Below are 144,179 nucleotides of genomic sequence, written 5' to 3' on the forward strand. Positions count from 1 at the left end.
TATACCAGACCACCTGGGAATCATTCTTTTGAAGAAGATATGACAGGGGTTTCTTAACCAACTAATATTATTTGGTTGGTCCAGTACTTTTCTAAAACCAGTTTTATCACAAAATAACCAGCAGGAGATTGTACCCGAGGGTTATAATGTTCTCTAGTATACCACAAAGGAAAAAGGGTATATGGAAATGAAAAGTAAATAAGCTATATGTACAGTTACTCCAAAAGTCACGAATGAAACTGGAGAGTGGTGATAGTAGGATGATAATTTGACACTAAGTCTGACGAATGACTCTGATAGATACCACTTCTCATAAGATGGCTTTACCATTAAGTTTCTGCCGCCACTAGTTCCACCTACCCAAGGTTTCAACAGGAATGCGACAACTTCTTCTGTCGCAGCTGCTTCCAAGAAAAGAAGTACCAGAAGTGTGAGTCGAGGTGTCAGTGTAAGAAATTATTATATCTTTCCTAAACTCACATTGACTTGGTTGAGCAAACAGTGTAAATTTACCTAAGTCTGACGAATGAGTGTCAAATTATCATCCTACTATCACCACTCTCCAGTTTCAATCGTGACTTTTGGACTAACTGTACATATAGCTTATTTACTTTTCATTTCCATATACCCTTTTTCCTTTGTGGTATACTAGAGAACATTATAACCCTCGGGTACAATCTCCTGCTGGTTATTTTGTAATAACCGACTGAGAAATGTGTTGAAAAATACTCTCAGGTGAAAAGGGTATGAAAAGTAATAAGAAATTTCAGATTCGTGTTTAAACGGAATGAATTTTGAAACTACAGTTACACTGTGCTTAATAATTGTAGAAAATAAAAAGTAATAAACAGCATGAAAAACGTTAAAGTAAAAGCAGAAAGGGAAAATTTTAACACATCATAAAACTATTGTGTCAAATGTAGAGATGAAGATTGGAACCCCCATTTTATTATCTCCAACTGGTTAGTTCAGAAGACATCTGGTTTTGAAAAAAGTTAGCATTTTCTTACATGAAAATGTGTTTCCATTAAATACTTACCATTTCACACAGAGATTAGATCGTCTCTGATCATCTGCCTTGAGTATCTGCATGACACTAGTTTTTAGGCAACTTCAACCTAAACTCAAGTGATTTTTATTAATGGATAATGATGTTATTGTTTACTAGCTCCCCTTTTTCTGCTCCACTCATGAAATTTCATTATTGAAGAGGAAATAAGTCGTAATTACCCAAATGAACATATACGCATCAGAAAACTTGTGAGTGAAGCAGCTATTTGATAGGCAGATCATGATACAAATGATCTGTTTTCAAGTTCATCACTTCAAATACATGAGAATCTATACAGCAAATACATTGGATAGCTGCCGAATCATGAAAGTTGAGTGTTTTAAAACAGAATCAAAGATCCGATATCTGCTCTATGATTGATGTAAAATATCACCATGAAATTATCAGAATGAATCATAATCAAACAGTTCATTAGCAGTGGTAAGGAATACAAACATGTCCAATGAACAGAACAGAGGTCGGGCACACTGATGTGGAGGGATTACTTATGCTGGTACATATGTTTAAGATGAGGTTATTGTTCAATTATGTATCCGAACATTTCTGAAGAGGTGTGGGTTTGGTACGATTCAAAGTGAGGGAACCAAAACAGTGGTAATGGATTATCTAGCCACAACATGAATTTCTCGAGTACAGTAGGAAACAGGGAAAATGGTTTGGTGAAGAGGATAAAGTACTGGATAGGAGTGAGTCAGGATTTGAACATTTTGTCAATTCATCCAAAATGGGTTTCCACCATCAAAAGAATGAAGATATGACTGGAGGACTCTTTCCATGAGCATGAAAATAGGAGGCCATCTTGCATGTAATAACAAAACCATAAATGAAGTCAACGGAGATGTGAAGCAAACGCTTTGACCACGTGACTGAAATTATACGAGACAATGTAGTGTTCGAAACAATAAAATATAGCACCAATGGATGAAGAAAAGGAAGCATCTAGAGAACTCTGCGAAGGGAATAGGAAAAAATACATTTGAAATATAGACCTCAATATGGAGTAATGGTCCAATGAAGTGAAGAGAACGTTTCCAAATGAAAACGTTGGACAGTTTAATAGCTAAATCCCCTCCATGTATTTTTAGGGACATCAAGTAAAACCTTGAAAGAGGATTGGTAAATTTCTTCACACCTAAAGAGAACAGAACAGATTCTGAAACTGAACAGGTTGAGAACTGATAGTAAGGGAGAAATGAACTGGAGTGAAAGCCTATGTGTAAGAATGGTTGTAATCCATCCGTTATTTGACATGTGGGACAAGAGGAGGAAAAATTGTAAAGAACAAGCCACAGCAGAAAATAGGATGGAACAAGAATCATTCCAAAGAAAACAGCATCTCTATAAAGTACTTCTGACATGAAATGAAGACGTAAAGTGCAAGAAGGCAAACAAAGAAGGTTCAGGAAAAGACAGGGTAATTGTGTACTGGATAGTTGAACTGAACTAAATGGGTCAGCTTTCCAAAAATTCAAAATTTATACCAAAGTTTGTGAATCTAGATAATGCAAGGAATTAGTAAGACTACAAGGACCAGATATTTGGTCCTGGAAATGTAGTTGATCTAAAAAAGAAATCAGTATGTATGCAAATGTAAGTAAATAAAGAAAAACAAGTAATGCATCATGATTAGATTTATACAAACGGGACTGGAAAGAGGGAAAAATACCTGGAATGGAATATACATGAGAAATTAAGCCCATATAATGAGAGAATGGTCAAATACTGCCCTCAATGGGAAGTTCACAAAGCCTTAGAAGTAGATTAACTTAAACAAGTTGACCTCCTGCTAAATTTCCTATTGAAATCGAGGAGATGAAAGAGAGTCAAATAGATGGGAATGAAGTTGCAGGCTACATAATGGTGTTCACTAATATATGAAAAGTGGCTGTCACGTCATCAACACGTAACTTTCCTTTCCTCGCCAGTACTGAAATTTCACTTATGTGAAGAAATTTTTCTCTCACAAAGGACAGAGAAATAGTAATATGGACTTCTAAGTTACTAAATGAAAAAAATGTAATTCGAAAAACAAAGCAAATCTCTGTTATTAAAAACTAGTAAATATACAAAACATTTTTTTTAAGTTTCACGAGCGCAAAACTATAGAGAGAACTAGACAATAGGAAGTTGGTGTTTCTAAGGTTGTTAGAAGACATATGTTGAATTATGAGAAATCTCATGAGTTAAGATGGCAGTTGCCTAAAGAGCAAATCTCTGAGGCAAACGAACAGAGAAGATATCTTAACTGTGTTAAAAGGCTTATCTTGTTTCAGAAGAAGCTGTAACAGGCAAAGATCATACCAGTCGACTGAGAAACTCCTTTCATACCATCTCCTGCAGGCTGGTTCTTTGGAGATCTGGTATGGAAAGGAGGTGGACCAGTTTAGATGTATTATGTTGGCTAGGATGCCCCCCACCCAATCATGGGAAAGAGGGTGAACTACTTTAGATGTAATGTTTTAGCTAGGATGTTTCCCACCCTACCATGTGAAAAAGGTGGACCTATTAGCTGTATTGTGTTCGCTGGAATGCTCACCACCCTATCATAGGAAAGAAGGTGGACCCGTTTAGATGTATTGTGTTGTGAAGGATACTCCCCACCCTATCCTGGGAAAGAAGGTTGACCCATTTAGAGGTATTGTATTGGCAAGAATGCTCCCCACCCTATCCTGGGAAAGAAGGTGGACTATTTATGTTCATTGTGTTTGATAAGATGCTCTCCACCCTACCATGGGTAAGAAGGTAGACCCGTTTATATATATTGTGTTGACAAGGGTGTTTCCACCCTATCCTGGGAAGGAAGGTAGAATAATGTACTGTGTTTGCTAACATGCTCCCCACTCTACCATGGGAAAAAAGGTGGACTAATTTATATGTATTGTGTTTACTAAGATGCTCCCCATCCTATCATGGGAAAGAAAGTGGACTACTTTATATGTACTGTATTTGCTAAGATGTCCCTCCCCCCAACATGGGAAAGAAGGTAGACCAGCCAGGATATCTACAATTAAAAATGTCATTTTACACCCAACGTAGTGACTCGTACTTTCAAGATGGGAAAAGAGTACACCTAGTTTCTGCGTTATCTCACTAGCGTGTTCCTCCAAGAAGAGAAGTCACACTCCAATGACATCCTATGGACACCTTCCGAGGACTGATCGTTTAGGTTCCTCCACCAAGTCAATGCAAGATTCTCAATGAGATTCCTGTTATTATGTGTTTTAGGTAAGATATCGTATCAAAGTTGATGTTTTCTTACACTGAAAATATATTTCCAATAGATACTTTACTCTCCTCACACTTCCCATTTCTGGTGCTTCTTTTCTGTCAACTTTGAAAATTGTGTTCTACAGTAAATAGGAAGCCAGGTGCCAGCTTTGACAGTAGAGTATGTTTCAGTGAAGCGTTGTGCTTGCTTATTTACATGCTACAACGCAGATGAACAAAGTTGAAACGTGCGGTAGATGAGAGTTTCAAGGCTAGTGGAACCAAAAATATTGTCGCATATTGAAGACTGTACTGAACAATAATAGCTGTTATGTGGGAACAAAAAGATATTCTATCGAAAATAGTATGAAACTAGATATTTTAGACTGTGTACAATAATCTGGTATAATTTTATAAGTGTGTATAATTTTAAATATTTTTCAAAACGATGCCTAACAAGACATTTTGCGAATCTTATTACATTGTCCTACCAAAATAAAGTTTGTGTCTGTCAATCAAACATTTCTAATACTCTGAATTCATCCAATTAACGTGGCAGACAAACAGAAATCTCTTTTCTCCTTCATCTCTTCTTATAGTTTCCATTAACATTTGAGCCAGTAATTTCAAGTTATCTCAGATAATTATGTTGCAGTATATTTGGTAAAATTCTGTAAATTAAAACAAACCATTAACCATGAATATAACTGTAAACAAAACTCAACATTTAACATAGCAAGTGATAATATAATAATATCTAAAATCAATATTTAAATAAAATCAGGACTAGTAACTTTATATCAAGTACAAAATATCTGAATAAAAATATTAATAAATAATTTGTTGAAAAATATATTGTGATATAAACATTTTTTTCAAGTATAACATCAAATAAAATTAAATGATATTATGTGTGTGTTATTTCTGTAGTAAAGCCATATCTGGCTATTTGTTGTGTTAACTGAGAATAATTTATACCCTGATTTTAACGTTGTAACTCTGTACAATAAGTGCTGTACCATATGGGGACTAAATTATATTAAAATATATAAAACATGGTACTTATTATATGATGGTTTGTTTTGGAATTTCGCACAAAGCTACTCGAGGGCTATCTGTGCTAGCCGTCCCTAATTTAGCAGTGTAAGACTAGAGGGAAGGCAGCTAGTCATCATCACCCACCGCTAACTCTTGGGCTACTCTTTTACCAACGAATAGTGGGATTGACCGTACATTATAACGCCCCCACGGTCGCATGTTTGGCGCGACCGGGATGCGAACCCGCGACCCTCAGATTACGAGTCGCACGCCTTAACACGCTTGGCCATGCCGGGCCGTTATATAATGGTAACCAAATGCTAGGGTAAAATGTGTTCAAATTATCTGTATGTAACTGAAATCTAAAGTTTGTATACATCTCAGATAGAATACCAAACAGAATTTTTCAAACAATCTGCTTTAAAGTTCTCTTTATATCTTTTTGTGTAGTGTTCTAAGCAAATGACTTTAATATCCTTAAACACAAAATTAATTGTTCATTAGACAAAATTCTATATGAATTTGAACGACTGATATATTTTGCTTTATTAATCAAACTTTCTGAACTTATATTCCTTATACCTCTTTATACCAACAACTACAAGAACTAATGATTGAGTATTTCAGTCATGTTAAGAACCATTTAACAATAACATACCGTTACGTCACATGTTGATATGTGAATCACAATGTTATTAATTCATAACTAGTGTAGAATATCCTGTTTGTTGGCAACATTATTCATGCCTGTTCTACTGTTATTTAAATAGTTAATATTGAACTTTGCCTTCTTCCGTAGCTTTTCACACTCAATACGAGAAGTGGCCGTCATAAACAGAAGAGAGATGAACGGATGGACAGACACCACGGTTGACAGTATGTACAAAACAAGTAGTAGATAATGTTCTCTGTCCAATCTGAATTGGATTTTCTTTTTTCTTTGTGACTTAACACTAAATGGATGCCACAAAATTATAGATTACAAAGTATTTCTGAATAAAACTGTTCGTACAGACTTAGAATTATTTCTTGCTTAAAGTTTAGTATTTAATATAAAGGGGTGCACTCTAAATCTGAAAGTTACTCAGAAGTCGTCGTCGTTGTTCAGATTAAATTCTGTAATATCATAAAAACGTAAGATAAAAAGATTGCAGTAAGTAAACCACTAAGAAAATTGTACAAAAAACGACACGAGTAATTAGTATATGTAGAAATGATAATTAGTTAATAAATACAATCATAGGATTTGGTATCAGGAGTCAAAAATCAATAGGTAGGTTGTCTACTGGAGAAACTCGTCAGAGTTCACATATAAACAAATATGAAAGTCTGGACTGGTTTTAATTCTTGACATACACTGAATGAATGTTTCAAAATTATAAAGTCTAAAGTATTTTTGAATAAAATGGTTAGTATACATTTAGAATTATGTTTTACTTAAAGTTTAAAATATGATATGTGGGTGTGCACTCAACATATGAAAGGTGCTCACAAGTTGGTGCAGGATAAAAAAAACAGGTAAGTTAAAAAGATAGGATAAAAATAATACAGAGTAATATGGTGATAGGTAATTACTTTTTATAACTCACAAATTATGTTTTAGTTCCAGATTAGTTTTAACCCCATATCATACACATGGGATTTCTTTTGACTAAAGACATCCGAATTTATCTTTGTTCATGACTTGTCCATATTTTCACCCAACAAAATTGCATGGCCTCATGTACTGATAAAGCCGAACGCCACCTAATATTAAGAGCAAATGAAATATGAGATTGCTCATGAAAACACACAGAAATGTTCAGTGACTCATGGTTTTCATTTATACGCCAACATAGTGAAGAAACAGGACACGAACTATAAAATATCAATATTCTTTGTAGGGATGACACTGATCCGGAATTAGTACTTAAAAAAACCATCCACATGAAACTTTACCCAACACCGAATATCATGTAACCTTCATTAAAATTGTACCATTTAAAATATGTACAACATGTTTTTATTACCAGTAATTTACTTTTTATGTATTTTAGCTTTCATTAAATGATTGTTATTTCAGAAATATATTTTAGTTATTTAGTTAGAAATAATGTATTATTTTTGTTTTGCTTTAAATAGTGAATGTGGAATATGTAAGATATTTTACACTACATATTAACAATTGCAGCATTATATAATATTCAGGATATATATTTTAGGTAAATCCAATATAAACAATTAATTAAGTTATATTTTTAATCTCACTATTACATAAACGACATGGCGTGCATATCTGTGTCTATTTGACCGAAATAATAAATACAGTGCGTCACTATTTATCAAATGTCACTATAAAATATCCATAAAAAATTCCCACTTCGGCATTCTAAATTTGGATAATTTTAAAAGTAACTGCGACACGAACAACAAGCGTTTGTTTTCCATAGAAATGAATATTAAGTGCTCTTCGTATAACAATAGCCCGACTTTCACTAGGACTAAACCTGAAGATTTGATCATACCTTTTTTATTGATATAATTTATAAATACAGTTTTAAGAAATGGAGTTTAAAAAATTCAATAAAAGGTACCACATTTAATAGATAAAAAAATACAGTGTATATTAGAACAATCTCTTTTTTCTTTTATAGAAAATGTTCAGTTTTTCTAAATTTTTCAATACGACGTCATCGAAAACGGACTAGTATTTGCTAACATTAATTTCTAGGCTTCTCACTGGTTGTGGAGTGAAGTGAATGTTACTTACTAATTGTCTAACTTGTATAAAATTGTATAAAATGTTTCTATGGGAATATACAATTAAAATATTTATAGGAAACTTTATACCTACAAATTGTGCTGACGAAGTACCCATGAAATGCAGTATGAAAAACTTTATTCCATAATTTTTTTTTTCTTCGCACAGTTCGGTTTTCATTTTAATATCTAGTCCCCTTAGTTACTATACGCAAATATTTAATAATATTGTGGTTCCATTTTATTCTTTTTTACAGTTTTAACTAGTTGTAAGCATAACAATACTGGTGAATCAATTGTTGTAATGAAATGACGTAAGCAAAATAGATTTGTTTGTTTGTTTAGGAATTTCGCACAAAGCTATTCGAGGGCTATCTGTGCTAGCCGTCCCTAATTTTGCAGTGTAAGACTAGAGGGCAGCTAGTCATCACCACCCACCGCCAACTCTTGGGCTACTCTTTTACCAACGAATAGTGGGATTGTCCGTCACATTATACGCCCCCACGGCTGAAAGGGTGAGCATGTTTGGCGCGATGGAGATGCGAACCCGCGAAACCTCGGATTACGAGTCGCACGTCTTACGCGCTTGGCCATGCCAGGCCAAGCAAAATAGAAGGAGAATGAGAAATATAAAACTGATAAGTATTTGTTTGTTTGTTTTAGAATTTCGCGCAAAGCTACTCGAGGGCTATCTGCACCAGCCGTCCCTAATTTAGCAGTGTAAGACTAGAGGGAAGGCAGCTAGTCATCACCGCCAACTCTTGGGCTACTCTTTTACCAACGAATAGTGGGATTGACCGTCACATTATACGCCCCCACGGCTGGGAGGACGAGCATGTTTAGCGCGACGCGGGCGCGAACCCGCGACCCTCGGATTACGAGTCGCACGCCTTACGTATTAGAATAAGAAAAACAGACATTCAAAATATATATACAAAATCTTAATCAAATTTATTTGAAGAAAATGTCCAATTTCAACAGTTTAGTTTTCTAATGGACTTTCTCATGCGGTTAAAAGAGAACGCCAATTCCACGGACTTTTCATGAAGTTCATTTTCCACTACATTTTGCTTACAATTTGATAGAACTAATATAACTTAATACTGGCGATGAAGTCGGAATCTCTATTTCATCAATATCTTTTCCATTTTGTTCATCTTCTGAATCTCTCACACTGTTACCATCTTGAGATTCTATTACAGATTTTAAATCAGTTTCTGCTAAAACATTTCTTTCAACGTTCACAAAACTTTCCGCATTCACAGAATCATCTGCATCAATCAGAGTTTGCATTTCACTAGAATTGTCATAACAAACAACTTTGTTTTTAAAATTTAGGGAAGATAAGAATTTACTTTTTCGTGAGAATTATGTAAAGAGTAGAATTTTCCCCTTAAAAGATAAATATATTTCTACAAATCATGAATCTAATTTAACTGCAAAATTAATGATTTTCATATTTACCTATTACTCATGGTTTCTATAGATTTCCATCAGCAAATGGCCCGGCATGGTCAGGTGGTTAAGGCACTAGACTCGTAATCCGAGGGTCGAGGATTCGAATGCCTGTCACATCAAACATGCTCGCCCTTTCACCCGTGGGGGTGTTATAATATGACGGTCAATCCCACTATCCGTTGATAAAAGAGTAGCTCATGAGTTGGCGGTGGGTGGTGATGACTAGTTGCCTTCCCTCTAGTCTTACACTGCTAAATTAGGGACGGCTAGCGCAGATATCTCTTATGAAATTCAAAAACAAATTATCGCAAATGGTGGAAGAGGTCAAAGAGCAACTGACCCTCCAGGGTACATATGATTACCCAAATCCCGAGAGAGAGAGCAATTAAAAGTAGAGTCAATCGTTCTTTCGAATAGCGACCTCCGGAATAATGACGGCACAAAAAATTACAATATATTTAACCAGTACTTACTGTAACAAAGTGTCCGAGAATTATTAATTAAATCAGAAATTAGTTTTTAGTCAAAAACATTTTTTCTGCCTTACTCAGGTTCTAATTTTACTCTTGAAGTAGGCGGAATATAGTTTTCCGTCCTCGTTACTTAGGTTCCACCATATAGAGGGCCTTTTATAAGAGAAATCTTAAAATAATGTAGTAAAATTTTGACATTTCCGGCTTGTACAGGCTTCCGCTGTACGCAGTTTCCGGCTTAGACAAGTTTCACTGTATTATGTATTTGTATTATATGAAATATAAAAATAGAGAGAACCACAAAATGTTTTATGATTAGATTAAAGTACACAAATAGACGCTACAAAGAAACAAACATTTAAAGTTGAAAGGGTACATAATTTACTGGCAGTGATAAAACAAATTTCAAGATTGTGTGATACTCTAAAGTAAGTGTGTTAAAGTAATAATTTAAAGTGTTTTGTTATTTTGTGTTGTTTTTAAATGTAGGTTTAGTTACATGTACCATCTATAGTATGTGTTAATTTGTTTGTATTTATTTAGTTAATGAGTATAACTTTCATATATTTATCTCTTTACGATATTTAAGAAACTTTAAATGGGTTTTGTTTTTTCTATTTTTGATGTTCCATTTTTGTATAGGAAGTATTCTGCTGGGGTGATTTAGTGTTAGCCATACGTATATAATGAACTAACATGTTTTGAGAGGTGAGTGTGAAAAGGTCTTCCGGTTTCTCCTATAAGTTTCTATGTAAGATCTATTGTCAAAAGTTAAAGTAAACTCTTTTATTTTCAGTCACTTCACACTGACAAAGGATTGGAGTTTTTTTTCTATATAGTCGAGTGGAAATTTAATTTTTCAAACATTTCGACTATTTTACATTCTTTCTAAGGTTTTTTCCCTCATCTCTCCATACAATTTCTACTTTTTCCCATATATCCTTATTTGTGAAAGATGTAGACCTATGTGTATGAGAGGTAAGCCTTGAGTAGCAGTTTATTTGTTTGTTGCATAAAGCTATACATAATCTGTGTTCTTCCTACCACATGTATCGAAACTAGGTTTCTACGAACTTACAGTGTTGTGTCACATTTTCTGTTATTGTTTATTAATATTTTTTCAGTATAACTTAGATTACTTCAAGAATAAAATTGTAAAGTTAAAAGCTGTGCCACCACTAATTTGTTATTACAGCTCAGAAGGTAACGATTACACGAGCACATGCCCACTATAAATAAAAATTTACATCTGTCTTGTAAACTTATAGATAACAAAACACTGGGAAATATAATCATTAGAAGCCTCGAAACCTGTAGGTGATAAAGAATTATAATTATTTTATAGGTTTTTAGTACATACACATAAAGCAATTTATTCAAACGTTTCAATTCTGTAAGTCTTGGGCCCAGCCTGGCCAGGTGGTTAAGGTATTCAACTCACAGTCTGAGAGTCGTGGGTTCGAATTCCCGGCAAACCAAACGTGGCCGCTCTTTCAGCCGCTGAGGTGTCATTCTGTGACACTTAATAATGAAATTATGTCATTATTAGGAATCAAATTCTAACCATTGCAGTCCATCTGAGTTTTTCATCTGTGTGTTGAGGAACAGTACTGTGTTATACCTTAAACAATTTTTCTTAAACTTGTTGTTATTTGTTGTTAAGCGCAAAGCTACACAAGGGGCTATTGTGCTATGCCCAACACGAATATCGAAACCCGGATGTTAACAATATAAGCCTGCAGACATACTGCTCTGCCACTGAGAACTTCTCTTACATTATTTCAAAACGAAGAGTAATAATTTACTGTAAAATTTATTATCTTACAAGACTGAAAGAGCAAGACTCAGTAAACGTGTCATCGACTTGGATGTGAACTTGTCAAAAATAGGAAAAAGAGTTGGAACGTTCCTCTACAGATTTACAACGTTAAAATCAGAGGTTCGATTCCCCTCGGTGGGTATAGTAAATAGCTATATGTGGCTTTGCTCTAAGAAAACACACACACACAAGCAGAGCCGGAAAGTTTTTTTCGCAAGTGTCACCCCAATGTCTAGGATTTACAATGCTAAAATCAGGGATTCGATTCCCCTCAGCGGGCTCAGCAGATAGCTAGATGTGGCTTTGCTATAAGAAAACACACATACAAACATACGAACTGTGTAAGACACAGAAATAATGGTAACTGGACCGTAAGGTTTAATATCTAGCACTGTCAAGGACTTGGAAGCGATGTGAAAATATAAGATTTATGGCTAGTATACCATACCCACATTTTTTGCTTTCCCCGTTCATATAAAATTAGACTTGAAAGACTGCAACAAGGCGTTAGTGATCATGTACTCCCTCTCTAGGTGAGTATCGTCACGAGGACTGATGCAGAAGAGAAGATAAGTGATTCCTAGCAAACGGAAAAGAAGCGCAGTACCTTTGATGACTTTCCTATAAAACAGTTATTTATTCTATTATGACATTTATTTTCCTTTGGAAAGCTGTTTACATTTCTTTCCAATAAAATCCCTAATACGTTTCGTGGATTTTTGTTTCTAGTGATTCTGAGACTACGACTGATTTTTATTTTATAGATTTTGAAAACTCCGGTAAATTATTTAAGCTGTATCGATTTATTTTAATATTTAATCTTATATAATAGTCACAGCCTAACATAAATTTTATTGTAATGAGTTAATGTGTGTTTTTTTTTAAGAATACACAGTTTTATAAATTTCTCAACATTTGGAGTTTCTGATGTATAGGAGTACATTAAAAGGTTAAGCTATTGGTTAAAAGAAAACAAAACAAACCTGAAACTGTTTACAGTTTTATCATCAATGTTCAGGTGTGAAATATGTTGAAGAGTGGTCATTGAAGTAATCAATAAAAATCTAAATAATTCCAAACAGGACAAACACCAGAACATTTTTAAATGTCTATGTTACTACTCTTAAAAAGATAGAATTGCTTATAAAGTAAAAAATACAACAAACACTTCACTAAATATGCTGATATTTTCCCATAGTTTTCTAGATACTCGTATGCTTATTTTTTTTCAACTTTCATAATAGTTTTTACCATCGCTGAGCTTGTTATAAAATCAGTCAACATTATACGAATATTGATGACAAAGCTACGTATGGACAATTCCATAGAAACCGCGCATGTCAGGTAGATATTAGTGGTTGTCTGATTTTATAACAAGCTCAGCGATGGTAAAAACAGTGTTTACCTAAAAAAACAATACCAACAACATCTCTATTTAAATTCCCGTCCGTCTACATCTATGTACATACCTATATATGTGTATATATAAATACAGTTATCGTAGTAAATGGAGCGAGAAAATGTATGAGAACCTACGTAAATTATTTATATATACACCAGCTTGTAGTCATTTGAGTCGAGGAACCTAATGGGGATCCATGTTTGTATATGATGAGTTATACACTAGCAAATGGTACAAAAGTCCGGTGTATTTCTTCACGCCAAAACAAACATGATCGACCTTTTATTCATGTGGGCATTATAACGTTACAGTCAATCCCACTATTCGTTGATAAAATAGTAGAACAAGATTTGACGGTGGGTAGCGATGACTAGTTACCTTCCATTTGGTTTTTCTGCTACATTAGGCCGACTAGCGCAAATAGCCCTCGTGTGGCAGTAATTGAAGACAAACTGTAAGATTGTGTGATACTCTAGAGTAAGTTTGTTAAATGAATTTTGGTTTTCTATGTTTGATGTTCCATGTTTGTATAGTAAGTGTTCTGCTAAGAACCATTTAACAATAACAAACCGTTATATTACATTTTAAATTTGAAAAATAGTGCTATTAATTCATAACAAGTTAGTGTACAATGTCCTGTTTGTTATCAACATTATTCATACCTGTTATACTGTTATTTGAAAAGTTAATGTTAAACTTTGACTTCATCCGTAGCTTTTCACACTCAACATGAGAAGTGAATTCGTCATAAACAGGTGACAGATGAATTGATGGACAGACACCACGGTTCACAGTGTGTATAAAACAAGTAGTAAATAATGTTCTCTGTTCAATCACATTCAAATATTGTGTACATCTACTTTCAAAGTCGGTCTTCATTGACTGTGGTTGGGATCGAATTCTGTAATATCATAAAAGGGTAAGATAAAAGTCTGTAAAAAGTAAACCACTGAGAAAACTGTACGAAAAAACGAGGCTTGAGTATTTAGTATGTCAAGAAATGAGAATTACTTAACAAATACAATAATAGAATTTGGGATTAGAAGTTCAAAAATAATAGGTAAATTTTGTATAGTTAAACGTTCATAGGCTATGGGATTAAGGGTAAAAAACAACAGGTAAATTGCATATTGCATATCTCGTCAGATTTCAAATATCAACAAACATGAAAGTCTCGATTGGTTTCTCACATCTCTGTGACTTGCACTGAATAAATCTTAGAAAATCATAAAATCTAAAGTATATCTGAGTAAAACTGTTCGTACATATTTATAATTATTATTTTCATTTAAAGTTGTATGCTGTTCAGATGTATCAGTAAAGTAGTCAACCAGGAATGTACGTTGTTCAGATGTATAGGTAAATTAGTGAACCAGACATTATGTTGTTCAAAAGTATCAGTAGTCAACCAGGCAAGTATCTTGTTCAGAGGTATCTGTGAAGTAGCCATCAAGACACGTATGGTCTTCAGAGGTATCAATAAAGTAGTGAACCAGGCATGTATGTTGTTCAGAGGTATCAGTCGAGTACACAACCAGGCATCCACCTTATACAGATGTAACAGGAAAGTAGTCAACCAGGTATGTATGTTGCTCAGATGCTTGAGTGAAGTAGTTAATCAGGCATGTATGTTGAAGAGAATTACCAGTAAAGTAGCCAACCAAGTAAGTATATTGTACAGACGTATCAGTAAAGCAGTCAACCAGACATGTACGTTGTTCAGATGTATGAGAAAAGTACTCAAACATGTATATGTGTTGTACAAATATACCAGTAAATTAGTCAACCAGCTATGTCCGTCGTACAGATGTACCAATAAAGTAGTAAAACAGGCATATATGATGTTCAGACATATCAGTGAAGTAGTGAGCCAGGCATTTGTGTTGTTCAGATGTAGAGGTAAATTAGTGAATAAGTCATGTATGTTGTTCAAATGTACCAGTAAATTAGTCAACCAGGTATGTCTGTTGTACAGATGTACAAGAAAAGTAGTCAACCAGGCATGTATGTTGTCCAGAGGTATCAGTAAAGTAAAAAACTAGCCAAGTATGTTGTTCAGAGGTATCTGTGAAGTAGCATCAAGGCACGTATGGTCTTCAGAGGTATCAGTAAAGTAGTGAACCAGGCATGTATGTTGTACAGATGAACAACTAAAGCAGTCAACCAGGAACGTACGTTGTTCAGAGGTATAGGTAAAGAAGTCAACGATGTATGTATGTCGTACTGATGTACTAGTAAAGTAGTAAAACAAGCATGTACGTTGTACAGATGTACCAGTAATGCCTAGTCGCACGGTTGAGTGCTCCAAGTGAAAATACGGTTTGCCTGCCAGAGTGTAAATTTGGCCTTCTTCTTAGCTATAGGTTAGCCAAAATTGATGGGAAGACCTTCTCGTGGTTTATGACGCTTCCATATACGGCATTGCAGATAGCAGTTTGCCCTTGTTTTGACGGTAAAATAACCATGTTTCATTTCATCAGTGGTTGAATAACTTTCCGTATCTGTTTCTCACGTATCCGTTTGTATCCTCGTCCCTAAGACATGTGTCCGGCAACGGCCACTTACAAACTCTCTTAATCTGAAGATGACCTAGGAAGGTCGAAACGTTTTTCTCTCCTTCTCAATAAACGTGTTAGTACCCATACCAGCCATTCTGATATACATTTTTATCTGAAGTGGGTTTCTCGTCATCAATAATTTTTTTTTGCTTTAAATACTGAAGATGAAATCTGTAAAATATTGAAAACTTTATCTCTGTTCCCTTCTGTTGTATGAATCTATTTCATCATCTTCAATATAGTTATATTATGAATCATCAAACATCGTTTTCCTTCGAGTACACCGATTGCTAATGTTTTGATATGACCGTATGTAAATGAACTGTTGTCTGTATGCTGTATCTCTGAAAAATGGAACTTTAAAGTTAAAAGCGTCAACCCTGAAATTTGCTTTCTTTCAGAATGCATTCTTCGAAACGTGATTCCATAGTTTTTCCACTTTAAAGAACCAAATCGAAATGTTCAAAAATCGTTAGATTATCAGATCTGTCTCAAAAGACTATTGGTTTGTTTTAAACTTGGCTTAAAGCTACACGGGGGCTATCAGTGCTAGTCGTCCGTAATTTAGCAGTGAAAGAATAGAGGCACCTAGTCATCACCATCCACTAACCACTCTTTCACAAACGAATAGTGAGACTGATCCTAACAATATTCTCCCTCCCCACATACGTCATAAAGGGTGAGCATGTTTGGTGGAGTAAAAGTTGGATTAAGAATTTTTAACAAAACATCAACAGAACATAAAATTTACTGAAAAAGTTCAAAGTGTACTGTACTAATCTTAGAATCATTGATACCAGTGTTGATTACATCAATATGCTAAACAAGTGGAACCAATGGAACGAAGACAAATTTGAGGCTGAATTGACTGAATAACAGCATTCATTCCTAGTTTCATCCTGACAACCAGATTGTTAACCTATGCAATTATAGCATAAATAATCAATGTAAATCAGTGCTAACTAACGTTCTTCAGTTCTCTCTTCCACCACGTAAACTCTATTACCTAACTTAGTTTACACTTTCAAATCACAATACAGATACCTAAAGAACCTTCTTGTGAAAGACAAAGTAACTCTTTATTGACTCAGTGATTTTTCATAACAAAAATAAAGAAATCTGCCTTTTCTACTTTTTATGAATTTATGTTTAATATTCGTCCTTACCATTTAAGCCCTGAAGAAATCTTTTAAAAGAACTATCATTAAATAAAAATATTTATGTTACATCGTCCAACAATAACATTGTTATTCTTAACTGAGATAATTACTTGATTAAAATGGTGGTTATTCTTGACAACTCTATCACATTTAAATTCCTTATCAATGCCTATTCATTATCATCCAACGTGAGGAAACATTACAAAGATACCTGAGGGAACTTAGAAAGAAAAATGTCACAGACATTTGACTGATGATGAGACGACACCGAGTAAACCATCACAGTATATTAATTTGGCCCCCCACTAGTCCAGCGGTATGTCTCCGAATTTACACCGCTAAAATCAGGCGTTCGATTCCCCTCGGTGGGCAGAGAAAAGGTCCTCCTATTTGGGAGTTGTGCAGTAGATTAACAACCTACTCACTTAAAAACCAGTCTGTTACCGAAACTGCAAGTGTTTGCGGCCCTATGTTCCTTAAGGAATTTAGTGGCACTTTATTATTATTATATTAATTTGCTATTATAGGTTATATAAATATAATTATCCCAAATTTACTAAAACACAGTTAATAAATAATACAACATAGTATAGGCCATCTATTAACAACTGCAGCATTATATTATGTTGAAAATACATATTTCAGTAAATCCAATACAAAGAATTACGTTATATTTTCTAATCTTACTATTGTCCAAAAGATATGGCGTGCATATTTGGATGTATGTGACCGAAATAATAAATACATTGTGTCACTATCTATTAAATAGCACCACAAAAAATCTATAAAAAATTCCCACTTTGTATCCTAAATTCAGACAATTATAAAAATAACTACGACACGTACGACAAGCCTTTGTTTATCAATGAACAAAATTTTAAACTATTGTCCTTGTAACAAGAACCCGACTTTCACTAGGACTAAGTCTGAAGGTTTGATTATATCTCTATTGATGTAATTTATAAATATAGTTTTAAGGAAAGGAGTTAAAAACTGTTAATTTTTAAATAAACGGTACCACACTTAATAGATAAAAAATAATGTTTGCTTAGCACAATCAAAACAGTTTTCCACTACATTAATTACTGTGAAAAATAATATTTTTTGTCTTAGAAAATGGTTCCTTTTTCTTAATTTTTCTGTACGACGCTATCTAAAACAGCCCAGTATTTGCTAACCCTAATTGCTAAGTAAAGTGAATTACTAGTTGTCTGACTTTTGTTTCTTATTTCAAGAATTTAATTCAGATTTATAGAATGATCTTATGTGAATATACAATTAAAATATTTATACAAAACTTTATACCAACAAATTGTACTGGTCGAAATACCCGTGGAATGTAAGGTGGGTAATTTTTTGCTATATATTTTTTTTCTTTCTTCTCAAAGTTCGGCTTTTATTTTAATGTCTGGTCTCCATAGTTACTATATACAACTTTCAGTAATATTGTGGTTTAACTTTATTGTTGTCTTTCTTCACAGTTTGTATTGGTTTCAAGTGTAACGATACTCTTGAATCAATTATTGTAATGTAATGACATAAAAAAGAGAAGGAAAATGGCATAAAAATAAAACTGATAAGTGAGGGGGTAGCAACGGGAAAACTCAGAAGATATTCAAAGTTGAGTGATGAAAACGAAAATTTATCCTTTAAATCTAGCAAACAAATTGTACCTAGATTATAAATAAAGGGTTGTTTCTCACGATCACGTGTATGACGATTTGTTAGTGTGGGTCTCAGAGCAATAAGTTTTAGATGTGACAAGTTTTATTTGTCATCTGTCGATTTATTCTGTACATGCGACTTTAACCTTTTATATATATTTATATATACTATATGTATGTATTATTGAAATATAAAAATAGAGAGAACCACAAATGTTTTATGATCTGATTAAAGTACACAAATAGATGCTACTGAGAAGCAAACATTTAAATTTCAAAGGTATACACATTTACTAACAGCGAAAAAAACAAACTGTAAGATTGTGTAATACTCGTGGTTTTTCAAAATATGCTTCATGGAACCCTTGAAATCAATGTATTTCTCAATTAATTTCTATTTTTTAAGAAATATAACTAAAATGTAAACATTAATGAATAAATAGTAATATGCATGTGTATGTTATACGGTAACGTACGGTAGCCGAAGTAGTATACTTTTGTAGGCCAGTAAGTAGTTAGGCCTACTGCATTTGTGTTATTGTCTAAACTCAGGTAAATTTAACACCGTATTATATCACATTCAACACTTGACAAATTGAAAACAAGAGAGTAGTACATTTTATGAGTATGTGCCCAAATAACACCTTCATACATATAGGCGGCGAAATTCCACAGACGTCAAATAGATGAGCAGTAGCTTTAAAACACCTGCGATTGTACCTAGATTATAAATAAAGGGTTGTTCCTCGCGATCACTTGTATAACGATTTGTCAGTGTAGATATCAGAGCAACAAGTTTTAGATATGAGAAGTTGTATTTGTCGTCTTTAACCTTTTATATACATATATATATATGTTTGTAATATATGAAATAAAAATATAGAGAGAACCAGAAAATGTTTTATGACTAGGTTAAAGTATACAAACAGATGCTACTAAGAAACTCATTCAAAGTTGAAAGGATACACAATTTATTAGCAGTGATAAAAATAAATTGTAAGATTGTGTGTGATACTCTAGAGCAGGGGCGGCCAAACTTGCTTAATGAAAGAGCCACATACGATAAATTTCAGATGTTTGAGAACATAAACAAACATTACACACACGTTTTTATTGTTACATACACATTATGTTACATAAATTATATAAAAATATTAATAAATATATTATGTAATGATATTTATTCATGTACGTAGTTTTTAAACTGTTAATTTTTATCAGTTTCAATAACCACAAAGTACACATATGTATACCAAATGTTTTAAAATCCTGGCTGATTGTAACTTCAACTATATTGAGCGTATTTAATACAGTAATTAATTACGGAAGCATATAAGAAAAATATGCAAATTAACATTAAATGAGACAGCCAAAAATAAAAATAAAAGAGGTAAAAACAGATATTTTTAATGATATTTGTCTTAGTAAACATTTGGTCAAAACATAAAGGAAAGTATGTAAAACAATAATATTAGAATTATTTTAATCAGATACCACCTTACAAAATTTTAGTCTTGTCATAATATTTTTCACTCCAAAATATGACACTAGGGCTTATTTTCGGGGGATGTCTTATTTTGATATATTAAAAAAATGAAGTTATAAAGTAAAACTATTAAACTAACCATTTAAAATAAACTATTATTAAACTAACTGATTAATACTTAAACAAACTAATTAACTAACTATTAAACTAATTAATAAATTAATTTACGGACACTAACGCAACCAAACTCTAGAACGCCCAGTTTCACACTAACACTCCACTAAATTCACTGCCCACAACACAGCCACACACGTCATAATCACGCGATCGCAAGCCACGACCACTAAAACTAACATTTTCAGCACTGACTTGTACGACCACTGATTCTCCAGCACAATTCCTCTGTAACCCTTGCTGATCCGAAATTTCTTTAATCCCTGACTCAAATCTAGCATTAAAATTAGAATGTATTGTTACAATACGTCATCAACATCAATAAATTTCCTCCACAAATTGAAGAAAACGTTATTCGCACAAACAGCAAAATCAACTAAAAAAATATATCCCACTAATTAAAAAAATCACGAAACCATATACTGCTGCATACCATATATTCCCGATATCAGTAGAAAATAACCAACATTTGGCAAAAACTAGTAACAAAATCTGACATTTATATGTGCTAAAACGGCTCGTTTGGGTTGAGAAAATATTTTTTTTTTTTTTTTACACAGAAGAGCGAACAACGTTTCGACCTTCTTCGGTCATCGTCAGGTTCACAAAGAAAGAGGTAACTGACCGGAAGCTGACCACATGTTTGAAAGGGGTTGTGTAACTGAGTGTCAGAATGTAGAGGGCAGTGTTAGATGTTTGAATATATAATTTTATTATATTAATATAGGTATAAAGGTGTTCCTTTATATTGGTTTATTTTGGGTTTAAGTTGTTGTATAAGTAAGTCTTCTTTAATTTTGCGTTTGTTTATGTTTGTTTCTTTATTTAGTATTTGAGTGTTTTCTATGGTTATGTAGTGTTTATTTGACTTGCAGTGTTCGAAAACGTGTGAAGGTGACTTTTTATGTTCTTTGAATCTGATTTCCATTTTTCTACTTGTTTCTCCAATATAGAAGTCGTGGCAGTTATTACATTGTATTTTATAAATAATGTTGGTGTGTGTGTTTGTCAGTGTAGTTTTACATAGTATAGACCTCAGTTTTGTGCCTAGTTTTGAATAAATTTGGTATTAACTGGAATGTCATATTTTGTTGTGGCGGCATGGCCAAGCGTGTTAAGGCGTGCGACTCGTAATCTGAGGGTCGCGGGTTCGCATCCCGGTCGCGCCAAACATGCTTGCCCTTTCAGCCGTGGGGGCGTTATAATGTTACGGTCATTCCCACTATTCGTTGGTAAAAGAGTAGCCCAAGAGTTGGCGGTGGGTGGCGATGACTAGCTGCCTTCCCTCTAGCCTTACACTGCTAAATTAGGGACGGCTAGCAGAGATAGCCCTCGAGTATCTTTGTGCGAAATTCAAAAACAAACAAACAAACATATTTTGTTACTAGTTTTTGCCAAATGTTGGTTATTTGCCTGCTGATGTCAGGAATATATGGTATACAGCAGTATATGGTTTCGTGCTTTTTGATTCGTGAGATATATTTACTTTTGTTGGTTGATTTTGCTTTCTGTCTAGGTGTGTGCGTATAATGTTTTCTACGGTTTGTGGAGGAAACTTATTGATGTTGATGAAGTATTGTTTTATTTTGTCTAATTCATTGTTAATTTTATCTGGTGAGCATAGTTTTATGGCTGTGTTTATTTGGTTTCTTAGTATGTTGAGTTTTTGTTTTGTTTCATGTGTTGAGTCCCAAGGAATGTTTAGTCCAGTATGGGTGATTTTTCGGTGGATTTCTGTTTTGAATTGTGTGTCGGTTCTTGTAATTTTGAGGTTAAGAAATGATATTTGATTTCTTGATATCAGATCAAAACACAAAAAACAGAAATTCAAAAAAAACCTCCTCATGCAGACACAGTGAATCATAAGGAAGACAGAAGTGTAGTGAACTGTGGGAAGTTGATGCATGTTTGGCATTGTGCCAAGGATATTCAAAACTGTAGACAAACAGTTGTCGATAGCACAAAAGAAAATAAATTGGGCTGCTTTTGTGTAGCACACTAGCAATCCCACAGATAATACTACATAATGTTTATAAATAACAAGCGTTTTTAGTATTGGTTTATAATATTGTTGTATTGAATATTTATTTGATATATGTTCGGTTTAATTTCATATTGGTTTAGAAGGCTTATTAGTTTATTTTCATGTGAAAAGTTAGTTTTAAATTACTGTTAAATGTTTCATTAAGTTCCTGGGCTGGACAATTCTAACAGAAACTTTTGTTGGTCAACACATTTCAATTAATAATATAAGATATTCATATGAGCTAGTTAGCTTACACTTCATGTCAGATAATTAGTAAAGAAAACCTAGACATAATATTACTCAAAAGGTATAGAACCAAACTTGTTTCACTCACCAACTTTTAAATTTCTCAATTCCTTCATTATGCTTATTCCATAGAGTGCAGCTGTACAACACATTTTATTAATGAAGAAAGAGTTGGATTGACAGGTAACAATTTAAAGAAGCTGATGCTACTGAAATTAAACAAAAAATTACAATAATTATATGGGTCAATAATAACACATTTTTATAATAAAGCCTAAACTAATTCTTATATGATCTTGTTACACTAATAATTTCACTGATACATTACTCAAAAAAGTTTAAACACATTCAGCCACAATGTAATTTTTTAGCTTGAGGTGTACACGTGGGTATCAATAAAGGGGAGTGTCCCCTAGGAAAATAAGAGACAATTACTTCTTTATTCATTCAGCATATGTATATGACTTTTCATACAATTCACAATTTCACACTACTCTCCCCACCCCAGAAAATTTCTGTAGACACCCATTAATGTGCATTTTCAGTGACTACATACAACAATTAAGGATCAATCTTATTGTTATAAGTTGTTTCCTTCAAGTTCATTGTGATTATTTAGTCTTGTTCTGTTTCCAGGAAATCTAGTCACTCACTAGAACATGGTATACAGTGACTTTTATACTAATCTGAATTTTTTATTCTGTAAATACTCTATAACAAGCTTAATGTATCACTTTTTGAACCAAATATTGAAAGGACACCAAAATAGCATGTCAGCAATACTTCTGCTTTACTGAAGCTATGAAGATTACCCAAGATTCCTTTTAACATCTCAGGCTTTCAGAAATTCAATGGAAAAAAATTAAAAGTGTTAGACTAAGCATTCAAGGTTTGTTACAGGTCAAAGTAAATTTTCTAAAATGTTTACCAGGGAACTACAATAATGTAGACATCTACAAATCCATCAAAGCAAAAACTTTACGCACTTTTACATACTTTGTGTTAAATATTTAATTTACCTTTCAGTATATTGACAATCATTACTTAAGTATGCCACAGCTATAAACTTTATCATAAATTCTGTTACACATCTTGAACTTGAAAGCTTTTGTGACCTATTTCCACAGCCACACTTATTGTTTCACGACAGTTTTTAAAATCTGTAGAAAAACAACTGTTTCTATGAATATGACTTGTGTATTTGAAACTGGATCAGTCTGTACAATTACAGCCTTCAAAATATGTGTACTTTGCTACAAGTAATTATGAAAGGGAAAAGTACTTAACATATTCTAGAAACAAAACTATATTTAATACAGTTACTTATAACTGTAAGCAACAATTTTAATTGAACTTTACATTTGATACATGCTATCAAAGGTATTTGTATGAAATATGTTTGAAAATCTTGTTGTATTTGATTTTTTAAAATAAGTTTTCAAAACTGCAGTAAACATGCCTCAGGCTGATATTGCCAAAAACTTTATACTCATTAGATATTCAAGTTGACTTCAGGTTATATGTGTTGTTTACCTTAGGTGTTAATTTCTGCATCTGGTGTAATGACATTTATAATCTTTAAAAGGTACACTGATATTTACATCTAAACAATGTGGGTATTTAATTATTAGCCAGGATTATCTATGGTTTTGATAGAAGAATACACTTTGGGAGGGGTGGTGGTGGGTTTGAGATGGGCTAAAAATTCCATTCATAAATGATTTATAGCAGCTTTAAGGAATTCAGAAAACCTGTCTTGATTGAAACATCAAATTTTGGAGAAAAATAAATCAGATTTGATAGCACAATATTTGTCATATCCACTGTCGACGAAGTGTTCAGGCTATAAAACTGTTGTTGTAAAAGTAGCTTATATAAATACTTCACCGATCATCAGTGTGTCTTGTAGTTGTAGAACAAACTTTCAACTTTCTAATTCTTGAAAATTCTAAGGGACTTCATAAAAAATGCAGCATTATAACTAATATCAGAAGTGAGATTATTTTGATTAAGATAAATATACCTTTGACTAATTTCAAGATGACAACCACATCGCGAAGCAACATCCAACCTTTACTAGAAATGATTAAACAATGAAAAGAAAGCCAAGAAGAACGAGACAGAAAATTAAAAGAAGACTGAAAAGAAACATGTTGGAAATTGAAAGAAAAAAAGTTAAAGAACGGAATTTAAGAGTCTAAAATGAGACATAATATTTAAAATAATAATAAAAATAAAACTCACTGAATACAAGTTCGATAAATTAATTGATGATCTATGGAGGATTTAAAAAATAAGATTGAAAAAGTATAGAAAGACATCAAATTATGACAAAGCTGTAATGACAAAATCAAACATGTGGAAGAAACATCAAGTTCAGAGTAAGTGACTTGAAATATGAATAAGTATTGACAAAGACCAAATCAGCCACACCTCTTTCTATATCTAACCAATAATTCCTATCTGTAATTGTCATTTACTATAAAATAAGGAACCAGAGAAATTATTTGGTCCAAATTTCTTACCACTACTAATTTACTATTTGTGACTGCAGGTATTCGTGGACTACTTCAGCTATGTCACCACCAAATCCAGTTACAAAATTTAGCTGACCAATTCAAAACATTGCTCATTTGAAAACCAACAGAGTATGATGGAAAGGTACAATGGGACACACATAATCAATAATTTGAAATAATTTCATGGCTTAACAGGCAGAATAGTAAACAACAAGATATTCCTTATGTTGCTTATCTCGTCCAGTTTGAAAAATTTCAGAATGCTCAGAGCATTGCCAATACTTTTGGTGAATGTTTCTCTCATGTATTTAGTTCTTCAAACTCATCCCCTTCCTTCTTAGTTATTAAAACACAAGTTGAACATCTGCCTCTTGCCTATCCGACTGATCATCCCTGTGACTACAATTGCCCTCTTACACTTGTGGAACTCAAACTTGCACTTCATCGGTCTGGCAATACATCAGTTGGACTTCATGATATACATTATGAGATGCTACGCCACCTTTCTCCTGCCTCTCTTACTATTCTCCTGGCTGTCTTTAACCAGAACAGGAGAATGTCTTTCCTGATGCTTGGCACCAAGCTATTGTACTCCCTATTCTTAAACCTGGGAAGGATCAAAAGATTCCTTAGAATTACCGTCCAATTGCTTTGACGAGTTGTCTCAGTAAGATCTTAGAGAGGATGATTGAGGCTCGTCTTGTTTGGTTCCTTGAATCAAACAACCTTCTCTTACCCACTCAGTATGGGTTCCGAAGACAACGCTCCACGATAGACTACTTAATTCGCCTTGAAACATCAGTCAGAGAAACCTTTTTGAAGCTACAACATTTTGTTTCTATTTCTTTTGTTTAGAGAAAGTTTATGATATAACATTGAAATATGGCATTTTGCGAGACCTTCACTCACACGGATTGCGTGACAATTTGCCACTTTTTATTAGGCATTTTTTAATGAACCGCCCATTCCAGGACCGTGTGGGCTCAACACCTTCCCGTTTTTCCCAAAATAACTTGGAGTCTCTTATGGCTGTGTTCTGAGTGTCACACTTTTATTATAAAGATTAATGCCATCAGTGAACAGCTACCCCTACAGTTGCAAATGGTCATTGTTTTGATGACTTTCCCATCTCATGTCAGTCATCAAACATGAGGTTTATTGAGCGGCAGCTACAACCTGCAATATATTATCTACTTAAGTGAACCACAGCAAGTGGATTTCAACTATCACTCCCTAAAACTGTTTGTGTACATTTCTGCCACCAACTTGGTATTCATCCAGATACAGAACTTCCTATTGATGATGTTGTACTTCCTGTCGTCCCTGAGGCAAAGTTCTTAGGTCCTATATTTGACTATAAATTAAACTTTATTTCCCATATGAAGCAACTTCGTGTCAAATGTGTACGAGCACTGAACATCCTCCATATCCTCTCTTTCACCTCTTGGGAATGAGCTAGCTTACAGAGCGGCAAAGTCCATCTGCTCTGGCTCTATCACCACTGTACCTGTTCCATACATGGACTGTGGTCCAGTTATCAAAACCCGACTGTACACCAGTTGGCAGTTGACCTGGAGTGAATAACGAAATAATAAGCTTTTTCAAAGCAAGCCTTTTTTGGCTCCTTGGCCATCTTATTTCTGTAAAGATCAAAGGGAGGAAGTTGTTTTGGCTTGGCTACGTATTGGTCACAGTTTTTTAACTCAACACTTTCTTTTATCTGTTACTGATGCACCAATGTGTGGTCTGTGTGGCGCTCAGATCACAGTTATACATATTTTATTATCATGTCGTCGTTACAACTAAGAACGACGACGCCATTTTAAACATTTTTAAGGTGGGTTTGCCCTTGACATTAGACTATGTCATAGGTGATACTAAAATCAAAAAGTGGACTTATTAAAAAAAATAAGTACAAACTTGTTTGACAAACTTTAGACATACAGTTAGTACCACTTCTAAACAACAATTACTGTTGAACAAAAATGACACATATTAAACTGCTGTTGGCAAGCCTAATGAGTAGGCTAATTGGAATAAAAAGATCTAAGAAACTACAGCAGGTGCTAGAAAAGGAACTTAAATGTGAAAATACGGATATTTTCAGGTTATTTAAGATTAAATTAGGTAAAATAAATAGTAATAATAATATAATAAAAATGTTTTACAAGGTAAGAATGCGAATACTTTGTAGTAGCTCAATAGCGTAATGTAAGCTACATGTGCACTGAGTGATACAACTTATAATAGCACAAATGGAAGTTAGATACAGGTCCTAGAGTCATTGAAAGGGCAGAAGTTTAAAATTTAATTGTAAGTAAATGTATACTATAATGAGCTTAAAGCTACCTATGATATACAAGTTTAATTTCATGTTACGATTTGAAATAATTATAGAAAGAAAAAAGTAATTTAGATTTATTTTTAATTTTTGGTATTTATAAGATTGGTGAAATTGACCATTTTGAAGTAGGGTATAAAAGTAATAGATCAAATGTAAAGTTTACTCAAAAGATGGTTGAAATGTATTTAGGAAGTTTTAAGGATTACATAAAGGAAATTTGGGATTAATGAGGTAAGGAAATTATTTTTAATCTTAAGATGAAAATGCCCCCCGCTAGTACAGCGGTATGTCTCCGGATTTACAACGCTACAATCACGAGTTCTATTCCCTTCGGAGGGCTGAGCAGATAGCCCGATGTGGCTTTACTATGAGAAAAACACACACACATAACATGACAATTACTTTACACACAGACTATTTAAAACAAATATTCAATATATTCAAAGACAGATCTTTATTTTAGTTTATTAAAAATACTTCACAAAAACACAACTTTTTGAATGTGAAAGATTTATGTTTTCTAAAAGTCTACCATGCTCTTTTGCATGTCTTTTTCACTCATTGTGTATTTGGACTCATCATTACATGACCAGCTGGCTGATGCTCACCTCTTTCTGTGCCAAGTCAGTTTCTCACTTTCACTTACTTCTTAAATAAACTGCTTGAGTGGGTTTTGTTCATACACTTAGACAAGTTCTTTCCTACTCCTATGCAGTGTGTTTTTCACCTGGGGATTCTATTTAATTCCCATCTCGGTTAGGTCCAGTCTTTTCCACTTGGGCTCCATGATATGAAGTGGGGAGTCAATAAAGCTCTACATTCTTCTGTCTCTGCATGAGAGGTTCTATCTCTTTTGGGAACCCTTAGGTCATGTGCACATGCATTACCTTTATTGAATGCTTCTTGACCAATGGCACGTCTCCTTCAATCTCTTGGATCATGTCATCATCCTGGAATCAGGGCCAACCTTGCATGGTGGCTCAATAGGATTTTACAGTTGTAATCTGCTGGGTTAGGTATTGTTCTTTTTCTCAGGAGATCTGTGGTAAGTTCTTCAGTATATCCATTACTCTCAGTTGGTATATCCACATAGAGTTTAGGTTGCTTGTGTGGATTTAGGTGATTTCTGCATAATTTAGGTATTTTGTGTCTTCCCTGCTAAGTATTTGGTGAGTTAGATTTTTGTAATTTTTTACCATCTAGGTTATTTCTATGTTTGTATTTAGAGTTTGATTATCCCTTTGTTTTTGTTGATGTTTTGTATACGTACTGATTTTGCACGATTGTTACTATATATGCCAGTGATGGCAAACCTATGGCACGCATATCCAAGGTGATACATGAAAAAGTTTGCTGGCACATGGCATGTGGTACCTTGCCTTTTGATTCTTTAAATCATAATGCTAATCCATAATAAATAAATATATAACAATTATCATTATTGCCAAATGTAGCGCAGATGATTTTTTTCCAATCTAGGAGCAGTGAGAAATGTTCACAAGATACATCTTGCACCCTCATGATGCCAGCTTTGTAGTTTCAGGAACATGTGATACTAGATGACATGTTTTGAATTCCTTGCAGACCCAGTGTACACATCAATATTGGAGTAAAGAATAGAAGTAAACTGATGGTATTGGCTTTGCTCTGCTTATATTTTTCTTCTGTTGTTTGTGAGTGGATATTTAGTGATAATAACAGTAAATGTGCATTTATTTTTTTGCAGTAAATATATGAATTATATTTTTTAAAATTATGTTATTTGGCATGGCATGCATATATTTTAGTTAACTGTAGATTTATTTTTATATTAATGACATAAATTTTCACCTACTGTTATGTTACAGTAAGTTAAATTATTGTATTTAACTCAATTGGTGAGATATTTTTAATTTTTATTTATACTTTTCATCTTGTCAGAATCTCAATTAAACCAGCAAAGAAACTAAAACATTCAAATGGAAGGAGCAGCAGTACAGATTTTCAAGAATCCTGGACTGAAAGCTTTGGCATGATCAAAAACGATGATAAAGTATTATGCATTTTATCTTCTGTTACAGTGGTATGCAGGACTTCTGTAAAGTGAACTTTATGAAACTGTTCATAAATGGCTTTGTGATAAGAGTGAGCAAGAACAAAAGAACACCTTTCTAGATAAGTCAGCAACAATAACATGTAGTCAAATGTTTTGATGAAGTTTCTTGCAAGTGGTTCTGACCTAGTTGCTGCTAGTTTTGAGATTTCAAAAAATATTGCTCAGCATAGAAGTTAACTTAGTGATGGAGAGTATATTAAATAATCATGGCTAAAATGTGCTCCTTTCCTTTTTGATGGTTTTTTAGAAAAAAAAAATATATTCAGCGCATTAAGGAATTGCAAATGAGTAGAAACACAATAAAAGATAGAATATTAAAGATGGAAACAAGCATAGCAGAAGAGCTAACAAAAGATATTGGTTCATGTAGATTCCATTTGTCTTGGTGAGAGTACTGATGTTACATCATCACCTAGGCAAGTCATTATTGCTCAGATTTGTAGAGGTGATGAAATCTGCAAAAAACTTGTTAACTTGGTAGCATTACCTAAACATACCACAGGGGCTGAAATATGTAGGGAAGTAGTAAAGTAGTTTTCATCACAACTGATGGTGTACCTAGCATGATTGGTAAATAAGCAAGTTTTGTAAAATCTATATGCAAAATATGTTGGACATCCACTAGTAGGCTTTCATTGTATTATACATGAGTAGACTTTAGCTGGCCTTAAGGAGCTTGAAAAAGTGATGGAAATTGTAACCAATGAAGTTAATTTTATTTCTGCACATGCTTTGAAAAAAAGACAATTTCAGAATTTCCTTAGAGAGGTAAATTCGGTGTACACAGAACTACTTATGTACAACAATGTTTGTTGACTAAGCAGAGGTTCTGTCCTTAAAAGATTTATTGAGTATTTGGATGAAATTCTTCTGTTTTTGACAAATGAAAAATTTTCCTGTATAGAATTTTCTGATGTTGTGTGGATTTGTAGATTGATGTTTTTTACAGGTTTCTTCTTACATGACTTCAACACCAAATTGCAGGGATCTGGCAAAACATTTGATGTTTAATAACATAAAAGCTTTTGAAATGAAACTAAAAAAAATTAAATGTGATGTGTACAATAGCACTTTTAAATACTTTCCAAATTTAAAAAACGCATGACAGATCTTGAAATTCATGAGAAAATACACATTTGGAGCTTGCAAATGCAGTTTTCAAGCATCATTAGTTCAACTTTTGTACAATTTTCTTTAACAGTTAATAAGTTCAGGTTATTTGACGAAACTGTAAAATTTATAAAGTATGCAGAAAGTGTAACGTTAAAAAACTGAAATTGGAAATGCTGCAGTGGACTGACTTGGATAATCTTGAGATGCAACTGACTGATTTACGAAGCAGCTCAATTTTGAAGCAAAAATTTGTCAACTAAAGAGCTGAACTAGAAAATATTGAAAGAAATTAGTTAGTGACTGGAATAATGCATAAAACTGCATAAAATGATGTTCTGAAACTCTGAAGTTTTTTTTAGAAGATTGTCCCCAATTTGGGCACACACTCTTAAAAAGTTTCATCATTCCTGATGTAGGTAATTGTACCTTTGGCTAATTTTGTGGGTGTGTTGATTCATTATTTTTGTGTTTTTTTCTCATTCTAAGTCTTATATGTTCACAGGTGCTTCCATGGTAGATTGAGAGGCTTTTTTCAATCTCCAAGAAATTTTGGAGTTATTGGTCAGTAAGGAGGCTACTTTTCATATCAACATCCTGGATTCTTAGGCTGTTCATCAGGCTCTGTATCATTTCCTTGCTCCTCACACTTTGGAGTTGAATGCCTTCAGCTGAGATTGGAGGGGTCTTTACTTATATGCTTACTCTCCAATCAGACTCTCCTACAGAGTCATTAACTTTATTCACATAAATTATTTTCATGATCTGCTGGTTGCTCCATATTGGATGGCTCAGATATGATTCCCTTTGCTTTGGCCCTTATTGGAACAACAACCCCTGCTATTCCCTTTTCCTGATTGTCCCTCCAACAACCTTGATAGAATGTATTTCATCCAGTCCCTTATCTAAGCTTAGGGACCCATCTCTCAAGTAGCATCTTTTGTTGTCTATACCACTTTTCCTCCCTTTTGTCTAAGTACCAGAAACATTGGTTTTAGTTCAGACTTTGGTCTATTCACTATGGTTTTTTTACCATCCCATTCTAGTTTTATAACTGATTTGATCAGGTTTTGTCTATTTCAAATGTTGCTCATTATAGGGCTGCCCTGTTGAAAACCTTCCACTTTTCCATTTTCAGAAAGCCTTCTCTTTCCCATATTTCCCACCTTTTACATTCCTTTTATGTGGTCCATCCACCATGTCCTTTTGGTCTGTTGGATTGGAATCTCAATGTTGTTTTTTATGCTGTACCCACTTCTTCTGTTGAACCCATTCCAGTGTGTTCCTTGTGCTGTCTTTACCTTAAGATCTATATCTTCCCCCTTCTAGCATGTGGTCATTGTCATTCCAGTACTAGTATCATTAATGTTTCCCACATCTTGTACCATTTGTCATATGTTATCCTATATCTAGATCAAGTCTTCTTTTGTTGGACATAGGCCAACTCCCATACAGGTCTGTTTAAAAAACCTTTGTTTGATTTGTTTCCTTGTATGTTGTATGACTCGTACTGCCTCTTTTCATTGTTATCATTCCTGTTTATTCCATGAAATTTCTCTGATTCACATAATCTTTCACCTATTACACTAACTGGTTGAGCTTGTAAACTCATACAATTGGCATAATGTTGTGTGAGCATGGACAGTGTCTCTCTACGTAAGGTTTCTTTGTATCACCTTTGTCATCTTATTATATCTTTAGCTGGTCAAAGCTGCTGTCATTTGGAAGAGATCAATTGGGCTGGTTTGTGGACAAATTCCAATAAATTTGTCACACGTTATCTGCACAACCTAGCTGTGTTTTTCTTGGGTGGTCATCGTCTTCCTGCTGTGATGTTTCAACACACACCTGTTCACTATTATGCTTTTCAAAATAGAGAATTGCAGACACCCATAACACTGTTTCCAATATTTCATTTGACCAGGCTGCCTAGTGTATCCCTCTTTTCTTCTCATGGGAGATGGTAATCTTTGCCACTCTTAGTTTGCCATTATTTGGATTTAAGAGAAACAGTAAATATGTAAAAAACTGCAAAAGGATATGACCAATAGTAGGCAATATTCAATAACGCTGTAAGTTGGGAAATAACATTTTAAACAAATACTTTAGTAAGGAAACATATATGTTAATATAACAACTAGTTGGCAAACTGTTATTTTAAACAGATGTTATAGAAGTGAGAAATTTTGTTTTGAAGTGTGTGAATATTGGAAGTGCATATTTTATACTCTGGAAAAATGCTATCTACAGATTTGTGAGTACATCATAGACATTATTTTTTTACTTTATCAATGAAACTAGTAATAAACTGTCAGTGGAATATACAAGTTTTTATTTTTCTTATACAAACTGACAAGAAATTATTTAGTGGTACAAGTGAGACAGTGGAAAATTTGCTCAGTAAGATGCAATCAATTGGCAAGGCATTTTTGTTTTTGTCCTTGGAAAGTTTAATGACTTGCAGAATTAAAACAATGAAGTATCATACTACTTGGAAGCTCATGTTTGGAGCTAAATATTAGTTCTTTTTGGGCTTTCTAAGCTGAAAGTAGAAGTTGTCTTAATGTTTGAAGTTCTATCAACAGAATTTTCTCCAAGTTAAAGATGCTGAAGTTATCTGATATAAGTTAAATTGCTATATCTATCAATCAACTAATGTAGTTAAGGAATTAAAGTATGTTGCATAAAAGAAACTATTAACTGTAATATGTCTGAATATTATTTACATAGTATGTCATATGGCCTGAAATGTCGTATTTATCATTTCAGATGACATAATTGTACGTGGTAAAACAATTGATTGTTTACAAAGGGTTATGGAAATTTCTGGTTGAATTGAGAAAAGAGAACTTTAAACTTTATGCATGATTAATCAATCACTTTTTTTCCATTGGTAAAAAATGAATTTTTATTGATGGCTACATCATACAAAACTATATTTGCAGAAAAATATTTAAATGTCTAAATTTAAGGAACTTATTAAAATATTTAAAATACTCGAAAAATAAATGTGTTTTTTTTTGTAATTAAACACTAAGTTACACATTGGGTTATTTGTGCTCTGTTTATCATAGGTATTGAAACCTAGTTTACAGTGTTATAAGTCTACGGACAATCTACTGTGCCAATGGGGGGCTGGTAAATGTTATTTAATAGACAGTTAAAATCATCATTAGAAACTATTTTATAATGTGCAACCATATAAATATAAAAAGTCAGTGGTCATGTAACTATTTAGTTTCCATAATAAAAAAAGACAATGTCATGTATATACCATATTATTTTCCAACTCTTCCTCTTTACTTAAGATATAAATATTTTAACGTGTTTCATATTGAGCGAAGAATGGAAATAGGGCTAAATGACTGGAAAATAATGCACTTGATGACAAGGGTGGACTTGGATTTAGGTTAAGTAACCACTTCCAAGCACTTGGCAGTGATTAGGGGGAAGCACAAAGAATGATAGTGTAAAAAATGGAGAAGTTATATATGTAAGTGACTGTAGTTAGGCATGCAGACACAGTGGTATATGGAGAAATAGGAATAAAATAATAGGTGAGTTGAGGTATAGGATGAAACTGGTATAACCAGAGAGATAGTTTAAGATACTAGTATCAATGCACATTTTGTGGTACATGTCGAGGCTAATTGTGTAGGTAAAGATGGATATGAAGAGCTTACTGATAAGTATAAAATATTAACAAAGACACATATTAAGGAACGTAGCCATAGCTTGATTTTGTCAGGGATACTGCCAAGAATACATTGTGGGGTAGAGATACCAAGTTGGTCACTAGGATTGAATGCCAATTTTAAATCAGTATCTAGGGACGAGCAAATAGGTTGGTTGAATTTGTAGGATAATTTTAATGGGAAGGTTATACATTTTGGAGTGGATGTCTTGTAGTTAATGCAGGGCTAGCATGTTAAGCAATGACAGTTAATTCAATAATATTCACGGATTTAAACTAGGACTAAACAGAGGTGAGGGCTATGAAGTTAGTAAAATTGGAAATTGATAGGAAAACATGTACAACAGGCATAAAATATGAATTTGTTTTGAAATATTTGACTGATTGTTACTGTCATTATGCTAGAAATATTAGAAGTAAAACTGATGAGTTCAGAGAAGTTCTGGAAACTGTGGATTTTGATATTGGGCATCACTGAGACTTGGTTGGATATTAACAGTTGTGGTGAGAAGATTCTTTTTGATTTACCAAGCTACAGATTACTTACTACAGGTAGAGTACTGAAATCAAAATGGGAAGGAGTAGCATTGTATGTGTCAGCCCTTTTATTGATAACGAGAGAACATCGTTTCGACCTTAATAGGTCATCTTCATGTTAAGAAAGAGAGTGTTTGAAAGTGACCGTTGTTGCACACGTCTTTGGGACGAGAGTATAAACGAAAATATATATGTAAAACGGCTCGTTTGAGTTGAGAAATTTTTTTTACGCAGTGGAGCGAACAACGTTTCGACCTTCTTCGGTCATCGTCAGGTTCACAAAGAAAGAGGTAACTGACCGGAAGCTGACCATATGTTTGAAAGGGGTTGTGTACAAACGACTATAGGATCGTAGGTGGCTTTGCAGGTGGATGTTAGGTTATTAATTGGTATAGGTATAAATTTATTTAATTATGGTTTTAGTTGCTGTATAAGTAAACGTCTTTGATTTTGCGATTTCTATATTTGTTTCCCTACTTAATATCTGGGTGTTTTTTTTTTTGTTATGTTGTGTTTATTTGATTTGGAGTGTTCAAAAACGTGTGAAGGTGTTTTTTCTTTGTGTTCTAAAGAGTTGACGATGGGCGCTAATGACTAGCTGGCTTACCTCTACTCTGCTGAATCAGGGATCGCTCGCGCAGATAGCCCTCGTGTAGCTTTGCGAGAAATTTAAACACAAAGAAGAGAAAGAGTATTTTTCAGTATTTTACAATCAGTTAATCATATCTAAAATCTCTATCTTATATAGGGGTGTAGAGAAGATAGTCACTTGTTTTAAGCTTCGTATTTATCCTTGCTTACTTGATTCAGAATATGTTGGTAGATGCGCACCCAGGTACTCATTTTGTTATACGCGTTGGCAGGTGCATAATTTTGCACATGCGCGCGCGTGTGGATAAATTGTTAGATGCACGCGAAGATGCTTATTTTAGTACATGTATGCGCAATTGCTCATTTTGTTACATGCGCGAGCAGGTGTTATTTTCGTACATGTGCGCGCAGGTAATATTTTGGTTGATACGCTCGCAGGTGTTGAATTTCTTAGATGCGTGTACAAGTGCGCAAGTTCCAAAGACATAGTGCTGTACTAGCGGGGGATATTATTATTAATATTATTAACAATAACACTGATAATACATATGACTATAATACTCTATTGCTCACAAAAAAAAATCACACTAACTGAACTCAAACAAGCAATCAAGAATTCCAAAAACAAATCACCAGGAAATGATAGCATACAAACAACTGTCCTCAAAAAAGGCACTCCAAAATTATTTGAACATCTATTAGTTATCTTTAATTTATCTTTCTTCCCTGGATACGTCCCAGTTTCTTGGAAGCAAGCTAATATACTAATGTTCAACAAAGAAAGAAAACCAGCTTATAAGCCAAACAGTTATCGACTAATCAATCAGCCAGACCAGCTGTGTAGGCACAATTCTTGAACGAATAATAAGTAATAGACTCTCCACATTTTTGGAGATTACTTCAAAATTACCTGAGGAACAAAACAGATTTAGAAAATTTAGACGAACGACAGTTCATTTAATTAGGTTAACTGAAACGATAATAAATAGCTTCAATAAAAAGAATGCGCTGTCGCTTGCTTCCTTGATATCGAGAAAGCAATCGACGCTGTATGGCACAATGGTCTTCGGTCCCGTATGAATGAAATGGGACTACCGCGTGGAATTATTCACTGGTTATCTAACTTTTTGGAAAACAGAAAATGCAGAGTAAGCGTAGAGGGAACTTTCTCGGAGTTCTTCACTCCAGAAGCTGGCGTCCCTCAAGGAGGGGTGGTTAGTCCTATTCTTTTCATTATGTATGTGAATAATATTCCACTTAAAGACCCAAATCATGGATACTCGTCACAGTTAGCTGATGATGTAGCAATATGGAAAAGTGCCCCTACACCAGAAATTGCAGCCACTAACATACATCCACAACTAAACAGAATAAGTGAATACTGCCAAAAATATAGAATCAAAATAAACACAGCAAAGACACAATTAGTGATATTTTCAAAATCAACGAAACATCAAAAAGTACAACCACAGATTTACATGAACGGAAAGCTTCTCCAGACTGCTACATCTGCAAAATTTTTAGGACTAACATATTATTCTAAACTTACCTGGACAAAACATGTAAATAACATGAAAACTAAAATTCGGCAAAGAATAAACTATGCTAGAAGTCTAACTGGTAAAAATTATGGAACAACACCTGAAAACATCCTTAAAATATACGAAACTTATATAAGACCGGTAGTACAATATGCAGCTCCTGCGTGGATTAACGTAAGTAAAAAACAACTGCAAACCAAACTACATTAATTACAACAGCATATAGAGTACCCATAACCACTTCCTCAAAGGTCATGCACAAATACCGTAATACAAACAATACCAGATAGACTTCTACATAGTACAATAAGATATTTCGATAAAAATTGGAAAAAAAAATGAACTGTTATGTGAACTAGACAGGTACTGCATTTCTGATGAAGAGAGTCCTAAACACCTCTCCCCGATAAATTTATACATTAGATCATTAAGCTAAAATTAAATAGTAAATAAAAAACAATAGAAAAACAATAAAAATAATAAATAATATTAAGAAAGCAATAAAATAGATAAAAAGAAATAAATATATATATACTACTGCTAAAATAAAACAGGGCACCTATGTTATCATCATCATCTGCCACTCAATTCCTTAAGGAACACAGGGCCGCAATCACTGCGGTTTCAGTAACAGGTTTCTTAAGTGAGTAGGTTGGTAGCCCGCTGCACCTAGCCGTCTCTAATTTAGTAGTGTAAGACTAGAGGGAAGGCAGCTAGTCATCACCACCCGCCGCCAACTCTTGGGCTACTATTTTATCAACGAATAGTGGGATTGACCGTCACATCATAACGCCCCCACGGCTGGGAGGGCGAGCATGTTTGGCGCGACGCGGATGCGAACCCGCGACCCTCAGATTACGAGTCGCATGTCTTAACGAGCTCGGCCATGCCGGGCCCCACCTACGTTATAGACTTAGAAAATCTGAAAGTACAATATACATGGACTTTGCCCTGAAAAGGGCCTGAGTTATGTTCATCACCCTGACCTTCATGTATTTACTTTAAATATACTAAAAAAGTCCACTCTAACAATGAAAAGGAAGGAAGAAAAGGTTTAGTGTACCTGACCCTCCCGGGTGTACGAATTTATGTACCCAAACACCTACAGAGAGAGAGTGCGTAACTTCATACAATGGTGTTTACTTACTTCAGCAAATAACATGTATTCATAGTTTTAGCTTTCATCAAAATTACTATAAACTTATAATTATTTCTTCATAAGTACTGGCTAGCGAATATCTTAATCCAACAACAGATTTCGTCATCTTTTTTCCCAAATAACAACCATGTTATGCGCAGAATCCAAAAGGATTGAGATCACAGAAATTGGTGGCTAAGGAGATGTCAAAAGTTTCTTCAAATCTTGGTCCAGCCAAGCGTGTTAAGGCGTGCGACTCGTAATCTGAGGGTCGCGGTTCACATCCCCGTCGCGCCAAACATGCTCGCCTATTCAGCCGTGGGGACGTTATAATGTGATGGTCAATCACACTATTCGTTGGTAAAAGAGTAGCCAAAGAGTTGGCGGTGATGACTAGCTGCCTTCCCTCTAGTCTTACACTGCTAAATTAGGGACGGCTAGCACAGATAGCCCTCGAGTAGCTTTGTGCAAAATTCCAAAAACAAACAAACAATCTTCAAATCTCAGGCATGACGTATGGAAGTATTGTCTTGGAAGTAGCTGTCCTCATCCCTAGTTAGAGTTAATCACAAATCATGTTGAGATATTCATTCTGAAGGGACAAAATGTCCAGCATATATCAGGAAAAGATGTCTCAAATCGTGAATGTACATAGACTTGAATACTTAGGACAACATAAGAGGGACGAGATATTCCCGTGGATCTTTCCTAATCTGTCTTCTTCTACTCGTGTTATACGAGTAAGGTCAAATTTCATTCTTTAGTCAAACAATAGTAAACCATAATTGGCAGTGGATGCTGTTGATTCACTGCTGTCATTTTAGTTTATCTGTTTACAGTTAAGGAATTCATAGAGCAAATAGCTCTTGAATCGTTTTGTGGGACTATTCATAAAAAAGGAAATCAACAATAAATCAAATTACGTCAACATGTTTCCTTGGGTATTTGGATGGCTTACTTTTGACTTGATCTCATGAAAACATTACAAAGATATTAAATGAAGTATTAAGAACTTGGTTCAGCTGTCCGAATGTTTTTTAGAACAATACTATTGTAGCCTTATTCCTGACAAGAGTTATATTTCGTGTAATTTCCTGAGAATTTGTATGCCAGAAGATTCGTATACACATGCACTATGAAAGAATATTATTTGTAGTTTGTTTATAGTTAGAAAACAACAAACCAAATTATGGTATCAGAGGACGGGCAATATTATAATGATGTTGAAATAGGTGATGAAAAATCATGCTTTTACATTACAGCAACAAGATAATTTTATTATATCAATCACATTCTAAATACTATTATTTCGAAAATTTTGTCTATAAAGTAAGATGATATTAACCCAAGTTACAACATAACTCACGTGTTCCTTTTTTTTTCATATTGTATCAGAACCCTTATATAAAACAATACATCGGAAACAGAAATAATCCGACGCTCTAGAGAATTACATACCACACCAACAAAAGCGGATTGAAAAATAAAGTTCATATTAACCTGTTACTTTGTTATATAAAAAGTGAACAGAATCATATGTATAAAACTATTTCACATTGTTTGTTGATATACTGGAAACAATACATCATTATTTGTTTTCTTAAAATCGGATACACACTGATGTATGCTGCGTAGCAGGAGAAAAACTCCATGTACAAACAAACAAAGAGTCAAAATATCTTGTTGCAAAATCAGCAGTTACTAAAACACACGTCAAATTAATCCTGGTATATCTATATGTGTTGACTGAAAGAAGAAATAACTGTCCGTACTCCAACCATCGATTGGTTAGTTGGTTGATTTAGTTTTTTTATGGCGAAAAGTTAAAATTAAAGTAAATTTAGTAAAATTCTTAAAAGAAAAAAGTAAAACAAAACAAAGTTTAAAAAACACATAAATAGCATAAAACCAATGTTCACATCTAGTCTATAACGTTAAGAGAAAACTACAGTAATTCAAGTTGTAAAGGTCTTTCTGTAGCATATCTGTAATTATCATAACTCACTAGGAAGACTAATAAGTAAGTTCAAAAACCACCGTCAGTCACCTGAAGTTGGCCTTTCCAGTCTTGGTTTCGAGTTATTTTATGTTATGGCCAGTTTCTAATTTCAAATCGAACTAGATGGACTGTGATTCTTAAAAGGGAACCACATTAAAAAAGGTTTAATATATAAATTATAAAACTTATACAGCATTAAAAAGATGAATGGTCTTTAAAAAACTAAAAACATTATTAAGGTGGACAGTGTCACCACAACCAATAACACTGTCTGACGTTATGGACAAACCTTGGGACAGAACATGTTTAAAATGGTGCCGTCGTTGTGAATCGTAACGATGACAAAAAAGTAAAATGCTGCTTATTGTGATCTGAATGTCACACAAACTACACACTGGTGCATCAGTTCCAGATGAAAGAAAACGATGAGTTAAAAACTGTGACCAATGTGTAGTCTAGTTAGAACAACTTCTTCTTTCTGATCCTTACGGATGCAAGACGACCAAAATCCAGTATAGGGTTTTATTTGGAAAAGCTTGATTTCTTGTTGCTCACTCCATGCCGAGCCCTTGGAAAGTGTTTTCATTGTTAAACGGTTCAGCGTGGCCAGGTGGTTAAGGCACTCGACTCGTAATTTGAGGGATGCGGGTTCGAGTTCCTATAGCACCAAACATGCTCACCCTTTCAGCCGTGGGGGCGTTATAATTTTTCAGTCAATCCTGCTATTCTTTGGTAAAAGAGTAGCCTAAGAATTGGTGGTAGGTGGTCATGACTAACTGCCTTCCCTCTGGTCTTACACTGCTAAATTAGGGATGGCTAGCGCATACAGCCCTCGTGTAGCTTTGCGCAAAATTTAAAATAAATCAATCATTGTTAAGGAATTAATCAGAGTGCCTTATTGTGGAAACTGTAGTGTATCCTTTAAGATAAGAAACCAGTATTTATGACTTATGTATGTGTGTTGTTATGTAATATTTAACTGGGATAAATCGATTTACAACATATAAAAAATACATTTTTCATGTATATACACACACAGTTTCAAATAGCTCTTCACTATTTTTTTCTATTCGTTCGAGGTATCTGATAATTTTTTTGGAAAACATATTAGCAAAGCAATCACAGAAAGCTTATAAACACTATAACGGACTTATACATAAAACTAAATGTTTAAGAGCTTGTGTTGATTCTGTTTATTCAGAGCTAAACTTTGAAATGTATTTCACTTGCGATTTACTGTTTTTATGAGAGAAAGAAACCCAACAAAAGGGCGAACATATATATAGACATTGAATATAAAGGTCCCCAATGTTTATAGATATATTACCGAAACTGGTCATGAAGTATACAGCAACTGTTTAATGGTATGAATATTACTAAGGTAGAGTAGTGTCTAATAATTTTTTGACAATGAGAATTTATCGAGTTTTTAGTATAAATGCAAATAGTTTCAGTCAGCAAGAAACAAGATCAAGTCAAAGATTTCTGAAAATATCTGCAGAAAGACAAGGATATTCTTTTATTTTATATAATATTAATGATTAAAGTTGTTGTTGTTTTGGAATTTCGCACAAAGCTACTCGAGGGCTATCTGTGCTAGCCATCCCTAATTTTGCAGTGTAAGACTAGAGAAAAGGCAGCTAGTCATCACCACCCACCGCCAACTCTTGGGCTACTCTTTTACCAACGAATAGTGGGATTGACTGTCATATTATACACCCCCACGGATGGGAGGGCGAGCATGTTTAGCGCGACGCGGGCGCGAACCCGCGAATTACGAGTCGCACGCCTTACGCGCTTGGCCATGCCAGGCCCTAATGATTAAACATAACTATTTCTTTAGACAGTTTCTTTAAACTTTAGTGTAACAAATCAACTTATAAAGCTAAACATAAGATTTAAAAATCGTTATCGATTAATATATTATTTGTTTTTGATATGGTCTTAAACTTTTGACCAGCTAGTATTTAGGTATTTAGGCTAATTTCATAGTGTCACATTTTCCCTGTTAAAGGCTAAAAACGTTTTTAATTTTATTTTCCCTTTTCTTATGTTCATCTTTCGAACCTCCACTCAAATAACTGGTTGAGTCTAGCAACGTAAAATGCATATTTTTTTCTTTATGTTCATTGGCCTTAAGATTTTGGCCAGCAGTGTGTACATATATATATATATATCTTATTATGGTTAATGCATCATACTATGCTTATCATGAGGTAGTTAATAGTTTTTTCTATCCACTATTAGTTCTATCATGTATTTCTTTCAAACTATAATAATTATTAATGCACGTTCTTTTTGGTTGTCGTCGTTCTTTCATGATATTTATTATTTATACATTCTTTTGCTATATATTGCAAATTATATATTGATTATGCTTTTGTGTAGTCTGGTTTGCAGCTTTAGTAAAACAGAAGTTATTTGAAAATATTCATATATAACTGATGGCCTTTCTGTGTTCTATTGCTTACTGATTCCGAGTATTTGCACTATGTTTCCAATCATCTTTTTAAAAAATAAATTTTAATTTTACTTTGTGTATATTCTAATGGAGGTTCGTGATCGAAGACACACCAGATAGGTAGATAATCACTGTCTAAACCGAAGCCTGCATTGAAATGTAAGCGTTTAGTACTAATTTCAGATTAACATATACATAAATGTGTTATATCACCAGCACTGTGCTGAGAACATATTTGTGTCAATTTTAAATCATTTAACACCACACAGTTACTATGTTCTACAAATTCGTATGATTTTCTTATCTTAGTCGTTGTGCTATTATATCCAAATTTCTTAATTTTAGTATTTATATCTCCTATTATAATCAGTCTTTGGTCATGTTATTTTAATTTATTTAATAGGTTTACATCTCTAGTCTTAGAGGACGAGCAGTGAATTCTTGCTTCTGTGATACATTCATTATTTGTTGGGTTTATATCTATTGCAGTACATTCACGTGTTGTTTCAGTCACTATTTGTGACCGTAAGTATTGATTTATATGATAATACTATTCTTATGTTGAGGTCTTTTCCGTTTAATCGGTCTTTTATGATCGATATTAATGTATTGAGCTGTGTGTTTTAAGTTATGAATTATTGGATGGAACGATTGATGCAAAACGTTTACTTGTTATTGTAACGAATAATGTGATACAATTTTGCTAGTTGTATGGGTTTAAATTTTTTGAACACCCCCAAAAAGTTTTATTTTTACTGGTTCAATTACTTAGCTATTTTCAGTGCTAATATTAATATTGTTTGATGTTTTCGATATCTCAGGTTGCGGTATATTTTGTGGTTGTTTATGTGCTTGTTCTGTGTTTTTATTTGGTTTTGTTTCTATGTTTGTCTTTACTAGAGGTTAACATTGGTTGTTATATAACATTGTTTGTTACCTGCTGTGGACACCAGTGGTGTTTTAATTGATTTTTGTCTTTTGTTTCTGTCTCTAATTTCTGCTGTCGTTTGTGTAATGTTGTAATTTACTGTATACTTTGTAGTTTACCATATGTATTTACTTAAAATTACAACAGTACAGATCTTCATATTCCCTTGGATATTATGTATTATGATGGTTTTTACCACAACCTACACAGCGTGGGAGAGATTTACAGGTTGCGGTGATTTGTCCGTAGTGCTGTCAATTAAGTTACAATCTGGAAGTGTCAGGTACAATTTAGACCTTTTCCTCTTTCCTGTACTGTATTTTAAACTGAAAAACGCTAGAGAAAAATAGTGTTACCTGGCTTGAAGACATCACAGCCTTTAGCAAGACGTTTGATTCCCGCAATTTTTCACTTGATTTACGTCTACGGATTTCTGTTGCTAATTGCGATTCTCCGTATATTCCTGTTATACCTTCAATAATGTTTGTGTGCTTTGATGGTTGTGTTTGTATTGTTTTACTTTGTAATGTTGTATTTCTATTTTATTTCTCTGTGTTCTGTGACGATAACAGTCATTACTGTAAAGCCATCTATTGTTGTAGGTGTTTCCTATGTTTTGAATGTGTGTTCTAGTATCTATACTTTTCCGATGTATTTGTATGTTTTTAGTGGATGTTTTTCCACAATTTCAATTTCTTTCTCAGTATTCATATTGAACTAGTAACTTCTTCACATTTTTCTTGTAAGGGGAATTTTATTTTTATCTATTTATTTTTAGTTTCCAAAAACGTGTATAACCTTTGTTGGTAAGTAAAACTAAAGAGTTTTGTTGTGGACATATCCTTAGCCAATCTTTGAATTCAGCAATACTATACTTACCTGGGTGTTTTAAGGAAGCGATCTTGGGTGTATGCTTAAAGCTCTTCTGCATGTCGGCCCGGCATGGCCAGATGGTTAGGACGCTCGTCTCATAATTATAATCTGAGGGTCGAGTCACACTAAACATGCAGATTGCAAGTCGAGCGCTCTAAACACCAAAAATGTCTTTCAAAATTGTTACAAGTACTTTCACTATTAAATTCTATATAACGATGATTATTAGTAAATGTAAATAAATCGATATGACTAAAATGAGTATACAACATGCTATCCTTTCATATAATACTCACAACTTATAGGCAGGATTATATTTGAAACCTGAAGAATAACATCTAGAGACTGATTTTGATTAAACCTATTTGCCGTAATTCTATTTCCATCATTCCTTATTATATCATAATGATATATTAATTGTTTATTAATTGCAAATTGATTGTGTTTTTATAACTATATGCATTAGAATGAAAATTATTCAAACAAATGATATAATAAAACAAAGGTGCGCTGACGTTCACTAAACTATATCATAAAATTTATTGTATATGAAAATATATGCCATAACGAAAGATGTAATTCACAATAAATATTTCACATAGCAAACTTTACTAACTTTACTAAGTGTTACCATTGATTCTAATTCTTTTTGTAAATGTATTCACAATTGCTTTGAGCATGTTTAATCAAGAACAGAACGTATCTCACGTATTTAATTTTGTATTTTATTTCTTAGTGTATTTATTTGTGTTTTGATTTGTAAATCTGTCATTCATGTACATTCTTCTCGGTTGTCGTCGTTCTTTTATAATATTTATTATTTCAACATTATTTTGCCATCTATTAGGTATTATATATTTATTGTGTTTTGGTGTAGAAGCATCGAAAATATAGAATTAAAACTTCATTTACTTCTCTTCGCCAAAACAACCACAGAAATGTTTCCTAAGCAATTTTTATTCAAAAATGGAAAAAAGAAATTTGTAAACAAAACATTTCATATCAATACACTACTTTTAACACAGAAACTTCCACTTTTTAAAACTTAATGTCGTGCTCGAAAACCTAATATATACTGAGAATATTCATCTCATAAAAACGACCAATCACTTAAATGACAAAGGTCAAGGCCAGCCAAATATACGGTTGGCAAATAAAAGTAACCAAATATGGTTGATGTTTATCATTATCACGGTTTAGAGAAACATTGTTTTGTTGATGATCTCTATAGTTTCTAAACAATATTTTTTTTCTTTTATTTTAGCTTCCGAGTTATGTAGGAAAAAAGTTTTGTTACAAATTGATGACATGTTAAAAAGTATATCTGTAAATCATCTCTACTCATATCACCTTTATATTCTTTTCATGTTTTATTTAGAGGGAACTTAATATTTGTTCAATATATTTCTTAATATATTTGCATGGTATAATATATATATATATATAAGTGTGTGTGTGTGTGTCTGCTAGTGTATTAGTGTGTTGTTTTATTCCTTTAGTGGGTGTTATTTAGGTAATAATCTTATTGTTTTCTCAGAAACATACATTTCTCACTACACTTATCTATGTAATCATATTTCACAGTGTAGAGTTTAGACGAAGGATTAGCACTAAAACTTTCGCTATAAGTGACTTTGTGAAGAACGTTGTGTGCCTTTTGTATATATTTCTCTCATACAAGTGGAAGTCACACTGACTCTTTAGCTGTATTTTTCCTGGTGAAATGACAATAATTTGCTTGTGGCCAAGTTAGTACTGAAAAGGGTTCTTAATATAATAATCATTATCTGATCCACAAAATGGTCCAGGTATTGTTTTCGGTCACTAGTTTTTTTTTTTGTCTTTGGAATTTAGCGCAAAGCTACACAAGGGCTATCTGCGCTAGCCGTCCCTAATTTAGCAGTGTACGACTAGAGGGAAGGCAGCTAGTCATCACCAACAAATAGTGGGATTGATAGTCACATTATAACGCCCCCACGGGTGAAAGGGCGATCATGTTTGGTGTGACGAGGATTCGAACCCGCGACCCTCAGATTACGAGTCGCACGCCTTAACAAGCTTGGCCATGCCGTACCATATTTCTTTAATAATTAACTGGTTTTGAAATCAAAGATAGGTTAAATGTTTTGCATCGTAACTGAAACAATTTTATCTTAACGTTTTAAATTTCACTTTATTAGTTTTACACTTTGGGCTAAAAATGGTTTGAAAAATAAAGTTTGTATAATAGTTAGGCTGGGCATAGTGCAGATAGACCTTTGTTAAAATTAAACACGCACAAACACAGAATTACACCGAATTGTCGTGAGATTGATTAATTTATGTTTTAGCATATTCTTCACTCAAAGCCACATATGGAATATCTGCGTACAGCGGTTTGAGATTTTCAACTGTTAAACTAGAAGAAAATCAGTTACTGAATAAAACCCACCACCAACTCTTGGAACGTTATTTTCTGACCAAATAAGTAGGATTTGGCTGTCACTATTAAAGGTAACCACAGCCTTAAGTACTGGGACATGCATGACCTTATTTATGGCAGAGGGATGTGTACTAACACACACGCGGGCCCACTGTAGTTTTCAGCTAACTCCAGAGACAAACTCTGCCCACTTAACAGTTTCAACAGGGAAAAATATAGGATTATTCGATATAACCTAGTGAGTTGTCCCCCTCTCCAGTAGCTAACAGTCAAAAAGCAAGTCTATAATTTGAGGGATATGTCAGGAAATAAAGATATGAATTGAACATAGTCAATAATGACTCATTTGCTCCAGGGCGCGTTCTATTACCAACAGTTATATAACAGAGCCTAAAAAAACAAAAAACAAAACGTAATCACGCATGCATAGTTGTAAGTCACTGTTCCGTGTGTCTTTCATTGATTTCTTGTTACTTTAAAGACTGTTTATGTTGTGTTTGTTTGTTTGTTTTTTTGAATTTCGCACAAAGCTACTCGAGGGCTATCTATGCTAGCCGTCCCTAATTTAGCAGTGTAAGACTAGAGGGAAGGCAGCTAGTCATCACCACCCACCGCCAACTCTTGGGCTACTCTTTTACCGGCGAATAGTGGGATTGATTGTCACATTATAACGCCCCCACGGCTAGGAGGGCGAGCATGTTTGGCGCGACGGGGATGCGAACCCGCGACCCTCAGATTACGAGTCGCATGCCTTAACGCATTAATCCATTATCGTTAGGTAGACTGAACTTCGTATATTTTTACCAAGTGATCAAAAACAGTAAGCGACATACCACGTCACAAAATATTTTTATTTAGTTAAAAGTACACTAAAACAAAGTATTATGCAATAAATAAAAAAACTTTGAAGAAGCAAGTATTTTTATTTTTAGTAGTTGTGAGAATAACACACGTTCCTTATGTTTTTAAGATTATAATTAATTTAATAAATTATTCTTTCTCTGCACAAATTATTTAAAAAGCTAAGCTTCACTGAGCATACACTAACTATGTAGTACACCCGTAAAGAGTGCATGTAAGTACATATTTTGGTTCAACATATGTTATACATATTTAAATGCTAGTTGTAAGTCGCAATTTGAGATACATATCTGATTTCTTTACACTTTTAATGGGCCCGGCATGGCCAGGTGGTTAAGACCCTCGACTCGTAATCTGAGAGATGGGGTTAGAACCCCGTCCCACCAAACATGTTCGCCTTTTCAGCCGTGAGAGCGTTGTAAGGTGACGGTCAATCCAACTATTCGTTGGTAAAAGAGTAACCCAAATGTTGACGGTTGGTGATGATGACTAGGTGCCTTACCTCTAGTCTTACACTGCTAAATTAGCAATGGCTAGCGTAGCCAGCCTTTAAGTAGCTTTGATCGAAATTCAAAAGCAACTAAACTATTTTTAATGTTGTTTTTTTAAACGATAATCTAGGTCATTTTGCACCTTAGAGATCAGGTAGTTGTAAGTAACGAGTGACACAGAGTTCGAAATTCCCAAAATTTCTACTTAATCTTTCATACAAGTGTAAGTGATCCTCCAGGGATTGTAACTGATCAACTTCGTGGATGTTTAATACTTTTGTCATTTACATATGAACTTGTAAAGGACACAATGCACACACACACACACATATATATATGCAACATTAAACAAAACTATTTATTTCAAAACAAGGTACTTCAGGGGTACAATGATATGTATATGGGCTTATATAGCTAGAAACCGGGTTTCAGTGCACGTGGTGGGCAAAGTACAGATTGCATATTGTGCAGCTTGTGTTTCACTACAAACAACAAATTGAAAACAACAGTTTTGGATTATATCACTCTTAGCGCGTGTATGAATCCAGATACAAATAAGAATGTGATCTAAGATTACTCGTTTAATACAGATCAAAAGTAAAATTACTATTTGTATAGTGACTAAAAGACACTTCTCCATTGAAGTGTCAATGTTTGTCATACTTTATTTGGGTTGATCCCGTCTTTCAGAAGTTCCAGGTTCCCCTTTTTCATTTCAGACGTCATAGTGATTTCTCATAATGTATGAAAATAGGCCAAGGATTAAAAAATAATTAGAGGCTCTATGTAGCAGATTGGAGTACGGAAGATGCTTTCATGTCTGCAGATGTATAACTCTAGAAACTAGCTTTCGATACCAATTTAGGGCAGAACAATGTAGTTTTGGCCTTAACTACAAACAATCAAACAAACTTTCACAAGACGAAATCCTAACTGTAATTTTGAAAGAAAAAAAAAGTGTACGTTTGACGACAGGTTAAACAAGAAGAATTTTTAAACTATTGTAGCTCCAGTTAAGTCGCTTAGATTATCGTTTTTATTATCCTAGTAAATAGGCTTTCTAGCTAGTTAAGAATGGAGTTTCATGCAAAATGTTTACAACTGTAATAACCAGAATACCGTTAAGATCAAACTGACAACTAGTCACTGCTGTTACACGAATGAACAGAAAAATATCAGAAAAAAACTGTTTGATTGTTGATATGTAAAATAAATTAAACACGTTAAGTGGTGCAATGTGAGAATGACAGAAACGAAATAGTCCCTCTGACCATCAGGACAAGACTGGTCTAAATACAGCGAACCCTCTCACAAGAACGTCATCGGATAACGAATTACCGCTTAACGAATCGCCTCTTGTAGGACTTATTGACTCACATAACGAATATTTTACACGCAACAAACTGTGTCAATTTCTGACAGTTGCGACGTCCATTTATGAGTGTTTGGAACCAAGCTGCTTTTGAATACACAGTTTGCTGTATCTTGGTGACTCTGTGACTTTATTGAATTTATCAGTTTAAAAGTGAATTTATAATAATCACAATGACCCCTATAGGTAATTTGAGAAAGTATAAGAATAGTAGGAATAGTGTAGAAAATTGAGAAGTCAGAAAAAGGTAGCAAAAGGTATGATTTTTAAGGATTATGACCCGTCCAAGTCAACAATTTCCACTATCCACTATCAAAGTGAGAGATGCCTCAACCAGGATCATTAAAGAAAGAGTTAATTATTATGGAAATGAAAAACTGTTGTTGCTTTAGATTCGTGATAGTCAAATCCTTCACACAAGTAAGGCTTCATCTATATAATTGTAAGTGAAGATGTAAAATAAATTAAACGCCTCAAGTAGTGCAATATGAGAAGGATAAAAACGAAACAATCCACCCGACCATTAGGACAAGACTGACCCTAATACGATGAACCTTCTCATAGCAAGAAGAACAAGTATTAAGTCCATAGATAGTAGTATGACTTGTGAGTAGGCTTAAGAAGAGTACTTTTTTGTTAAAACATTGTCTACTGAAGGTACAGAAAATATTTTAGTTCACGTCTTACTAGTTTATATGAAAGGGAATGTTAACTTACAATTAGGTTCTCCAATCTTGCATACATTCAGAACATGGGAAATTAATGTGTCATTTAATAGTACTTAGTGTCCAAAGTACAAAGTCTGAAAAACTCAATAAACTAAAAAACAAACAAACTACATCTAAACTAAGATGGTGTCAGACAAGTAGCACCATTGTGCACCATTCTGTTCAAATAATTCAGTCTTATAATGGAAATAATCTTGTATGTTTTGTTTTAAACATTTTACTTGGCGTAGAATACCTTGTGTTGGGATCAAGGATGTTATGTTTAAGCTAAATAGAATCCACAGAAACAAAAAAAATGTGCCTATTGTGACTGCAATGCCTTGTACAAAGCCTTCTACAAGTAAACTCCAACAAACTCCCACGACTTACTTCACCTTCATCACAGACGTATTGCTGCCCTCAATGAGACAATCTAGTCGATACCCTACCCTCCTACCCCAAAATAATGTTCAACCAGATGATGGTGGCACAAGTAAGATTAATCTTCTCTTGATAGTTAAGTTTGTAAAAACTATTATACCTAAAACTGTACGAGGGCTGTTCAAAAAATACGCGGACTGTTTGAATTGCGCGGCTCCAGTTGGTTCCAGGGGAATCCGCTTGGTGTCGCTAAGTTCGCACAGATCAGCTGATTACGACGCCATTTCCTGATTGCAGATATCTTCATTTGTGTATTAGCTACGCGGTTTTAAGTGAATTGCGATTTTTTCGTTTGGCAGATTTCAGAATGAATGACCTGAAGGAGCAACGACTTGCTGTGAAATTTTGTGTTAAACTTGGAAAATCTGCGACTAAAACTTTTGCTATGCTTAACACGACTTACGGTGATGTTGCTATGAAGCGTACGGCATGTTTCAAGTAACATGAACGTTTTAAGGATGGTCGACAGTCCATTGAAGATGATGAGCGTCCTGGACGTCCTTCCACGTCAACTGACGACCCACACGTCGACAAAATCAACACCCTGGTGCGGGCAAATCGACGTCTGACTGTCAGGAGCTGAGTGTGGGATATCAGTTGGATCTTGTTACGAGATTTTGACCGAAAAATTGAAGTTGCACCGCGTTGCTGCGAAATTCAGCCCTCAGAACTCGTGAGTTTTTGGCCAAACACTCGATCACTGTTCTTCCCCACCCCCCTACTCACCTGACCTTGCTCCTTACGATTTTTTCTTGTTCCCCAAACTCAAAAGACCCTTGAAAGGAAGAAGATTTGAGACGATTCCCGAGATTAAGGCAAATGCGACGAAGGAGCTGGAGGACATTACAAAAAAAGCGTACCAGGACTGTTTCAACAAGTGGAAACACCGTTGGGATAAGTGTGTGCGTTGGGGAGGAGAGTACTTTGAAGGGGTCCCAGACCTGTAACTTCTAAATAAAGTACATTTTGTTTTATGACGTCAGTCCGCGTATTTTTTGAACAGTTCTCGTATGTTCTTAAAAATTAAAACACATCTAATCTTATAAGTATGTGTATATGACGATAAAATCCAAAATGTAAACTTTAATAAAGTCTATTGAAACTTATTTTAGATACTTTAAATCATATGTTGACATACTCCAACAGTATTGTCCATAATTCAGAGATGAGTTTTCATCTGTGGTGTTCATCCCTTGAGGCACATGACAATTGCTTGTTTATGTACTACTATAGGCAGAAACAAGTTTATACCACCAAAGTCTGTAGCACCTATACCTAACCATGGATACAATACAACTAACAACAATATAATTAGGTAAGTACACAGTGTTAGATTATATGCAACAGTCTGAAAGTGTTAATGTCCAACATGCCCTTAACTGGATCAAGACTAAATTCTCAAATTATAGTGTTTACTTTCTGTAAGGAGTGTAACACTAATATGAATTTTATGGGTGTTTTTTGTCATGGGTGTTGTTTATGTTACTATCCTAACACAATGAATATTGTTTTAAATAGACCCATGTGATCTCTTAGAAAATGTACATTGGACAGATAGCACAGACTAGAAGACTGTTTCAACCTGGTAACGTGAAATGAACTAATACAAATTAAATTAGTTTCCTTAAGAACCACATAGTATTCCCTTACCTGGATATATAGGATAGTTTCTATGGTAATAGAGTCAGTGCTACTAGACTTTTGTACGATGTCAAGGGAGGAGGAAAGATCAAGTACATTGACCTTATGTCTCTATATCCATAGACGAATATATACTGTGAGTATCCATTTGACTATCTCATAATCACCACAACAAATTTTTCAAATGTACATAGCTATTTTGATTTCACTAAGTGCAAAGGAAATTCTAACATACTATTTTACCTATGAAAAGTAACACGTGTCAATTTAAAAATACTATCCCCGTGTGATCACTCGAATGATGACAGAGCATTTATCAACACGTGGGTCACAAATGAAGTGAAAAATCCAGTGTTGGTATAAGATAATACATATTTACAAAATTTACTATTTCCATGAAAGATCCATACAACTGTTTAAAAATGATATAGTTACATCTGAGGCAAAATACGAATTTATTAAACAGTATACTGAAAAATGAAATGTGCAACTGGCTTCTGAAAACATAAATTTAATCCAAGCCAGTTGTATGGTCACTTGCAAAAAAGTTGTCTTAATTCCTTCTGGGATCGTTGAAGTATTTTTGAGAACAAAATACAACTGAGCTACGTAACAACAAGTAAACAGTATTACTTGTTAATGAACAACAACACAGAAATTAACAGATTTTACATTATTCAACAAGAAAATTATTACTCTTCAATGGAGACAAAAATACGACTATCCACGTCAGAAAGATTAAACAAATACCTTTATTCTCTTTTTCACTACGGCTAACACACATCTGAAATTGTAGTGTGCATTAGAAACATTAGGTTAGTCCATTGTATTACCACACATATTAATGTTGTTTTCATTTCACACAGCACTAATGATTCTCCTTTAGGTGGTAACCTCGGGGAATTTACAGACGAGCTTAATGCAATTAATATTATTATGGATTAGTGGTGGACCTAAGAATTATGGATACCTACATAAAGATGCTATGTCCCGTTGTTTGATTTTTTCAACAGTCCTCTTTCCAATGAAGAGTAAAATATTAAATATTTTAATCCTTCTTAACAAGCCTAATGAAGGACAGAAAATATGTCAGGATATAAAAACACTATCTGTAATTAATAAACCCAAAAGTAAAAACTACTTCTCTGTTTACAGAACAAAAAAGAGAGATATTTTAAAAGATTTGAATACCTTGTCATACAGCTATTACATTATTTATTTATTTACTTTACTTCATAAGAGGCTGGTCCTTTGTGTGTAAAAATTCATATTGTATACATTATCATTGTAGTTTAAAATTCATCAGTGTTTATAACATCCTTTAATTGTCGGGTCCAACTGTTGGTAATGTGTTATCATGTTATCATGATATTTTTTATCTTACTCCAGAAAACATTGTTTTCTTCTGTAGTGTGAATTCCAACAGTTGTAGAGTAACTTAATACAAACCATTCCTAACATTGTATTCAACCGAAAAGCCAAATATTTTTATAATTGATGATCTTATGCATGAAAGTGTAGAAATTAAGGGAGTTCACAATTTGTTACACATGGAAGTTACTGTTTGAATTTATTTGTGTGTTATATTGTAGAAAAGGGTAGAAAAATGCGCAATAGTTTAAACTCTCAAGACATAATTTTATTTAGGAATGTGATTGACAAGCTTCAGGTGAATGTTTTAATGAGACAAATATTAACTACTATATAATGGGCTAAATATTTACAACGACCCCTGTAACCTGTAATCTTACACTTAAGTCTATGTACAAACTACGCTGACAAACATAACACCAACATTATTTATGAAACAAAATACGACAACTTCTATGTTGGAGAAACAAGCAGAAATATGGAGACCAGATTCAAAGAACACAAAATAACACCTTCACACGTTTTTGAACATTGCAAGTCAAATAAACACAACATATCCATAGAAAACACCCAGATATTAAGTAGGGAAATAAATATAAACAAACGCAAAATCAAAGAAGCCCTACTTATACAACAACTAAAACCAAAATTAAACCAATATAAAGGAACACCTTTATACCTATACTAATTAATAATCTAACATCTAACTGCAACGCCCCCTACAATCTCGTATTCGTTTACACCCTTGTCCCTAAGACACGTTCCCGGCAATGGTCAGTTGCAAATTCTCTCTTTGTTAACTAGAAGATGACCTAAGAAGATCGAAACGTTGTTCTCTGCTTTGTTCGTAAAATTGTTAATACCCATACCAGCCGTCCTGAGATGCAATATTACACTTATCCTTGTTACCGTCACTACGACACGTGATCAATAACGGTCAGTCTTTCAATTTTCAAATCTCATTCTTAATCTGATAATCACCCAAGGAGGTCAAAACTTATTTGTTTTATGTTTTCAAATGAAAGCTTTCTATGGCCATATCAGCTGTCCCTCCTATATATACATATACATAAACATTTACTTTAAGTGGGTTCTTTGTCATAAATTATGATTACGAGAAACCCACTTGAAGTAAAAATGTATACTAAAAACGGCTGGTATGGGTTTAAAACTTTAATTAAAATAAAGTACAGAAGAACGTTACGACCTTCTTAGGTCATTTTCAGATTAATGTTGTTCTGTACTTTATTTTGATTAAAGTTTTAATACCCGTACATACCAGCCGTCTTGAGAATACATAGCTGTATCTAAATGGACTCATTTTAAATAAACGAATGTTTTATAATATAATAAATTGTTGCTTGTTTGTCATCATGGGCTGTTATAAACTGCTGAATCCTGTTAACATTATCAGTCAGCTGAGGTTTTACTTTGTTGTAAAGGTCATATTATAATTACTGCTACAGACAGTATATCACATATAAAAAAAATGGTTAAATTTAATCAAATGTAACAAATAATGTGGATAAAACTCAACAACCTATTTATTATAATAGCTCGCATCCTGCTAGTTGTGGTGGTGTACAGACTTTATATAAGTCAGTAAATGTATTTAGGTAAAATCTTCAACATCAATATATACATATTATACAAGCCTGTAAGATACAGATCTGAGAGAATCAGAGTGATCGTTTCTTGTATTGATTATTACTGGCAGGTTGGTTTAGTAGATTTAGCTAACTTCATGCAATATAACAATCAGTTTAAGGGCTAGGCTTTCTAAGTGTTGATTTTACAACCAGAATATGTTAATAAATATATTCTAATAAGTATGATTTCTACAGTTCTTGAAAGGATAACTATTGGAAAACCTTTTGCCAAAAACCTATCACTCAAGCTATATTCTGTCATATTTTTTCACCTTGTTGAATATGACTACTGGTTTTCACGTGTGTTCTCCTTTACCCGCTTATACTGTACCTAGAATAAAAACAAATTGTAAGAATGTTTTTCCTTCTGCAACCTTTTTCTGTGATATTTCAGCTACCAACATTGTTTATCGTCCATTCTAAGAATACAAATGAAACCCGACACCAAAATACATACTACTTCTGTATATTAGCAAAGACAGGTGTAGAAATTAGTGTGACTTCCTTTATATTTCTACAGTAAATCCGGCTATAACAGGCTAATAAGAAGTTATTTTATATTAGATTACTTCCACAAATTATAAACGTAAGCTTTTATTGTAATGTGACATTATACTAAGAAGTGCAGATCATATATCAGGAGCTGAATTAAAATGGTAATTTACCTATTCTATGAACTCTTTTATATTCCTTTCACCATGTCCCCAATTATCTGTTGTTGTTTTTTATAAATAGACCCACAATTATCTTACAGAGATTTAGCTTTGCAATTTATAAGTCATTTAAACCTAAAACTATCACCACTCACACCATTTGATTGTTAGTTATCCAGTTAAAGAGATGTAAACCTGTTATGTAATCCCTCTGTCAAGGACTTTACTTGCAGGAAAATGAGGTGATTTGTGACTAATGCATTTCACATCCACACTACCATTATCACCTAATGCATTTCACATCCACACTACCATTATCACCTAATGCATTTCACATCCACACTACCATTATCACCTAATGCATTTCACATCCACACTACCATTATCACCTAATGCATTTCACATCCACACTACTATTATTACCTAATGCATTTCACATCCACACTACCATTATCACCTAATGCATTTCACATCCACACTACATTATCACCTAATGCATTTCACATCCACACTACTATTATTACCTAATGCATTTCACATCCACACTACCATTATCACCTAATGCATTTCACATCCACACTACTATTATTACCTAATGCATTTCACATCCACACTACCATTATCACCTAATGCATTTCACATCCACACTACCATTATCACCTAATGCATTTCACATCCACACTACTATTATTACCTAATGCATTTCACATCCACACTACTATTATTACCTAATGCATTTCACATCCACACTACTATTATCACCTGCACATCATGAAAATTAAATATGGCATTATGCACTTTCTCTCTTTTTCAGACATGGGGCGTTGTAATGTACGGTCAGTCCCACTATTCGTTGATAAAAGAGTAGCCAAAGAGTTGGCGGTGGGTGGTGATGACTAGCTGTCATTCTTCTAGTGTTCCCTGCTAAATTAGGGATGGCTAGCGCAGTTAGCCCTCGTGTAGTTTTGCTCTAAATTCAAAACAAATTATCTCTCTCTTTGTATATATATATACACGTGTATGTGCGTAAAAAAACGTGAATGTACGTACTTGAAATTTGCTCCGGTACACACTGGTGATATTGAATTGGAAACATAAGAAAGCTTGACCCTTAAGTATTTGTTGACATATATTGATAGGTTTCCGAAATATGCAGGAGTTGTTGTTCCACTTAAAGATAAGAAAGGAGCGACACTTGTAAAGACCTTTGAACAGAAAAAAAAAGGTCAAAAACTTTGTAAGCTTTAGACGATGCTCGAACAGAATTTACTAATCGACAAAGAAATAAATATTCAATTATTTAATATAAATAATAAAACAAAAACCTCTATAGTTGAACGTTTTAACTGTTCTCTTAAATCTAAAGTGTGACGCTGTTTTTACCTGTCATGGAATATATAAATACATCTCGGTGTTCAAAAATTTTGTCGGTGCAAAATAGGTTGTATTAGTGCAGAACTAAAATGAGATCAGTGGAAGTTAATCAGACTGTGGTGTGGAAACCTCTCTACATGAAATGACAACATCACTGTATTCTGTGATATCGAAGGTGTCAGAGTTTATGTAACTGTTTTGCTATCAAATTAACTAAAATCAACATATGCTTAAAAAGTTGTCATTTACTACATAATATAGTTGTTCAGATCTCCTTAAAACTAATATAAAAAATACAATAATTTTGTTTCGCCTGTTAGACAGTTTACAGTTTCTTTTTTTTTTTCTTTTATCCGCAAATAAGTGATGTTGTATACTTTCTGTAATACTGGTGTGAGGACTTTATTCAATAACTTAACTTTGCACCCCACCAGTGGCATGTTTGCGGACTTACGCTGATAGAAACCTGATTGCGATACCAATGGTGGAAAGAGCACAGATAACCTTTTTTTGTAGCTTTGTGCTTAATAACAAAGAAAAACAACAACATATTTTTGCATATAAGCAAAATCCAGTATTGGTTGTCGAACTGCGTTTCTTTATAAGAAAGGAACAAATTCAACATAAATGATCAATAACCGTGTGTTTCAATATATCATCTTGGTGTATAGATACAATATTCTACATCAGACTACTTGGTGTGAGTGATTATATACCCTCAACATAATGTATGACATTCTAACCTTCTTCAACCTATTCAAAGTCTTCGTTTAATTATCATTTATTTTAAAGAAAAGCTATCTGTGCTCGGTCCACCAAAGTGAATCGACCCACGAATTTTAGCATTACACGTCTGTAAACTTATCGATGAACCACCACCTTTCGTGATAATTCATAGTTCATAAAAAAATTTTCCGTTCATGAAACGTTTGAAATTTCTAGTTGATTTAATCTAACACTGGGATTATTATATCGGAAAACAATAGGTATGAACACCATACTAAAATATTACTTCTCGGCCCAGCATGGCCAGGTGGGTTAAGGCGTGCGACTCGTAATGTAAGGGTCGCGGGTTCGCATCCTTGTCGCGCCAAACATGCTGGCCCTTTTAGCCGTGGGGGCGTTCCAATGTTACAGTCAATCCCACTATTCGTTGGTAAAAGAGTATCCCAACAGTTGGCGGTGGGTGGTGACGACTAGTGCCTTCCCTCTAGTCTTACACTGTTAAATTAGGGACGGCTATCGCAGATAGCCCTCGAGTAGCTTTGAGCGAAATTCAAACAAAACAATATTGCTTATTTTAAAAAGCTTTATTGTATTACTAAGTAATAAAAATATTTACGATAGATTTAATTTAACGAGGAAAATTAAACTTCGTTCTATGTTTATATTGGATATCCCGTTACGTTACTGACAATTTTTACAATACAATATGCTTTTAATTTAAGTAGCGTAAACAGTTAGATACGAAAAGCTTAATTTTACCCCTATACTTACGGATATTTTCATTTAAAACTAACTTATACACAACTAGAAACTAATAAGCAGCAAAATATAAAACGTTACTACACGTGACACGAGTAAGAGGAAAATAAAACGACCTTCGTTGGTGTTATTTTCCGATAACAATCTCTTGCAGTTAGGCACGTGCTTAAAATGTGATTGATAGAACTGTATGCAGTTGACTGAAATACTGACGCTAACAAGTATGGGATAATGGGTCATTGGTAGACTTATTTAGTGATTATCATCACTGGTATATAAGGGAAATTTATGTCTTTGTTTTAGAAGCAAACTGTTATCACAAAAAATTGCAATGTAATTTCAACAAAGCCCGAAAGGCGATTTAACGTTTGTTCGTGTAGTGGAGCCAAACAACATCCAGTACCAGTTTAAGATACGATGAGAGATTATTCTTGCGAAAAGTGACAGAAATAATTAAAACTTCGAATTATTTTCCTGTTTCAAGGGAGATTTACTTATTTTGAGTTGCCTATTGATCAATTACAATACTACCTTACGAGTCACATTAGAGAGAAAGCAATGGTGAACGTTGGAAAAAAAATGTCAAGTTTTTACATCTTCTTGTTAACCCTAGCTCAGTACTTCCAAGGGCAACATGGCTACACTACGAATGCGCCTCACATCGTTCTTATTGTAGCAGATGATTTGGGTAAGGGCAACCTCTTAATATCGAACTTTGAAGATAGAACTTAGATGATATTTATAAGGTTTACTAAATATATGTCGCATTCGCAAACACATAATTTGTGAAATAATTTTGTAAAATAAACTATAAATAAAACTTTATGAATTATACACATGATATTAATTGTTGTTAATGATTCAAAAATATATAAACTAAATAATAATGATAAAAAAATCCCTATTTAAAGAAACTCCTAGCTTGGATAACTGAGCTAAACTACAAATGTGGGTGTATTTTAAAACGAGGTAAAATTACTATCAGTCAGACTTCGCGTTATAGTTGTACTTGGTTTGAGTCAACTGTACTCTGTATGAATAAGTGAATATTAATTTCTGATCAAAACAAGTTACTTACACAGATAGACCTAAAATGCCTGCAAAACTGCTGCAAGCTGAGGTAGAGTCTACGGTTGAGGTTGTTGCCGTCGCAGACGTCGGTCCAACTCGTCCCAAAGATGTTCGATGGGGTTTAAATCTGGTTATCTGGAGGGCCAGGGAAGAACGTAGATGTTGTGGTGTCTCAAGAAGACAGTGGTGAGTCGGACTGTGTGAGGACGGGCGTTGTCATGTTGAAAAACGTCGTTGACGTTCACCGTGATGGGTTGTACATGGGGCCTAAGAATCTCGTAAAGGTTGCGTACGGTCTGATCGGAAATCCTTCGCAGCCTTGGTATGGTTGAGGTAGTAGACGTTGCAGTGGTGGTCCTATTCCGAAGGTGACGTAACCGGATGTTGCGATCTTGTGCGGGCGTGGTCACACGAGGTCTGCCAGATCGTGGACGGTCACGAGTTGATCCATGTTGTTGGTGACGATTCCATAGCTTTGTGATGGTGCTTGGGTGGACATTCACAGCTCTGGCAACATCTGATTGAGATTCGCCTGCTTTCAATCGACCAATGGCGTTGTTGCGTTGTGCTTCAGTCAGTCTTAGCGTAACTGTATTGCGTGTCGGTGGCTTAACACTGAGCTATGGAAACCGAGAACCCGTCACTTTTATAGGGATTTTGCACATGTTGCATTTACAGAACATGCAGATCTCTCAAACAAATTTATTGGACACGCATGCGTTTTGGCGATAAATCCGATGTTTTCCTCCGTTTTCAAAGTGCACAACTTTTATTGTCCTTTTTTCTGACAATCAGTGCCTTAACACGTGTAACATCATATACTCTGAGCTTGTAATGTTATTACATATATTTCTCTTTAAAATAACAAAAATATCCCTTTTGCGTTTCCTGTTTTGAAGAGTATATATTAAATATTCTGACCACCAATGTGTGTCTGCTCTGTATTAAACTGTTCCAGCCTTTTAGGCCAATGTCAAAGTATAAATTATGATGTTGGAGTTACACATGGTTCGATCAGTTTAGTGGATTCAAATTAGTTCTACATTTAGATATTAAGCGGACAAGTTTATTTTACATAGTGCAATATTACAATTCATATAAAGATTGATTGATTGAACTATTGAAAAGTATAAATTGAATAAATATTATATCCACAAAAGCTCAAAAGGTCAAAGATTTTATTCAAAGTAAAAATTACCCATACTATAAGAAAGAAAGATGAGAAGAAAAATAACCTCACTTTATATGAATGACATTTCTAGTTATTTTTACTCACTACAGTGAACCTGTATATATACAGAATTTGTAGTGTTGATGTTATTAATTTATTCTTTTAAAGTATTCAGCAAATAAACTGTTTAAGATATTAAAAATAAACATGAAGCCTAATCTATCGTTTGATCCATCACTTGTCATCAATTTATAGCAGTTTTGAGGAATTCCGTCTCTCATCAGTAACTTTTGTAATGTTTGTTTTTTATATGAAAGTAGACAGCAGTTTGTTTGTTGTCTTCCCTCAGTGGTAGATCAAGCAATATCTCAAGGCTACAATCTTCTTTATTTTCTAATGGGAATTACAAGTCACCCGTAAAGCTGTAGTTGCTCTGAATAATCCTTACATTACTTACTATTTTAACTAAGTAATGCAATGTTTGTTTAGTCATTTTCGAACAGATCTTGAGAGTAAAAATAGTTTTAGAGAACTAGCGCACCAATATAAGGTAGTCGTATAACATGTAATTTTAATGTGTTTGTATCTTGAACAAATATTATTAAAAGAAAGACAAAAGTTTGAAGATGTAACCAAAGGATATCTTAGTAAATTTTTCCCGATGTGTTTATTGCCTTTTGCTGCCACTTTATGATTCTAACATGGCATAATGGTTGGGACAATCAACTTGCAATCTGCAGGTCATGGAATCTGAACTCGTCACTGAACATGCTTGTCATTTCTGCAGTGAAGAAATTATAATGTGATGCAGATATCATTATTCACTGTTAAAAGTGTAGTCCAAAAGATAATGGTGGGTGATGTTGACTAGCTGTTTCTATGTAGTCTATTACTTCAAAATTAGCTGGTTTGTGTAAGATTATACAACACACCCTACTATTGTATTATTAAGCTTAAACTACTTCATTATCGTGGAAATAACATATTTCACAATTTAAAAGACTTATGACTAAAAAGAAATGTTATTCACTGAATGGTAACAGTTGTCTAAGAGAGTTGTCAGGTCCAAGACTTTTGTGTAAGACTTTTGCAATTGCTTCAAAGGTCCATGACTTTTTGCATTGCAGCCAATGCCTGAAAAAGGAGGGCCACCAATGTCTAATGCATATAGAATGTTTGATTTGCTCTGAGGGGTGACCTCAGTGTAAAGAAAGTAATGACAGCTAGGGTTATTTTTGTGGTGGTATTACATATTGAGTGTTTAATCAAATGGGGTGGTCTGTATAGGATTACAAGGTCTTTGCCTATAAGAATAATCCAAATCTGACTTTGATCAAGGCCACCTGAAAATGCTCAGAGAAAGACTGTAAGTGCTATTGGTGTAGAAGTATGTCAACAAGAGCTGTTTCAAAAAGGTAAGTTGGTATGTACCAAATGGCAAAAACAGTGGACCATGGAACAACAGTGAGCTTCTCTGAGCTGCAAGGTATCCTGAATTACCTGATGCCTGCAACTTGTAGTCTTCTACACTGTACCAAAGACTAACAACTCACTGTTTGGAGTGCTTTTTCCAGAACAGACTCCATCACGTTCTTGGTCAAAGACCAACTGTGGGACTGTGAAACAACTATTACTGAGGTGAGTTGAATATGCAACTTGGTGGAAAATTGAGTAATACATCGTGCAGAGTTTAAGGCTTGGAAGAGTGATTAGCCACGTATGCAGATGATTTGCATGGTAAAGCTAACCTTGCTATGGCTTTATTTAATAATGAGATTAACCTCATTGATAAGTTTGTGGAAGAACTACCCAGTAAGACAATAAAGCGCCACCTGAACATGAGGGATGTCCTCACCCTTATTGAAGCAGTGTCTGTCGTGACAAAATAGAAAGTGTTAACTTTAAACCAGTCACAGGAAAGGATGAAGCATACAACAATAGACCATCCTATCGAGGCACCTACACTGTGGTAAACTGAACCCCATCTAACAGTTAACAAACAAGTCACTTATCTCCGTGCTGTGATGCAACCACACTGGTATCCAGTGTATTAACATAGATGTTCCAGACCTCCCTCGGTTTTTATGTTGCAGCTTATGTATCAATGATGATAATGAATACACCAGTATGTAATCCAGGGAGAGAAAGGAGTGTTTATTTTGCTGGTGGAGTATTGAGTCACTTTTGAAATAATTGTCCATACCTTGCAAGTATCAAAGTAAGCAAAGTTATCATTTTTTACCAATGACTCAGCAGATATAAGAAAAACTAACAACAAGTGGTAAGTGCAACATATACCTTTTCATTCAAAGGAAAATCATAATTTTAAGCGACAAAGTTAATTAGTTAAAAACAACAACAACGACAGATATTGGTATGCTTCCTTTATTAGAATTGTCATTATAAATTGTATCAATACCTAGCTGTATAATATCTTCTACTGTTATATCAGTGCACAATAATTCAATTTCAAAGCTAGCATAATGAACGTTATTGCCAAACCTCAGTTGTCGTTCTTGACAAATCTGAAAACCACGTTTCAGGGTGCATTCATTTGGAGTGAACATGTTCAATAATTCTATTATGAAAGCTCAACGAAAGATTAGGAGTTTCAGGATTTAATATTGTAGGTTGGAAGGGGCATCCTTTTTGTGAAATTTTGGTAACTCATAAAATTTCCAGGATGACTCTCTGATGGTCTAATATTCCAACACTGTCTTTCATTAAGAATGTTCTTTTCTTCTTTGTTAATATGATAAATATAGGTTTAATGTAGTCTAATTTTGTCAGTAGGATCATATTGCAATTTCAAACATCACTGGCATCATTTACAAATATTACACTTTTCTTAAATAATTATCTTTATGGTATAACACTATTACTCCTTTTATCTGACTTAGAAATAACAATAATATCATTATTACTAAGATATTTTAATACTTCAACTTTTTCTGAACAGAAATTTAAGAAGTGTTTGTAATCACTATTGCAATTATTGAAAGTAGTCAAAGTATACCAGTGATTTCACTTGTAATGTTACTAAATGATCTGGGCCCGGCATGGCCAGGTGGTTAAGGCACTCGAAGGTCGCAGGTTCGAACCCCGTCACACCAAACATGCTCGCCCTTTCAGCTGTTGGGGCGTTATAATGTGAAGGTCAATCCCACTATTCGTTGGTAAAAGAGTAGCCCATGAATTGGCGGTGGGTGATGATGACTAGCTGCCTTGCATGTAGTCTTGCACAGCTAAATTAGGGACGGCTAGTGCAGATAGCCCTCGTGTAGCTTTACGCGAAATTTAAGAACAAACAAACTAAATGATTTGTTCCAAATATACTGATGCGAGTCCATTTTCTAATTTATATTTTGATGCCAGAAATGAATATTCCTAGTTATACAAGTACTGTATTGTTGAAGCTGTGAAATATTTGTTAGCAAAAATCTGACTTATTCTGTTGACTCCAAGATTTCTGTTTTTGGCCTAATGTTTAATGCAGCAGACTCAATAGATAAAAATGGACTACTAGTTAATGTATTTAAATAATGGGACCCCACTGTGCTGGATTAGCTCTGATGTCTTCCAGGGTTTGATAGTTTTGTTAATTGTGGACCAACTGATCAATTCCTAGTCAACCCTTGACATACCAAACATCATCACTTGAGAAGCTAATATATATAGAGAAAGAATGTTCTCACTCTTTCTGTCTCTCTATTTGTATATATGTATATAAAAGACAAGGTTAGATTAATATATACCAAATATAGTTTTCATTGTCAATGAGCTCCTTATGGTATGTGGGTGTTTTGATAATAAAATTTAGTAGAAAACATTTGTATCGTGAAGGTAAAATATGTAAAAGGAGCGAAACAAGTTCGATCTTCAGAGTATTTTTTCTACTTAATATTGCCTTCAGTAGTAATCACAGGATTTCTGTAACATATTTAGTGTTTTATGGTGTGAAGCTATGACAGCTTTTCAAGTGGATTTGATGCTATGCTGGTGTTTATAATTCTAGCTTTTTCTCACTCCTATGGTCTTAAATTCATATATATCTTTTTAATTCATGGAATATCTTGTAACAATGAAACAGGGGAAACAACTTTTTTTTTTTTAAAACACTCAAGTACCACAAGAGATTCGTTAAAGAAAACACAAATGTTATTTCCAGTGAACAGTTTACATCGTTTCCTTGTAAAATAATATATCGAACGTCATTCGAATATACTCCCTTCTGGGTCAATAGTAAGTGTTGAGAGCTCATAACGCTAAAAATTGGATTTCCATACCAGCAGTGGGCAAAGCGCAGTTAGCCTGTTCTGTTAGCCTTCAGTAGCATAGTAATATGTCTGCGGACTTACAACACTAGAAACTGCGTTTCGATAGCTTTGTGTAGCTCTGTGCATAACTACAAACGGACAAATAATGTGGAGATTTGTGGTCACAGAAGTGGGTGTTAGGTGGCGGGAGTCGACCATTGGTTCTAAAATAATTCGTTGTAACTCTCATAAACCATCATAGCCGAGAATGCCACAGAAAGTACGGCGCAAATAATAATGTACACTGACGATCTATTTTTTTATAACAAATGGGCGAAGAGTCCCCATTGTAACACCCCACGACCCTTCCGTCGTTTTTTACAGCGTTGCTTACAATGAACTTTCTCTTTAAAAACAGAATTTTTAACTTATGCACGAAAACGTGTTTTTAAATCAGTCTAGAAAAATAAAAATCCAACGTTTAAAATGAAATGCAATATGTTTAAACTAATTTAATTCATCTAATATACCAATGAAGGAACATGTTGAAATCGTACAACATTGACATCCTGGATACTATGTTTTTAATATATCGTCGCTTGTTATATACAATGAACAAGGTGTTAGTAACACCCTACAATATTTGTAATGGTTGAACATAACGTAATTAATTAAATCATGACACACAGTAACATGTAAAGTAGTAGTCAACCTGTTATCCTTTTCTCCTAACGTATATATATATATATATATATATTTGATATTTCTTTGTCAATAAAGGATGGAACGATGTAAGCTGGAATAATCCTGACATAAAATCTCCTAACTTAGAACGTTTAGCTCTAGGTGGCGTTATCCTGAACCAGTCTTATGTACAACCGCTTTGTACACCGTAAGTAATCTATTCTAAAATTATTCAGTTTTGAAACTTCATCGTAAACATTAGAAATATTTCGTATTAAGTAAAATGTCTAAATAATAATGTTGACATAAGTTAGATCTATCGTCACATTTGTTAGCAGTGATAATTGTTTTTTTTTTTTATAAGTCTGTTAAAATATTAAAACCTATAATTATATATTAAACAAATATGGTCATATTAGAGAAAAAAGGTCTTACATATAATTTGAGAACTGCAGTTTCTACTTGTATTAGTTCTCACCAGCCAGGTTGATGACAGAATGTTATCCAGTCGGAAGGAGACAGGCGGATGTAACCCGAGTTTTGGTTTAAAAAGATACACCACTATTCATCCTTACGATCCGCCTGAGTTCCTCAAACTGCCACCGGTTGGGCGAGTCTGATAACGAACGAGACTCTAGCCTATTAAAGATGGTAGGTTATGCGCCTACCATGGTCGTAACGGGTAACGGGGAATCAGTGTTCGATTCCGGAGAGAAAGCTCGAGAAACGGCTACCACATCCAAAGAAGGCAGCAGGCGCGCAAATTACCCAATCCCAGAACTGGGAGGGAGTGTCGAAAAATAACGATACGGGACTCTATCGAGGCCCCGTAATTGAAATGAGTACACTCTAAATCCTTTAACGAGGATCTATTGGAGGGCAAGTCTGGTAATTCCAGCTCCAATAGTGTATATTAAAGTCCTAGAAACCTGGTTTCGATACCTGTGGTAAGAAGAGCACATATAGTACTAATTGAAGGTCGGCCGGGCTGCCGACTTCGTTGGGATCCTCGCGTTTGTCCATTTGTTCTCCCTACGTTTGAGGGCGACCCTAGATGGCGGTCGAAGTCTCCTCCCGGGGAATCGACCTCGTCGAAGAAGCCCTTTGAAAGAGAGCAGCGCCACCCTGCTGTGACGTACGTGACTCCCTCAGTGTACACGTACGCCAAAACAGATTGGCTCACTTTTAACGCTTCACTAGATTCCTATCTACCACATTCAAATGAACATACTAACAACAAAACATAATTAGACAACTACAATATGTTAATCAAGTTACAGAAGCCATACATAAAGCCATTAAAAGCACAATCCCTAAAACAAAGTAAAATCACTCACATAATCAATGGACTCTAACACCGGAAATTCATGCACTAATAATCAAACGTAGGCAGTTAAGACGAACACACTTTATAACACGTGACTCGACTATCAAAACACAGATTAACAGAACAAATGCAAAAATTAAACAACAAATTAACATAGCAAAAGAAATAAATTGGCATAACTTTTGTAAAAAACTTTGAAAAAAACAAAAAACAATCCAAAAGAATTTTGGAAGAAATTCAAGAATATTTCTTCCGACAAAAACACAAATTACTTGTTACAACACATCACACACAACAACATAATCGTAAAGACGGACTCGGAGAAAGCCGACTACTACGAATCCTCCTTCAGCGACTTAAATTCAGTCGACGTTAATACACAATACTAATAATATGTCAATGCTTCATAAACACAAATCAATCTTCATTCACACCATAATTCCCTGGCGAGACATTAGAAAGCTACTCAAGTTCAATCAATAGGAAAATTACCATCACTGAACTCAAAATTAATATTAAAAACTTGAAAAACACTTCCCCGGTCACGACCAAATAGCAAACATTATTCTCAAAAAAGGCTCTACTCTCCTATTACAACACCTCACAAGCATCATTAAAATCTCATTAACAACTGGTTATTACCCCGAAACATGGAGAAAAGCCATCATCACCACGATTCCAAAGAAACAAACAAACAGGACAAATCCAGATCATTTCCGTCCTATCAGTCTGTTACGTTGCCTTGGCAAACTGATGGAGAAAATTATCTCAAATCGTCTTCTTCACTTCTGTGAAATAAATAATATCCTTCCGGAATCTCAAAACGCCTCCAGGAAAAGCAGACAAACAATAGATCACCTCACACGACTCACCGAATCATTCTACAAAGCTTTTAATAACAACTAGGTAACCATTGGTGTATTTTTAGATGTTAAAAATGCATTTGACAGCGTATGGCACAACGCCATCAAGTACAAATTAACACATCTGAAAATAAATCCCACTATCATTAAATGGATATCAAACTTCCTAACAGATAGAATAGCACAAGTAAAGGTCAATAAAACTGTATTCAAATCTTTCAAAATAACTCCAGGAGTGCCTCAAGGATCAGTCCTTTCTCCACTACTGTACATTATTTTTGTCAGCGATATACCTTTTCCCAGTTTAATATACACTCACAACCCGCAATACGTAGACGACATTGCTATCTGGAGTGCCTCCATAAACCCAGTAATGGCCAAGTCTCGCGTTCAAGAAACACTAAACAATGTCTCGAACTGAAGTAACAAGTGGAGAGTGGTTTTAAATCCAAACATAACACAAGCAATCATCTTTTACAGGAAACTAAAAAGACAAAGAAAAACTCTAGAAAAAGTAAAATTCTCACTCGGAAATACGCCCATCAACATGAGCAAACACATCACATTCCTTGGCATTACTTTCGACACAAGACTAACATGGAAAAAACATGTTAACAACATACACTCATCAATCAAAAATCGCATTTCACATTTAATGACTTTAACTAGCAAACACTCAAACTGCTCACCAAAGACCATTATCCAAATATATAAGGCGTACATCCGTCCGTTAATAGAGTATGGATGTCAAGTCACATATAGTATGTCAAATAACACACTTCAGAAAATCCAAGTACAACAAAATAAAATACTAAGAGCAGCTTACAGACTACCATCATACACTCCCGTAAATTATATACACCAAATCAGCAACTTATCAATTCTTAGAAACAGACTCACAGAAATGTCATACAAATATTATTTAAAAGCAGAACACAGAAGCAAACTAACTGCATCACTATGTAAATTAGTGCACCAACAAAATATATTTCACCAAGCACAAATCACACAACAAAGTACATAACAGTTAAACCTTGTGAATATAATAAGTACTTCTCTTTCAAGTCTCGGACACAGGACAGGTAAATCTTTCGGCGCCTGTCCTGTGAGAGTGGGTTTTCTCGGGGCACTCCCGTTTCCCCCCACAGCCAAATCTCAGGCATTGGATCTTTAGATCCCAGCCAGGGCAACATTATTACCCAGCCCTGAAACAGGTCGTTTTGCGTTGATATTCACTTTGACATCTGCTGGTTGGGTTCTGGCCTGGCTGGTCTCTCCGGTGCTGCCTTTGTCTCGCTCATCAGTATTATGACCAACCTCACTTCTTCACCTTAAAAGAGTCCAAATAAAATAAAGGCAAAAACCCCATGCAAATTTCAACATTTTTTCACGTAAGGGGACGAAGAGGAACCACAACGTTCCTGACCACCCTAGTTGGAGAGAGAATTCTTCAGTTTTCTCTCTCTCTAAACTAAACCCCTGCCACGTTCGTTTGCGTTTGCATACTTACGTTGAGATAGCTCGAATGACAATATTCATTTTATAGGCTAGGTTTAACATTCGTTTTATTTCGCTTTCATTGGTATAAGAAATAACTTGAAATGTTTGCTCAACTTTGGTACAGAGTTCATGCCATGATCAGCTGACAACGGCAAGGTGTACTGAATTAAGTACAGAGTTCATGCTACGATCAGCTGATAACGGCAGTGTGTGCTAAACCTGGGTACAGAGTTCATACTACGATCAACTGACAACGGCAATGTATGCTAAACTTAGGTACAGAGTCCATGCTACGATTAACTGATAACGGCAAGGTGTACTAAACCTAGGTGCAGAGTCCATGCTACGATCAACTGACAACGGCAATGTGTACTAAACCTAGGTACAGAGTCCATGCTACGATCAACTGATAACGACAAGATGTACTAAACCTAGGTACAGAGTCCATGCTACGATCAACTGACAACAGCAATGTATGCTAAACCTAGGTACAGAGTCCATGCTACGATTCAACTGATAACGGCAAGGTGTACTAAACCTAGGTACAGAGTCCATGCTACGACACAACTGACAACAGCAATGTATGCTAAACCTAGGTACAGAGTCCATGCTACGATTCAACTGACAACGGCAATGTGTACTAAACCTAGGTACAGAGTCCATGCTACGATCAACTGATAACGACAAGATGTACTAAACCTAGGTACAGAGTCCATGCTACGATCAACTGACAACAGCAATGTATGCTAAACCTAGGTACAGAGTCCATGCTACGATCAACTGACAACGGCAATGTGTACTAAACCTAGGTACAGAGTCCATGCTACGATCAACTGATAACGATAAGATGTACTAAACCTAGGTACAGAGTCCATGCTACGAGAAGCTGATAACAGTAAGGTAAAGAAACTAGTGCTAAAACTATGTGAACATACCAGCTACAAATACTGTTTTGAACGAGAAACAGTAAAAAAATCGTGTATGTGCCTAAAGTCTTTATCGTGAGTCAATATTTGTTGCATACAAACTTGTGATCCAAGTCAGTTACCTACTTATAAAAATTGAACCTATATAGATGTAGCTCATTAAGATATACATTGATATGTACTTTAATGTTCTTGATAAGTTACCAAAATAAAATGCTGAATGTGTACCTAAGTGTTATGTTAAATATAACTACGTTGTTCAACCGATAATTAGAACAAATTTCCTGATCGTAGGTCAAGAACAGCATTTATGACCGGCTACTTTCCTTATCACGTTGGTAGACAGGTTCGTATTTTATATCATAGAGTTTAAATACTCTGTATGGTATCTAGTATGCGATTAAGTTTTGTCACTATTGGGATAGAGCTTTCCTAAAAATATTTTATACTCATTACATGAAGCGACACTTTTAACTTAAAATTTGAACTTTAGTTAGTATAAGAACCTTTGTATACATTGATAACTTTAAACATGCATTTCATTTCTTTGAAGAGATTTTTTTTTTCAAGAATTAAAACAATAAATTAAAGAGACATTCAATCTTAAGTGCAGTAAAGCAGTGTTGATTTTGACATTAAGTTGACAGCTGGTTGACTTTAGCGGATTTTCGAACAGAAACTCTTAGAATACGTCAAAATTACCAGTAACAGAGAATTAATATCGATTTATGGTAAAACAAATCGAATAACAGAAATGGAAATTTAATATTATGTAATGGTAAGGTAAATAACGGAAAACTAATCTTAAGTATATAGTATAAAACAAGTCGAATAACAGTTTGTTAATATTACGTGTTTAGTAAGCCAAGTGTGATAATTCTAAGTTCATATTACGTAATTGTAAAATAAGCCGAATAACGGAAATTTCACAATATGTAATGTTAAGACAAGATGAATAACCGAAAACAAAACATTACGTCATAGTAAGAAAATATGAATAACGTAAAAACTAACATTATTTATTTTTAACACGAGTTAAATAAGGAAAATTTGTATTACGTAATGGCAAGACGGTCAAGTACAAGTTAACAGTATTCCATGGTGAGAGGGGCTAAGTACTGGAAAGTCAACACAATGATATGGTAATATAGGATGCGTACCAGGTTATCCTTACGCAGTGATAACACGGGTCGATTTAAGTTGAATAAGTGACTGTTTTAGTACTATAAGACATACTGTTGTGAATAGTCACAACAGTAAACCTTATAAACTAAAGTATATAATACTAAGTATTACGTATTCCGTTTTGGTTTTTTAAAACTGAGTTATATGAATACTTATCTAACTGCATGATGAAATCAATGCAAAAACTTCACCTTTCGGCCTTCAGTTTGTTTAAAACTAATATTTTCCGTATGATTTTAAGTTCTGAAACGTTTTTATTGTTTGTAATAATTGCTATTTTGTTTTTGACAGAATACTTATATTCGCCACTTGCAGCCCTCTGGTGTTTTCCTGAACTACACAATTTTACCTGAAAAATTAAAACAACTCGGATATTCAACTCATATTATAGGAAAGTAAGTGTGTATATATTTAAAGAGGTATTTGAAGAATACTATGTATTAGTAAAATCTAATTCGCGACATATATTACTACGGTATTAAAATTATGTACATGGCATAGTTTGGAATGTCACTTACAAAGAGCTTTTGACATTTTTCTTCACAAGTAATGAAATACTATTTCAATTGTACATATACTCGCTGGTAAACAAATAAAATATGCTTCAATAACTTAATAAAGTAATTTTTATCAGAAGTTTCAACAGTTGCGTATTTTTATTTTTTTAAACAGTTTCATTATCTGTCGGAATGTTTTTGTGTATAAATCATTGTTTCATTAGTTTTGATAGTTTTTTCAGAGGTGTAACTGCAAAACAATAATTGGATTATAGCAAGTGTCTGATAATCAAACAACTGTGTTAGTTGTTAGCATGTATGTGTACAATTATGAAACACACGGTTTGGTAGTTGTAATCGTGTTTTTGTGTGTACAACTAGAAAACGTTTCATTGGTTATAAGTAAATATGAGCAACTAATGAAGCTCTGTAAGATTATTTTGAATAAAATAAAATCATGCTTGCAACTAGTGAAGCTTTGCTTTAGTCAAACACACAAACATGCTGGAAACTAGTGAAGCTCTGCTTTAGTCGGACACACAAACGTGCTGACTAAAACAGGGGTTCATTAATTGTCAGCACGTTTGTGTGTCCGACTGAAGCAGAGCTTCACTAGTTGCCAGCATGTTTATGTGTCTGACTAAAGCAGAAGTTCATTAGTTGCCACCATGTTTGTGTGTGTGACTAAAACAAAGCTTCATTAATTGTCAGCACGTTTGTGTGTCCGACTAAAGCAGAGCTTTATTAGCTGTCATCTATCGTCTATTTGACTGTTATTTTTCCTTAATTAATGCTTCTCGATATTTAGATAAAACTAAACAAGACAATAAATATCCAGATATTGCATTGGAGATTAAACCAGTACCTCATGGGTCTTCCATTGCCACATCTACCAGTGAATTGGGAAACAGAAGAATTATCCTGTGAAAAACGCAATGAACCATCTTAATCTAGTAATCTTGTTCCTGTAGCAACTCAACATAAGCTGCCCGATCTGATCACATAAGTAAAACTAAATGATGTGATTCACAACTTGTATCTATCAAAGCATAAAAGATACTTTGTGTTTTTGTACAGATGTTGATGCACTAATGGAAGAATTGAATACTGAAAATCATCCTCAACAATGGAGGCTTTTCATAAACTGATCTGAAATTACTCTGAAAGTTGTACATTTGCAAAATAAGAACATCAAGTCATCAATTCCGGTTGCTCATGCTGTGAACATGAAAGAAACTTTTCAAAACATGTAGATCATACATTCTTAAATGGAATTTTCGGTGAATAAATAAAGTTGTTAAATAAAAAGGTATTTTCACGTTATATAAGAATATTTTGAATAAATCTATCATATCTCGAAAACTAGAAGCAATCAGTAATTTTCAACATGATTCTTAAAATTAACCTCATCAACTTACTCGTAAACGGTTGAAGTTTTTTAGTAACAAAGAATTTTGTTTTTTGTCAAGTGTTTATTGCTCATCACTGAATATATTTGTAATAATGCATTTATTTGTATAGCACGTATGTTACATTACTAATAACGTAATAATACAGTGCATTAAAATACATCTAATTAATAATTTTGTAAGAATAATAGTGCTTATTATAATATAGAAGATATTTTTACGTTTAATTTAAATTTGATTTCTCCGGTAGGTGGCACTTAGGCTACTGTAACTGGTCATACACTCCAACTTTTCGAGGATTTGATTCTTTTTTCGGTTACTATTTGGGTTCAGAAGACTATTACACTCACGAGACACATACATCAGAGTTAAACAGCATTAAGAACCGAGGTTAGTGAGTAATAAATCATACTTTATTTAAGTAATTAATTAAAATGTCAAATATTATTTACAGACAAAAATAATAATAATTAAAAAAGAAAAGCCATCAAATGGGTTGGTTTAGTTTTATCTGACATTGGCATGTTTTTATTCTTGTATCTAATACGTGCCTTATAGTTTTGTGGAACATTATCTTATTATTTTGTTATTACACTTTTGTGTGGTGCACGTTGCAGTAACTTAGACGATGTATAAATAAACGATGCCAGTTCTTTCAGAAAACTGAAAGGAAAATGATTAGGGATAAAAATCACTTTAAATATTAATGTTTTTTGCCACATTCTTCTTAATGTGTTTACTTCAAGTTCGAAATCAGAATAGAGTAAAAATAGTATTTCAGACCTCTTTTTTTTGTCTCGCAGAAGTTTGCTGTTCAAGTGATGTTTTATTCCCTTTGATTGAGAAATTCTAGTATTGAACGAGATAACTCTCAGGCACCGTCCTGTGTAAGACTAAATATAGAACTGAAATGTTATTTATACACTCGAATATGAAATTGCCAGATTAAAAGGGATGCGGAAAAAAGCCTGCAATTTATTTAAATTGTATTGCAAGTTCCAAGAACTTTTGAGCTAATATCTAATAACATACAATAATAATATACAACCCACACCACGCTTGTTATCCAGTGCCTACTACGCTTGTTATTCAATACTAGAACTGACCAGGACAGCTGCAATATTACAGACACAGTAGTTGTCAAAACGGCATTTATATCATCAATTGCGTAAATAACATCTCCTATGAGGTGAAGTAAGTTAAGTAACTTAAGCGTACGTTTAACCAGTTTTTATTCATTTGCTGATTTTAAGCATATTGGTTTCTATTGCTTCACCAGTTTTCGGCGTTTAAACCGTAACTTTTTACAATCGTTTACATTTTCATATGGAACTAAAGGTCTTTTACGTATCTCACACCAAAGTAGTTTTCTCTATGTGATACATATATGTATATCTTTGTATGCATGTACTATAAAAGCTTCAAAGAATTACCAAACAGATAAAAGTAAGACGCACATTCACAGAATTCCAGAGTCCTCACAACTTTGTGCCATAATGAAGGAATCTGTTGCACTTCTTAAGTCACCTTCATGTGCAGCCTCTGTAGCAGAATTTTACAAGGTTAAGACTGCTGCGTAAAACAATATAGAGTATTAAATACCAACAAATAAATATAGTATATTATCTATGTTTAGAATTTTTTTAACACCACCTACCTGTTGATATTTTTATAAAATTAAAGGATTTGTACGTAGGTTTCAGAAGCTGTGTAGGAGTACAAAATTTTAAAAAACTTTGACAATACAATCAAAATATGTGTAATTACTTGTCTGAAATCGTTTTTTTCTCTTCAGGTTTGAATGAACAGCTCTTCCTGGATTTCCGTAACAACACAAAGCCGGCCAAAGGATATAACGGTATCTACTCCACTGTAAGTTTTGACGAGACATTTGTTTACAATAAACAGTGATTTCGAATTTATTTTGATCAAACGAAACGAATATAGTAGTATATAGCGCATATATTGTAGTATATAAGCAATTTATGATCCAGAAAATAATACTTAAATATCCTATCTATTGGCAACAACACAAAGCGTATCGCATTATAATAACAAAATACAGACACTAACTATTCTTAATTTTAGGAACAAAAGGTTGTTCTGAAATAATGTTTTAATACACTTTTTTAACGATGTCGGTTTAACTTCATAATTAAACTGTTCGAATCCCCGTCGCACCAAACATGCTCGCCCTCTCAGTCGTGGGGGCGTTATTATGTTACGGTCAATCCTACCATTCGTTGGTAAAAGAGTAGCCCAAGAGTTGGCGGTGGGTGGTGATGACTAGCTGCCTTCCCTCTAGTCTTACACTGCTAAGTTAGGGACGGCTAGCACAATAGCCCTCGTGTAGCTTTGCGCGAAATTAAAAAACCAAAAATCTGACGTGCATTACAGCTCCTTCTGTCATTTAACAGGTATCATTGTGAAGACAGCGCAGAAGACGTAAAAAAAGAAATAAGAGCTTCGGAATTCCAGAAAATTTTGTTGTAATAAAGCGCAAATGTACACAAAGAGTTATCTATGTTGTGTCTAGCATAGGTATCGAAAGCCAATGTTTAGCATTATAAGTCTACAGGCATACCTTGAGCCAATGGAGAGGGGGGTTAACTCCAGCAAACATTTATTTCTATCCCCTGACATTTTACCTTGCAAATTTTTCAGAAGTTATGTTTACATAAAAAGAGTAGCCCAAGAGTTGGGAGTGTGTGATTATGACTAGCTGCCTTCTCTCTAGACTTACACTGCTAAATTAGGGACGACTAGCGCAGATAGCTCTCGCGTTGCTTTGCGAGAAATAAAAAAAAAAAAACATTGAAAAAGCTGAGGTGACAAAAACTGTTATTTTCTAGATTTATAAACATTTATTATTTCATCGACTTAGGTGTTATTATTATCACTTGGATTATATTTGATCTAAGCGTTAGCATACTGGTTTCAAACCTAAAGACCTAAGGTTTGAGACATGGTGTTGTTGAAATGCTGTTTTACACTTTCAGCTGGGTCAAACTATGAATGTGACGTGTTTGTTTGAATTTAAGCACAAAGCTACACTATGGGCTATCTGTGCTCTGCTTACCACGGGTACTGAAACCCGTTTTATAGTGTTGTAAGTTCGCAGACATGTCGCTGTGCCACTGTGGGGTAAGTGTGACGTGAATCCCGCTGTTCTGTTTAGAGAGCTGGACAAAGCCTTTGTGGCGGCGGATGTTTCTATTTAGCCAGTTCTGACCTAGTTCAAAATTGAAGGCACATGCATATGATTATAAGAAGTCTTTGACGTGTTCGCATATTTCGCATACGAATGATGTGGTGTTCAGGTTAGAATATGCAAAAAAACAACAAAAAAACATATATATACAGTAAAATAAACACTGGAGGCGGATAAACGTTAGATATTTAGCTTTTCGATAAAGTCTAAGTCATTTTTAATTTTAAAAAAATGCAGTATCTTTCCATTTTCTGAAATGAAGCTCTGTTAAAAGTGCCCTGTTTTAGAAAAGAATTCTTGATAGAGTGATTTGTAACTTATCAATTAATTTTTCAGCAAGTCTTCTCTAAAGCAGCGACAGAGTTGATTTCAAAACTAAATCCTCGAATTCCAACGTTTCTCTACTTACCATTTCAAGCAGTTCATTCCCCGTTAGAGGTCAGTTTGACGTACTTTTCTGAAAGTTTAAAGGCTGTTAATATTTATCTTAATTGTTAACGAATCGTAGTAGAATAAATACAGCTTTCCCAGTTACATGAATAATGTTAGAAATCCTCTTATTAATAACAACAACTAAAAAAAAAAACACTTTATATTCGTAGTTAATAACCCGATAATTGTGACTGAAGCTGAGTCGATGTAAGCTTAAATTTAAAACTTGCAATTAATCACAGATCTCTTAATATTATACATGAAACATCCACTATATTAAATTTTAAATCATGTACAAATATTTTTCTTTTTATCACTGTAAGAAAACAGGTTAAAAGCCTAATTCTACTAACAAACCCGACCAAAATTAGTTGAATGTGGTTAACTAAATCTCTGACAGTTATTTTGTTCCTTTACAAAAAACTTTAAACCTTTTAAGTCTACTTACTTTATCGAGAGATTTTAGTTTCAGAAAGTCAAATGGGTTTTTCGAAGGACGTGAATGAAATATTAATTTTTGAATTAGTTTCACAAATAATTATCTGATATGGTTAACTAGCTGAGAAGGTTTCAAATCTTAGAAGGTTTTTGAAAACGCAGTTTCGTCACATATATGTTTTTACCTTAATAATACTTATAAATTCAATACTACATTAGAATAATTCATTAAGTATTAGCAACGATTTTATTTTTCTCTAGGTGCCGCAGAGGTATCAAGATATGTATAAAAACATTAAAGACGTGAATAGAAGGAAATACAGTGGTAAGAGTTCTGGAAGGGAAACTGGTTAAATGACATTGTGGTGATATGGAAAGCAAAACAAAAAACAAAAAAAATAAATAAAATGTTCGAAATAAAAACCTGTATTTTGTAATTTTTGTATTGAGTTATAAATAATCGTTCAAGTTTCTGTGGGATGCAAGCATAACATTGTTCTTATTTTATGGGTAAAATATAGTTCTAGCATTAAAAGAAAGATACAGCAAATAAAATTTAATACTTTTTAAACTTTCATTTTCTAATCACCAGGAATGGTTACCGCTTTAGACGAAGCAATAGGAAATATAACTGCTGCTCTAAAGAAGTTTGGTTTCTATGGAAACTCGATTATAGTGTTTACTACTGATGTGAGTATGTAAACGTGTGTTGTCTGGGCTGCATGTACTCTATGTTTTGTCTAATGAAGAACCATTACAAATGTAACAAAATTCAAATGAGAATGCATTCTGTTTTTTTTTAAAGTTGAGAAAATTATTAAGAATTTTCTGTGCTTGTCATTATTACTAACTCGTAAGCACATTAATGCATTAGAATTAATAGAATAAATAGACTATTGTAGCTGTGTGGGGATTAGGAGTTTCTCTTGTGTGTACGAGTATATTATAATATAATACAACAGTTTGTAAGTAAGTTATTTTGTATGTGTGAAACAGCAGAAGAAATTGAAAGAATAAAGCATAGAATTTCAACAAATAGGTTAAAATTCTGAAAACTGGAAAGTGTCAAGAATTTACAGAGTTAACTTCAACTTGATATGGCTTACAAACTATTCATTGTATCTCTGCTCGTTAATACAGTTCAAAGATAATTATGTATTGTTTTCTTTTTGCTTAATAAATGTACATCTAATTCCAAAGTCTGCATATACACTGCTGGCCAAAATCTTAAGGCCAATGAACATAAAGACAAAATATGCATTTTGCGTTGTTAGACTCAATCACTTATTTGAGTAGAGCTTAGAAAGATGAAAATAAGAAAATGGAAAAATAAAAATAAAAAACTTTTTTAGCATTTAATAGGGAAAATGTGAACACTATGAAATTAGTCTAATTACTAACTGGTCAAAAGTTCAAGACTATACCTAAAAGAAGTTCTAAACAGGGTATGAAATGCCCAACAAGAGGCCTCAGTAGCAAGTTGCACGGTCGTCATTGCAAATAACTTCAAACATTCGCTTTTGCATGGTTGATATAAGCGTTTGCAGAAGGCTCGCTGGAATGTTATTCCAAGTGGTGAAGATGACTTCACATAGATCATGCACTGTTTGGAATTGACGTTCATTTCTATAGATTTTCCTTGCCATCCACCCCCAAACATTTTCAATGGGGTTCAGTTCGGGCGAACACGCTGGATAGTCCAAAAGAATCACGTTATTTGCCATGAAAAAGTCCTTTGTCTTGCGGGCATTGTGGATTCCAGCATTGTCCTGCTGAAAGATCCAGTCATTTCCACACAAAAGAGAGCCTTCAGTCAATAAGGATGCTCTCTCCAACATGCCAATGTAGCCAGCTGCTGTTTGACGTCCCTGTATAACCTGAAGCTCCATCATCATTCTTGGAAGGAGAAAACACCCCAGATCATGATGGAACCTCCTCCACTGTGTCGTGTAGAAAATATCTCCGGTTGGATATCCTTATCGTGCCAGTAACGTTGGAAACCATCTGGACCATCCGGGTTAATTTTTTTTCTCATCAGAGAACAAAACCTTCTCCACTTTTCTACGTTCCATGTTTGGTGCTTCTCAGCAAAGTTTAACCAAGCTGTTTCGTGGAGTGGAAGGAGGCATGGTCTTTGAAGACGTTTGTGGTTTTTAAAGCCTTTCTCTGGTAGACGCCGTCTTATTGTTCTTGAGCTGCATTCTGCGTCCGTAAGGGCCTTAGTCTTCAATGATCGGCTGGTGTCTTACCGGACAACCCGTCGAATTTTCCTGCTCAATGTTGGCGAAATTTTCTTGAGCCGACCACTTGAAATTTTCGTTCCGTATCCCTTAGGGTCTATTAGGAAATTTGCAACAGCAGTTTTACTACGCCCAATCTCACCAGCGATGGCACGTTGAGAGAGACCTTGCTTTTGCAGCTTAACTATTCTTCCACGTTCAAATTCTGTCAACGTTTTAGCCTTTGCCATGTTTTTACCCAATGTAACACAGGAGATGTCAGTGGGAGATATTGACAACGCTAATGCTTGAACACAAATGACTAAACTTCGTTACGTGTTTACCGATTAATGCTTCGTTTCTGTATGGTCTTAAACTTTTGACCGGCTAGTATTTAGGCTAATTTCATAGTGTTCACATTTTCCTTATTAAATGCTAAAAAAGTTTTTTATTTTTATTTTCCCTTTTCTTATTTTTATTTTTCGAAGCTCTTCTCAAATAAGTGGTTGAGTCTAAATGCAAAATGCATATTTTTTTTTATGTTCATTGACCTTAAGATTTTGGCCAGCGGTGTACATTTATTTGGTTAAAGATGAGTTCTGAACTGAAATATATGGATATTGAAAGTGAGAGTTAAAAATTGGTTATCAACTAAAATAGTTTCATGGGTTGCTGATTTGGAACACTTAATCAATGAGTGATGTCTTAGTTTTTGTGTTTTTTTTTTCTGTTAATCCATTAGAATGGAGGACAAGTTTACGCTGGAGGAAACAACTGGCCCTTAAGAGGAAATAAAGGAACCTTATGGGAAGGAGGAACAAGAGGCCCTGCCTTTGTTCATAGTCCACTTTTGAAGAGGACTGGTTTCATAACAAATAAGTTAGTATTATTTCATTCTTTTTTCATATTCAGAACATAACCTATAGCTCGCTAGAAGCTCAGCACTAAGGCAATGCAATGTTAAAAGACGGGTTTTCATAGCTATGGTGGACACAGCACAAATAACAAACACATTGTGTAGCTTCACAATTAACAACAAACAAATAACCTACAGTGTTAAAACATATCCAGAAAAATAAAAACATCAAACATGGCTTTATAAGCATAGAGTAGTCAGAATTTGTGTTAATCAAATGTTCATGTTATTTTTCGTATTTACAATTTATGAGATGTGTATTATGTATATATATATATATATATATATATACAAGTGCTTGTATTTTTTACATCACCATGCCCCATTTTTTTGCCACTAGTTATAAAAGAGGGATCTATAATGATCAGTACTCTAATGTGATAAAATGTAGCTATTAATCTGCAAAATTGCTTCTTTTTTTGAAGCATATTTGTAGATAGGCTTTGACAATGGGGATCTGGAATAGTAATAGGATTAACATAACTTTGACTTTCAACTGATCAGTGAATTCACATTTGATTTACCTTAAGATGCTATTCTACAATGGTGGTGGATAGTGTTAACCAGCTGCCTTCTGGTGTATCACTTCCTGCAATGTTATACAAACAAACATCATCAAACTCATTAACTATTATTAATATTGAGATATGAGAACTAACAATATATATTTCCTAACCTAATAATTGGTGTTAAATGCTAAAAGCTGACAAAGAAATGGAACTAGGAGTATTAAAATTCATGATAAAAATACAATTACATTCATCTGTTTTTCACATTTTTCTCAGTACCAAATGTAAAGATATTGGCATCAAGTACCTGCACTGGAGGATTTAAAGGCACCCTCATGGCTCACAGAAGGCTTAGAATATTGATGTAGCTTCTCTGTCTTCTCAACTCGAAAGCTACTCAAAGAAAAACAGTTATGACACCCATACAGGGTACCTGAGCACAATTGCCAATTTTGTGAGAGGGGGTATAAACATGGTGCCCCATGGTTCTAAAGTGGCCAAGAACACAAAATCGATGTCTGATTTGGGTTTATTGACTCAGAATACTTGCTTCTAGATCACCACTATTCTTGGGTAACCTTCTAAGCATGTTTTAATTCCCATATAAATACACCACAACTTCTCCTGAAAAGTTGGTCTTGTTAGCTTCAAAGCTAGAGGAGGAGTTTGCAGATAAATTCTCAAACAAACCACAAATCAATCTAGGATACAAAAAGTATAGTTTTTATAGAGTTTATACAATGTGCATTTCCCAAGGTGATCCATAGACTGCACAATCAGGTCTTTAAAAAATCTGCAAAGACCTTGGAGATTATAGCATAAAAAAAGTTCTCAGCTGGGTGAGATGGACTTGTCTTTTAAAAAGAAAAAAAATGTACTTGTAAACATAAAAAATGAAAATGCAGCTTAGATGAGCTTTTGTATTAACACCACCTTAAAAATCAAGTTTTGGTTCTCAGTACCAGCGAGTATCAGCAGAATTTCACCACTGCCATGTTCACATATTCCATTAAACATTAAATTGCCACATTCATATGCAGTCACATTAAACACCAAACTGCCCCTTTCACATGTGGTCAAATTAAATACCAAAGCATTCCATTCATATGTGGTCTCTTTAAATACCAAGTCACCTAATTCACATGTGGTCACATTATATACCAAGTCACTGCACTTGTGGAGTTGTTACACTAGACTTTAATCTGTACTTGCTCAAACTCATGTCTTTGTTGTCACTGTTTCCTTATGTTTTAGCCACATTATCAAAGAGTAGGCAGTTATATTTCTGGCAGGACAATAAAATGTATCAAAGTCTTAATATTATCAGAATCAATGCATATAAGGTTTGTCTTCTTGCATAATAGATTCTTCCTCGTAGGTGAAGAAATATAATATGTCATGTTATGCAGATAAATGTTTATAATGTTTTTATTTGTTTCTTTTTAATAAATGGATATTACTCCCTTTCATCAGTCTATTTCATGCTGTTGATTGGCTACCGACCTTACTTCATGTAGCTGGTGGTCAGGCTGGTAAGTATGACATAATTTATGTTATGCTTCAATATATGTGAACCAAATTTTTATTTCAACCCTGCCTATCATAGTCCTCAGCTTTAAAACAAGTGTGTTGTACTTGTTACTGTTGCTGTGTTATTGTAAAGCACCTATTGCATAATAGCTTTTTTTTTTAGTAATATCTTTTGAGTGTTATTAAAAATAGAGATGAATTAAAATGAAGTTGATGTTGTAAAGTGTTGAAAAAGTTCAGGAAATTTTATTACTGTTCATATATCGAGCCCTAGAATTTTAATTAGGAAAAATATTATAAAATAATACTTAGAATACTTTTAGCTTTTTTGTTTTTGTTTCTAGTTAAATGCTGTACAGAGAATAAAAACACATTATTTTATATTTCTACAGTTGATGCTACTTATTATTTTATTACAAGCCAATGGATGTGTTAGTTTATCATAAATTGTTAATGACAGGTAGTGTCTCATATTTCTCAATCCTAAAAATGAAAAACGAAACAGCAACCATAAAAGCATTTATTTTTAGAGGATACTACTGTTTCCAAGTAATGTTGCTTATAGGCAATTTTCTGATATATTTAGCCTCTCAGATAAAAGAAATTAAGGGTTAAACACTGAAAGCTGGTAAAGCAATGAGCCAGTAGTCTTAATATTCATGATATAAATCATATTAGTCTGCATTTGTTTTTTATTTTTTAAACTTTTTTTTACTCTTGGATGTTCAATAAATATTACCAATATAGAGTTATTGTCACATTAACAGTAAAATTAGTAATTCACATATATTCTAGAACACCTCTTGTAGATTTCTAGTTGACTATTAGTAGTCATTACAGATCAGTTAAGTTTTAGCTCACACAAAAACTTAATGAAAGAGGAAGGGTTTATACCTGTAACCTAACTTTGTACTAGAATTCAATATAAAAAACAACAACTAAATATTGTAATTATCTTCAGTTCTGACGTCAGTAGAACCATCAAAGTACCACCCATTAATGAAAATTTTGGCCATTTTAGAACTCCATAGTTCCTTGGAGTTGTGGACCAGTAACACATTCATTCCACCTTGCACTGGTGGACATGCTTTCTTCACATCATCTGTAGCCTATCTACTGTTCTGAACATACTCTTACCATATATATAATGATCCTGATTCAGCTGCTTCAGCTGCACTTCTGCAGAGCTCTCACCACACCACTCTTGAATCCCCAATCCTGCTGCAACTCAGAAAGCAAAGTTACAACAAAAACTCAGAAGCCTACTTCAGATGGATAGCATACTTCTTTCATCTTCTACCCTCACAAATAAACCTCAGTTCAATGTAATTAACAAAATTCTGTTTGTTAGCTCATAAAAGATCCCTAGCCAACCAGATAAAATTATTTAGCCTGAGGTCTGTGACTGCAATTTCAGGTTGAAAAGTTCTATCCCCTTCAAGATCTGCTATCATCTTCCAGTCATTTTCACAAGACAGTATGTTGATTCTTCATGGACTGCTGCCATAACTATCTGACCCAAAAACCTCCTTGATGAAGGTGATAAACTGTCTGGAGCCAGTTGCTACCTCTTCTTCATTAGCTTTCTGCATCCTCTCTTTGACTGCATCAAGAATCACTCAGAGTATGTTGTTATGACAAGAAGAGATCGTACTACCAGATAGATTTGATGGGCAGGAATTCATATTGCAAGAATAACCGAAATCTGACTTGTCATCATGACAAAGTTGTATGGCATGGGAAGCAAATCATGTGCAGGTTGCCAGAGGAATGAAATTGTAAGTGGCTTTATCTTCCATAGCAAAGTCTGCTGCTGTACAGATTCTCATCTTGTCCAAGCACCCTGTTTGGCCTGGCCAACTGCTGTTGCTAGTCTATTTTTTTCTTCAACTTCTCAAACATCATGAGAAACTAACTCATGTCACTCTTGGTCATCAGCAGATGACCACTATTTATGACTTGAACATTCCATACCCTGGTACCCTACTTTGGTAGCTCCAACAATCTTTTTGTGCCTGAGTTTGACATTTCTCTCATTCACTGCTTCCTCTGCAGTTCACTTTCTGCCAGGTTGGGTATCTCTGACCACAGGATCTTTTGAGTCTCTTAGTGTCAGTATAATCTTGTTCTGGATACTTTGAACTTCTTTACAAAAGACTTCACTGACAATACCAACTTCATGCAGCATCTGTGTAATGAAACATTGTTCAAACGATCAGGAACTCCCAACTATCTCTTCATATAAGTGTTAATTTGGCTTTCCATATCTTCTACATAGCTAATTGCAATATCATACACAGTGAGTGGCTACATTTTCCCTTGCATAATGTTGTAATGTAGACACTAAAGTTTCAACATTCTTGGTAGATTACATTTATATATTACTTCCAGACTCTCTAACGTGAGCTTTCCTGGTGGCTTTTAATTTCTTAGTATACCATCATCCAAGTTCTTTCACAGACTTCTACTTAAGTAATGGAATCTCTTTGCCACACAGTGAGAAATGAGTGTTAACCAGCTTCCCATTCTTCAAAACCAAACTGCATGACCTATTGATTTTAAACTTCATCCTTCCTTTGTCCATGAGATCTTTTATCTTCTAGAATATTGCCATCATTTCCTCTTTGCATGGGTTGAGTAAGGTTAAGTCATCCATAAATTAATGTATCAGTGCTAGTGATAGCATCTTCTCCTACATGAATTTTTATCTTTGGAACAACTTTTTCAGTGGTTCTAATAATGACTTCCCTTGAAAGGGAAAACATGATGGGATATATTGTACATCCCATTGGGATACTAACCTCAAGGTTTATGCAGCTGGTTGTATACTCTCAGGTTGAGAATTGTATCTAACAGTCTATGTAGCATGTCATAATGAAATCCTTCACCTTTTCAGGAATCCAGAAAAAAATCTATAGCATACTCAATTAATGCATGTGGTACAGACTCATATGAATTGGTATGGTCAAGCCACACCATACCTAGATCTCTTTGTTGCATTTTTTTCTTTCTGAATGGTATGCCATATCATGTTTGTGTGCTCCAAACACCCTAAACAAATCTATATAAAGTAATATTCTATGGAACTCAAGGAAGGATTTGTCTCCATCTATTAGCCATTATTTTTATATTATAGGAAGTAATATTCTGTGGAAGTGACAGAAGGATTATACTCCATTTATTGCCTATTCTTCTGATATTATAGAAAATAATATTCTATGGAAACCAAGAAAGGATTTGTCTCTATCTGTGTCCTATACTTCTTAGGCTATAAGTAGTAATATTCTATGGAAACGAAGGAAGGGGTTATGTCCATCTATGGCCTGTTCTTTTAAAACTATAGGAAATATTGTATAGAACCCAAGGAATAGCTGTTTCTATCTATGATCTATACTCCTTATATTATAGAAAGTAATGTTCTAAGGAGCGACTTATTCCCTTCTGTGTTCTATATTTCTTATACTACAGGTTTATTTCCATCTATGGCCTATTCTTATATTATAGGAAGTAATATTCTGTGGCATCCAACTAGTCAGGAAAATCAAAATAATTGCTCATTTATTGGAATGACATAGGAATTATAACTGATCCAGTATATTATTTACTTTTTGATCCAACTATAGAGAATAGAGCTTTGAAGTTCAATATTAAGTAGTATAAATATCAGAAGGCTTTGGAATTTAAGAACATACCTTAAAGAATATAAATAATGTTATAAATAATGTACAAGTATTATGATTAGTAAAAACATAACTATTTGTTTCCCAAAACAGTATATATAATATATAATTACAGTTTTGAAGATAATTATGGAAATGTCAAGCAGATGTAAAGGAGTCACAGACAATGAGTAATTGCAAATAAATTATGAAGTTTGCATTAAACAAAATAGAAGAGAAAATAATACAAGTTATACAATTTACTAGTATTTTGTATTTGCTTTAAATAGAGCAGTACACCCTGTCTTTGTGTTCCTGTTTGCTTATCAGTGTATGATTGGGAAATATTGTTCCAAGGTCCTGTGTTACTCCCCACAAGTCAGTCAAGTTGTTTTATTGCCATTTGACCTTATAAGGAGTTTGTACAACCTTAATAATATCCAAATCAGACCTTTGTGCAGGCCAAGCTATAGTTGTAATTTTCTGTATATTTCTTTTTTATCCATCCACATATTGTTTCACTACATTTGTTGTATACTTGACTCATTGTCTTACTGGAAGATGATTGTATCATTTCAGAGAGAATAAAATGATGAATAAAAATCTCTTTTCTTTTTTTTTAACCTGTCAGCAGTCAAGGTGCCACCATTTTGTGTATATTTCCAACATCACTCTTATATTAATTCCTCAACATGCTGTACTATAGATATTATGCTTTATGCTGTGACACCAATCTTCTCTTTGGTATCAAACAACTGTTTGTTGATTCATATGTAAAATGCACCTTCTTTCAACTTTGTTATTTCCATTGTTAGAAGTATGGGCCTCAGGAGAAAATGTGCAAGAGATAAATATTATGTTTTAATCTCGAAATAATAAGTCTTGTGCTGAATATAATATTTTATGAGTACAAGACAATAAGCGGTAAGCAGGAGATTATAACTTATACAGAACCAGGGATGTGTAATACAGGAGAAAAATATTATACCGTGTGCATGACTTATTATCTCTATTTCATATCCCTGGTTCTGTGTAAGTCTGTTTCTAATTCAAGTCTTTAATTTGTTTATCTTTTCGAAGCAGTGGTTTTTAGAATAGCTACACATCCATAAGACCTCTTTGCACTAATATTTACCTTACTGTTCTGAAGGTCACATTTACATTTGTATCTACAGCTAGGTCATTGGTAATGTTTACTGAATTGTAAGGTATAATGTAAAAAGCATATTGTGAGTTGTATAACATTACTTTTTAAGGGCTGAGGCTTTCTATCACAACTACCTTTATTATCAACAGTTCCCGTTTTAAGTACTCTCTTCAGAGTTTCTATGCAGTTCTTGTTAGCTGTGTAATTGAACAAGAAATATAATGTAATTGATAAATACTGAAATGTTTTAATTAAATATTTTGTCATAACCACTGAAAACATCATATATCCATATCGTTAAAGTGTCATTAAAAGGTTTAAATCTATAACAATCTCTGTTCTGAACCTTTAAACAGATTCAGGAATTGATGGAATTGACCAATGGAATATGATTAATGGATATGGAACAGCAATTCGAAATGAATTCATCTATAACATCTATGATACTGATACATTGAGAACCAGAGGAGCCATCAGGTAGAATATTTTCCTTTGATTAGATATATTGCTATAAACTGCTTAATTATGTATTTTCATCCAGTAAGAAACATTTTGCATGAGTTTGACTTCTAATGTTGATTAGCCTCAATTTTGAAATTTGTTGAAACTTTTTTTGGTGTTTTTTTTTTTTCAAACTTTATTATATTTTATTCTTTTATTATTATTTTTACAGGGTTGGTGACTATAAATTAATTATTGGATCAGGAGGAAGCCCAAGTGGGTGGTACCCACCCCCCTACTGTCAATTGTACAAACTTGTCCAATTACACTATATATCAACAGAATCCTCTGAAAGACCAAATCTATCTCTTTAACATAAGAGGTTAATATTTTACTTTTGTTATTAGCTGCTCATTTTGATATTTTGTTCATATGTTGTTCTATTCTTGAAGAAATACAATATTTTGTTGCCTATAAATGTTTTCAGTATGTTATAAATATTACCTAACATACAATTTGCAAGGTATTTAATTTTATGAGTTTTGAAGGTTTTATGTTTTATTTCACAAATTATCTCTTTATTTCTCTGGATTGTATACATTTCATCTAAGAACGTAATATATTTATTGAATATGAATTATGATTTCTTAAATTATTTTTTGTGAAGCTAATACTTAGTTGGTTTTAATAAAAATTGTTTTATTGTTTGTTTAACCAATCCCTGAAAATATATTGAAACAACTTTTCCAGGACTTACATTTTGATTGGATTATCCACATTTACTTGTTCAACACAATCTCAGATAACCACATTAGACTCAAAAAGTAAAGATTTTCAGTATTTTGAAACTTATAATAGATATGAGTCACTATTGTGTAGGTGTGCTGAGTCTCTTGTGAGTTAAATATGTTTAGTTTGAGTCACTTATAAGTGGCTTTTATATCCTCTAAGTCACTTTGTGATTCATTAACATATTTTATAAACAATATGTATTTTTCTTCATTGATTGATTCTCTACTTTGATTCACTAATATGTGCTCTACTTCATCTGTGTGTTCCTAATACGTCTTATAAGTCACTTTGTGGGTCAGGAATATGTATGATTGATCGTTGTGAGTCACTGATATTGTTTGAGTCACAAATATATGCTGTAATTTATCTCTAACTCATAAATATATACTCTAAGCCATTTGGTAAGCTTAATAGGTGCTCTGAATCATTTATTAATTATTCATATATCCTTTAAGTTACTTCCTCTCAGTGATTAAAAGTATCCATTGGATCATAAGCATTAGAATTCTATATTTTTTTTATAGCATGTTTAAATCATGTAGTGAAAATAACTGTAGGCAAACATAAAAATATCAAACCAGCACTTCATTAAATAAAAGCATGGTAAGGTAAAGCATTGTGGTAAATATATATTATATAAGTAGCATTGCAAAATTACTAAACTTATATTAAAAAAGCTCAAATTTACCTGTAAATTTTTTATTATGCATTTTATTATTGTTACCTTAACCCTAAATCAAATACTTTTATTTTGTATAAATATTATGTATTAAAAACACTAAAGTGTTTCTTAACTTATTGGTTCAACTAATTAAAAACAACTGTATTTTTTTTCTCAATTATAACTTTTATTCAGGGAGTAAAAATATTTAAAATTCTTGGCTATGTTGATAAAAGTTTGTAAAAATAAGAAACATTTTTCAGTGTTGTGCATCTTCTTCTATAGCATGTTTAAATTATATCATGAAAAATACGTTTTTTATTTTTTCATGACTTTAATAGATAAAAAGAATCGTAGATTGATGGAAAATGGCAACAGGATTTCAGGAGGAGCTTAAGCTTTTACATGCAAGAAATAAATCAGCTAACAGTGACTTTTAGAGACAGTACTATTAGAGTAAAACATAGTGAATTTAGTTATAATAGGGCTATTATGTTGACCAACAATTTTTAGCCCTTGGCTCCTACAGATGATGAAAATAAAAGGTTCAGGGAAGGATGTGGTTGATAAGAAGGTTATAGTTATAGATGATTTATTGAGAAGGTATGTGAATAGAATAGTCTGTGGGGTAAATAGGGAGTAAGAATGAGATTATATTACCAAAGGTGTATTAAGAGATGTTTCTCAAGGCCATTTAACAAACTTTAGAATATTATTAGATAATCAATAAGAAAAAATATTGCCTTATAATTCTTTTGACATTTTTTGAAAAGATGTCGATGAGAATAATGGTTTAGGTTTAGTGTATTTGTATTTTCAGAAAGTTTTTAAGAAGGTGCCACATGAAATGTTTCTAAAAATATTTCTATTGGTGTGGGGCATAAATTAGAAAATTGGATAGAAAGATGACTGGATGAGAGAAAGCAGAATTTTGTTACAAATGGAGCTGAGTCAGACTGAATTAATGTCACAAATAGGGTACCTCAGGGATCAGTCTAAGGACCATTGTTCATTTTAATTTACATCAAGAACATAGATGAAGGAAAAGTCAATAAATTACTTAAATTAGCAAATAATATCAGGGTCTTGGATGTTGCTAACTGTGAAGAGGATGCCACTAATTTACAAAAAGATTTAGATCATTTATTGAGTTGGGCAGATAAATGGCAGATGAGATTTAATTATAGTAAATGCAAGATAATTCATGTGTGTTATTGTAACTTGAATTATTATTTGGATGGAATAATATTAACAATGTCAAAAAAGAAAGGCATCTTGGTATATAATAGTTGAACAGTTTCTAAAGTGATCCAAGCAGCATACTGTTGCTAGTGAGAGGGCAAATAGAATTTTAGGTTGTGTCTATGGAAATATTGAATACATGTCGAAAGAGGTTATAATTTTTCTGTACAGATCATTGGTTAGGCCACATTTGGAATATTTGATTCAGTCGTGAGCTCCTTATATTAGAGAAAGCATTGAATTGGTAGATAGGGTTCAGAGAAGGGTCACTAGAGTGATGCCTGAGATGGAAAGTTTGTCATGTGAAAAGAGGATGAAGTAGCTAAGATGGACCAGTAAGTCCCATGTTGTCCCAAAATGTTATATCATGTTAATCCTAGATGGTTTGGGGTTGATCAGAATTTTGTAAGTCAAGAATTTTTACACCAGGAAGGTACTTAGTATTCATAGAGAACAAGCATGTTTGATGATGTGGATTCAAACTAACAGCTCTCAGTTTGTAAGTCGAACACCATAACCATCAATCAGCCCATACAGCCTAACTTAAACAATCTCAAATCAGTGCTACTCGAAATTCATAACCTACGTATTCTACAGATTATCATATTTTGTGAAAACAACTTTTGTACTAACTTTATAACATGATTATGACTGCTTCTGAAATATACATTTTTCTCTATTGTTTTATAACACATTAGATGAAAACCTTTTAGTAAACTTTAGAGTAATAGTATATATAGTAATAGTGATTTTCTTTACGATTTTGACCAGATGATCCAACGGAACATCACAATCTGGCAACTTCAAGTCCACATATTGTAGCCAAGTTAAGGCGCCATCTTCTGCAGCTTAAAACAACCATGATTCCAGCAGATGATCCTCCAAATGATCCAAAAGGAAATCCAAAATTGTGGAATAATATTTTCTCTCCTGGGTGGTGCAAAGCGAAAGGAACAAAACGATTTTGAGCTTTTGCACCTAAGAAACAATTTTATGTTCTGTATCAGGCTGGCAGTAGCACTGACTATGTAATTATGGTTGGTATTGTTAATGGAAATGGTATTTTAAATATTTCCTCAATGGATCATTAAAACTCTACAGTACTACACGGTGCTTTCTTTAATAACAATATCTGTGTAATGACTGAGTCACAAGTTCTGGAAATGTTTGTAAATATCATTGCAAAAAGTTTGAATTTTTTATTCTTTCTTCTTTTGTTTTAATATATAACTCAAAAATCAAAACATTGGTTTCAACCAAGTTTACTGAGGTGACATAGTTTTAAACGAAGTATCTGCTTTTATAACTAGTACTAATTTAAAACATCATAATTATAGTGTAAACGATGTTTTAATTACCCTTGAAGTTAGCTTCAATTTGGCATCTCTTGAAAAACTTAAGTAAAAATAAACAATAAGCATTACAATTGGAACCTCATTGTATTTAGAATTTGGTTATAAATACAACCTTTCTATCTCTATTGAAACACTTCCTTGAAAAGCAATAACAACAACAATAGGTAAAGAAAAACTTGCTCTAAAAGGAAGAAAACACTCTATGCTGATATTACTTCAAAAACAACGCAAACAAGATAGCAGGGATGACATTTTATTCTAGGGTTGTAAATCCAAAGGCCCAGCATGACCAGGTGGATTAAGGCGTTCGACTCGTCATCCGAGGGTTCGAATCCCCCGTCGCACCAAACATGCATTTTCAGTCGTGGGGGTTGTTATAATGTGACGGTCAGTAGCGCAAAGCTACTCAAGGGCTATCTGCGCTAGCCGTCCCTAATTTAACAGTGTAAGACAAGAGGTAAAGCAGCGAGTCATCACCGCCAACTCGCGGGCTACTCTTTTACCAAAGAATAGTGGAATTGTCCATAGCATTATAACGCCATCAAGGCTGAAAGCGCGAGTATGTTTAGTCGGATCACGAGTCGAACGCCTTAACCCACCTGGCCATGCCGGGCCGCCAAGGGAGAAAGAAAATTTAATATTTTTTGTTTGTTTGGTGTAAGTACGTGGTGCCATCTATAAATGTAGCTAATCTTAAATTATTGCGAAAATAATAAACGTTCAGTAACGGCAATAATAGGGCATAGAAGGGGGTTTGGACTATCATTATATGTCCCTTGTTCCAGTCTATCATCCAACAAAGTTTGTCTGAAATTTGGTCTAACGATCTAGGAGTATTTTTATAGGAAACAAACAGACATACACGCAGATTTTTGTGCTTAGATATATCTAAAAAGCCCTTGTAACATACTTTTATTTTATGAATGAATCGCTGGTACATTTCTAAAAAGAACTTGAATAAAAATCATTTTATCATTACAAAAACTTCTGATTAATCTTGCCTGTTGTTTTCTTTATCTAGTGGACTCAGCAGATAGTTCGATGTGGCTTTGCTATAAATAAACACACATAAATGTTTTTTACCTGGAGTACAAGCTACTTAAATGGTGTAATGACTTAAATTTATTGAGGGTAAACTCACTTTTTTTGGAAAATAAAAGTTTGAGAGACGACTTGAATGAGTAATGAAGAAAATTTTGTTTATAAGTGTACAGTGTTTCGAGAAGATTGTGCCATTAGTTAGAGGCAGTTTACATAGGCCTAAGATACCTTTTACTAAGCTGTTAAGCACTCTCTGATCATTTAAACTCTTTGTTCCATACAGGGTATGTATATTCCTGTATTTATGTAAACTATTTTGAAGAGTAACAGATGTATATATGCAGGATGTTGTAAGTTTGTGTATTACAGGGTATCCCTTGAAATTCTTGATATTTGTTGAAATACCACTATACCTGACACATTTACGTTTTATGTTTTTTTTTATAGTCACTACCCACGTGTCTATGGGGATGGAGTGATGTCGAGAAAAACCCACTTGTAGAGAAATATATATGTAAAAACGGCTCATTTGGGTTGAGAAAATATTTTACGTAGTGGAGCGAACAATGTTTCGACCTTCTTCGGTCATCGTCAGGTTCATAGAGAAAATATTTTCTCAACCCAAACGAGTCGTTTTTACATATATATGGGGATGGAGTGTTTGTGTGTTTCTCTTACAGAAGCCACATTAGGCTCTATCTGCTGAGTCCACCGAGATGAATAGAACCGCTTATTTTAGTGTTGTAAATCCTTAGACTTACCGCTGTACTAGCGGGTTACCTATGAGGACGATTATCTGCTATGAGAAAAATCTGAAATTTGCGCTCATCATTCCTTGTGTAAGATTCTATCAGATAAATTGTATGTCCTTCAACGAACCTTGCCAAATTGTACGATGTACGTTTAACAGGCCGCCTGCGTGGCATACTACCAATTTCCAGTTATAACTCAAGGGGCAAACATTAGAACGCATACCTACGCCGCGCAATGTTGATCATATTCAAATGTTAAAAAAACATACGAAAATGTGTCCATATGTCCCTCGTTGTCAACAAACATGGACCATTTTTGAATGAAAACGAAGAATAATACTCTATATGTGCCCATCAAGTTTCATCAAAATCCAATCGTTTTTGACAGAGTTATAGAAGAAAAAATATTCTGAAAAACTCGATCCCATGTTAACAGATAGATATATTTTAGGTTTTTATTAACTTCTTGTGACTTTGAACTTTGACACTCCAAAATTAATCATTTGTAAGATAGGTTATAATCCAAATGTATACCAACTTTTTTCAAAGCCCATTAAGCCGTTTTTGATAAATTTTGCTGACTAACACACAGACACACAAACTGGGAAGAATATAACATTCAGTGATAGAGATAATTAGTGTCGCTCACATAATCTTTTGGGCCCGTAACAAATCTTGTTTGGGACCCTTTTAAGGCTGTTGTGTTTTACAGATATAAACATGTGGCACATTGGAAATATAATAGGATCAAATTTGTGCCACTTCAGTGCAAGACATGTCCAATTTCGATATATTAATCCAGCAGCTACAACCATTTTATGAGTTAAGATAATTTTCAGTGAAAGACCTAGTATAGATTTTCAAACGAATAAAATAGTTTTGTTGTACCGACCGAATAGTTGGATTTGTTTTATTATAAATACAATTTTCTAACACAGATTTTCATTAAATGTATTTTATTTCTTTTGAGAATAAAACCACAAACATAAAATTTGTTTATACGAAAAGGTAAAAGATAGACGCACAACAAAAAAGAATAACAAATGATAAAGTATTATTTTTATTCGCGCTAATTCAAAATACTAGAATTTAAGTAAATTGTAAAATTAACAATACTGTGGTAAATTTTCAAGAGTATATACGTAAAATAGTTCATGTTCAATGAATGCAACAATGGCCCCCTCATTGGTACAGCAGTATCCCTGCGAACTTATAACGCTAGAAACCGGGTTTCGATATCCGTGGTGAGCAAAGCACAGATCGTCTATTGTGTAGCTTTATGTTTAATTTTAAACAAACAAATGCAGCAGTGAAGTAAATACGATATAGGTATTGGCATGTTTTCTTTAAAAGGGAGAATGACAGATAGCATTTTATTTTTACAAAAGTTGTTTGTTTGTAATGAAGCACAAAGCCACACAATAGACCCACCACTGGTATAGAAACCCGATTTCTAGCACTAAAAATCTGCAGACATGCTCCTGTGCCACTGGGGAAAAATTACAAGAATAAATATTATTATTATCGAACAAACTGCAAGAAGTTACAATACGACTTCAAAGATCCGAGTATACGACACTTATAATAAAATTCATTTAAGAAATGGAATTTTACGTAAAGCTCAATTTTTCGAGAGTTACATTAATATACATATGACATTGTTTTTCAGGTGCACATACAATATATGTTAACAAAGAAATATATATGTTTTTAAACAACAACATAACAACCAAGTTTATTATTTACCCATCACAACTGGCATGGCAAATGTTAAACTTCAGTAATTCACAGAAGCTATTGTACATTTTATACCTCGCATAAAAAGAGGAAACACCATACTCCCTTAGGCTACACAAATAGGCAGATAATAGTGACGAACCTCGAAAGGATAAGCCTTTTTAATAATAATTATTTTTAACATCAAGTACAAACGAATAAAAGGTTAAAGCATCTTTTCGAACTTTTAAGGTACTGAAATACATTATATATATATACATAACACGATATAATATGAATTCTACAACATTTAATGATATGCCTTCTCTCAAGAAAATTACCTATACAACTAACAAAGACATCTGTTTTCTATTTAAACGTTTTTAAACCCTTTAATTGGCGAACATCTTTTTCGCAAATATTTCAGTTTTACTACGAAGCTTCTAATCGTCTAAAAACAGTAAAATGATAAGATTTGTTAACATTTAATGATTTGTTAACAACTAATGATTATACAAAACTTCAAAATAATGTGAATGAATGCTACAAAAAAAAACACAAAAATGCAAATAACATTACGGTTATCAATATTCATGACGAAAGTTTCATAAAAATACAACGGGTAGCAATATTCATGATGAAAGTTCCATATACTGGTGTCAAGTTTTTCTGATATAATTATTGATGTTCAACTAGTAATTTTTACAGTATTAATTATTTCTTGCACATATGAAAATATCAGTAATATATATAATAAAGTATTATTTAAACAGCAAATTATTAAGTAAAAATGTCATATATTTAGTCATGAAAAGATATGGATCATTTTCGTAATAAATCTTTATAATTCCTATTCTTTGGAAATAGATAATATTGACCGAGAATAATGAGAAATTACGTTTTTATTATTTTAGTAACACTTATTAAAATTTATTTCATATTATGATGGTTTTCTTTGTCTTTCCTCAGTACTAGTCCTGTCTGTAAATATAAGACGTCATTATGGTTTAAGTATAGGAGTAATCCCAACACACTATATGGAACCACGACAACCATGCATGACCGACTTGTTCGGTTAACACTGTAGTGTTTACTGACTTGGCTATTCACCAAGTAGTTCAGGACAGGAGATTTCATTTCTCTGAAGTTTGTCAATCATAACTAATAAATCATAATTAATTTCATCTGTAACCACGGAGTCGTGTTTATAGCCTGCATGCGTGGTGACAAACTCTCGTATCCAGCGTGCATCAGTCATCAGTTCTCCTGACATTAATTATAAAATAAAGCCCTTTAAAACAAAACATCAGGATATTTGTTATAAAAGTTCTTAATAATTCTTTAACTTTCAAACACAAGGAATCTATCATTCACTCTGAAATACACATGTAACAGATTTTTCATATGTGATGATATCTTTCAAAGCAATTGTTCCTCCTAATGACTCACAGTAATCTTGAGGGTTTATAATGCTAAAACTTAGGGTTTGATTTCTAGACACAACACAAATAGCCAATTCTGTAGCTTTGCATTAAGCAATAAAACAACACATCTAATTAATGTAAATTTCTGATAGAGGTATGTGCGTAATACTAGTTTTATCATGCTTGTATAAATTGGTTTATTTAACCTTTGTTATGAAATTGCATAATTAATATAAATCCTCTAGCCATCCGAGTACACCATCGCAGTAATGTGACGAAGAAACAATGGATATTACCATTAGAGCTAAAGTGTTGGAGCTTTAGATTCTCCAAATAAAACACTATCTAACCATAGAAACTGAGACTGTCATACACAACTCATCTCTCAGAAATAACACTTGGCCTCCAGCCTAACAGATTTACAGTTGTGAGTTTATAGATGAGTGCTGTTCTCTTAGATATGTCATTCATTTCATCATTCATTCACCATTAGATTCCATCAAGGAACATAGGGCCGCAATCACTTGCGGATTCTTCAACAAGTATTTAAGTAAGTAGGTTGTTAGCCCACTGCACCGAGCAGTGTAAGACTAGAGGGAAGGCAGCTAGTCATCACCGCCAACTCTTGGGCTACTCTTTTACCAACGAATAGTGGGATTGACCGTCACATTATAACGCCCCCACGGCTGGGAGGGCAAGCATGTTTGGCGCGACTCGGGCGCGAACCCGCGACCCTCAGATTACGAAGCGCACGCTTTAACGTGCTAGGCCATGCCAGGCCCCCAAACTGGAAGAAAGTAAGTAACAGGCGTAATGCAGATGAAAGTGTTAAATGAATACAGCTTATTAAGATTAAGAACCCACACTGTACATAAATGCCTTGATAAAGTTTGTAAGTATAAATTTAGTCTATATACACTAAGAAAAAGTCTACACTTTAAAAAGTAACTTTCCATTTCATGTGTTCGTGTCCTATAGATATATATTATGACACAAATATAGAAGAGTAGGATAGTACATTTCAGGAAGTTGTTGTATATATATACACAAGTGTAGTATACTAAACCATGTTATATTATAGAACAAAGGGTTAAGGTAAAATCACTTTTTCATACAAAACATTCGTACATCAGATGATAAAGATGGATTCAAAATGGGAACTCAGAATTTCCAATACGAAGATACCTTTCTACGTAATACAGTTGGAAAATAACCAGGACCATATGGAAAGAAACATAGTACAAGTAGTTGTACTTCAGCATTAATAAGAAAAGAACAATGTCTTATAACTTGTAAGAATCAACAAAACAAAAGTCAGTGGCAAAAGACGTCCACATGTCTCAGGCAGATGTATGCAACATTATCATAAATGACTTCTTCCTGGAAAGGTCATACGTATACCCAAGTTGCTTTCATGCATACTTCAAGCAGCTGGAGGATGAAGTGCTATTCTCTAACAAGCCATATACGTCAAGTTGCCTGATGCAACACTTATTGATTTCTGTGTTCACTCTGTTGAAATCGGCGCCGGGAAACCGTTTTCCTCGTATACTATGTGACTTATGAAAAGCCAGCAGTGTGTAGTGTTATGTTTTTGATATTAAAATCTTACGATGGAAACTACACTGCAGAGATATTGTCTAAAACCACAGCCATGTCATAGAACATGATTGGACCTGACGAAATAGACGATGTCGTGAGGTTTCAAGATGTTTTCAACATAACTTATTCAATTCCTGTATATTAAAATGTAGTGTACTACAGAAAAACAGTACGAATTTAGTACGGTGTATGCTGGTCCAGTAAGCAAGCAATCGCATCCTTAATATAGACAAAGTAATTTAGAAATCTGTGGTATTTTGAACAATCTTTAGAACATTTTTAAATAATAAATACAATTTGTTTTTGTCTTTCTTTATATTTTGTTTATTTCCAAGATTTTTTGTGGTTTTAATAAAGAAAAACTAGACAAAATCGATAAAAATATATGTAACCGATTCCCAGATAAAAACATTTCATTAAGGAGTATATTTTTTTGTATCAGACTGTTGCATATGAAATGTTGGATTCTTAAATAGAAGGCGTGGCATAGTCAGATGGTTAAGACATTCGACTGGTAATCTGTGGGTTCCGGGTTCGAATCCCCCGTCACCCTTAACTTAACGATTTTAAAAGCAAAAAAATAAAGCCATAATTGCGAGCGACTTACAACAATTGGATGTTTGTAATCTCATTCTAGAATATTTTATGAACAAGGTAAACTTGTACATGTTTGCAACTTTCGTTTTAGCTGCTAAATTAATGCACATGTTTGTGGAAGTTCGTTGGACAGATGAGGTCACTGACGTGTACATTAAACCTAATTAATTAATTTTGTCAGTTAAAAACTTACTTACCTGGCTTTCTGTTTGACAAAGTTATTACTTTAGGTGTGGACTCAGCGACTTTTAACTGTCAGCTTTCCTAGATCTGTAATACTGTAATGGGTAAAGGTAGTAAGCAGATAACTTTTAACCAGTTTTAACTTGCCGAATGACCCTTTCTCTTCAGTTATGTTGACTGAGATAGTGCAGAAAACGTAAAAGGTTAAACAGCAAGTTTAAGAATCTTAGAGTTCACGAATGAGATTATATTAATTAATTCTTAGAATGTTTTAAACGTTCGATATCTATTGATTAACTGTTTTTGTTTGTTTTTTGCTGCTGACAGGCTGCCCTCCTTGTTATCAAAAGTATTTCATTGGATGGTTATGGTTGAGCCTTGAAGTCTCTCTCACTTAATGTGCCTTTCAGATTGAAAAAACCAAAACCAAATAATCGCAGTGACAAGCTACACAGATACAAAGCATAAGAGTATCTCTATTTCACATGGTTAGATAAAACATTAGAGGAATTGGTAAAGTTCAGTACAAATAAACAATTAAATTTACATACCAGAAGCTCTTCCTTGTATTAGGCGTAAATAACGTTCAACAGCTGCTGTTACATCATTATCTACGTTCATGTTATTAACGTATTGACGAATAACTGATATGAGGCCAATGTGGTCAGAATCTTTACCGTTCATTATTTCGTTAAGCGTCAGTTCTTCGTATGCAGAATCATCTAGGAAGTGAAATTGAAATGCCATACATAAACACAGAAAAAAAAGGAAGATCGTTAATTATCGCATCACTTGAAATTCCAAAATATATGTTATAATTGTCCTGTTTTCTTACCTCTTTTGCATTTCTTAAGGTACTGAATAAATATTTCACATATTTCAACGTTGGTGTAACAAGATGAGAATGAGCTAAAGAGATCTTACCATCAATTAAATTGGATTTCATCCAAAACTTTTCGCAGTTCACAGCGTCACGCTTTTGTGCTCGTTGAATGTTCTCATGAACCTTACAAATTATAACAAATACATGTAATTCAGCTTACAGAATCACATCTTAAAGAGTTTCCTACTATTCACTTAATTAAACAGTTATTATATCAATATTACATATGCCTTATAAAGTATGTTTTAACACCTGCATTTATAAACACAAATTAATAAACTTCGGAATAATTAATAATATTACTGAAGGATAATTTTTTTTACAGATTTAATATGCGAGATTAAAGACCCACTTACTATGAAAAAATGTTTTGATCATTATAACAAAAGTTTGACTTACATTGAGCATCACACAAAATAATGTACGTTTTGAAAATCAATCTAATGAGTCTTGAAGTTTAACTTACAGGGACCAGTTCAACATTATGATTAAACATAGTTCAAGTACTATTTAAAGCATTTTATTTTTTCAATTCAAACCTATTTATGTGATGTTTTTCTCTCACCTTACTGATTGGTATAAGTATGTTCAACTTCTTTTCAAGGAAGATTTTGGCTAAAATTGCCACAAACAAACAAAAAGCTGCGTTTTCGTAGTCAGTAAATTGGACCTGTCAACACATTACAGAATAAATTTTTCAAAAAATACTACAATTTGAGTAACTTATTTTATTTAACCTTAAAATCAGAAATCACGTTTTGTTACAAGTAAATCAAAAATAAAGAAATATAAATAATAGATTCACTAGCTAACTCCTATAGGACTTAAAAATCCACTGATTCATCCTTTTAAGACAAATACTATGGATCCTTCCCATAGACAGACACATTGAGTCTTTAATTTGAGCAAATACTCTGAATCCTTCCTTTAGATAGAGACATTGAGTCTTTCATTTAGACAAATACTTCGGACCTTTCCCTAAGACTGAGATATTGAGTCTTCGATTCAAATAAATACGTTAAACCTTTTCTATAATCACAGACATTATGTATTTCATTTACACAAACACTTTGGATCCTTTCCTTAGACAGAAACATTGAGTCTTCCAATTAGACAAATACTTTAAATCTTTCCCACAGACAAAGGCATTAAGTTTTTAAATTAGACAAATACTTTGAAATATTCCCTTAGACAGAGACATTGAGTGTCCTCCTTAGATAAACACACTTAAATGTACCCTCAAATAGAAATACTTCTAATACATTAGAAAAATATTTTGAGCTGTCCTCTCAAATGCATGTCATGAATTCTCTCCTCAGACAGATATCAAATTTTTCCCTTAGACAAAGATATCGAATTTTCTATTTGACAATTGTTTTTCGACAGAGACATCAAATCGTTTCTTTAGACAAATACTTTGAACTATCCTTTCAATTAGATACAATGAATCCTCCTCAGATATACATGTATAGGTAGATATATACCTTCCCTTAGACAAGTAAAGTTGAAGTTTTTATATCTTCAACTAGATATAATGAAATATCTTATACAGATACATTACGCCCTTTTATTAGATCAGTATTTCAGAGAGAATATGGAGCCTTACATGTGGATAGAACCATCGACTCTTTTATTTAGGCAGAATATTGAACCCTTTTTTCAAACAGGTGCTGAATTTAGATAGAGACATTAAACGCCTCGGATATACTGAGCCTCCCCTTTAGACAGAAAAAAATTGTGTTGATAAAATATTTTACGCGAATGTTTTCAGAAAGACATGAGCTGCATGATATAAAAATAAAGTATATCTTAACTAACCTATGTCACTTAAGTTTTCATGTAAAAAAAGTGGAAAATATTTCAACTTTGATTAGAATTTTGCAGCTTATAAAAGAACTCTATGTATAATTTTTAGAATCTTCTTTCAGCCTTCCTTGCAAAGTTTTCGATTATAACGTGATAGAATTGTAACAAACTAAGCCAAGTTAGATAGTAAATACACCTTTAATGTTTTTCTAACATAAAATGTATTATTGGTAACATATATATATATATATATATATTTTAATTTAAGAAATTAATTATGAAAGATTTTTACATTAATAAGCATTTAAAAATACCTCCATGGGTCTGAATTCTGTTCGCCAGAAGGCGCTACTTTTGACATCTGGAATTTTCAAACGGACTGTTGGAAACGTCGTACTCAGCAACATTATCTAAAACAGAAGTAACTATAAACAAGTTCTATTCTCTTAATACATTTGATTCATGAAAAATATCAACATTAATTAATCTTGGTATTTCTACAAACATTCACCAGATTTCAGAACTTACAAATATTTTTACAACAGTAGTTTAACAAACATGTTAGGAAGGTTATGATGATTTACATACGTTTCTACAAACAAGTTTTTAACGTGCAGATCATAAGCTTTTTTCCTCAAATGATACGTATTTTTGACTAGTATTTCAATAGTGTAACTAATTCATATTGAAAAAGCTTGCTTAGAAATAACATAAGAAAAGAATTCTCAAATTTATGTTATTTGTATATTACAGGAATGGCTAGCTGCCTGCTTAGAATTCAAATGTATCATGTTGACTTAACTATCAGCCTTTAAATATCTAAATGTGCGTAAAATTATGCTGCTTAAGATTATCCTTTCCTATTGTTCGTAAAACAAAACTACGAATCAGATATTGCTTATACAGAAGTATTTGTACTTTAAAATACAATTACCTTAAAATAATTAGAGAAAACTTACAATTAAGTTGAAGTTCCCTGTTTCATCTTCTTCAAGTTGATTCTCACATATAAACATTGGATCGCGAACAAAAGATCTAGCAACAAGACGAGCCATTTGAGGGTCCACACCTGGAAAATATTGTTGTTAGAATATCTCAAGGTGTCAGACACACAAAGAAAGCAAACAGCCTGTAGTTACTGATTGGATTTTTATATCTCAAGGTGTCAGACAAACAAAGAGAACAAACAATCATAAGACAAGGTGTAGTTACTGATAATATTTTTATATTATCTCGAGGTATCAAGCCCACAAAGAGAACAAATAACTTGCTACTTAAACGAGCTGTAGTTAGAGACAGTGTTAATAGACTATTTTAAGGAGTTACGACGTATAAAAGAAACAAACAACTCAACTTAAGCAAACTGTAGTTATTGTAGTGTTGTTAGACTCTCTCAAGGTGCCACGATACATAAAATACATAAAAGAAAAAAGAAACATAGACAAACTATAGTTACTGAGATAATCATACAACAAATTGAATGATGTACTCTTTATTTTTCTTCGTCATTGTAAAAACAGTGTTATTAACTTTCTCATCAAAGCTCTTCATAATTATTCTTTTTACAAATACATTAAGTGTATAACTTTACTTGTAATGCAGATGTTACGAATTATAAATCAATTATCAACAAGTGTGTCCTAAAGAATATTTTATCTGGGGTCATTTTGGAACCTAAATGTGAAACACATGAGGTAGAAATTTGTTTAATGTACCAGAATGCAAACTACTAGATGAGTGATTTTTCATTGTTTTCAAAATAAGTGTACCTATATGTATATAGGCTGTATATATAGAGAGAGACGAACTAATTTTTAAAAATATGAAAAAATCTTGTATGATAATTGTGTGTAGTTAAAAAAAATCGACAGGCCAAAAACAATATTTTAAGAACAAGATTGAAGACCAGAAATAATCAGAAATAAATACAGCAATGATCCAAGGAAAGGAGAATCAACTTTCTACATTGTGATGCTTTCTATTACGTGCAGTGTTAATAGTGCATACCATAGGATATGTAGAATTGTTGTATATTCACCAATGCTTATAAATTACTTCTACTACCTCCATACGACTCACGAGTTTGTAAGAGAAGTTAAATCTGATACCATTTTCTTCCCTAATAAATGTATGCAAGCTGTCTGTTTGCTGTGTGACGCCACTCACCTGTACAAAGAAGGCTGCTTCAAATCATTGCACAATAAATGGCTTGTGTCTTGTCGTGAGGAAGATGCACTTCGCTTGGAATTCGACATACATATTAATTTAGTAAGTTATTTTAATTATAATCTGTATACTGACATGACATCTACTTTCGGCTGTGAATATCTGATTCAGACTCGAAAGGGTACCTTACTATTACAGTGAACCACAATCGACAGATAGTAATTTTCAGTGTTGTGGCTAATGGCTTGCTCTATCAGATATATGAGAACTAAAATGTAGTTTTAAAAGTGTTTCCACATCCTGCTAAGGCCACCGAAACATTTGTAGCTAATTCACAATAGTTTATCGTAATTAGACAGCTCTTCACAAATAAAGAAGTATATATAACACATGTTTTATGACCAGTTATTTGTACTTAACATCGCATGACCTATGTAGATGATGGTAATGGTGTAGATTTGGTGAATCTGGATTTTTAGAAAGCATTTAAAAAGGTGCTTAAAGGGCTTGTAAACATATCTCTATAGGTGTGTGGGTTGAGTCAACAATTGGATGAAAGAATGACTGGGTAGAAGAAAACAAAGGGGAGTTATAAATGGAGTTCAGTCAAACTGGTTTATGTCACAAGTGGGGTACCTCAAGGCTCAGCCTTAGAATCTTTTCTCTTTTTGATTTACATCAATGAGAAATATTAAGGAATGACGAATAAATTACTTAAAGTTGCTGATGATATCAAGATCTTGGGTGTTGCTAGCTGTGAAGAGGATGCTGCTGCTTTATAAAAGGATTTAGATCATTTAATAAGTTAGACAAATAAGCAGTTGATGGGTTTCAATTATAATAAATGCAAGATAATTCAAGTGTGTTATCATAAGTTGAATTATAGGTATAATTCTGAAAGGAATAATAACCTTAACATTGTTATGAAAGAAAGGAATCTTGGAGTATTGGTTGATCAGTCTCTTAAACCATTCATCAGTATATGTTGCTAGTGGTAGGGCAAGTAAAAGTTTAGGTGGTATCTACATATCTACACGAATATTGTATATGTCATTGGTCAAGCAACATTTGACATACTGCGTTCATTGTTGAACTCCTAATATAACATAGAAAAAATAAATATAAATTTTAGCAAGGTAGAAGATATCCTTAGCTAAGACGGTTTTATTTTTCTGACAGAATGGTTGGTCTCTAGAATGGGTTACTATCGGATGTCTTGGAGGCAGTAGATTTAAGTGAATCTAAGAAATAAATCATTTACAAAACGTTTCTAATTATGGGAAATTCATTTTAAATAAATACAATAGTAAGATATACTGATAAGAAAATAAATTAACATATTTTTATAACAAGATAATACCCATATAAAATATAAGAGTTAAGGTGGTGTGAATTCATACATATATTCGTACATATAAAATCTATAATTAATAATTTTAAAAATTTGATAAACATTTGTTTATCTTACCTGATTTTTCTAATTTCTCAAAATATTTTTCGTCGTACACAACAGGAACGTCATTTAGTTCAGAATCATCGGATGTAAGGTAGAAACTTACAGGCTCCCACCGAGAACACGGTATAATAGCATAATCTAGTTCGTCAGGCTGAAACCAATATCATTTTTGACATAACTTTGTTCATGCTGACTCAAATAAATTAAAGTTAAATTGACAGAGATGTTACAAAAAAGGCAAGGTTTAGTCGTTTTTAATACAAAAACAAGTGTTTAAGAGATATCCAAAATTTCACAATACATTTCATAACAAGAATACAAATAGAGATGACTAGGCTCCTTGTTTTTGAATGTGTAAGCGGTAAGTAGAGTACTTAATTAGAACAAATTAAGCAAAAAAAGAACACGATGAATAAATAAAAACAAAAAAACATGCAAAACAGAGCGACTGAGGTTTTCGTAAGTTTACGTTGAGATAATAAATCATAAGTTGTAGACAGTATTGAATACAGTTGTTTACCAAGTACAGGAAGCAGTGTATACAGTGGTTAATTAAAGATGTTCACACAGCAACGTTTATATACACACTTTTTTCTTTTCTGTTACATTCAGTTTCCTAGACAAATAATGCAGAATAACTTAGCAACAGATTATGGATGAGAAAAAAAGTAGTAAATATTCATCTTGTGTGATCTTGCATGACAACATTTTAATGTAATTAATCGCATTGGACGATCCTGTATGGCAGATTTTAAACAGTGCTCGTGTAACTGTCACACCAATACACAGCACAATAAATACTAACTGTCATTCATTCTTCTCATTCTTCAAGTGACAACCGTTAAATTGTAATTTCTTTTCCGACTTTAACAGTGGATTTAGGTTATAAATGACTTTAAAACGTTTATATCTACACACAATCAGATATGTCGCTAGACACTGGCACATGTTGGGTTCCGTGTGCAGATTCTACTTAAAAGTGCTCCAAATCTTCAGTCGGTGTCTCAGGATATAGAATACTATGTTCAAAATCGTACTGAAACGCCGAAACTTCCCGCGTCTTAATTCTTTGAAGAACTTAGCGACGTTTTTCTACCTGAGAATCTCGCCCACACTTCAGCCTCTGGCTGCACAAGTAAAATTAAAGAATGAGCTATTTAACTTCACACTGATAAATCACCCGACCCTCCGAAGCCGATAAACCAATATAAATAAAAACAATCAGAATCTCACAGTAAATTAACTATACTGTCTTTATTACAAATTGTTCACAGGAGTACACATATCTCATAGTTTAAAACATAAAACGTTATACCCTAACTCACATGAGCCATAAAAACAATCAAGATAGGTCATTGATGTCGAGAAATCCCACTCGTAGGGAAAAATATATATGTAAAAACGGCTCGTTTAGATTGAGAAAATGTTTTACGTAGAAAAGCGAACAATGTAATTCCCAAGGAAATAAATCAATGACTCGTCATAAATTATTGTTTGGACCAGCGTGAATATAATCTAGAGCAAAAAACAAAACACAACAACAACAATGAATGATCAGATTTAAAATTACAAAGCATGTTACAGTCAGGTGAAAATAAAACAATCGATAAAATAAAATGAATATATATAACCCTAATTAATGTAAAAGTAACCCTGATTAATGTAAAAACTTAAACATTTATTAGTCTGTCCTAAACAACAAACAGACTAGTACACGTTATCAACTAATATATATATTTAACAGAATTAAACAAAACTGATAATATAAACCATTTAACACAGTAACACAACATAAATATAGCTGTTCTATTCAACCTCTCACAGAAATTTCCGTACCTTGAACTGAACCACACCACAAAATACCCACAGATTATATATTAATCTAATAATCCTTCGCTAGCCATTACATCGCTTGCTCAAATATGAAACAAATACAATTGTTTTTTTCTAATTGATAGACTAATACGTAATTATTTCAATAAGCAAAGTGTTAGCATACCACGTATAACTGAAGTGTCAAAATGTCCTCTTGTTATCAGTTTACCCTAGATGGATAAATATTCGTTAATCATTAAGAATCAGTTGAAAACGTCATTCGAAGAGTGTTACCCGTAGATACAAGTGTTTAAACCTAACTGTTGCCAACAATTTTCCTTTGGATCTATGGATACTATCTGTTCAAATTGAAACTCTAGAAAATAAAAATTATTGTTTATTAAACGGCCTATTATCTGTATTTGGTGGGCCCCAAATGAATGATTTATTTTGATGAGTATAAAAGGATTTTACTTTGGATTTTGAACTTAAAGCTTTAAGTTAGGTTAAATTTCAAAGGGACATTTTGTACTTTGAATGGTTTATTGTTTGTTTTTGTATTGCGTTCATTTATTTCTTGTTTGAAGATTCATTTTAATGAATTTAAAAAAATGATTATTTTTTATTTATTTGAGCTTATAGTTTTCGAGAATTTCTATTTTGCAATTAAACGTTTTAAAGACTTTTCTTGTCATCGTTGCACATTTAATTAGCAGACTGTGTGCTAAGGAGCAGTGTTTTATAAAGGTTAATAGGCATCCACTTACTCTTCTCTGTGGTACTTAATGTCCACACACACACACATAGTAAAACAGTTTCAATACACCAGTACAAGTATTACACTTTTAAATTACACCAGCATGATTTACTTTTTTTTACGAATCACACACATCTTTACGTGTATTTATCTTTCTGTGTAAGTGAACCTTCCCTTGGCCCCCTCCTAAACCCAGGATACATCTCCTCCTTAGTTTAAGAACTTTTTTGCAACATTTATTATAAAGTACATTAATGCATTACCAGTTCACTTGTCCAATATTATATCGCTTCATGTGCACCCAGCCCGACCGAAAGTTGCAGTTTTCATGTGATTGCATATTAAACTTAAAGTTACAGTTGGCTCGATGACAAACCTGAGATAAAGGAGATGGGATTGTCGTACGTGAAAACAATTTACCCAACTCTTCTATTTAACATTTTAAAAACATTTATTAGTACTTTGAGTCAGAACTAATATAATTATAGTGATTTGCCAAAGTAACTCAATTTTTGCAGTTTTCACTTTCTTGTTTCGTTACTTTTAGCTAGCTATGTTATGTATATATCAATCCTTACTGGTCTCCATGAAGTTTGTCTTTTATGTTACTCTTGTTAATACGTAAAACGTATTACAAACACTGTTGTTAAAGTTATTTTTTTATTTTTTACTGTAAAGTGTCACAAGATCCTGTGTCCTGTTCATATCAACGCTGAAATACATTTTTCCCTTCCCAATAACTCCTAGCAAGTGAGATGTGGAATTTTTATGACAGAGAAAAAAATACCAGTTTGGAGGCATAAGGACAGAGGTTTAAGCCCATCCAGCTATGCCCTTGTGTACACCACCAGGTGAATATAACAGTAACCCAATCCAGTTATAATACAAAAGTTAAATAGAGCTCACCAGTTCCCTTTTGGAACTCGGTAATTAAAAATTAGCAAGCTGTGATCTACAATTAATCTTAATGCTACATCATCTAGTTGATGAAAAAAACATGTAAATAAAAAGTAGAAAATTAAATGCTTGCGAATAATGTAGTAAAACCTTTTAGTTTTATAAGTATCATCATATAAATATTTACCTTGACTGATATAAAATGTGTAACCAATAAAAATTAAAGGACCTTGACACTACTGAAAATGAGCTTTAACAATATTGCGAGAGACTCCTTGTCTTGAGACTAGTGAAGACCACTATTTCATTTCTTTAAGACTTGAAAGCTTTGTATTTCTAGTCGTTTTCATTAAACTTACTGATGCCAGTAAAAAGATGCCTGACGATTCTTTCACGATGTGATATCAAAGCACGTTAACAACTGTGACTTCAATATTCTTAAAGTGGGAACATTATGACTTCCTTATTAATCAGTTTTATCATATTGTAATAACAGCTGCTACCTGAGTGGAAATTGTCATTTGGATAATGTTTATCTTAGCCGACTACATTTCAACGACTTCAAAATGTTTCTTACTTTTATATTAGTATAATGTAACCACTATTACAATCTTCACTACTTATTCAAATAAAGATTTATAATATACCTCCAAGAAAGTAAAAAGTTAACTCAAGCAAAATACGGAACTCATATGGAATGTTATGCTCTGTACAAACTTCATCAGAATTAAACCTGATTCGACAAACTTTATAACTAATTTCTCAACACTGTAGGACAGTTTGTTCTCCTGGTGTATTTTATGTCAACATTGAAATTGTAACATAAAACTTTAACTCTTCCACTAATTTCATTTATGAGCCTATTTAATTGTAATAACCTTAGTACAAAAATCTGTTTAGTATTTTGAATTTACTATTAGTAAATCTTGCATCAAGTCCTTTCCCTTGAATTTGAAATATTTCATCTGATCATTACAGACCCATAAAGACAATATAAAAAAAATGCTAAAAAATTTTGTGTTTCAAGATGAGATATTTTTCCTTCTGGAAGAGACACAAGACTTGTTTGTGTTTTTAAGGCTCCAGAATAACCTAAGATTTCATAGATCGTTAGAGTAATAACTAAAGCGATGACGAACAGACATAAGTCGGGTGTGTTTCCATTGAACAAACCCCATCTTTATGAAGCTCCTTAAATCACACTAGAGGATGATAATGACAAACAACAAAGCATAACACTTAAAACTAAAAGAAAGCGAACAAAGAACAAATGCATCTGAATATAAATTAAGAATAAAATGAACTTTGGTATGTTGGATCTAGAACACAGAGACAAAATGAAAATTATATATGACTTTACAACTAGCTCTCTCAGTTTGAAGTGATCTTTTAAACACCAGGTGGAAAAACATTTAACTGGCTCTAGGAAAAAGGTACAACTTCTAATAGTTGACCCGTTAGAATTATGTAACCTTTATTTATAAGTTATATATGTCTGGATAGTAGCCTCAGTAGATAAGCTTGGTGATCAGTAAGATACAAAACCCCAATGATAAGTCAGTGACACTAAAGACTTGCAACAGCTATATAGATGACAAACACTAAAGTCATGTTTTCATGAGATCAATAATGGTCTTTCTGGTTAAAACCAGAACAATAGGAAAATAATAAAGCTTATAAATAATTACTAACGTAAAACTAGAGAAAGACATAATTTACGGTCAAAACATGCAATACAGAATCTTACACAAGATTAAATGTTATAAATACAATAAAAATAATATTTAAAGCATGTCAATGAAAACACTTTCGCATTCACTTTTTACGTGTGTTGTGAACCGTGACAAAATATTTAATTTGTTTTTAATTATTTCAAAGTACTAATCACTTTTAACTCTCATTTCCAACATGTTTTAAGTTATGAAATGTAGAAATGTAGCAAGCAGTGGAAAATGTAACTGCAGGCACAGTAACATAAAGAGTTTACCAGATCTTAATAACGTACCTTTTCCCGTTCCATTTTTGTTCTTGCGTCAACAGCATCTGACAACGTCTGAAATCTGCAGTCTCTGTCAGTAAGATACCCTCGCAAAATTGGTACTGCTGCTGTAAGCGCCATCTAGAGGCAATATACTCACAGTAAGAAAAAATAATAATTGACCAAACATAAAAATAGAGAAAAAACGGTTACATGTAGTGATAATTTTTAATAAAACCAAAACACTCGCTAGCTCTTAAGATACTGTTGTTTGTTATTAAGCACAAAGCTACACAAAGGGCTATCTGTGCTCTGTTCACCACGGGTATCAAAACTCGGTTTCTAGCAGTATAAGTCCGCAGATATGCCATCGTGCCACTGGGGGACCATTTTTAAGATTGCAAGTGAGTTGCAAAAATTATAATAAACTTTATAATATTCTTATAGTTGCCTTTTAAATTAGGTTAAAATGATTTAATGTGATTTTTTAAAAAGCAATTTTCGAAGTTTTTTAAAATAAAAACTCCACTTATAATTTTTTAAAGATGTCTATTACAATAGATGTTGCAAAAAGTGATGAGATATTACTAACCATCTTTGATATCCAAGTACTTATGCGAAATCAATCTCGTTTACCCTTTATCACACTTTATGATTATAAACTTCGGTAAGATGAAAGTGTTTTTGAATATCTCTGAACACAATTGTCATAGTTTTACTTGTATGTAAATGACAAAGACCAGAGGGTGAGAGTAACCGAGATTATTTTATTACAGAAATTTTTTATTTGTTATAACTAAAAATATTACAGTTTCTGATTATCCTTAATTGTTTCTAGCAGCTTACAACGAAACATTAACAAGAATATCAACAAATGTAACAAGTCAAGATTCACTAAAGTCACACATGCTTAGAATGCACATTACATGAATCATTTGTACATACGTACGAAAAGGCAAAACATCATTTAGGAACTTCATGAACTTACCATTATAGGGCTAAGTACAGCAAGTTGGTCGTATAAATACTTGGCATCTTGCAAGTTTGGAGCTTGTACTGTAATTTGTAGAGCACAGAAACTTAGTCCAAACATGCTGTTGTCAGCATAGATGTGGTCTGGTAAAGCAATATCTTCTGATTGGCCGTCATCACCTAGCTCGCGCAGGTTTTCGAGGAAGGGTTTTGGGGTATTCGTATCCTGAAAAACTGTAGGGATGTTTTGTTTTTTAAAAGAAATCAAAATTTATACAAAAGTTTAATTTCGTGAAAGAAAACAAAACAACAGTGTATTTAGATTTTGTATTCTAGTTACTATTAAGAGATCGAGTTGACATCTATGATTACATCGTGTTACATATTTTTTACATTAGTTATGTTTAACATTAGAGAGAAAACCGATGTTATAATCACTGTTATTAATCATGCTAACATTTAAAGTTGCAAAGTGAGATATATGTTTCTCACAGAAGTTTAGTTCATTTGTTTTAAACCATAGAGAGAGTAAGTAGAGCGTTTTTTTCAGATTTTTGTGTTGCAATAAATGATAGAGTGTATACTTCGCAAAAACAAAACGTTTATATTAGATGTACAGACTCCTCGAAATTGTCCTGTATCAAGATTAAAAAAAAACAAAATTAATAGCAACAACTATTTCTTTTTATTGCTTTTAAAAAGTTCATATGTCATGCTGTGCTGTAACTTACAAAGTGATTCTTCTGATTCGTGATATGCGCTCATGTTAATGACGTCACGACGGTACAAATTGTTACGTTGAGTGATGCCATTTTAGTGTCTACTGACTGAAACATCACACACTACTGATTAAAACGGATTAACCCTCCAGACAGTCGTTGGCCACCTTTTGATTATATTAAAACATGTAACATAATAATTAAAAAAAAGAGTGACTCTTGAAGAAATGGCGTACAGTCATATATGGGTAGGTCTTCTATACAAACTGGCAGCAAACATATATTCGATCTATGTAATTCGCTTTTGATATAAAATTGATCTGACCCAATGAAACGAGATGTTTGAGATATGTGGAAGGTTTCGTTGTTTGAAATCGACTGTCAGTAGTAAAGAAGTCTTAATAAGTATATACCACATTTGTTATGTTCTGGGGGCCAAAAACATTATCCTGGAAGTTCTGAATTTCCTTATTGCGAACAAAAAACGTAGGTTTCGGTATTCAATAGATCTGAAACCTCGACTGTACGTGTACGTACGTTAATAATTTTTGTTTTCTAAAGATAATTGTCACATAGCTGTCACAGAAACGTTTATTTTATAACGGAAAAAGAAACTATATCAAGCCACTTAACTGATTAAGTCATATGTACAGTTTTGCAGTAAAAATTAAAGATATTTAAAAAAAAAATAGAGGCCCGGCATGGTCAGGTGGTTTAAGGCGTTCGACTCCTAATCTCAGGTTCGAATCCCCTTGTACCAAACATGCTCACCCTTTCAACCGTGTGGGCGTTGTAAAGTGACGGTCAATCCCACTAAATTAGGGTCGGCTAGCGCACATAGCTTTCGTGTAACTTTGTGCGAAATTCAAAAAACAAACAAACAAAAATCGAAATGCCTACAAAATAAACAAAAAATATTATCTTTAAATTATATTTTTACAGCAATTTGTTAAAACTTGAATGTGTACGTAGAAACTGGCATAGTTAAAAATGAATTAAGTCACGTAGAGTTACGTTGCCGAAGACAAGAGAACATTAATTGATTCAGAGGCATGCTATCCTAGTAACTGTTTTCAATTATAGCGGCAATTTGGCTCTATTTTGACGAAGTGGGAGTCAAGATGACGAAATCAGAGAACAAAAAAAGAATAAATTAATAAGAATACAATTAATTGAATGAGCAACTTTATGTCTTATTTTTCGTTTTGATCTCATTACTTCCAGCTATCAAAGTCATTTTAAAATCTCTGTTTAAATTGAGCCATTACTTAGGTTGAGGAAATATAAGATTACTGACATTTGTTATGGTTAGATAAAATTGGAGCTGGATCCTTCCTCTTTTTTTAAGGCCAATAAAATTTATTCTTATCTCACAGAGTTTAATTATGTAACTTGTTAGTACTGAAGCTGCTTAAAGACTGAAAATAATCTTTAATGGGCTAGGAAATAAGTAGGAACAAGAGGGGAGACTTTCTCATTGATATTGTAGTATTACTTACTTGGGACGTTAATAAAAGCACGCTGGCCTCTTCTTTCTTCACCATTGGCAGTCATTGACCTATAACAAAAAAAATGAACATTATATCAATTTTGAATAAATATTTCAAATGTGTTTTTCGTAAATATATTGTAAAATATAATTGAGCAGTACATTGGAGCAAAGATATATATGTAGTAGGTACAGAGAATGGTAAGTTGTGACGTACTAGTATCTTCAAATAAGAGTTGGCGTTACGTTTAAGACACACAAAGAACAGTAAGAATCCAAAGAGTGCATAAATCAATTTTAAAAATGCTGTTATCCTTTGTAACTCCAGAGGGGTAGGCCTTTTTAAAATTCAAAACTGAATTCTGAAACATCACATTTAGCAGAGAAAGATTCGAGAATTTTTGAATAAAAAATAAAAAAAATAAAATTCATCAACTATATAGAAAGTCAAGTGAAAGGGTTGAGGAAAATATAAATTGAAAATATGAATCATCGAATATAATTACTTTAAACACAACAAAATTTAAATGTTTCATCACTAAACACAAAACCACACAAGTAACTATCTGTGCTGTGTCAACCACGGGTATTGAAACCCGGTTTTTAGCGTCGTAAGCATTCAGATTCAGCGTTGAACTACTGGAAAATGAAGAAGGAAAAATAAAAAAAAAACTGTTTTTTCAATAGTTTATTAAATCTTTTTCTTTCAAGAAACTTTTCTTTCTTAAAACGAAACACCTACTGGCGAGTAAAGGAGATAAATATCCTAGGAAGAGCTACAAGATTCTATTGTAGTTGAAGAATGCATAAGTTGAACAGAACAACTGTGATATTTACTATAAAGTGCCGTGAGATGTCCTCAGCACAGTGACTAGGAAAACAAACATAGTGAGCGAAGTAAGAATTAGCTTGACGTGACCTATTGGTCAGCATGCTCAAGTCCGATAATTCATACTTCGTAATCCATTGCCGCAGAAAAAAAAATACACGTGCTCTGCATTTTGGGGTCGTAGGTGCCTAACACGAGTGACTGACTACTCGATTAGACAAGAATAGCCTAAAAGTTAGAAGCGGATGTTCTTGGTCAGCTATCTTCGATCTATGATAGTCTATCAGTTCAAAATTGCACACGTATACACACAGATAAAGATTTGAGCTAAAATATTTCTGAATCAACAGCAAAAACAAATTAATCTGTTGATGTGAAAACCAATTTTTAAAGTGTGTGGCTGGTTATATAGCTACCATATATTTTATATTGAAATATACATTCGTAAATTACCCGTGTTTAATACTTTACCTTAATATTACCTTTCGAATGCAGCCTTGCAGGTACAAGTGTAAGTAAATCAGAATATCTCTTAATTAATATGCACTTAAAGAAGGTACAAAATGTTGTTTTTTTTACAAATTGTAAAGTACCCCGCTGTTAGAGCGGTAAGTCTACGGTTTTACAATGCTAAAATCAGGTGGTCGATCTCCCCCGGCGGACTCAACAAATAGCCCGTTGTGGCTTTGCTATAAGGAAACACATGTAAATTACAAAATATTTTTTTAAAATGATCAATACTTGAGCAACAGCATTTATTCAATACAGTTGAAACAATAAATTTCATTTGTCAAAGTGGATATAACTGAAATGTTAGAACATTTTGGTTCCTCATACTCACCTGTACAGTGGATTTTCCGCGCACATAACTTCATCAGGCACGAACAGAGACTTTAGGATTCCTGTTTGTGGAGTTGGCTTGAAAACAGGTTCTGTAAAATCTTTTTTGTCCGAAACTGAAATTTGTATTATATGAATGTTATTTATACAACTAGTCTCGTTATTTAACCCAGATGTATTAACTTTTACTTTCTATTTGGAAAATTCTACTGTAAGAATATGTATCGCGAATTAAGATAATCAAAGAAATGAATCTTTTAAGTATAATTATTTTACAAACACTAACGACGCAGCATCATATGAACAAAGACGTTTTTGGTATGAACTGTAATTGTGTACATTTATAATATATTATAAAGAAATGACAATATATGTGTGTGATACGTACAGTCAAACATCGATATAAGGCGCTAGTTGGGGTCCAAAAAATTCGACCGCGTTGTATCTGATTGCGCCTTATACCGATTTGATTATATATTTTTTTGACCCTCGGGGTGAGCGATAATGCAAAATTTACGCGTTTTGTAGTGAAATAAAGAAAAACAAACAAAACTACTTACACTAATGATATAGCATTTTTTTTATTTATTTTTATTTATTAAACTCAATTTTAAGACTGAAATTAAATGTAAAAAGCAGAATTTTAAAGAAATTTATCGAATTCATTACTTTGATGGGGGCTGATATTCTAAAAGTAGAAACCCAAAAAAATTTGGGGCCTAAGACCCCATCGCGCCCAACTGATTATCGCGCTTTATCGATGCGTTTCATATCGATGTTTACCTGTATATTTCTTTGTGCACATATTATTTAATTTGATAAACATCTTAACTTACCGAGGAAATGAAGAAATTGTTAGGCACGTTTCATATGAATTCAAAACATCGAGAACTTCCTTTCTTCTGCAAAAATAAAAAATAATAATATTCGATAATTCTGAAAACACACTATCGTACTGCTCTGTTTGTTTCGTAATTTTATAACTTGTAATGACGTTTCGAACCATCAGAGTGCATTTGGTTTCAATGTCACGCAAAGATACACTAGAGCTATCTGCGCTAGCCGTCCCTAATTTAGCAGTGTAACACTAGAGGGAAGACAGCTAATCATCACCACCCACCGCCAACTTTTCGGCTACTCTTCTACCAATGAATAGTGGGATTGACCGTCACATTATAACGCCCCCACTGCTTAAAAGGCATGTTTGGTGTGACGGGGTTTCGAATCCGCGACCTTCAGATTACGAGCCGAGTGCCTCAACCACCTGGCTATACTGGGCCTTAACGTCAAGTAAGCAGGTTTATAAAGCCAAAAAATGGGTTTCGATACCAGTGCTGGTCGCAGAAAGGTTGCCCACTGTGTTGCTTTGGGCTTAACAGCAACCACATCTATGCATAATAAAATTAAATTAATATATTAGCAGTGTTTCTGCTAAGATTACTCTATTAAATAAAATAGGAAGATTAGTTTATGATGACACTTATTATTTAAAGCAGTGTAAAATTTTACACACATATCTATTAAATACTTGTAAATATGAATGTGTAGTAATTATGTTTCTATTTTAGTCGAGTTTGTCACACATATAGATCATTCACAGTGTTGTCTTCTTGTTAGCTTAGGTTAATATTCAACTCTTTTTGTCCACTTACTCTAAATAGCTGCCTTTTAAAGATATATAATGTAACATGAATATAAGATAAACGTATTTTGTATGGCCTGCTAAAACGGTAACTAACTCTCAATTTAAAATCTTTTATGAAAATGAGTATAAACAGTATTTTAAAATTCAAATGTCTGCCCCCTATTGGTAATTTCAGCTACGACCAAAGAAACTAGACGTAATTAATGTTGGCTCTGGAACATCAAGAAAAGCTTGTTGCTCTTCATTTTAAAGACTCTGCTTCCTCTATTTCGAATTATTCTAATATTAAGAGCAATGAAGCATTCCCCCTCTCTATTGGCTTAGCTGTAAGTTTGAAGGTTTATAATTCTACAAACTAGGTATCAATATTCGTGGTGGGCACATGACAGATAGGTCATTGCGTAGATGTTTGCTTAAATACAACAAAAAAAAAATGCACTGCCCCCTACTGGCTCAATGAGGAGTGTAAAAAGCTCACAATGCTACAACCGTATAATAACTTCTGTTTGAACATGTAAGTGAATTATACACATATAAACATATGTACATGTTAAACATACTTTAGTTTTAGTAATGCTAAATAAAGTGATCTGAGCGATACAAATACATCATCCACACCACCGGACCGTAACAGATCTACAATGAAATATTTAAAGAGAGAAAAATGGATGAAACCAAGATAACATTTTGATGAATAAAATAAGGTCATACTCTAACGGGTATCAACACTAGGGCACATTAACGGATAACATAAGGGCGTACTTTATCGGATAAAACAAGATCACACTAGCGGATAACATAAGCGCATACTCTGATGGAGTACACAAGGGCAACACTAATGAGTAACATAAAGGTGGGCCTGGCATGGCCTAGCGCGTTAAGGCGTGCGCTTCGTAATCTGAGGGTCGCGGGTTCGCGCCCGAGTCGCGCCAAAACATGCTCGCCCTCCCAACCGTGGGGGCGTTATAATGTGACGGTCAATCCCACTATTCGTTGGTAAAAGAGTAGCCCAAGAGTTGGCGGTGGGTGGTGATGACTAGCTGCCTTACCTCTAGTCTTACACTGCTAAATTAGGGACGGCTAGCATAGATAGCCCTCGAGTTGCTTTGTGCGAAATTCCAAAACAAACAAACATAAAGGTGTACTCTTATGGAGTACACAAGTGTAACACTAGTGAGTAACATAAGGGCGTACTCTGATGGATAACTACCCAGGAATGTTTAAGTTGTGTTGTCCATGATATACATTTGATATAGACGTAATAATAAAACATAAGTATAAATTTTTTTAATCAAAGTTGAACGGTAGGAAAATATCCAGGATTTTCATGCTAAGAAGTGACGAATGAAAGAAAAACAGATTACAAAATGCAGGTTACAATATGTATGGTCCAGTGTTGTTGAGATGACATGACTTTGATACATATGATCAACGCCTAGGAATCTTTATAAAAAAATAATTACCGTAAAGCATATCAGTAAAGAGTAAGTCATACAGAAGCTGTGAAAGTATCACATTTGAATTGATTTAATATTTTATATTATTGGTGTAATGATACATTTAAAGACGTGTTATATTTTTACGGTATTTATTTCCTTGCCTGGCTTTCATATTTTCTTCTACCAGAAGACAAGATTTCAGGACGTCATCAAATGGACTTCTGGGAGAACTTTCCACCATGGACTCGGCAGCCTCCTCGCTCCACTCACCTGCTGATTCGCTAGTGAAAGTTTTGAAAGCAGAAAATAAATTTAGCAAAACGCTGATTGAAGGACAAATCTCTAGACATACCGTGAATTAGCACACTAACTGAAACTGGATACTTTGTTTTCTAAGTGTAGATGGTAGCTTAAAAACATCAAACTAGAACAGATAAAAAAGAACCAAATAAGCAGATGGCTTCCATACACACGTGACATGTGGGAACGGGAAAAGGTTAGCTTGTAGCAGCGCGATCGTGTTCACAGAAGAACACAAGCCTCTTTCACATGTTAGGTGGGACATGTTTTTTCCGAAGTTAATTCACTAGGAGATGTAAAGTTGAGTGAGCCATAAAACAATTTTTGTAATCTTCACAGCAAAAATAAAGGGGTTAAGGAATATTATGTAATTCTCATGTTATCTATTTCCAGATTCCTTCGAAAAACACGAGTTTCTTTTCATTGTTTGTAATGTTTACCTTCACAACTACTTCCTTGATGCAGCATAGCACATTTGACATATAAATATTTCATTTCCATTTGAACTAGATCTTTATTGTTTACTGAAGATGAAATATAATCTACTTGACAAATAAAATCTGAAATAATATCAGTGTCTCACAAATTTAGACTAATTTCCATTTAATAAATATACATACATGCATTTGCAGTTCTATTTTTATATTTATATGTATGAGGACTATGAGTCTTTTTGTTGGTTTTATACTTGTCGTGTTGATGAGTAACAAAAGTATTTCGATAATTTCAAACTTTCGGTTGTTTTATTATTTGTGACTTAAGTATATGTTTATAATTTTATTATAAGAACTGTTCTGCATTGTTGCTTATAATATAGATTTATAATTAATCTATGCCTCTTAAACTGGATGATTCTCCTGAGATATTTTTATAATTAAGATGAAAAATATTGTTAAGCGAGATGTTCCCCAAGTGATGAAACAATGCACTTCTTTGCGAATAAGGATGTAAAAAATTATACTTAATTACAACAGCCGTTAGCGATACTTGGATGAATATTAGTTTCACTCTAAGTAGATAGCCTGCTGTGATCGGGAGTTCATATTAATCACTACATTCGACTTGTGAATTAACAAACAGTTTTACTTTTGAAGTTGTCTGGGGACAACACTTCTAATTCCTAGCTCAGAGGAAGTCATCTAATAAAAACGTGTTCAGCAGATCAACACATCGTGACAAATTAACATAAAGATGGCGTAAAACAGCGTTTTAAGCATTTCTTGTTAATACGTCTTATAAAGTGGCTCCAGACTGGGATAATGTCCTCATTCGCTGCAAGATAAATTCTGATTTTTCAATTATATTATTTAGCTTTTAGGAACCACTTTAAAATGTTTCTTTTAAACTCCTGGACGCCGTTTTCATCTGGTTCTACATTTGTGAAGAATGATTTTAGAAGCACTAAAATACTGGCAAATAATTATTTGACATTATTCAGTCATACTTTTCATTTCAGATTTCCTTGTTAATAAAATGCACATACTTCAGAAGGAATAATTACAGTGACTAATAAGTGGTTATAACTCGTATAAATACTAGATTATCAGACAGAAAGAAAGATTTTGCCAATTGCAATCATACCATATCTTCTTTTAAATTAAACATGATGCCTTCAGTCATTTTCAAAGCGACGAAGTCAACTAATTGGAAACGAGATCCTTACTATTTCGTCTAAAATATAACTTAATATTTACATATACATGATGATTTATTTAGACAGACAGAAAGACGGATACCTTTTGTATTTTTCTTCCATACATTTCAGTACTTGCAGAGCTCGTAGACTGAGTCGAGCAACTTTTTTGCTGTGATCAAATTTAACCAGATGAGCTTCAATCTGTTAAAGAAAAACGAATATAAGTAGAAAACATATAGCTTAATGTACAGTACATAGGCATAGGCTTAGCTAGAAGTGACACAATTGTAACACTTTCAGTATACCACCTTGTATAAACTTCATTCAAAAAAGAAAGTATCATAAAATACGTTGAATGATCTTTAAGATCAAAAATAAAAGTTTTATTAAACCACTCTGTATAACCTCCACATCAAATTCAAGAAAGTACAAGTTATACTAAAACACTTTGATAAAATTTCGCTCAAACTCAATAACGTAAAAGATTACTAAACAGTTGAGTATAAAGTTTTGTTCAAAATAAAATGTAATCGGTTTACTAAAAACTCGTTGAATGAAGATACATGCATAAATTCCCGTTCCTATTTTATCATATAGTTCGTTGAAGCGATCCTCAAATTTGTTATATTACATTTAATACATGGCAGTTACGATAAGTTTAATGCGGAAAGAAAGAAATAATAAACATTTATAATAATTTACAGTTCTCAAATCTAATAATAAAAAGCTGTAAACGCGTAATTAAATCTCAGCATTTTTAAAAATTGTCATTGTAAACGACTGATACTAATCGTGAATTATGTATCATCATGTGTGAATGTATCAATGAAAACATAATACCCAAATTAGATTTAAAAGTTCCCTGAACATTGTAGGCTATAGGGAACTCAAAGAAATATTCATATATTTTCTAATTTTATTTTCATATATCATTAAATGTTTGGTTTACTTGAATATATCAGAATAAAACGGACTGCACCGATCCTTCTCCTTAAATACAGTTTTAATCCTAAGTTTTCACAAAACACTTGATAAACGTCAGTTTAGACATCACTTTACTTAAGCAGGAAAAGTTTAAACAGTCATATAAAACGTAATAGATGTATACTTAAACATCTTAAGTAAATAACATTTAATGTAGAGGCTGAGAGAAAAACATCCCACAAACGTAATTTGACTACAGTAAGTAGTCATAATTAATATAGTCTCTTTTAACAGTTAAATAGTTCAGTCAACTATCAAGCAAACAACAGAACTAGGATTAACCTTCACTTACTAGAATATGTGTGTACGTGTAGTGATTTTCTCTTTTTTTAAGAGAAACTACCTTCCCCAAATCGCTTTTTCTTATCACTCCAGTTGCCTGTTTTTTAATTCAATACCTTTCTGTTTTCTTACGGTTAGCTGTTGGTTCAAAGCTCGTTACATGGAGTGAACGGTTATTTCAGATTTGTGAATTTGTACAGATGAGCATCGATAGCTGCTTTTGATTTTTAAAGTTGTAGTTATATTTCACATGTGAGGCTTTTCTATATGGGTCACTTCTGATAGACCGTTTACTCTCCACACGTAGCAGGACATGGAAATATTCTACAAACATTACTTTAGAGTTTTAATTGTCCTGTACATGAAATATACTATTCACATTTGAAAGTATTTAAAATACTTAAAAACAGTCGAATTAAAGGAATGCTGCTGAATAAAGTTTTTAAATATTAGATATTAATTGTAACATTACTGAAGAGTCTCTTTCGTGCACCTAGTTGTACATTGAATTACGAGACTTTCTAGTGTAAGATTATCTACAATTGATTATATATATATATATGTGTGTGTGTACATACGGACTCATACCGCTAAGAATGTGTTACAGGTAAGAGGTTTTCCAATTTAGAAAATATAAATAAACTCCTTAAAACTTAATGTTTTGAATTTCGCGTAAAGCTACTCGAAAGCTATCTGCGCTAACCGTCCCTAATTTAGCAGTGTAAGACTATAGGGAAGACAGCTAGTCAACACCACTCACCGCCAAGTCTTGGGCTACTCTTTTACCAACGAATAGTGGGTTTGACTGTCACATTATAACGCCCCCACGGCTGAAAGGGCGAGCGTGTTTGGTGCGACCGGGATTCGAACCCGCGACCCTCGGATTACGAGTCAAACGCCTTAACACGCTTGGCCATGCCGGGCAAAAAATTAGTGAGCCAAAATGAACTAGACTTTTAGGATCTGTATTCTCAAATCTAAATTTGTGCTCATTGTCTGAAGCTAAAGAACGATAGCGTCTAAATAAATGCACATACAAGATATACTGAACAATAAAAGAACAAGCAAAACAAGCATTCATCAGGAAGTAAAGCCCTACGCAACTACCCTCGAACAACTTCAAAGTTATAATATATAAACCTAACAAGGGATTTTACGTTATTTTATGTAATTGAATATACACTTAATAGCTTGTCTCTTTCAGTTAGAAAGTGGGAGATAGAAATTGTAATACAGCTCCCTTGGAAAAACAATATCGACATGAAACATGTAAGAGACAAATAAGAAAGAGCAAACTTTAACTGAATTTTGTGTTACTTAATATGCTTGCACAAGGAATAAATGATAAGATTAGTTTTGCTGATAAAAGTGGAGGTAATGTAAAAAGACATTTCTGAAAACATATATATGAGAAATGGTCTCTTTTTACTGAGCCAGATTACCAATCTACTTGAAAAATCTACGTAAGTAACTTCAATAAAATCATTGGCCATTACAAGAATAATAAGAAATGCAAGACTGTGACCGTGAGAAGAAACAAACAAACAAACACTCTGTCTCTCAGAGGGAAACTGCAGCAACTGTATTAGCTAACTAATCATAACAATGTTTCTAAAACAATAGACCCTAATCTGAGGGTCGCGGGTTCACATCCCCGTCGCGCCAAACATGCTCGCCCTTTCAGCCGTGGGGGCGTTATAATGTTGCGGTCAATCCCACTATTTGTTGGTAAAAGAGTAGCCCAAGAGTTGGCTGTTGGTGGTGATGACTAGCTGCCTTTCCTCAAGATTACACTGCTAAATTAGGGACGGCTAGCGCTGATAGCCCTCGTGTAGTTTTGCGCGAAATTCAAAAAACAAATAATAGACTAGATCAGTCTGAAATAATAGTATTTGTTAATATGCGTAGGATAAGTGGTGTTAACAATGAAGATTAAAACAAAAGTAAAACATTATCCATAAGTAAATTGCCCAATATATTTCTCATCCCATTGATCTTGGGTACAGAAGTAAAGTTCGTTATTTTCCTATACGATTGAGATGAATAATGAAGCATGCCATTATTCACATAAAAAAAAAACGGTGTTTTGCTTAGGGAGTTCGTAAATGTGAAATTATATATATATATATCAAATAAAGCTTTAAAACTTTATTTGCACTTCTAATCATCACAAAATTCTTAAGGGAAAGATTAAAAATCTCAATTAGATCTTAACAGATATTAGTTGCTATTCAAAAAATGGCTGTACTTACTTGAACTAATTAAATTCTTGACTAGAAAGGAGATTAACAACCGTAGTTTGATCTTAAGATATTCCAGTCACTACTCAACAAACTGTTTATATATATACCCTAATTTTATTTCTGACTTGAACGAAATTAACAATTCAATTAGATCTTATGAAATTCTAGCTGATAGTCAACAAACTATAATATTTCCATTAAATAAACTCCTGATTTCAAGGAAGATCAGCAACCGCAGTAAGAATTAAAAAAAAATTCTAGTGCTGATCTTTAAAAACCTATAATTGCACTACGTGCATTTTTGGCTCGAAAAAAAAAAATTCAATTACATCTTAAGATAATTATATTTTATAGTCAATAAATAGTTATAGCTACACGACGTGGGTTCACATCCCCGTCGCGCAAACATACTCGCCCTTTCAGCCGTGGGGGCGTTATAATGTGACGGTCAATCCTACTATTCGTTGGTAAAAGAGTAGCCCAACAGTTGGCGGTGGGTGGTGATGACTAGCTTCCTTCCCTCTAGTCTTACACTGCTAAATTAGGGACGGCTAGCACAGATAGCCCTCGAGTAGCTTTGTGCGAAATTTAAAAAAAAAGTGTACACCGCACACGTAAGTGTCTGTCTGTTTCTATTTCTAGTATAAAGCGCCATGTGGAAAATAACGTATTTCTATTTCTAATGTGATTTCGCTTTGTAATTAAAGGAACCATTTATTTTCTATGTGGTTTATTGTGAGCTTGCTTCTTTGAAATAAAAGGCACATGCATATGCGTGCACGCACATGGATTAGATTCGTAATACTAAGTGCAAACTCTCAGTGGATGTAATATTTCAGGCTTCTAGGCTCTTTCCTTTTGGAGATATGGCGGTCACATATTCTTTTTTATGTGGTTTCTCTTTACCTTGACTCGTAAAAAGATGTACGCCTGTAAGCGCGCATACACTTGAATAAGTAATAGTATCCAGATGCACACCCTCAGGGTTCACTTAGTATGTTTGTAAAATTTCAATTTCTAGGTTCTTCTCTGTTGGAGTTATGGTGGTCACACACACAGAGACATGTTCTTTTATTACAGGTGTACACGAATGGTGGGGTTTCGTGACATTACTGTTATGTCGCTACTACAGTATCTAGCGTTATACGCATATCCGCTTATCTATATACAGGGTGTTCGGAAAGTCACTGTGCAGTTTTAAAAGCAGCGATAACAGCATTCATTCAGTCTATTTCAAGCCAGCAACTGATAGCGGTGTTTAGAAACAAAATAAGAAGGATCCAGGTCTGTACTGATGCCAACGGGGGTCACTTTCAACATTGTTTATAATTGTCATTCATATTTACCTCCTGTATTCTATATTGAAACATGTCTGTTAATAAATATATAAGTGCACAGTGACTTTTCGAACGCCCTGTAGTTTTGTTAAAAGTAGTGTTTCGTATTGCAGAGTTCTGTTTTAATGAGTGCCGTTTAAGAATAGCCAGAGGGCGTTTTGTGGTTAGCTGAGCTGAAGTCGGTGAAGCTGGCTGAACGACAATTTAGAAGAAAATACAACAGAGATCCATCAACATGAAAACAATACACGAAAATGGTTCAAAACTGTTTGCAGTACCCTAAATGTCAGATTCTCTGACTGATGGATCGGAAGAAATGGACGAACAACGTGTCTCCCAAAGAGTAACGACCTCACTTCTCTGTAGACTTCTTTCTGTGGTCAACGTGAAGAACATTGTGTGCAACGAAATGATTGCTAATTTGGCTCACTTACGACAAAGTGTCACTAGAGCAACTGAAAGTGTTACGCCGGAGATTCTTCACCGAGTATGGACAGAAAGTGATTATCGATAAGATGTGTGTTGTGCTGTTAATGGTGCACACATTGAAATTGTGTAATACCGTTTTAAAAACATTTTGAAATGAATAGAACTATATTTACAAAAAATTTTGAAGTTGAATAAAAGAACAAACATTTAATACACATTGTGTATCGTTTTTAACCAATCTTCTTACAAAACCCCACCATTCATTTCTGTACACCCTGTACTGTAGAAAATTACTTCATATATAGTAACAGAAACATGTCTGTAAAACTCAAGCATAAAGTCTGATCGAAGTTAAAGGATCTCAGAAAGAAAGAATACACCAGATGCTACAGGTGGTACTAAGTAATTCAGTGTAAGAGTACAATTTGTTGTTTAGAAAAACAACAACAACTAACTATTATATCAATCTGTTAGTGGTGGTACTAAGTAGTGTAAGAATAAAGTTTGTTGTTTGGGCAAGAAAACACATAATCTTATCTAGAAATAGCTCTTCAATGGTTTTTTTCAATAGTAGGATTGACCGTGACATTATAACGCCACAACGGCTGAAAGGGAGAGCATGTTTGGTGTGACGGGGATTCAAACCCGCTCTTGAATGGGAAATATTGTTCATTATTTCGGACATACTCAATCACTCAATAAATTAAAAAAGAAAGAATTATATGAATATGATTTGAACTATTTTAATTAGGGTGAAACAGAACAACTGACCTGCAGAACATGTTCAAACTGACGGTATTTCAAAATTGGTTAGAACAAACCAGGAAAAAATTAACTGTAGAAAAATAAGACAAGTCAAAATTAAGCCTTCTAGATCTTTATCACGTTTGTTCTGATATTGCAAACTTTCTTCTTTGATTACATTTTGTAAAGGAGAAACTATTTCCTTACATTAGTTGAGGGCTTATAATACTTAAATTCGAGGTTCGATACCTTCCATAGACAAAGCCTTTTGTGTAGTGTTATCCTAAAAAACAAACAACAAATACCAATCATAAATATAGGAGAGCAGTTGCTTTCCCACAACTGTCTGCAAGCAGGGTGATATAGATGTGAAACGTTGTGGGCTTCATCACCCACATCTCGCTTTCGTAATTTCTACTTCTATATCTATTGCTACTCCTTTAATTTGTTTCTTTATGTGAGACTGACAAATGGAAGTTAAGACTGATAGATGGTGTATCCCCACCGCAATGTGGGTCCTACGTTCGCAGTCACCTCCAAAACCTAGGATATATTTTATAATCCCACGTTGTAGCTTGTACCCTAGGATCCCTTTTTTAAATTTCATGTTAATGTGTTTTGGTTTATGACTTAAATATTTTATGGTTATAATATGTATATATATATATATATATACACACACACACACAATATATATACACCTTTTTTAAATTTTATTTTAAAATTTTTCTGTATTTTTCTTTTTTATGTTAATTATTGTTTCGGTTTTACTATACTATGTCTCTTTGTCACAGTTCAAAAAAACCCAACAACATTAGTGTTTCTGAAGGGGGAATCTCACATTCTCAACAGTTCTCTTCATTCCTAACCAGGAAAGTGTTAACTTCTGAAAGCGCTCAAAGCTTCCACATGGATATAATAAGAGAAGCTATATTTATTATGGACGCTTTTCACATCGTATTTAATACCATTATCCTTCAATTGTTTTTATATTAACATTTTAATTTTTTTATTTTTATGATAAATTATGTTTAATACCTACATAGGATGAAATTATCGATGATATACGTTATACATTTATGTCAAAATCGGTTCAGATTACACATACACACTGGCATAGTCATATAGAATATATCAACATAATAGTCAGAGCGAAGTCCGGTATTTTCGGTAGTCTACAATAGTAAAAGGACGTGTCAGTAAGTGTGTGTGTGATCACCACAACATCAAGAGGAAAGAACCTAGAAATGTGAAATTTTGCAAACATATTTAGTGGATCTTTATGGTGTGATCTCAATATTATTACTTATTACTTGCGTACAAATCTTTATATGAGGCAAGGTAGGGAACAAAATCACACAAGAAAAAATATATGACTGCCATATCTGCAAGAGCTATGTTTGAAATTTTACACCCATACTAAATAGACTTATCCACGTGCGTAGGCGATACATCTTTTTGTGGGGTAATCTAGCGAAAAACAACATAGATAAGAAGTGGTTTCTTATGTAACAACTTCTAATATATTCAAAAACCCGTGCGCTTTGATAACAATGCGTTCCAACAACGGCTTTTATATCATGTTGGTCTGCAGTATATATAAACTAATATTATTGTTAAGAAGCTATGTGCTGAAAGCCAAAAATGAAACGCATAAACTACAAAATTGAGAGAAAAAATTGTTGTTTTGTAAATTAGAGGCTTTATTAATTAAAGAGATTTCCTTTTATTATTTAACTTTAAAATGGGAGACAAGTCAGAGGGAAAGTTATCTTTATAAACAAGTTACGTCCCGTAAAGGAGCAAAAAGTATGTAAGCTATACTTTTATGGTGAAATGGGTTTAGAATACACACTGATATATTCATCAGGAATACATCAACCTAATAACCCGTGTGAAGCCAGGTACTTCTGCTTTTTAGTAAATATAACGACAGGTGTTGTTAAATGTTATATGAAACAAGAATGAGAACGTTCAGTGTAGCCTCGCTTTGATCTTATATTGAGATCACGCTGTTAAGACAACTCTAACACATATAATTAGAAGTTGTTACCGTATTTGACAGTATATTCAATATCAATATACTTAATCAGTGACTATAATTTATGTAGAGGTTTATATTTTGTTTGCTCTCATCTATGAATTTTTTTAGCATATAGTGGCTCAAAAGTAAGTGTGAGGACTCATAACACTAAAAATCGATACTAAAACACACGATGATCACATTGCAGAAAACCTCTTGTGTAGTTTTATTCTTGTACCCCGGTAGAACGGTAGTAATTCTTATATAGCTAAATGGAATCGGGTTTTAATACTCACGTTGAGCATAACACACATAGCCTATACTGTAGCTTTGTGTTTGTAGTTACAAACAAGTCTCCCACTGAGATAACCCCCTCGCAAGTACAGTGGTAAGTCTACGAATTCACAAGGTTGACCCAGCAAATAGCCCAATGTGGCTTTGCTATAAGAAAACACACACAGAGACAGAATTACAAACAAACAAAGGAAATATTTGCGCTTAAAAACAAACACATCAGAAACATGTATAGAGAACTAGATTAAGCAAAATATTAAAGTACGTGGATAAAAGAATAATTCGTATACCAGTACATCGAATGTAAGCCGCCTTTAAACTCGTATAAGAAAAAGAGTAAACAAACGCATTAGTATTTAGAAACCTATTCGAACATAAAAGAAGCCTCCTCCATGGTGTACTGGAAAAAAAAAAAAAAACAACCGTGGAAGGAATTTAACTTGAAGGAATATGAGAGGTGCTAGCTATTCCCAACCAGGATGTTCAGGAACAATCGTTCCTCTACGTTTCACCCTGCGAGATTATTTTTGAGTAGCTGAATTATATTGCTTATAGTTGTACTGACAGAAAGCTGTGAAGAAGGTCAGAGAAGGCACGAGGATCTTTGCATTGAAGGACTTCTTTTCCACTGAGCTGATTATAATTTCAGTTGATGTAATGCAGAGATGTGGATGACCATTTCCAAGTATTACTTATTCAATTTAACTATAGCTAATGTTTAAAAATACTGATATCAAACTCATGTCTTTAGACGAAAGCCATTGAGAGACGGAGGACTTTTTCGGAAGGGGGCGAAGCGTTGGATTATTGAGTCCAATATTCTGTGAATTTAATTGTGAATGTAACCCGAGTACCCACAGAAAACTCACTTTCACAGGACAGATGCCAAATCTATCTGTATTATGCCCTGGCTATAAAAAAAAAGCATGGCAGTTAGAAACAACATGAGATAATAACATAGTATTCAAACCTCAACAACTGTGGTTGCTTGGTTACTCTTTGTTGGTCAAACAGTTTGTATGGTAATGTGTGTAGTGCAGCTTTACGGTTGTTTCTTTTTTCTTCCGCCTTATTGTAAAACTTGCAGACAAGTTCGGTAAGTCTATTTCTTAAAATAGGGAGGTTTATAGGACGCGGGCAGATATTTGTTTCATGCGGTTTGCTTACAAACCACCAGAGAGTATTTTTGACTGTTGTGTCTGGTTTTTAGTTTATTTCAAGTTAAACAAAAAACTACGTAATGGACTATCGGTTTCTAGCGTTGAAAGTCCGCAGGCACTCTGCTGCGCTACTGATGGGGGGGGGGGGTATAGCTCTTCTAGGTCATGTTATACAAATATATTGCGGTAGTTTTTAACACGCTGTTAGTTTCCATGTTATTGTTAGGGTTAACTTTATCGTTTCTCATTAGTAACTAATCTGAAGGTCGTGGTTTCGAATCCCCGTCCCACCAAACATGTTCGCCCTCTTAGCCGTGGGGGCGTTATAATATTACAGTCAATCCCACTATTCGTTGGTTAAAAGGTAGCCCAAAAGCTGGCGGTGAATGGTGATGACTAGTTACTTTCCTTCTAGTCTTGCACTGCTAAATTAGCGACGGCTAGTGCAGATAGCTCTCGTGTAGCTTTGCGCGAAATTCAAAACAAACAAACCAAACCCATCAATAACGTGTGTGTGGGTTACTCTGACTTTCAAGCACTACAACTTCAATATAGTAGTAGCTGGGAACTGAAGTTATGGATGGAGGAAGATGTCTTTTTGCACCTGACCCTCTTCGGTATAAAATGTTCAACATACCCAAATACCCGTAAAGAAGAAGCGAAGCGAATAACAACAATAATCAAAATTTCTGAATACATAAAAGAATTTTACAATCTAAATAGAGGACTGTTTCCCACCTTAGCACATTTATGTTTTAGATATATATATCATGTAATACCATTAACTAAAGTTGTATGCTTCAACGAAAACGGACATGTGCATTTAATTCGTAATCAGAAAGAAATTGTTTGAATAAGTAAAATAGTTATTCTCTGTTATTATATTTTAACTATTTGTGTAGAATATTTTCGAGACTTGCTCATTGATTGTACATATATTAGTTTAAATTACAACATACAGCAGTCCTGTAACAAAAATGTTTTTTATGTTAACCCAAAGTATTCAATCTGTAGATAATTATTCTGTGCATTATACTCGTATCTATACACTACTTTAGATTATAGTTATTTAATTCTATATAAAAAGGGTTTAATCCACATAAATATGGCGACAATAATATCATGCTTTATCAAACAGCTTTATAAGGTCAATCGAGTTTCGTCTTGCGAGGCATCAGGCACAAATCTAAAGGAATTTGGTAAATATTACTTCATGTTTGTTATACTGTACAAAACATATTTCGTGATTTACACAAATGACTCTTCTATTACTAGTTTAATGTAGAATCTACGTAAAGAATGATTCTTCATGTTAACATAAAACATTAAAATGTAGATATATATATATCATATACAAAACACGAACTAAACTTTTAAGTCTGAACGAAAATGGACTGTTGTATTCAATTTGTAAAAGTAAAAATTAATATTTTGTGTCACGGCATTTGACTATTTAAAAATTAAATCAATTACAAGTTAGTTTTGAAAACGACACATTTTTTGCTAAATACATGTGCGTCATTGTAAGTTAAAATCTATGTAGTCCTAAAAAGGACTATTTTTACTGCTTAAAGTAACCACGTGAGGAAGCAGATTTGCACTGTTAAAATGCAACGTTCGTTTCCTCATGGTGGGCACAGAGGTTAGCCTAATGTAAATTTCCTATAAAGCTAAGCAAATTATCGTTTGATAAGTACAATATTCAAACTCTACATAAATAACATATGCATTTTACACAACCAGCTGTAATATTCAACTTTTCAACTTTATGGTTTACTTTTATGATTAAATATGGTTTATATTGTAATTACACATCTTGAAAAGGATTATTTTTCGTGTTAACCTAAAGCATTCAAACACTAGATATTTCTGCCCAACCGAAAATAAGTAGTATGATAATATTTAATTTGTCACAGTCTATATAGCCCTGCTTTCATTCTTATGTCTGATTTTACGATTAGTTATTCAACTCTATTAGGAAATCTCATTCCAACTAAATACAGTGACACTAATGATTTCTCACACGTTTATTTCTAAACAAATGACTTAAATATATAAAAATGTATTCACATGTGTAAACTTTACAAGTTTTCTATTATATAAACTAAATAAAACAAATAGTAACATTTATCTCTTTTGTCCCAGCATACGACAAAACGTCACAACTATGATTTTTTGTGTATCTGCATAAAGCACAATGTTTTACTAGCCTATTGTTGTGCACAAACGTTCTTCAAGTGATATTATCTATGACACACATCACAAAAGAGGAAGAGTCTGAGGAGTTGTTACAAGAAATAGTAGTAACACGATACTACAAAGTCTGGTTTATAATACTTTACTTGTGTATATGTACACTACTTTGGAGACAGGTACCAAGAATGTTTAGCCATAAAATGTTTCGTTTTCTATTTACAGGTTCAATAGTTTTATTTATTTCTTATTATAGGTCGAGATGGATAGTCGTCTACAGCATAATTTAAATGTTTAATACTAGGTCCAACAGGAAGCAGTAATATTCAGTTTACAAACAAAGTTTTGACCAATCATCGTGATGTTACTTGTCATATTTTATGAAAATATTGTGTGGTTTTACAGTGAATGTCAACCCCTATACACAAAATGTATGCAATATATTTCCGACATTCAGTTTGTCGAAGGATTGCCTGAACATTTTTTCTAATTATTTATAGTCAGATAAACGAAATCTTTTTTGTCACTGATGATTTAATTAGTGAAAGTGAAGAAAAGAAACGTGTGTTATCCTTTGAAGACTTATCTCACCACCTTTCGTGGATCCAGGTAAATTAGATTTTGTATTAAGGAATACTCTAGTGGTGATTTGGCCAGAAGCTTTGATACAGCTGTCTATCTCCAGGTGTGTTCTAAACTCAATCCTGAACTGCAGCTCCCTTTTTTCACTGATTTTATTTTGTTAATCAATCCTTTCAGGAGATTTTCTGCTGAGATTACAATATTGACTCCATTGTAGTAGGAGTGTTGAGAATTGTCTAGAACTTTAATAGGTGGCAGCGTTTATGTGGGTTTACGCTTTGTCATAAGCTCTGATTTTATAAATCTGAGCATAAACCCTTTCAACAGTTTGAAGAGATCCAATGTGATAAAAGACAACATCACTATTACATTGGCATAGACTAACGAACACTGAAACTTCTTTGACAACTGACAACTCAATAGTGATTAATTCGTTTTCACATGCTTGTTTTACATTATACCTCGATATTTTTGCTTGTTGTCCCATAGATCGCAACACTCATTGCTTGAATTTTATATTTTTCATGCGACGGACAAAATACCCTTCGTTGCATAGCTCTTGCCATTCTGTAACATTCAACGAAGGCCACAAGTTCTAACGTTGTTACGTCTTTCGAATACTGAGTTTCGTAACATTAAACATGTTAAAATAGTACAGTGACGGTAGCAAATTCTGGTTAATATCGGTTTGCAAAATTACCTTATTATGTCAGTTTCCTATTCGCTGGCGCAGATAAAGCACCAAACCACCCAATCAACCAATCCTATTCGCTGTTCTTCTGGATACCCTGGAATGAATGTGTTCATTCTAATCCTGTTAAGCGTTGCAAGACTTCTTTTTGCCTTGATGTGTTAATCTGATAAAAAAGTAGGGTCATTTCGGTTTTCAGCGTCTATGAGTAGACTTTCCTTGAACAATATTTCTTGTAGTTCGATAATATTTTGGAATTCTGGATAGAGTACACTAAGGGTGCCCTACTGCTGTGGCATTATCTTTTTGCTCCATTTCTGAACAGTGAACCAATTTTACACCTTACAACTTCTGGCACATGGCGAGGCATAGCTCTACACAAAGTACTTAGAAATTGCCTAAAGAAATTGTTGACCTGTTTCGAGAAAACATTATATCAAAAGTACACAGTTTTACACAAAGCAGGCGTGTTTGTGTGTTTTGACGAACAAATACTCAAAACAACTTATACAGAGAAGAATAACTCGTACTTGTTTGTCCAACAATATGCTATCTAATCTGTTGTTACTAGGCTATTCACTCAGTAACTACTACACGCATATAGATAACCATTTCAATATAAACCAGAACGCAAACATTTTGGCCAAAACTATACATTTATCAACTTCAGGAAACGCATACATCGTCTTCCAGATACCAATACGCGAACTTCAGGGTACCAGAACTTCGCCTTCAGTTTAACTACACATCATTTTGAAAATATCTATAAATCACGTTTTAGATAACCATAGAGTAATCTTCAAAGTAACAATACGTCACATTTAAACTAACCATACATCAACTAAAGATAAATATATATCACTTTGAGGATAACTATTTACTGCCTGCAATCAAACTATACACCATATTGAAGATGATAATTCATCCTCTAGAGCTACTAACTGTACATCACCGTCAAGTTTCCTATACATCACATAAAAGTTAACTGTACATCATCTTCGAGTTAACTATATATCACCACCTAGCTTATTGTATATCACCTTCAATGTATCTATATAACACCTAGCTACTTATACATCACAATAAAAACATATAACACTTTCTATATAACTGTGTCACATTCAAGATAATTATATATCACCCACAGTCTACGTATACATCAGCTTAAATGAACTATATGTCACCTTCAAGGTAAATATATACAATCTTCAAGCTTTTCAAGTTAACATGATATCATCTTAAGTTAACTTTATGCTAACCTTAATCTTTCTTACACAAACTGGATATCTTCCAGAATGTTATTTTACAATAACTATATACACCCTTAAGTCTTCTTATACCAACTGTATCTTACTTTCAAGATTTCAAAGCGTCATGATTGCTCTAAGTAATACATTTTACAAATTTGCGTAGCTAATTAGCTGAATATAAACATTCCTCTGTTTCATTCGGGTGTTAATTAGACATCATATAAATATTTTCACACTTTTGTTTTATATCAATGCTATACATCTTCATGTTAAGTCTTTTCTCAACATGTACTACTACCCAAAGAAATATATATTATCGGGACATGGCTTTAAACATAGATACAAGTTACAAACCCTTGCATCGGTACCAACGTAAATATAAAAACCTAGGCATAGTTACTGACTTATTTATTACATGAGAGATATCTTTCCCTAGAGGAAATCGGTGACATATTTTGGTAGAATTCTCAGCATTTATTGTTCTCTCATGTCATCGATGTTCCATGGTTAAGAAAAACAAATAATTTTAAGTTTCAAACTTACCTCATCTCCCCATTTAAACGGATCACCTTCCCTTTGCTTATGTTGTTCGTATTGGTAGATGAACTGGCGGCAAGCAATATTGCGCACTTCTCCCACGTGTTGAAGAACCTCTGGCCAGCTGAAAGCTCGAGCTTCGTCCAACAGCCTCATCGTTTTTCTTCTGTCTTGTCGAGCGCACAAATCTAGCTGTTTTTCGATATCCAAGGAAGATATGATGTGACTCACTCACAGGGCACTCCAGCGCTCGTTCTTGCTTCACAAGGACTGCGAGACGAAGAAAGACGATGTATGTATCACGTGATCACTATCACAGCTACGTGTCATGCGTCCACCAGTGAACGGACCCTTTTCTACCACTTCTAGCATGTCTAGTTTTTATCTCTTATGAGAAATGAATGAGAGTAAATATGTACAATACTAAAGTATAACTTTAAAGTGGCTACATCAAAATGATGGCACAAGTTTTATTTACAATGTCGTCAATGTAAGAAAACCTTGAAACCTGTATACCACTTCTCATAAGACGATAGCAAACGTCAGTTCGTAACGAAGAAAATATTTTAAAGTAAATTGGTAACGTAAATAATACACTTTTAACTGTCTCACATGTGTTAATTACGTGAAGACAAAGGTGTTTCAAAAAATAGTCCTTTGTTTCATTTTGTTTTCATATTAAAATTACATTAGTCCTCGTTCTCTCTCAAGAGTCAGTAGACTTTTTAAATTTAGGATTCTATATGTATGGCTGATTCGTATTTTAACTGTATATGATTTTGTTTCCACCTTATCGCAATCAGATATCTGGTGTATCTCACAGCATACTTTCCACGAGTGCTATGGCAACGCAACATAGTCGATCGCATCAGTAACCAATTTTTTTTTTATTAGAATTTCGCGCAAAGCTACCGAGAGCTATCTGCGCTAGCCGTCCCTAATTTAACACTGTAAGACTAGAGGGAAGCAGCTAGTCATCGACAGTCAACTCTTGGGCTGCTCTTTTACCAACGAACAGAGTGTGCCGAATATATTAATATCAAACAGTTGTCTATACTAACCCCGTTGAAGATGCAAAGGCTTAACATTAATTTAAAAAAAAAATGTTTTATATATATATATATATATATATCTGGAGAATAATGGCCGCTTGCTTTAAACTTTTTTTTTACCAAAATGTGTAAATCCCTCCAGAACGTACTACAAATTGTGAAACGCATACAAAGAACAGGCACAGACAGAAAAGTGGTTCAGGTCGGCCATGGCACAGTCAAGTGCAAAACTAAATGAAATGATATAACTAGTTCACAATACCTTTCAATTACTAACGATAAAGGAGTTAAATAATATTAAAAAGCAATATCAGTATTTTATGGAGGGATGAGCAAATTCTGCACGCCTATGGCTTTCAATGATTAATTAAAAATACCTTAGCTTCTGGATGTTAACACATATGTAGTATTACAAAATATAAGTAGTACAGTTCTTTTGTTGTTTTCAAATGTATATAAACCATTTTTGCTACAATATTTTGCGCTATTCGGTCATAACATTTAACATACACATGATGTTCAGTGTTTTTTCCGTTTTAACTCGGTTTTTATTTGTGCACTTTTTGTACAAAATCAAGCGTATTTGAAACTGGAACTCACTGTATTTTAGAAAAGATAGACATTAAGAAATATATGCTGTTTCTATAGTACGTAAGAGTGTAACGCCAGATGTTTTGTATAACACATATAACATGTTATTTAAGGAAAAGTATATTATTTTATAGAAAAAAATACATATTTCAATTCTCTTTCGACGAATAATGTCCCCCGCTGGTACAGAAGTAACTCCATGGACTGACAACGCTAAAATCAGGTGTTTGATTCCTTTCGGTGGACTTAAGAGATATTTCGATGTGGCTTTGCTATAAGAAAACACACACGCACGTTCCGACGAATAATATTTTGAAAAATACGTTTTTTTGAAAGAGGCTTAGCCAGTATAGTAAACTCTGTTGACGTCAAAATGTTGGTCACAATGGATCTAGGTCAAATGTCACAGACACTTTAAAGGAAACTAAAGGTTTAAATATTAACGGTAACAAAAATATATTTTATCTGACTGATACAAACATGAATATATTTTATAATATTTAAATTGTTGGCTGTCTCAACTGTTGTGTGCCATGAAACAAATAGTTTATTGTTCTGACAATTTTCGTGACATGGTATAATACATGTCCGCGAATTTTTAACTTCATAAAAGTTATTTTGGTTTTAATAACAGATTTGCTATAATTTAGCTACAGATTTCGAAAATGGCATTCTTTTTTCTTTTTCTATCATTTAAGCATTTTTTAAAAATTGGACTGAACAAAATTCTTACTTGGGTCCAATTATTATTTTGTTTATCACAATGAATATTTTTATTAATAAGAAAGAGGAAAAACGTTGGTGTTAAAAGAATATGTATGCTCATTCATCCTGATTTATTTTATGAATTCTACGACCTTTAGTCTCAAAACTACTTGTTGTGGTCTTTATTTTATGTATTACGTCTAGTTTATTTGTTTTGAATTGTGCACAAAGGTACACGAGAACTATCTTCGATAGCTGTCCCTTATGTAACAATGAAAGACTAGAGGGGAAGCATTTAGTCATTACCACCCACCACCAACTCTTGGGTTGTTCTTTTATCAACAACTAGTTCGACTGACCATAATATTATAACGTCCCAGCAGTTGAAAGGGCAAGTATGTTTGATGGGACGATGATTCGAACTTGCGACCCTCAGATTGGTAGTCAATCGCTCTAATAATCTGTCCATGCAGGACTCATAGTGTTTGGAGCACCTTTCGACTACCAGTAGTAATCAGCCATTATAATGATATTTCACCTTCTCTGATCGCTCCTCTCTATTTTTCTGATATCTGATGAAATCTTTCCCTTGTTCTTTGTTGATGGCACTGAGATTTTCAATGAAATAATCAATATGTGAGCATAAGAAATTAACTTTCAAGCTCATATTGCAACCCAACTCTTTGTTGAACATGTTATTCACAATATTTTCGTTATTTGTTACTTCCCAACAAAATTTCGATAACATCTTTAAAGACAATACACGCTTCTTTTTCAACTTTCCTCATTGTTCTTTCGAACTGTTCATCCGAAGTAAATTTCCCAATCTGAGACCCAACAAAAGTTTAACACAAATATAACAGAGTACGTTTGGATCATTTACACAATTCAACAAATTTCTATCAACTTATTAATGTAATGTCTTTTGATGACATTTATTGAATGTCAGGATAATAATATACTTCGAAAATAGAATCGTTCAAATCATCATATAAACGTTAATAAGAAAAATTATGAACAGGTTTGTTTCGAATTTCGTGCAGAGCTACACAAAGACTATCTACACTAGCCGTCCCTATTTTAGCAGTGTAAGACTAGAGATAAGGCAGCGTATCACCACCACCCACCGATAAAATTTGGGCTACTGTTTTACCAACGAATAGTGTGATTGACAGTCATATTATAACGCCCTCATGATTGGAAAGGCGGCATGTTTGGTGAGACCGGAATTAGAACCCGTAACCTTCAGATTGCGAGCCAAGGGTCTTAACCACCAAGCCCGAAATAACAGAAAAAATAAGCATTAGATATATGTATGCGCCGTATTGCAAACGTTGTGACTGAAAACTGAGTCATAATAATGTTTGGAGCTTAGCTCAGTTATTAAAAAAAAATTGATTTCACATCAGCTTTATAATCTTTATCGCTTTAGGGAATCAGAATGCTTTTAAGAAGAAAAGTAGGGATTGTATTTCTTACAAATAATGCCAAGTTTAATCATCCAGTTCAAATGATAATCATATATATTTTAGGCCCATTACGAACATTATATTCAGTAATTAAACACATATTATTTACTTCAGACAAATTAACTGGATTTCCAGCAGTAATCTGATCACTGGATCGAAAAGCAGGCAATGTATTTGTAAATCAAAATGTAGCTCAATACGGAATGCCACAGTATATATTAAAACATAGAGGTACAAATTTCATTTAAAAATGGATGAAGGAACTTTGCATATTATTGATGTACAGAAAAGAGAAATGAGTGCATACCATTACTCTGCTAATAGAGTAGAAGAAAACTTCTAGAGAACATTTTAGACATGTTATCACAATATTGTAAAGTAAATCATGTGGGATAAACAGGTTCCATTGTTATAATTAGCTTATAAAGCACAGCAAACGAAATCAACAGAAGAAAGTCCTTTCTTTTTATTAAGGCCCGGCATGGCCAGGTGGTTAAGGCATTCGACTCATAATCCGAAGGTTGCGGGTTTGAATTCCCGCCACACCAAACATACTCGCCCTTTCAGCCGTAGAGGCATTATAATATGACGGTCAATCCCACTATTCGTTGGTAAAAGAGTAGCCCAAGAGTTGGCGATGGGTGGTGATGACTAGCTGCCTTCCCTCTAGTTTTACACTGCAAAATTAGGGACGGCTAGCGCAGGTATCCCTTGTGTTGCTTTGAGCGAAATTCAAACCAAACCTATTCTTTTTATTACAGGAAAATATGTTATCTTGCTATTGCTATTCATGATGACGAGAAACCCACTTGAAGTAAAAATGTATCTCAAGACGGCTAGTATTGGTACTAAAACTTTTATTACAATGAAGTAGAGAACAGCATTACGACCTTCTTAAGTCATCTTCAGGTTAACCTTCAGCTGTCTTGAGATAAAAGAACCAATTATGCATTAGACGGGGATTATAAAGCATAAATGTTACGGAAAATGCACATAGTGTTAGATGAAAAAAAGCAAAATTACAGAATATAAGTTAGGGGATAAGGTAATAGTAAACACTAAGAAGTTGGTTAAATTACGGAAAGTCTCTTTTAAAATAATCATAAAAACGAGTCTAACGAATTTAGTTATAGAATAACTATAAGGGAAAAGAATACGTTTAGTACCATCAATAAGTTAAAGAAGCTAAACTATAAGAATATAACAAGTTACATGATGAATTAAACTTAAGTAAACAAACAAATATCAAGGAACGTTAAAGGATAAAATGGTAAGATAGAATTTCATGAAAAACACATGAGTCCATAGAGGATGGCATTGTAGATCTTGCAGTTGATAACAATGTTGTTAACACTGACATCATAGCATCACATTAAGTTTTAGCTAATGAAGAGATTACAAACATGAATGAACATATCAGAAACATCACAGCTGAGTCAAATAATAGAGACATGAAAGTATACCAGTAATAGCAGTAGACAGTGCTGATATAACACAGCTTAACCAGGTGTAGAAACTCATGGTCATAACTTAATATTGTGAGGACCAGAATCGGAACATCTAGATAAAAAATCCATCTATTAGAAGGCCAAGACAGGTAAGATTTGATCTAAATGTTATCAAACACAACAAGAGAAAATATCAATTACATACATAGAAGAACAAGTAATAAGTAGTAAAAGAAACATGCGAATCATTCAATAATATGTTAAATTCCTTAAGGTAATGTGAATAAACTATTAAAGGTGTATTTATAGCTTTACCAGTAGAACAAATGTTCTTGTAGTATTGATAGCTATCGTTGTAGCCGGACAAAACGAAAGGTATTTGTAATGAAAAACAGAGTAAGTATAGTATTTCTTGAAGAAGGAAGCTTTATTTTATCAGGTGATAAGTGGATGATTGCCATAGATATACTATTTACAGCAAGGCTTTATTCCTTCATGAAAACCTTTACGTAACTGAAAAATTAGTGTAAATTATTTTAAAGATGGAGACGAAATATTTTTTTACTTGTAGTAGAGTTTTTACAAGACTTAAGAGTAATGTGAATAGGATTTATAGAAATTCCAAATGATTAAGTTGAAAATAACATTAAAAACAATGTTTTTTGTTCCAGAGAAAAGTATTCAGAAAAGATAATTATTTAATGTTAGAGGAACTCTTAAAAAATTATTGTTAAGTACTTCGATAAAAAACAATCTAAAAAGAGTTAAACAAAAAGTAGCGAATAAAAAATACATATTGTAGAAAATTATACATTTACTACTCGAACAAGTTAACATAATGAATTATTAAACTAGACATTAGAAGCACATTTATTAGGAGGTTAAACAAGTATCAGACTCATAACTAATGATTTAATGTGTTAGAATTGAACAAAACGATTAATAAAGTACGACTGAGATAATATTTTTAAAACTAGAATTCAGAATAATCTACAACGGTTAGCATTCATTGTGAGAATAATAGGACAGAATTAGAGAAGTTCAATCACTCAACATAACAGCTGATAATAAATCGAGTTCCCACTTGTAACCTCCTAGTAAATTAGAGAGAACATTAGATGAAAGTGAAGGAACCTTAATTACATTTGTAGCTTGATGATATTGATAAAATTTACATGTATCAAACATGGGTGTAATTTAAAACTGCAGCTGTTGAAAACATTATGCAGCTGATACTTTGTTTAAATTATGTAAAATACCCTCATTACCAATACCATTAAATAAATCTTTTGCACTGATATTAAAATCTGCGGATCCCTTTATAGCTAATTCTATTGATCAGTTTGGTTATTAAGAAATGACTGAAAACTGTAGTAAAAAACTGTATTAATGAGCGTTTGAGTGATTATGGTGTACTATATGCACTTAACTGACGTTCTAACATCAACCAAATGTGGTTTAGCAGATAATATTCTAGTCGGTGTAGTGAATAAAGCTCTATAATGTCCTTTTTTTCTATCACCAGGAGCGGATAACTATATTAAGTTTTTGAGTAACATGCTTTTCACTTCACTTCTGTTGTTACAAATCCGAGGGACAAAACTCAGAGATCAACTAACACGCTATTCAGCTGTAAACTGTTTTCACATCTGCTTCGAAGGTGATATTAATAAATGATTTAAAAGTGTTAGTAGTACCATCCTCAATTTCGAATCTTTGTTTCATGGATTTTTCTAAAATATAAAGTTACTCTTTCTTAATAGAATTAAAGTAATATTTTGTCAGTTATTTAGCAGCCTTCGAATTGAATTTATGTCAAGATACTTTAAAATTATTTTACCTTCCTCTATCTGAATGTTGTTTTGAAAGATTTTCAATTAGGCCTTTTAAAACAGTCAAATAAATATTTCCCACACAAATAATAGTTACACTGTCACTTTGTGGTAATTTTTACATTTTGATAAACACACTTCAAACACATTAACTGAAAACACGATATTTTATGTTTTGAAACATTGGTCAGTAACAAAAATTGTTCAACAGAAATTTAACTCTTTTACTGCTGAAAAAAGACCGAAAAGCATCATACAAAATTAATACATTATTCAGCAAACCAAAAGTAAATTCAGTTTAAAATTGTAAGGCCCTTATTTCTGACTATAAATTTTAACTCACGAGTTTGAAGACAAGATAACATGATCAAGCTTACCACCTTCGGAAAATATACGGCAACTTCTAAGACAGATTTTGTGACAGACTGCTATGCTAATATAGAATGATGCATAACTAATCAAATAGTTGTGAAAGGTTAAAACCTTTCAGATTTTGGAATTTCTTCCTTAAGTAGAACCCAAAGTCCGTTTCAGTTTCCTGTATTAAAAGAGACTCCATCTATTACACGTGACATTAGCTTGCACAAAATGTCATTAGTTCTGCCACCAATAGTCCATCACTAAAGCTAATTTTTCAACTCCTAGCAGTCATAGAGCTTTACTTATCTGTGGCGCAGCAGTCCGGAGAAAAACAGTTCTTCTAAGCCTTCATTTGTTATTAGTTTTCCTAAGACATATTTCTTGTCAATCTGTATCCTTTTAGCTGAACCAATGATGCCCAGTAAAAAAGCTAAAGATGTTTTACCTTAGCCGAAAGTCATTTGTTTCTGTTTTAACAATGCACTATAATATCTCATGAAGAGAACAAGAAGTTAACATTTTCCTTTACTGTCATTTGTTCACTCTGAATTTAAATCTAAGCCCACTTCATTAACAATGATGTCAAAGTCCGTGCCGGTAATATTAATTTCTTACAAGCACAGTGCACAGCTTTTATTAGTTTTTCCAATTTTTCCCAAAGAACTTTGTTTGACTCACTTATTTTATAATGAACATGATATGGATCAAAAGAATTTTGCTCATTGGGATTAGCCTTTAGGATCAGTAATTGTTCAGCGATTTGAGATTATT

The 144,179-nt window shown here is 33.6% G+C and overlaps 3 protein-coding genes and 2 long non-coding RNA genes across 10 annotated transcripts; 2 read left to right on the forward strand and 3 right to left on the reverse strand.

The window, feature by feature from the left end:
• The first annotated feature begins 26,787 nt into the window (after nucleotides 1-26,787).
• On the forward strand, nucleotides 26,788-31,549 carry LOC143224203 (uncharacterized). 2 transcript variants are annotated; one of them, XR_013013264.1, is made up of 3 exons: nucleotides 26,788-26,878; nucleotides 28,865-29,018; nucleotides 29,306-31,549. It is a non-coding gene; the product is annotated as an uncharacterized LOC143224203 (long non-coding RNA). The 2 variants fall into 2 exon arrangements; XR_013013265.1 differs by lacking the exon at nucleotides 26,788-26,878 and adding an exon at nucleotides 27,224-27,354.
• Nucleotides 31,550-44,280: 12,731 nt separating this feature from the next.
• On the reverse strand, nucleotides 44,281-67,494 carry LOC143222811 (uncharacterized). Of its 4 annotated transcripts, XR_013012509.1 has the most exons (4): nucleotides 66,437-67,494; nucleotides 59,898-60,510; nucleotides 57,011-57,165; nucleotides 54,589-55,638 (listed from the first exon to the last, which is right to left on the reverse strand). It is a non-coding gene; the product is annotated as an uncharacterized LOC143222811 (long non-coding RNA). The 4 variants fall into 4 exon arrangements; XR_013012506.1 differs by lacking the exons at nucleotides 54,589-55,638; nucleotides 59,898-60,510; nucleotides 66,437-67,494 and adding exons at nucleotides 44,281-44,506; nucleotides 58,832-58,908; XR_013012508.1 differs by lacking the exon at nucleotides 66,437-67,494 and having other exon boundaries at nucleotides 59,898-63,990.
• LOC143222809 (arylsulfatase B-like) lies at nucleotides 54,459-92,011 on the forward strand. 2 transcript variants are annotated; one of them, XM_076449874.1, is made up of 14 exons: nucleotides 54,459-54,594; nucleotides 66,098-66,209; nucleotides 70,912-70,963; nucleotides 72,094-72,197; nucleotides 73,959-74,098; nucleotides 75,504-75,580; nucleotides 77,256-77,357; nucleotides 78,051-78,114; nucleotides 78,382-78,479; nucleotides 80,751-80,887; nucleotides 82,907-82,965; nucleotides 88,126-88,246; nucleotides 88,443-88,592; nucleotides 91,677-92,011. In XM_076449874.1, exons 3-13 carry the CDS (start codon nucleotides 70,928-70,930, stop codon nucleotides 88,582-88,584), a joined length of 1,080 nt encoding a protein of 359 aa, XP_076305989.1. In that variant the 5' UTR covers nucleotides 54,459-54,594; nucleotides 66,098-66,209; nucleotides 70,912-70,927; the 3' UTR covers nucleotides 88,585-88,592; nucleotides 91,677-92,011. The 2 variants fall into 2 exon arrangements, with proteins under 2 accessions (XP_076305989.1, XP_076305987.1); XM_076449872.1 differs by lacking the exon at nucleotides 54,459-54,594 and adding an exon at nucleotides 59,002-59,507.
• Nucleotides 92,012-94,992: 2,981 nt separating this feature from the next.
• LOC143222810 (glutamate--cysteine ligase catalytic subunit-like) lies at nucleotides 94,993-117,084 on the reverse strand. The gene is made up of 12 exons (XM_076449875.1): nucleotides 117,019-117,084; nucleotides 116,184-116,298; nucleotides 114,524-114,582; nucleotides 112,322-112,539; nucleotides 111,361-111,474; nucleotides 105,899-106,037; nucleotides 103,224-103,333; nucleotides 102,579-102,674; nucleotides 101,024-101,128; nucleotides 100,500-100,581; nucleotides 100,127-100,297; nucleotides 94,993-97,035 (listed from the first exon to the last, which is right to left on the reverse strand). The coding sequence occupies exons 2-12, from the start codon at nucleotides 116,207-116,209 to the stop codon at nucleotides 96,872-96,874; spliced, it is 1,284 nt and encodes a 427-aa protein (XP_076305990.1). The 5' UTR covers nucleotides 116,210-116,298; nucleotides 117,019-117,084; the 3' UTR covers nucleotides 94,993-96,871.
• A 2,303-nt stretch (nucleotides 117,085-119,387) lies between these two features.
• LOC143223949 (glutamate--cysteine ligase-like) lies at nucleotides 119,388-136,107 on the reverse strand. Its single transcript, XM_076452421.1, has 3 exons — nucleotides 135,958-136,107; nucleotides 121,303-121,403; nucleotides 119,388-119,547 (listed from the first exon to the last, which is right to left on the reverse strand). Exons 1-3 carry the CDS (start codon nucleotides 136,105-136,107, stop codon nucleotides 119,388-119,390), a joined length of 411 nt encoding a protein of 136 aa, XP_076308536.1.
• Between the last annotated feature and the right edge of the window lie 8,072 nt (nucleotides 136,108-144,179).

The sequence above is a fragment of the Tachypleus tridentatus genome, chromosome 8 (genome assembly GCF_004210375.1).
Source record: "Tachypleus tridentatus isolate NWPU-2018 chromosome 8, ASM421037v1, whole genome shotgun sequence".
NCBI lineage: Eukaryota > Metazoa > Arthropoda > Merostomata > Xiphosura > Limulidae > Tachypleus > Tachypleus tridentatus.

Bases quoted from the DNA above. Each gene is read 5' to 3' on its own strand.
- LOC143222809 (XM_076449872.1), top strand. From the start codon at position 59,378: ATGGTGAACGTTGGAAAAAAAATGTCAAGTTTTTACATCTTCTTGTTA. The intron at 66,210-70,911 runs GTAAGTAATCTA...TCCTGATCGTAG, and splicing joins GTACAACCGCTTTGTACACC to GTCAAGAACAGCATTTATGA. The intron at 72,198-73,958 runs GTAAGTGTGTAT...TTTCTCCGGTAG, and splicing joins TCAACTCATATTATAGGAAA to GTGGCACTTAGGCTACTGTA.
- LOC143222810 (XM_076449875.1), bottom strand. From the start codon at position 116,209: ATGTGCGCGGAAAATCCACTGTACAG. The intron at 114,583-116,183 runs GTGAGTATGAGG...TTTTTGTTATAG, and splicing joins GCGGAAAATCCACTGTACAG to GTCAATGACTGCCAATGGTG. The intron at 103,334-105,898 runs GTAAGATAAACA...AATATTTTCCAG, and splicing joins TGAGAAATTAGAAAAATCAG to GTGTGGACCCTCAAATGGCT.
- LOC143223949 (XM_076452421.1), bottom strand. From the start codon at position 136,107: ATGAGGCTGTTGGACGAAGCTCGAGCTTTCAGCTGGCCAGAGGTTCTT. The intron at 121,404-135,957 runs GTAAGTTTGAAA...TTTCTTTAACAG, and splicing joins CGTTTAAATGGGGAGATGAG to ATTGAAGCTCATCTGGTTAA. The intron at 119,548-121,302 runs GTATCCGTCTTT...AACTTTCACTAG, and splicing joins ATGGAAGAAAAATACAAAAG to CGAATCAGCAGGTGAGTGGA.